Consider the following 121896-nt stretch of genomic DNA (forward strand, 5'->3'; position numbering starts at 1 on the left):
GTTTCTCACACAATTAAATCTGTGCTAATCAGGTGAGCAGAAACTCTACTCTTAAGTATTTGCTCCAGAGCAATGACAATTTCCGTTCATGCAGAAATCTCTCTGTGTGTGAGTTGCTGAAACCAACAACAAGCCAGAAATCCTCCAACAGAGGAACAGATAAACCAACTGTGCAACACCCATTTGATGGAATACTACACAGCAGGAAAAAGGAATGCATTATTGGAGGAGACAGCAACTTGCATGGTCTCAGGGGCATCACGGTGAGTGAAAGAAGCCACACCCACTCCCACAGGTGTGTGTGATTCCAGAGGTGCCGCACCAGGGAAGAGGCGAACTGTGAGGAAGGCAAGCCGACCCGTGGTACAGGCCAGGGGTGGGAGGAACACGTGGCACACAAGGAAGCTTGTGTGGTGACCAAACTGTCCTGGGTTCTCCTTAGGGTAGGGGTTACAGGAATCTATACATGTGTTAAGGGGTCAGCGCTCTGGCCTAGTGGGCTAAGCTGCTGCCTGCAGTGCCGGCATCCCATATGGGTGTTGGTCCTAGTCCTGGCTGCTCCTCTTCCAATCCAGCTCCCAGCTAATGCACCTGGAAAAGCAGCAGAAGATGGCCCAAGTGCTTGGGCCCCTGCACTCACGTGGGAGACCCGGAAGAACCTCCTGGCTCCTGGCTTTGGCCTGGCCCCAGCCCTTGCAGCCATTTGGGGGAATGAACCAGCAGATGGAAGATTCTCTCTCTCTCTCTCTCTCTCTCTTTTTCTCTTTCCTTCTCTCTTTTTCTGTATCTCTGCCTTTCAAATAAATAAGTAAATCTAAAAAGAAAAAATAAAAAGGAGGTGGAAAGAAGTGTGGAACTATCACCACTGTCCTCATCAGAGTCCATCCTGTCCTCCCATGTCTTGCTTGAGGTGGGGCATTGTGGCTCTATTTCCAGTTGTTGGATCTGGGGATTTGACCAGGGAAAGAGGGCTGATGGCACACCCCGTAACCCCTGCCTGCAGTCCCATTCTCCACTCTACCTGGGCTTTGCGAGTCTGGGGTCTTTTTGGTTCAGTCCCCTCAAGAACAAAGTGATGTGCCCGTGCCAATGGCTGCCCGGGATGAGGGAGGAGAGCTGGGAGACAACTGCTCTGTGCCCAGACTTCCGGCCACACCCGATCCCTCCGAGACCCGGGCTTCTCAGGGGTGTTTCAGGACGAACTGGCATGGGCATCCCCTCTGCTGGGACGTGAGGCTGTGGCCTCTGTCAGCATGCTGGCTGCCGGCACAGTGGGAAAGAGACGCATGCCGACGGCCAATCCACCACGCATAAGAGGCTCAGGGCCCGACGTCCATCTCAGTTGCTCTCCCCAAAACCCCTGCAACCCAGCTGCTGCCCTTGCTCCACTGCCCTGCCTTTGCTGGGTCCCCAGGAGCCAGATCCACTGCACGAGGTTTTGGCCTCACACTGCTTGATGTCTTGGAAGCACTTGACCTTGTCACACTTGTTGTCCTTGCGGCTTTCTCCTCTCGCAGCTCTCTGGGGGAAGGCTGTCAGGAGCACCCCCTCCTACCCATGTGTCTTCTCCCTCTCTGGCCTCTGCAGACCTCCAGGTCTCAGCTGCTACTTCTCCTCCTTGGGCTTTCTCGAAGCTGTTGGGATTTCTCAGGCCCTTCCATGCTCGCCCTCTGCACTCCCGAGGGTGTGATCCGTTCCCAGGGTTTGCGTGTTGCTCCAAAGACTGCTCTTTTCCAAATGCCACCCCGTTTTGCTGGCCCCCTGCCTGACTTCCAGCCCCACATTGCCTCCAGCTGTCTCGGGACAGCCCTCCTGGGATGGCCCCCAGGCCACTCGCATCCAGCCTGTGGGAAGCTGGCCTCCGCTCCTCGCTCCTCCCGAACCTGCCTCTCCCCCCTTCACTGCCAGCTCTGGAAAGGTCACCACCATCTGTCTGGCCTCCCGGGAACTTGGAAGTCATCCTGGACTGCCCCATTTCCTCCATTTCCACACCCAATTACCTGCCAGGGCCCGCTGACCTCACCACCTTGATATATCCCTGTGCACCCGCCGCCTCCTCTCCCCCGCAGCTCCCTGCTAAGCTCTGGCTTCAGGCTCCCCCTCCCCCACCTGTCCCATCCTGTCCCCTCCCACCTCAGCAGCTCTCCAAGGACCCTCAGTCCGAGTTGCCCCCAGGGCTGGAGTTGCCGGATTGAGCAAATAAACACACAGGATGTCCAGTTTAATTCGAATTTCAGATAAACAATGAGTACTTTTTTTTTAATCTTCTTTTTTAAGCAAGAATATGTCCCATGCAACACTTGGCATCCTGCCTTGGACTCAGTCCACATCCCCAGCCTTGGTTCAGGCAGGAGGTTTGGGACAGGCTGTGCTGCTTGAAACACCCCCAAATGGGTCACCCGTGACCTCAGCACCGTGGTCTTCCCGCCACCATGAAAGGCCAATCCCTGCCCATCTCGGGTCTCGCCACGCTGGGGCGCCCTCCTCCACGGAGCCTCCCTGCTCCCTCTCCGTGGACGGGCTCCCTTCCCTTCCTTCTTGGGTGCCCTGGGGCCCTGGGGACGCCTCCTTGTCACTCCCCACTGCAGTCGACTGAGTTGCCGGCAGCTCCGTGGCTGTCCCTGGTCACATCTGGACCAGCCTGCAGGGCCCCATCCAGCTGTGTGCTCCCGGGGGCCTTGGCTGAGTCCCAGCTCTGCTGGCCTGGGTCCCAGTCTGAGGCTTCACACCCCCTCCTTGCCTGAGTTCCCACGAAAAGTGGCCTCTACCCCCAGCCCCCTGCATAGGACCAGATTACAAAACGCTGAGACAATGGGGGCTGCGAGCCAAGTTTCCAACAGGCCTGCCACTAAATCACCCCCAGCATCTGTGTGTGCATCTGGGGACAGACGCTGGCAGCCGAGGCCACCAAGAGCGCGCCTGCACCTTGGTGGGGGGTGGAGAGGAGGGAGCTCAGGACTAAATTTAGGCCAGTTGGGTTTGAACACCAGCCTTGCACCTTTCTAGCTGCCTGGAACTGAGCAAATGAGCACCGTCTCCTTCGAGCCTCAGTTTTCTTGTCTGTAAAAGGGGACCATAGTGCTTATCTCACAGGCATGTGGTTGGAGGACAGTGTCTTCCATGGGAGAGGACATAGAATGGCAAACAGGGCGCATTTTTAAAACCTTCGCGTTTTTAAAACCTCATTTGTGCATGCACAGTGCGCCCTCGGCTGGCAGGGGTTAGTTCCAGGACCCCCAGCAGACACCCAACTCCGAGTACTCAAGTCCCTCTGAACAGGAGTAGAGCAGCGCCGTATTTGTGTGGAACCTGTCCCCTCCTGTGTGCTTTCAATCATCTCTAGATTCCTTGTCGATGGAGCAAGGACAAATGTTTTAGATTTATTTCAGTTCCCTGCCTACGTGACCCCAGACCGGGCTCCATGCGGATATCTCTCGGTCATCTTCCTCAGCCAGCTCAACCCCACCCCTGCATTCCTGAGACACCTCCCTGGCTACAGCCTCCAGCCAGCTGGGTTACAACACACCCTGCCTACTGCCTACACACAGCCTGCCCTCAGAAGCCAGCCCAGCTCCACCCCCTGCCTTCGCTGCCTAAAATCTCTATAAGTCTTCAGCCTGCAGGAATGCTGGGCTACCATGTGTCCGTGGCTAGCCACCTCTCCGGATTTATTCCCTAGTTTCTGTCTGAGTTCCTATCCTGTCTTCTCTTTGCCCTGCCCCCGCCCCTTCCTTATACTTGCAATACCCAATGCAGTGTAAATGCTTCCTGAGCAGGTTGTTACACTGTATACCCTGAGAAGAAGGGCAGAGGAGTTTGTGCTTGTTCAGTATATTTTTTATACCCGAATCTCTTTATCCCGAGTATTTTCAATCCACACTTAGCTACAAAACCTATCGATAGGGAAGGGAACTGCACACACTCACACACACGTCCAGTTTCAGCTTCCACAACACGTAAACATCTTACAAGTTATTGCTTCTACCCTCACAGTGAGAAAAAACTGAGCAAACTGAACATCAATGCTTCGTCTTCGATCCTTGGGAGAACTGAAGTCCCAGGACAAACCACCACCCTACACACTGCAGAGAGAGGAGAAGCCACAGCTATGGAGAGCCTCCTGGGGGCAGAAAAGAGGGCGCCCGAGGCATTGTAGGCTGGGGACTCTGTGTGGACCAGGCAGAGTTAGAAACTCCCAGGACCTCCTCTTGGAGACGGGTGGAGCTCACATTTTTGTGGGTTTTATCTCCAAGAACCTACCAAGTTCTCATGGTGATGATCAGAGAAAAACTCCCTCTTGCCTCCCTAGGGGCAGGTGGAAAGCAGCCATTTTGGACTAGACCCAGAGAGTTGCGTCTAACTAAAGCTTGCTCTCCAGGGAGCTACTTAAGTGGAGTCTCATCTGATCTGGGAAAAGGGGGCTCAGGCCACTCGGCCTTCCTCTAGCCTTCCTGTCTTTCAGAAGGGGAGGATGTGGTGAGCGCCTACTGTCACGCAGCTCGACAGTAGCAAGTGTGACATACGACTTGTCAGTCACGGGGAAGAAAGGACACCAGGACACAAGACGGTCTTTCCAAGGAGAGATTTTATTGCTTACACACCAGGGTTTTGTTTTTTTATAATACTACTCATCAGCATGCTCATTGAGGTCAATACACTTATCAGTACCAATACACTTATCAATCTGTACTATTTAATACACTTAATAAACTTAACATCACTACTTAATCATGACTTAACTACTTAGCTACTTAGCTTAACGTAACTACTTAGCTTAACTACTTAGCTTAATCACCTAACTTAACATAATTACTTAACACACTTATCAATATCACTAATATCACTATCAATGATGTCAATAATATCACTATCATAACTTATAGCTAACTTAACACACTTACTGAATCACTTAGCTTAACATAACAACTTATCATCTACTTAACTTACTATAATACTTAACTATCAGAGTAACACTGTTTCCTTAATGACTAGAGGACTCAATATCAATAATACTAGTTGAACTTATTCATTAATCCATAATCACAGTATACAGTGTCAAAGTAATTTTGAGGGCTATCCAATTATAATAGTATATGTACATCAAGGTCTCCAGCATTATTTACAGATACCTTGCATAGGCTCAAAACATAGGGTCAAAGCATAGCTAGATTATATTACACATGACTCACACTATTTGTAAAAGCTGCTTTTTCAAGGCTCGTATCACGGTCATGAAAAAGAGTGTCAGTGTTCAAGATCCACAACTCCGTGTCTCAGCAGAGACGGATCTCGGATCAGTCACTTACAGGCAGGAAGTTGTGGGAAGGCTGTCACTCTGGGCAGTAGGCACAAAGTTCCAATCTATGCTGTTTCCTCCTTGCTTAGAGTTGAATAGTGCAGTCGATACTGTTCCTGCATGAATTTTTGCATGAATTTTTGACGACTCCTTATATACACGAATATCTTTTTCATTTTTTTAAGATTTATTTATTTATTTGAAAGAGTTACAGAGACCGGTGCCGTGGCTCAATAGGCTAATCCTCTGCCTGCGGCGCCAGCACACCAGGTTCTAGTCCCGGTTGGAGCACCGATCCTGTCCCGGTTGCCCCTCTTCTGGCCAGCTCTCTGCTGTGGCCAGGGAGTGCAGTGGAGGATGGCCCAAGTGCTTGGGCCCTGCACCCGCATGGGAGACCAGGAGAAGCACCTGGCTCCTGGCTTCGGATCAGTGCAGTGCGCCGGCCGCAGCGCACCAGCCGCGGCAGCCATTGGAGGGTGAACCAACAGCAAAAGGAAGACCTTTCTCTCTGTCTCTCTCTCTCACTGTCCACTCTGCCTGTGGGGAAAAAAAAAAAAAAAAAAAAAAAAGAGTTACAGAGAAAGAGAGGGAGAGACAAAGAGAGAACAATCTTCCACCTGCTGGTTCACTCCCTCAAATGGCCACAACAGCTGGAGCTGGGCCAGACTGAATCCAGGAGCCAGGGCCTTCTTTCAAGTCTCTCACATGGGTACAGGGGCCTGGGAACTTGAGCCATTTCCCATTGCTTTCCCAGGCACATTAGCAGGGAGCTGGATCAGAGAATTAGCAGTCGGGAATCAAACCGGTGCCCACATGGGATGCTGATGCTGCAGTCAGTGGCTTCACCTGGGACGCCACAGCTCTGGCCCCATGGATTTCCGTTTTTTGCACCAAGATAAATTTCTCTCTCTCTCTATTTATTTATTTGAAAGGCAGAGTTACAGAGAGGCAGAGGCAGAAAGAGATGGGTCTTCCATCCACTGGTTCACTCCCCAAATGGCCACAGTGGCCAGAGCTGGGCCGCTCTGAAGCCAGTAGCCAGGAGCTTCTTCTGAGTCTCCCACATGGGTGCAGGGACCCAAGGACTTGGGCCATCTTCTACCGCTTATTCAGGCCATAACAGAGAGCTGGATCAGAAGTGGAACAGCTGGGACTCGAACTGGCGTCCATATGGGATGCTGGCACTGCAGGTGGCAGATTTTACCTGCTATGCCACAGCAAACTGGCCCAAATTTCTCTTAATTCCACTTTCAATGAGCTTTTTGAAATACCTTTATAGACATTTCTATTCTGCATATTCATTTTAAAATCCACACAAAATAGATCCAAACTATACCTACAATTCTGCATATTGATTTTACTTGCTAGTCATATAAGAGATTTTTCCATATTCCTACATTCAGAATTGTTCATTATTTTTTATTATTCCCTTGCATTCCAGCCTGTGAAAGATGGTAATTTGTTCAATCTGTTGCTTATCTGTGACTATTTTTCTTGTTTCCAGTTTTTCAATGTTGCAAACGACACTGCAAACATTCCTAAACATTTTTTTTTCTCTCTCCCTCTTTTAAAAGATTTAATTGTTTTATTTGAAAGAGTGACAGAGGGGGCAGGAGGAGAGAGGGAGAGAGAGAGATCTTTCATTTGCTGGTTCACTCCCCAAATGCCAGCAACAGTTGGGGCTAGTCCTGGCTGAAGCCAAGAGCCAGGAGCTCCATCCGGGTCTTCCATGTGGGTGGCAGGGGCCCAAGCACTTGTGCCATCGCTTGCTGCATCCCAAGGTGCACGTTAGCAGCGAGCTGGATTGGGAGGGGAGGCAGGGCTCAATGCCAAGTACCCCGATATGGAATGTGGGGGTCCCAGCCTGCAGCTTAACCTGCTGCACCACAACGTCCCCCCCCCCTTACATTTCTCTCTTAAGAAACAAACAAACAAACAAACAAACAAGCAAAGAAACAAAACCAAAAAAAGATCTTTCTTTTTTGAAACATTTTGGCTTGCAGAAAATTCACACGGTCCTCTCTTCCCTCCAGTCTCCTGCCCCCACTGCAGACAGTCCCTGGATGAGCCTTGCTGTATTTCTCTGGCTCCAATGTGTAGACGCACGCATATTCTTACGTCCCTTTGAAAAACACATTTCTCTTGAAAGCATTTTGCAAAAGCTTCTACAAGGCAAACGCCAAGCATGAGATTTCCGGTGTGTGCTGCGTGTGTGTCTTAGATCACACGAATGGCTTCCACGTGGTGGAGCAGGTGCCCTGGGAAACGAATGGATGAATGGATTCCTGGCCTGGGACCACCTCACTGTGGGGCTGGAGGGTAAAGCCGCCGCCCACAGTGCTGGTGTCCCAGATGGGAGCCAGTTCGAGTCCCGGCTCCTCAGCTCCCTGCTTAAGAGCCTGGGAAAGCAGCAGAGGATGGCCCAAGTCCTTGGGTCTTGGCACCCACGTGGGAGACCCAGAATGAGTTCTGAGCACCTGGTTTTAGCCTGGCCCAGCTCCAGCCCTTGTAACTATTTGAGGAGTGAACCAGCAGATAGAAGCGCCCTCTCTCCCTCCCTCCATCCCCTCAACCTTTCTGTAACTCTGCCTTTGGAATAAATAAATAAATAAATCTTAAGGAAAAAGAAAAAAAGGGTCATTATATGCTCAACTCAGACACTATCCCTTGTGGGCAAAACTGCAGAGCACAAATCGGCAACAATGTAACTGAGTTTCCAAATGCTTTCCTCTGTCCTTGGTTGAATCCCTGGGCGCAGGACTTGGGGACAGAGGCGCAGCTGTATTTATTGGGCACTTACCGGGAAGTTTTCTCAACTAATCCTCACAGACACCGCGTGTGGTGGGAGCCTCTGCTATTTGTCTTTTGTGAGGAGGAACCTGAGGTCAGGGAGGGTGGGTAGCTTTCCCAAGGCTGCAGAGTTAATTAAATCACGATGGCAAGATTTGAACTCGGGCTGTCTGACAACAGTGTCCACATGGCTATGTATTTTCCAAAACATTCTCCCTGCCCTGGTGACTCACTCCTGCATTCCTGCTTCTTCCTGAGTTGTTGATCAAATCCCCAGTGCACAGCACGTCCCATGCCTGGTGGATATAAATAGCTCGTCTGTGCTCCCATAAGTCCTAGTCCCTGTCCCCGGGGACTTCTCAGCCCTCGGGTGTACTGTGACCCCCCCCTGCCCCCCAGGACCTGCAGGAGGCAGAGCTGCCTGCGCTTACGTGAGCATGGAACTGTGTTCTCCCAATCTTTGCTAACGCTCCGCGTGTCAGGTTTTGGGGCTTCAACTTCACACATGTTGCCCTTGGGTTTTCGAGACAATGCCATCCAAGAGGGCATTTGGGGGAAATCGTCTTTTCCCAGGAGGCTCGCAGCCTGGCAGCCATCCGCAGGCAGAGAGGGCGACACTAACCAGAGCTCTCCAGGCCCTGGAAGAGCAGCCCAGGGTTCCAGGCTCAGCCCACTGCACAATTGCACTCGCTCCAGCAGCTGCTTCCGCTACTTCCTGATGCCGGTGCTGGCGGCAAGATGGGGCCCCCTCGCGTGTGGGGCGGGAGGGTGGCCTCCCCGCTGTGTCTCCAGTGGCTCCAGGGGCAGGGGCTAAGGATGCTTTCGCTGGTGCCACCGCTAGGAGATGTCAGCGGTAACGCTTTATGAAAAACCAGCAAACGGCCCCAGAGACAGGCCGGCTGCACCCGTGCTGCCCAGGGCTGCCCCCTCGCGCGGCTCCGGGAGGCACCGTTCCCACTGGGGGCCCTGTTCCTGGTGTCTCCTGGAATTGAGCCGTGTGGTGCCCCCCCCCCCCTTCCCCCGCTGCCTTCATCCATGTCCTGAGCCCCACAACGAGGCTTCAGAGTGAAAAAAGAAGGAAAAGGGAAAATCTAGATTCTGGCAATTGTAGCATTTTCCAAAATGTTCTAACAACAGTTGGCGCTGTGGTATAGTAGGCTAAGCCTCCACCTGCCGTACCGGCGTCCCACTGGGCGATGATTAGTGTCCCGGCTGCTGCTTTTCTGCCCCAGCTCCCTGCTAGTGCACCTGGGAAAGCAGTGGAAGACGGCCCAAGTCCTTGGGCCCCTGCACTCATGTGAGACACCCAGAAGAAGCTCCTGGCTCCTGGCTTCAGATCAGCCCATCTCTGGCCATTGTGGCCATTTGGGGAGTGAACCGGCGGATGGAAGACCTCTCTCTGTAACTCTGCCTCTCAAATAAATAAATCTTTTTAAAAAATCTTTTAAAGAGTGCATTAGTTCTTTTTTCATTGCTGTCAGGAAGTAGCATGAGGCTTCCCTACAAAGAAAGGAAGTTAATTTTAGCTCATGGTTCTGCAGTTGCAGGATCTGGGGACCTCGCCTGCTGATGGCCTTCTTGCTGGCAGAGTTCCAAGCAGTGCGGAGGGTCACATGGCAAGAGACAGGGAGCAGGCACGGGCGTGGGCATCTGCTCGGTCTCTCCCCCCCCCCCCTTTTTTTTTTCAAGATTTATTTATTTATTTGAAAGGCACAGTTACAGAGAGGCAAAGGCAGAGAGAGAGAGAGAGAGAGGTCTTCCATCCTCTGGCTCACTCCCCAGATGGCTGCAGCAGCCTGCTGGACTGCGCCAATCTAAAGCCAGGAGCCAGGAGCTTTCTCCAGGTCTCCCACGCAGGTGCAGGGGCCCAAGGACTTGGGCCATCCTCTATTGCTTCCCCAGGCCATAGCAGAGAGCTGGATCAGAAGTGGAGCAACTGGGACTCCAACTGGACACATACGGGATGCCAGCACTGCGGGTGGCAGCCTTACCCACTAAGCCACAGCGCTGGCCCCTCCCCACCCCCCCTTATAAGGCCACCAGTATTCAAACACTGGATGCTACCCTGAGGACTTTAGCTAATCCTAGTCACTTCTGGGGAGGCTCCCTCTCCACATACCTCTACACAGGCCATAGTTTCTCAAACCTGTTTGTTTGTTTTGTTGAAACTACCACTTCAGGAAGCATACTTTGGAAAACTCTGCTGTAAGACAGTGTGCATTCTGAAAGAAATTCACTTTCTCCCAGGACATGTAGAAAAAGCACTATTGCAGGCTAATCCTCCGCCTGCGGCGCCGGCACACCGGGTTCTAGTCCCGGTTGGGGTGCCGGATTCTATCCCGGTTGCCCCTCTTCCAGGCCAGCTCTCTGCTGTGGCCAGGGAAGGCAGTGGAGGATGGCCCAAGTGCTTGGGCCCTGCACCGGCATGGGAGACCAGGAGAAACACCTGGCTCCTGGCTTCGGATCAGCACAATGCCCTGGCTGTAGCGGCCATTGGAGGGTGAACCAACGACAAAGGAAGACCTTTCTCTCTGTCTCTCTCTCTCTCTCACTGTCCACTCTGCCTGTTAAAAAAAAAAAAAAGAAAGAAAGAAAGAAAGAAAAAGAAAAAGAAAAAGCACTATTGCTCTCCAGTCCCTTCCAGCAGGAGTCATTGTCCCCTCACTGAGAATGCTGGGATGGACCCCGCGGGGACAGTCTCTCCAGGGCTCTGGAACCATCAGAGGTATTTGCTGAAATCCCAGGGTGTGCGGCTGCTGAGCTGGGACCCAGTCTACAGCTGAGCTGCCTCAGCTTCTCATTCAGTGCCGGGAATGCTGGGATGGGGCTGCGGTTCCAACCTGAGCATATGTAGCCAATGTAGTCCCTGCTAGTTACAGCCCCTGGGGCCTGAACGCTTCTTGTGGCCCCTGTCCGCAGGCTGGGGAGGCACAGTGGCTGTCTGGAATGCAATTCTCTGCTGGGCCCTCCCTGGCCCACCACCTCCTACCTGGCGTGGGCATGACATAGAAGTGAGTTCTCATTCCGACTCCGCCTTGCTCCCCCAGCTCCGTGAATCTGGGTGGATTATAATGACCCCTTTGGGGCTGACTATGCTCACATCACAAGGAGGTTATAAGGCTTAAACTAGACAAAGGATATAATGAGCTAGCCCAGTGCCAGGCACAGAGCGGATTTTTACAAAGTCTCCTGTGGTCGAACAACTCGCAGCCAGGCCATTTACTGGATGTATGTCCTTGTGCAATGCACTTCTTGACCATGAACTTCAGTTTTTAATCCCTGATGTCAGATTAACCGTGCGTAGTTCAGCAAGCTGTTGGGAAACTGAGCGCCATACTGCACGAACATGCTCCTTGGAAGCCAGGGAGCACCGTGTAGTCATGGTAACCATGGAAACAAGATTGCCCGTTAGATGCAAAGTTGCTGCATCACCCTCCAGGAGCACATCCCAGTTCCCCCAGGAAGTCTGTCTACTTGGCAGCAACTTCCGTGGCTCGACAACCATCCATCTCACGGGTACTCTCAGCTTCCGATTCTATGCCAGGCTGAAACCTGGGGGGAGACCTATCAGGCACTGGGGAGGGGACGAGATTTGACCTTCCTCGAGAACTAACCTGGATGCTGGCAGAAGCCAGCAGACTCCTGGGTCAGAGACAGAGGACTTGGTTACTCACACGCAGTTGAGACACCCGCCTCTGTGCCTTAGTTCCTCTTGCTCCCAAGTCCCACACACATAGGTTTGTCAGATTTAGAAAGCAAAAACACGAGGCGTCCAGTCGAATTTGAATTTCAGATGAACAACTAATAAATGTTTTGGTCCGATGTGAATGTTGCGTGGGATGTACATATACTAAAAAAAATAATTCCTTGTTTATCTAAAATTCAAATGTGTCTTGTATTTTAACGGACAGCTCTGCACAGAGGTGACACAGATCCAGCTGATGACTGCACACACAGTGTGCTGGGCTGCAGGAGACAAACCCTGAGCTTAGAGAACCCAGAGAGCCCGAATCTTTTATCAGAGGCAGTGCTGTGGTTTGAGTGCGTCCCCTCCCTAAAGGTGCTTGTGTTGGAAGTTTGGTGTGGCAGTGTTGAGAGGGGCTGGGACCTAGCAGAAGGTAATTAGGTCACTGGAGGCATTGTCCCTGGAAGGGATTGATGTAGTTCTCAGGGGGCCCTTGTTAGTTCCCACGAAAGTCAGTTGTTATAAGAAGAATAAGCCTGACCCCAGGCTCTTGTGGGATTCCTGTCTCCTTGTGTGATCTCTAGTGCATGCCCCCAGCACTGTGTTTCCGTCCACTACGAGGCTCTAACCAGAGCCCAGCAGAGGCTGGTACCTTGCGGAACCGTGAGCTAGATTGACCTTTCCTTCTACATGACCCAGCCTCTGATGTTTAGCAACAGCCACAGGACACAGACCAGGACAGTCAGTATGGCTGCCCCTCAGTTCACAGAGAGCTGGCTCTCGCTTCCAGACCTCTCTGCTACACAAATGATAACGCAGAACAAAGGGCAGTTAGTGACTCTGCCCTCCAGACTTGGGTGATCGTTGGAGAGTTATCTCCCAACAGCACCCCAGTGCACAGTGTAGGGCAGAGGAGACGGCTATAATTCTGTGCTCTGCGGCTGGTATTCCAAGATAAATGCTTGCCATCGGGCCCGGGGTCCACCCAGGAGCCTCGCCAGCCCCTGCTCCACGTACTAACTGCCTGCTTTGTAGGGAGAGGTATGATAATCCAGATGTAAACCTACCCAAGGTGGGTGTGAGAGAGCATCCCTTCCTGCTCCCATTCAGCCAGCAAATGCCAGTCTGGTGCCTGCCATGGTCCAGGCCCCAGGCTGGGCACCAGAGCTGCAGCAGCAGCGACGACGCACCTGCTCTTGGCCGCGTGGGACTTCCGCTCTGATGGACCCGTGAAGGGGGCTGGGAGAATATTGACAGCTCCTCTTTGGAAAGAGAGGGCTCCCCTGGTGCAGGCCCCGCCCTCAGTTCCCTGCCCCGGAGGCCGCAGCTCCAGCCGCTGGCTGTGGTCGGCCCATTGCTCCCCAGTCTGTCCCACGTGTCACCACTTCCCGGACTTCCCTCCGACTGCAAATGCTGCCTGGCAATGCCTCCCAGCCCTCCTCTTTCCTCCTGCCGAGATCTGGCTTTTCCTTGGAAAATTTCAGCTCCCCCCTCCCGAACCCCTCCCTCCCACCCCCACCCCCAGTCCCTGCCAACAACCTTTCTTCTCTCCGAGTGCTACTTCCTCCCTTTGCATTCCGCTGTGGATTTCAGCCTCCCTTTGAGCACTGGCGACTGCCTGTTTTGGTGGGCAGCCTAGGGAAAAATTCAGAGCCTGGACGCGAGGGTCAGCCCGCCTGGGTACCAGGCTGGGCTCTGCCACTTTAAAGCTGAACCAGCCTGGGAAAAGCTCTCTGCCTCTCTCAACCTCATCTATCAAGTGAGGACTGAATGAGATCATGCTGCTCACTCATAAAGTCATCAGGCAGATATTAGGACACATTCACGTCCTGTGTCTTTTGCTTGCCCACAAGGCCCCTACCTGGCAAATACTAGAATCCCCATTTTATAGATGGGGAAGTTGAGGTCTGGCAAACTTGATTTGCCCAAGCAGTGCTAGTAAATAAAGGAGCTGGGATGCAAACACAGGCTGGCTGATGCCAGAGTCTATTTTTTCCAATGACAACAAATAAACAAAAACAAAAACCTATGGGGGGGCCCATGAGCCGAGGTCACCTCAAATGCAGACTGTGGTTTCTCGGAGTTCAGAGACCATGAACCCAAGAGGTGACGATTTTCTGTTCTAAGTTTCCCTGTGCAGAACTCTGGTTGGCCCCCCTACCGCCTCTGCTGGCTGCTCCCCGCTGCTCCCAGATGGGTCCTCCTCCAGATGAGCAGAACTTGTTGCCCTTGGAAGCTCCAGTTGTCCGCCCCCTCCGCCCTCACATCTACTCTAAGTCAGCCCGGCCTTCGGAGACCCGCCGCAGCTCCCCTCCTTCCACTCCTGCTCCCCCTCCCTCTCGCCAGCCGCTTTGCTCCGGAGCCAGGACACGTGTTTGGGGGCTGAGCCCTGCCACGAGGCCTCCTGCTTGCCTGGGTCTGGTTTTGCTCCGGGCAGCCTGAGATGCTGAGAGCCGAGAGCCGGCAGACCTGGGCGCTTGGCTCAGGTTGCAGGATGTCACCTGCCCAGGCGGCACCACCAGGGAAAAAGGATCCTCTCTTCTTCTAAATTCTAGGAACAAATCTCCCATATACCCCTTCCCCCACTCCGGAAGCAAATCATGTTCCATCATCATTCTTCAAGTTCAATTAAAACCAGCTGTACCAGGAAGTCCTGCCCAGTGCTCTTGGACTGTCAGGGACCCTGGGGCTGCCAGCATCAGGAATGCTGGGGGATTGTGGGCCCCGCTGCTGAGGCTGTGCCACTTGTGGCTACGTGGCGCTGCGTAGGTGACAGTCCCCTGTGTCTAGCCAGCATGGCTGCCAGCATCCTTCCAAGGAGGGGCTTAGCCGGCAGTTTCACCTCCGCCATGCTGAGCTCAGCTCTCTGTGCCCTGCGGCTTGCAGTGTTCACGTGGCCCACGGCCTCGAGGCAGTGGGATGGGGTCAAGTCTTGTGTGCCTCTGGGTGTCCTGTTTCACCACTCAGTCCCCGGTTTCAGGAGCCCCCCTTTTTCTATGAAGGGTACACTCTACCCCTTTCTCTGGGGTGGGGGACATGGGCTTCAGGACTTATCAGGAGGTGGGGAATTTAGAAATACACTAGCTGGGGCCAGCGCTGTGGCGTCCAGTGGTCAAACCACTGCCTGTGTTGCCTGCACCTGCTGTGGGAGCCTGTTCTAGTCCCAGCTGGTCCTGCTGCTTGCTAACACTACTGGGAAAGCAATGGAAGATGATGCAAGTGCCTGGGCCCCTGCTACCCATGTGGGAGACCTGGTTGAAGCTCCTGGCTCCTGGCTTCAGCCTGGCTGTCGTGGCCATCTGGGGAGTGAACCGGTGGATGAAAGAACTCTAACTCTCTGTAACTCTGACTTTCAAATAAATAAATCTTAAAGTAAAATAATAAAATAAAAATAGTTAAATGCAAAGGGCAGGTACACTCTTTTTTGGGTAGGAGCGGGGGTGCCTGTGTCCACTCCTTCCTGAACCAAGTGGTTCCCCCCAGCATGGAGCAGCTCAGCTCAGCTCAGTCCGAGACCTCTTCCCCCAACAGCAAGGCACTCCCCTTCCAATGCATAAATAAAGTTTGAAAAGAACTGCCTGGTGTCCAGGAATCTGGGCTCTGGGTTCAGATAGACTAGAGTTTGAGTCCTGCCTTTGCCCCAGTCAGCTATGTGGCATTGGGCAAATGATTTCTCCTCTGGGAGTCTCGGCTTCTTCAGCTGTAAAATGGGATGAGTTAAGCCACTGCCTGCCACACTGACATTCCATATGGATGCCGGTTGGATTCCCAGCTGCTCCACTTCCGATCCAGCTCCCTGCTGATGTGCCCAGGAGAGTGGTGCAGGTTGGCCCATGTGCTTGGGCCCTTCAACCCTTTGGAGACCCAGAAGAGTCTCCTGGCTCCTGGCTTCAGTCTGTTCCAGCCCCAGCTATGGTGGCCATTTGGGGAGTGAATCAGCGGATGGAAGACTCTCTCTCTCTCTCTCTCTCTCTAATTCTTTTAAATCAAAAAAGTCTTCTTAAAAATTGGGACAATAAAAATGCTTTGCTTCAAAGGGTCAGTGTGATGACTCAGCGGATCAAGAGGGTGTTCGGTCGTGCACACATCCCTCGGTACCTGTTGGTTCCAGGACCCCTGGGGGTTCCAAAACCCATTGGTGTTCAAGACCCTTGTAGAAAATGGCATAGTATTTGCATATAACCCCCACTCATTCTCCCCTACTCTTTCTTTCTTTCTTTCTTTCTTTCTTTCTTTCTTTCTTTCTTTGGCAGTCAGAGTTAGACAGTGAGAGAGAGAGAGAGAGACAGAGAGAAAGGTCTTCCTTCCATTGGTTCACCCCCCAAATGGCCGCTATGGCTGGCACTGTGCCGATCTGAAGCCAGGAGCCAGGTGCTTCCTCCTGGTCTCCCATGCGGGTGCAGGGCCCAAGCACTTGAGCCATCCTCCACTGCCTTCCCGGGCCACAGCAGAGAGCTAGACTGGAAGAGGAACAACCAGGACAGAATCCGGCGCCCCATCCGGGACTAGAACCCAGGGTGCCGGCGCCGCAGGTGGAGGATTAGCCTAGTGAGCCGTGGCGCCGGCCCCTCTCCTATACTTTCAATCATCTTTCAGTAGCATCTAATCCCTGATATGTTGTAAATGCTATGTAAGTAGTTGCTATTCTGTGTTGTTTAGGGAATAATGGCAAGAAAAAGGCCTACGCCTTCAACACACATACAACCAATCTCTGGAAAAATATTTTCAACCAATGATTGGTTGAATCCATGCACAACTCAAAGATCCAGAGGGCTGACTGTACTGACTCTCTGGGGTCTCAGACGACAGAGCCCTGGTGTCACATGGGAGGGTGGCAGAAGGATGTCACAGTCACCTGAAACAGGCTGGGGTCAGGTTATATGGCAGATGGGGGCTGGGCGTCCTGGGGGCGTACAGAGGAGTGATGAAGTCCGCCAGGGATGGCAGGACAGACCTGAGGCCTGAAGGGCCAGAGAGGCAGGGCTTTAATGGCTGGGTAGGAGTTGTGCAGGGGAAGAAAGAGGAAGAATATTCTGGGCAAAGACCAGGTTGGAGAAATGCATGTCTAGTCAAATTTTGTTGAACTGCAACTGAGGTTCCTGGAATTCCCTTTAGCTTAGGGTTGGTCATAAGAGAAGTCTACCAGAGTAGGAAAATAGAAGTGAAAGCCTCCAATCACATTTGTGTTCAGGTCAGCTGAGAAAGCCACAGGCATTGTCACAGAGCTACTGGACCCCTGCTCCGGGGGATGTGGTGACCGGCTCAGTTTCTTTATCTCTTGGGCCAATTTCTTCAACAAATGCATCGGCTTCGACTGCAGGTCAACCCTGATGGTTAACACAGGGAGAGACCAGTGTAGGTTCCAGTTTGTTCCCTGGGTCCCAGCCAGCCCTCACTCTCTCCATTTCCTTCCCCGTTGCCTGCCTTGCTGGCCCCAGACCAAGCACCAGCTGTGGGTGCCATGGCTGTGCACAAACCATGCGGCACCTGTTTCAGCGCCTGTCCCTGCCCTAGGCCAGCTCCCTACAATGCATCTTGGTTATCTGGCACTCCTAATGGTTCTGTTTCTTTGAATGAACCTCGGTGGATGCATGAAGTCCCATATGACTGGGGGCTACAGAATGAGGGGCATGGGGTTCATGGTGTAGGGGGTTAAGCTGCAGGCTACAATGCAGATGGGCCCTGGTTCGAGTCCCAGTTGCCTCACTTCTGCTAATGTGCCTGGGAAAGCCATGGAGGATGGCCTAAGCAGTTGGACCCCTGCCATACATGTGGGAGACCCGGATGGAGTTCCAGGCTCCAAGTTTTGTCCTGGCCCAACCCTGGCTCTTGGGGGGTCATTGGGGGAGTGATATTGCAGATGGAAGATCTCTCTCTCTGTGTAACTCTGACTTTCAAATAAATACATAAATTAAAAAAAGAAGAAGGATGGAGAAGTGGGGCTGGGTCCAGGCCCCAGAAAGTCATGGTGGTCTGGTGAAGGAGCTTACAATTTGTCCTGTGGGAAAGGGGGACTCCGGGAGGTTTGTGAGCAGGGAGCGACATGGTGAGGGCCCGGATGCTCTTTCCTCTAACGTTCCTGATTCCCACAACTGTGGGTTTATTATGGGTGCTGGGTCCTGGGAGAGGAACAGGGAGCATTAGACATGGTTCCTGCCAGCCAGAAGCTCACAGGGAAGCCTGAGCTATGCCTCCTACAGGACAGAACTCCAAGACGGGGGTGGCCATGGCCACAGGGGGAGAGCGGGCAGATGGTGCACTTGCTCAGCCACACGGTGGCTTTCTTCCTTTTTTTTTAATATTTATTTTATTTATTTGAAAGAGTTACAGAGAGAGGTAGAGGCAGAGAGACAGAGGGGCATCTTCCATCTGCTGGTTCACTCCCCAAATGGCCTCAACAGCCAGAGCTGGGCATATCTGAAGCCAGGAGCCAGGAGCTTCTTCCAGGTCTCCCATGCGTGTGCAGGGGCCCAAGGACTTGGGACATCTTTTGCTGCTTTCCCAGGCCATAGCAGAGAGCTGGATTGGAAGAGGAGTAGCTGGGACGTGAACCAGTGCCCATATGGGATGCTGGTGCTGCAGGCCAGGATGTTAACCCACTGTGCCACAGCGCCGGCCCTACGGGGGCTTTCTTAACCATGGTGTCCTGTACTTAGCCTCAGTACCCAGCACCATGCCTCAGTTCTCAGCACTTGCTCCTTGAATCCACTTGAAAACACTGCATCCCCTATAGCAGAAGAGCACAAAAAACCTCTGAGAGGCTTGTACTCAACAGACAGGGGCTTCAAAGCTCACCTTTCCTTGTCTCCATTTACCGAATAGTGGGGAAGGACCCGGTTACCAGCATGAGACAGGAGCTGGGAGACCACTAGCCCTGCGTCCCGGGGCCCCCGGCTGGCCATTGCTGGGATTCACCTACCTCTGTACGTGTGTGTGTGTGTGTGGTTGTGTGACGTGCTTCCCCAGCCCCATGCTGTCTGCACCCAGCGATTTACACGGGGACAGAGGAGCCGCCTGGAAGGAAAGCCACCATCCAGGTTCAGCCACACACAGACAGGGATGGCAGAGTGGGGGTGGAGAGGGGGAGGGGGAAGCTGGCAAGGTACTCAGAGGTTGCTTCCAGAGGGCTAGGGGTCTGGCATGGCGGAGCAGACTGTCTGGGATGGGCGACCCGGGGAACTGGTGGCTGCTACTGGAACCTACCTTTGTCCTGAGGACCCTTGTGGGGACCGCAGGGGGCTGCCACCCTGGACGAATACGTTACAGCCTGAGCTGCCTTGCTGGGGGAACCTCCTCTTGTGTAACCACGTACCAAGTGGTACAGCACCATGTGGTTTGCGAGTGTAGGTGGCAGAGCTAACAGGTGGCCTCTTGGTGGTCGCTGTGGTTTCGATGTGTTACCCTGAAGTGTATGTGTTACAAACTTTAGCACTAAATTCATATGATAGTGCTGTTTGGATTGGATGAGAGAGAGGGGGGCCCCCAGGATGCTGCCAGTGGCTTTGGGAGAAGGGAGCCCCGTGCTGGTGCACCTGCTCCGTCTCACTCAAGTGTGATGCAGTGACACACTGAGGCAGCCCTCATCAGATGCTGAGCAGACACCTGAACTTATTCTTAAACTTATATTCTTGAACTTCCTAACCTCCAGAGCCAGGAGCCAAAGAAATGCCTCTTCTTCATAAACTGCCCGGTCCCAGCTGTTCTATTATAGCATCTTGGACCGTGGTGGAAACCTCGGGAGGGGCAATGGACGGGCGGCCGTGTCAGAGCTGTGTCTCCTGACAGCTACCAGCAATGCTTGTGTCGGTGCCATCACTTTCCATGCCCCGGGGGCCCTGGCCGTGACCTCAGCATGGAGCGGCAGCCAGCCCCGACTCGTGAGCGGCCCAGAGCTGCTGTGTGAGCAGGTCAAAGCTCCCCAACTTGTGGGATTGAGCCCAACTGCTGGCCTGACCGTCCCCAATCCAGTTGCTGAGATCCGGGGTCCTTGGGTGACACCTGTTATCTGAAATCGTGGGAGTCTGGCTGGAAAGTCCGAGTTAAAATGCGTTCAGTTGGTCAAACTCCGAAACAACCAGTCGGTGGCCCGAGTTGGCTGTGCCACCAGCCTGGCTTTGCTTAGAGGTTTCATACCTTTCTTAAAGGGTGGGCAACAGGCATGAATCAGGTTTACACAAGACTGATTTACGGGCGGTTATTGATCACCTTGAAAAGCGAGAACACCTCGCTGAGAATTGACGCGCACCTGGGAACAGCTAACAGACTTGCGCATTGATTAAGGAGCCGCGTTACATTCCCACCCTGTCCCCATGCTGCCTGTGGTCTGTGTGCAGGGCCAGGCCAACAACGGGACCATTAGTCACTCTTGTGACAATGGCTCTAAGACTTAACTCTCTCCTCTTCCTAAGGCATAGTAGATGTTTTCTTGCCCCGGGTGAGGTTCCTTGAAAGGTCCTGACGCACCTGGGAAGCAGCTGGGCCAGCATCCCAGCTGGCTGGAGCCTCTGCAGCCTCCTGCGAGTCCACAAAGCCAAATAAGGATGGAGCTGGTGAGAGGACCGCAATGGAAAGGGAGGGTGGATTGCGGTGGGGCCTCCTGGCTTGAGGCGCAGAGCCTGGGCCCACAGGTCTCCAGCAATCCCACCAATCAGCAGACCAGGAGGCTCAGGCTTTGCGACTCATAAGTGGGGAGGTGGCGGGGCAGGGGGAGCGGGCAGAGGCAGGGGAGAGAAGTCATTCTGGCACGAACACGAATTTCACAGGAAACAAAGGAGGAAGAATATATTCAGAGGCTTCCTAAGAGAGATGTGTCAAGCACGTACTAAGAAAAAAACAACCCAAAGAATACAGCAAAATGCATGTGCCCAGTTCCTGCTACACAAGTGACCGGTGTACAGTAGTGACGACGGAGGAGCCGGCTGAACCTTGGATACAGCGATGGAGTCCTCACCTGCCATGTCCGGGTGCCTGGGTTTGAGAACCGGCACCACTGCTTCTGCCCCAGCTGGCTATGCTGGCTGGCAGCAGCTGATGGCCCAAGTGAGGGCTTGAATCCCTGCCACCCTCCTGGGAGACCTGGACTGAATTCCAGACTCCTGGCTCAGCCCTGGCTGTTTATAGGCATGGGCAGGGGGGAGTGAATCAGCAGACAGAAGATCTTTCTGTCTCTGTCTCTCTGCCTTTCAAATAAAAAGAAGGCAAATGTTGAAAACAAAGAATGCAAGATCTGGAACCAGCCAGGGAGGGTATTGGGAGAAAAGGACCCTGTTTTTAAAACCAATGGAAAATCAAGGACATCAGAAACACAAGTTTAGGTAGTAGTTACAGCTGGAGGAGGCAGGGTGTGGGGGACACACAGGAAGTGCTTTATTTTTAAAATTTAAAGGTTTATTTTATTTATTTGAAAGGCATAGAGATGCAGAGAAAGAGAGAGAGAGGGAGGGAGGGAGGGAGAAGGTGAGGGAGAGAGAGGGAGGGAGAGAAAGAGAGAGAGATCTTCTATCCACTAGTTCACTCCAAATAACCACAATGGCTGGGGCTGGTCCAGGCCAAAGCCAGGAGCTAGGAACTCCATCCGGGTCTCCCATGTAGGTGGCAGGGCCCCAAGAATTCGGGCCATCTTCTGCTGCTTTCCCAGGCACAATAGCAGGGAGCTGGATTGGAAGTGGAGCAGCTGGGACTGGAACATGCACCCCTATGGGATGCCGGCGTCGCAGGTGGCAGCTTACCCGCTGTGCCCAAGCGCAGCCCCCTCCCAGGTGGCTTTGATAGCACTGATCACCTTCTAGGGCACGAGGCAGGTGTGGGTGGGCAGGTGCTTGCTCCACTACACTACAGTCTGACTGCAAGCAGCCGCAATGCATTTCCCTGGGCCTTCCAGGATGGCTGCTGCCAGGGAGCCACGGGCTACCCTCGCCACCACCCCCAGTTCAGCTCCGCCCGGAAGGACTATTTCAAGGACAATGATGACAGATGCCTGGGGTCGGCAGCCTCTCAGATGGTCTGCACCTTCTCCCTGGTCTCCATGCTGCCATGTGGTTCCCTCCTCCTGGGTATGAGCTGGACCTAGTGACCCACACCTAACAAGTAGATAAGGAAAGTGATGGAGGTCTCTTCTGAGACTCAGTTACAAGAGGCCCTCCTCCTCCCCTCCCCCCCTCCCTCCCCTCCCCCTTGCTCAGACAGAGGGAATCTTCCTGCCACCTCGACAGATGCTCCGTGGCAAGGAGCTGAGTGAGGCCTCTGGGAACCAAGTCCCTCATTGCAGTAGCCCCCGAGGAACTGAATCCTGCGGTAACCACGGGCATGGGCTCAGGGACCGATCCTCCCCTGGCAGAGCCTTCAGCCGAGATGGCAGCCCCGCTCCACACCTGCACGCGGCCTCACAAGCAACCCCAAGCCAGAGGCACCCAGCTAAGAGGAGTCTGAATTTTGCACCGCAGAAATGGTGAGATCCTTAACGTTTGTTGTTTGTTACTTAGCAACAACAAATTCTTATTAGGAGGGCTTTGTTGTCCTCCCTAGCCCCTAAGAGTGTTCACACCTTTGCTTGCTGCTCAGCCACGAGTCCCTCTGTGTTCTGGGCTATTCTGGGGCAGGGGCAGAGCCTGTGCATCCCAGGGGGGCTTTTGGGTGTGACTCGGGGCATCCCGTCTGGGTGCAGGGTGACAGCCAGCTGGCGCTGGGCCTGGGCTGGTGCTGATTCTGATGGCCTCTGCAGATTTGCCGTGTGACTCCCCGTGGCCACTGGCCTCCCTCCTGCTCCCTCCCCGGGATGGCGGGATTGCTAGGGGTGCGAGAGCTCTCTAGAGCCTGTTGCTACAAACAGAGAGCAGATGGGTGTCTACAACACTTCCCCAGGAAGGGGCTCCGGTTTTGCTGGTCCCCTGGGCCAGCTGCTTCCAATGTCATCATGGAAATCAAGGGATGTCCAAGAAACCCAGGGAAGCTGCCAAGTCCAGGGGTGGGAGGGAGACCGTCTGTCCCCTCCCCCTTCGGTCTGCTCCTGTGTCCCTCTGAGACCTGCGTCTGCCTCACGTCTCTGCCAGCCGTATCCATGGTGCTGAGAGCAGAGCTGCTCCCGGAGTAGCTGCTCACAGAGACCCCTGGAAAGCAGGAGGGAGGCTACTGGGAGAAAAGGGCCCATGTTTGGAACCAGACCTGGCTTCAAATCCAAGTTGTCCCGTTCTTGGCTGCGAGACACTGGACACATCAATTAATCTCTTTGAGATAGGGTCCTCCTCTTTAAAATGGGGTGAATCCTTTCTGCTTTAGGGCATTGAACTACTTTTATGGGAAACTAGATCCAATGTAAAATCTACCATTTTAACCATCTTTAAGTTTACGATTTAGTGGAATTAAGCATGTTCACACTGCAGTGCAACCATCACCGCCACCCGCTTCTAGAACTTTTGCGTCATCCCAAACCGAAATGCTGCACCTGCTTAACACTGACTTCCACTGCCCCTCCCCCACCCCTCTGGCAGCCACTTAGCCACCTTCTGTCTCTGCAAACCTGCCTGCTATAGGGACTCCTAGAAGTAGCCGCTTGCAAGATCCTGCAAAAGGGCTGGCTTCTTTCACTCAACCGCTTAGGCTGTCTGCAGGAATACTTGAGAATGTGTGTGTACCACGTCCAGGTGGGCCCAGCACGTAGTGGATGCTTAGAGACATCTGCGGATGGGAACCTGGCAGGACAGCCCCATCTGTCTTCCATGTCTCTGTGGCAGCAGGAGGAGGACTGGAAGAGGGAGGCATCCACTTTCCAGGTGGGGGACTCAAGCCCCAGGAAGGGAAGCAGCTGCCCGAGGCACACGGCTGCTCGGCGATAAGGTGGGGACGCCAGATCAGGCCATTCCAGGGCAGGCGGATCGGCCAAGACCAAGCAGGGAGGTCTCGTGTGCGCCACAAGGACTCCGTTGTTCTCAGTCTTGATGGTTTTTGACTCCCAATTTGGTCTTGCGCTTGTGTCTTCCTCTCAAAAACTGGGGTCCTCGTCCCTTCACGACGGCACCCCCAATCCTCAGGGCAACACCAGGATGGAGGCTTCTCAGCACCCTGTAGCAGCAGGCAGTCCAGGGATGCCTGTGGCCTCCAGGGGCCCCCGAACCAGAGGCCTCCATTCCCCTCCATTCCCGACACCTGCCTCCTCCTGGCTGGACAGGCCCGAGTCTGGCTCACCAGGCGAGCCCTGGGCTTCCTGGACCACTGCGCCAGGAATACTGGGGTTCTGCTACGTTAGTTTCCTGTTTCCGCTATAGTCTTCAGACAGTTAGTGGTTTAGAACACACACATTGATGATCCTGCAGTTCTGAGGTCAGAAGGCCTGCGAGGGTCTCATTGGGCTAATGTCAGGGGGTCAGCAGAGCTGAGGTCCCTTTTGGAGGCTCCAGGGGGAATCTGATTCCTTGTTCTCTCCAGCGTCTGCGGGCTGCACACTCCCACTGCTGTGTGGTCTCCTTCCAACTGTAAGGCCAGTGATGACGGCCTGAGTCCCCACGTCACATCATTCCAATCTCTGCTCCCTTCTCAGACTCTGACGCCTCTTTGGCCTTCCTCTTCCACTTTTTAGAAAAAAAAAAAAATATTTTATTTCTTTAAAGCCAGAGTGATGGAAGAGATAAAGAGATCATCCTCTGCTGGTTCACTCCCCAAATGGCCGAGACAGTCAAGGCTCGGGCAAAGCCAGGAGCCAGGAACTCCATCTGGTCTCCCATGGGGGTGGCAGGGGCCCAAGCACTTGGGTCCATCATCTTTTGCTTTCCCAGGTGCATCAGCAGGGGAGCTGTTTGGAAGCGGAACAACCGGGATAAGAACCAGCGCTCCGGTATGGGATGCCACTGTTGCAGGAAGTGGCTTTGCTGGCTACGCCACAACACCAGCCCCCATCTTCCACTTTTAAAGGCTCTTCTTTTGGGCTCACCCAGTGTCTTAGTCTGGTCAGCCTGCTCCATGAAACTCCCATGGAGCGGGTGGCTTATAAATGGTTCTGGATGCCGAAGTCCAACATCACAGTGCCTGCACTGTTGGTTCTGGTGAGGGCCCTCTTCTGGGCTGCAGCCTGCAGATTCTCTGTGTGTGCTCACATGCTGGAAAGGGGGCTGAGCTCTTTGGGGTCCCTTTTGTAAGAGCACCAATCCCATTCGTGAGGGCTCCACCCTTTGTGATCTAATTACTTCCCAGCATCCCCAGCTCCTATTGCTATCACTGGGGCTTATGATGTCATCAGATGAATTTGAGAGGAACACAAAATTCAGCCCATTGCACCCAGAGAATCCAGGAATTTTTAATTTATTTTTTTGAAAGTTTTATTTATTTACTTGAAAGGCAGAGTGACAGAGAGTGAGAGCGAGAGCAAGCAGATCTCCATCTGCAATTTCTTTCCTCAAATGCCTGCAACAGCCATGGCTCAGCTGAGCCAAAGCCAGGGGCTCAGAACTCCATCCGGGTCTCCCACATGGGTGGCAGGGATCCAAGGACTTGAGACATCACCTGCTACCTCCTACGATGTGTATTAGCAGGAGGCTGGATCAGAAGCCCAGCGAGGACTCCAGCCCAAGCGCCCTGCTATGGGATGCGGACCCCCAGGGGGTCCACTCACCTGCCTTTCACTCTCCTGCAGTTGTATTTTTAAGGTCGGCTCATTGGCAAACTTAATTCCATCTACCCCCACGGTCCTCTCCGGCATCTTCTGTGACATATTCCTGAGGTTCTGGGGAGCACAGTGAGCACGTCTTTGGGGAGCCACTCTTTCTCTGACACCCGTTATGATGCAGATTGCCGTGGCCCAGGAGTCTGCATGTTACAGGCTGCTCTGCTGATGTTTAGATTTTTATCAAGTGTGGAAACTGCAAGCTAGGAGTGTGTGTGTGTGTGTGTGTGAAGTGTTGCAAACAGACCTTACAGTCCGCTGTGTTAACAAAGCTTAGGCATCAGCCGAAACCTCCTTGTCCAGCAGATTTGTTTGCAAGGATGCGGAAGGCCAGGGGCCCTGGGCAGGAAGCAGGGCCTGGGGAGGGGGCAGGGCGGGTGGAGCGGAGAGGGCCTTCCCTCTCCCTCAGCCTCAGCAACGGAGTCCTCCTCCTCCTCCCCCCCTGCACTCAGAGAAGCCGGAAACCCCAGAGCAGACCACACCGTGGGTAAATTTAAACCCAGGTCTGCAGGATGTGTGCATGTGCGAAGAGTGTGAGTGGGGCGAGCGCGGCAGTCGGGGTGCCGCGGAGCACAGCCCCAGCCTGTCGCCTCCAGCCCGAGGACGGGACCCCGGGTGTGGACGCAGCCTGTGTGTCTCTGAGACGGCCACATGCCCGCGCTCTGAGTCACCTGGGGTGGCCAGGACAGGATGCAAGGCCTGCTGGAGCTTGCTGAGGGGTCTGGGCGGGACGGGCTGTGTTGTAACCGACGAAAGGAGTCATTCCATGACGGCAAGACCTGGGACATGGGGTTCTGATCTGGAATAAAGGGGCGTGCCCAGCCTGGACCCCTCTCAGGCCTCCACTGCTCGTGGGGTGACGCTAGGGGTAGGCTCCACCCCAGAGTTCTCCTCCTGTCTTCTGAGCCTCTCCCTGCTACATATGTCCTGCTCTTCCTGCCTACCACTGGCCTTTGCAGATGCTGTTCCCTCTTCCTTTAACACTTTTCCCTCACTATTTTCTACTCAGCCTTCAGATTCGAGCTCAGGACAACCTCCCCATCATCCCTCACCAAGTCTAGGTGTCCCTCGAGGCACGCTGTCCCCACTCAACACTGTCACGGTTGCGATTGTGTTTCCATGGTTGCTTGGCTTGCTGTTGGCTCTCTCTCCTGCCAGCGGCGTCCCGAGGTCAGCTCAGCGCCTGGCACACAGTAGCTGCTTCGAGTACCTGCGCTGAGCGAAGGAAAGGAGACAGAATCTGCAGCTTTGGAGGAAGTGAGCTCTCCGTCACTGAGAAGCATTACAATCCCAACTGCAGAAATGACGAGGCCGGCGCCGTGGCTCACTAGGCTAATCCTCCGCCTTGCGGCGCTGTCACACCGGGTTCTAGTCCCGGTTGGGGTGCCGGATTCTATCCCGGTTGCTCCTCTTCCAGGCCAGCTCTCTGCTGTGGCCCGAGAAGGCAGTGGAAGATGGCCCAAGTGCTTGGGCCCTGCACTGGCATGGGAGACCAGGAGAAGCGCCTGGCTCCTGGCTTCGGATCAGTGTGGTGCGCCGGCCGCAGCGGCCATTGGAGGGTGAACCAATGGCAAAAAGGAAGACCTTCCTCTCTGTCTCTCTCTCTCTCTCACTGTCCACTCTGCCTGTTAAAAAATAAATAAATAAGTAAATGACGAAGCGGCCATGGGGTTGATGGCTGGGCTCTTAAATGAAACAGAGCTTGGGAGGGGGCCCCTTGTGGAGGCAACTTATTTGGGGCATGTTCTCCAGACAAGGGGGGAAGGCAAGGGGGGAAGGGGGTGCAGGGTGGCGCCTGGAAAGAAAGCTGAGCGAGGGCACCGTCGTAGTTCATGGAGGTTTAACCTGGCCCCACAGGGAGCTGTAGAGTGTGACTTGCACCATGGAGCTGGTTCCATCTTGAGACAAAAATAGCTAACTTTCTACTGCCCATAGCTGTCAGTTGGCAATGGTTGCTGGGTGCCCTGGGGATGGAAGACACAAAATCACAATCCCCAGACAAACCAACTTGGAGCAGGTGGACTACAAGTCCCTAGAGAAGAGGTGGCTGTGTCGTTAGGAGCCAGTACTTACAGAGGCTGGAGACAGGTGTACCCACCGGGGAGACCTGGGTGGGGTGCTAGCGGCATCTACTACACAAGTCAAAGTCTCCATTCAGGTTTACTGGAATCGGGAGGGGCCACCCTGGACACTGGGAGTCTCATTCATTAGTGCCTTGTCCACAGTCCCACAATCCTGAGGACGGGGCTGGATGAGCCCAGGTTGTCCGCCTCCACGTCCCCAGCCTCGTCCAGTCCTCCTGCAGGTGCGGAAGCTCCCCTGGCTGGGGAAGGGCCCTTGCCTTGCTGCATGGCAGGGGACTTGGGGAGGACAGGGGAAGGGGACACGGTAGGGAGCCAGGGCCACAGTATTTCCTCTGGAACCTCCGCTCAGGGCACGCGGACAAGCTTCCGCTGAACTCCTGCCAACAACACTCATCAGGTTCCCACAAAGGAAGCAGAAATACCAGGGTGGGTGAGAGTGGCAGAGAGGCCAGAGGCCCTTCCAGCCCCCGCCTAGGGAAAGGGGAACTGGCCAGCCATCCGGACCACAGGCACTTCCTGACTCGGGACAAGGGGCAGAAAGCCCATGGCCACCCAGCTCCCTACAGCTGCAGGTGCCCGGGCACACACACTCACAGGCACACACACGCAGGAACAGGCTCACGTGCTGGCCTCGCGCGCCCATTCGCAGGTGCTCACAGACGCCCCCTCTCCCACTCAGCCATGCAGCTGCAATGCCAGCCACAGGCACATCCAGGTGGATACGGGGAAGGCAGATGCAGCCAGCTGGGTGCTGCCTCAAGCCCATGTCCACACCCTTACGCTTCCACTTCGCAGAGCATCTACGGAATGCCAGGCACCGCCTAGGCACGCAGATATGGGGACATGCGGAGACTCATTCAAACATCAGCCGGCAGACACACAGGAAGCCACGAGCAGGCATGCACAAGACCCACAGCCAGCCTGATTTCTCGTTACCCAAGGTGGCAGGGAGACATTTTTTTCTAGAGAGGTCTTGCCTCGGAGGCAACTTCCTGCAACCCTTTTGCACAACCTGGCTCCCTGCCTCTTTTTTTTTTTTTTTTAAATCCTTCCCTTTCTTTCCCTTCCTTTCTCCTGTCTGTCTTCTCTCTCTCTCAGAGGATGACTGACTACAATGTTGTCCCATTTGTAAGATGTTCCATGTGAGAATCTGGCGGGCTTGGGTTCTTTTCTTGCCTTGCATCGCTCCAGAACTTTTTCTTTTTTGAGATCAACCTGACGGCCTTTGAAGACAAAAGTAGGCATTCATGACCTCTTTGGAGCCTAAAGTTTGGAGAACCCGATTGGAAATCCAAGGACAAAAGACGATACCATTCACACTCGGGAAAGGGTCTAACCTCTGGCTATAGAGGATGCTCCTTGCCCCAACTACTGGGCCCCAGTGCCTAACCTTAGAAAGAAAGGGTCAGAGCTGAGGGAAGAGGTAGAGACTTGTTTGAGCAAGGGCTTGACCCAGGTGACTAGCGATCCTCTTCTTGGCATCTTTGTCTACACCAGCCACATCAACAGACAACTTAACAGGGCTGGGTGGTGATGATGGTGATGGTGGTGGTGGAGTTGCTGCTGCTGCTGGTAGTAGTAGCAGTGGTGGTGGTGATGGTGGGGGTGATGATGCTGATAATTGTAGTGATAATGTTAGTGGTGATGGTAGTGGTGGGAGCTATGAAGCTAGCAACACACGTGTAGTGCCTACTCGTGCCAAGCTCTGTCTTAACTCTAATGTTACACTCCTTTTGTCAGTGCAGCGGTAGAGACTGGGAGTGATGACGTCACTCGCTCAGGATCACATAACTGGTGCTAGTCCGATTCACAGATGCCCCACGGGCAGGCTGCCAGAGCAGGACGGGCCTGCAGAGACCCTGCATGTGGGCACAGGGGAAGGAACTTGCTCATGTCCCAGAGCAAGACAATGGTAGAGTGTCTTCCGGGGGGGGGCTAAGACTTGAGCCAGGGGTCCCCAGGGTGGAGGGGAGGTGGCTAAGTCTCCCAGCTGGTTGGAGTCAGAGGAGCGACCCAAATGCTGCTTGTCCAGATTGTAGAAACCAAGCCGAGCACCGGGGAGGGGCTTCGTCAGCGGCAGTGCCGCGCCTGGTCCTGGGCTGAGGTGGGGTGGATGGGCTGCAGAAAGGGGTCTCAATGCTGTCAGCCTGCAGACTGCACAGAGTGCGTGACCCTGTACCTTGGGCACAGAGCAGGTGTTCCACAGGTTCCACAGGTATTTTAAAGGAATTACGCCTACCTCACAGAGGGAGAGAAGTCAGTTACATTGACTGTAGAACAGACAAAGCTGACATCTTCCGCGGTCAAGGCACCAGTTCAGTTTGCTCAGGACCCCACACATGCAGTGTCGTGTGAACACAGCACCCAGATGGAGTCGTGTCCCCACCTTCCTGGGCCAAGAGAGGGAGGGGGCTGGATCTGGGGGTGAGAGAAGTCGGTTGTTGCCTACAGTCATGATGTGAGACGGCGGATCGACTGCTGTATCTTCCCGACCCCCGTTCCCAATCCCGACACTCCATCCCCAATCCCAACACTCCGTCATTGGAGGCTCCTCCCTCAGTGTTCCATCACCATCTTGGTACCAAGTGCCACCCACACCTTGGTACAGCCTGTCCCCTCCACAACTCAGGCCAGAGTTTAGTCTCCACTGGGGGGTACTAAGAAGTTGTTTGAGGCGGGGGGGGGGGGGGTCATCAGGGCGGAGCTCCATGATTGAATGTTCATGGTTACACAGGGACAGAGACAGGCACCCATGTACACTTCCTGGCTCTCGCCATCTGCTGCGGTTTGGTTATTTCTCCCTCTGAACTCATGCAAGAGTTTAGTTCTCTTACGTTAATGGTATGATGAAAGTAGAGGCTTTCTTTTTTTTTTTTTTTTAATCTATTTGAATGTGACAGGGCCTGGCATTGTGACACAATCGGTTAAGCTGCTGCCTGTGGTGCTGGTATCCCATGTGAGCGCTGGTCCCAGTCCCAGCTGCTCCACTTCTGGTCCAGCTCCCTATGAATGCTTCTGGAAAAGCAGGTAAAGGTGGCCCACGTCCTTGGAGGCCCCACCATCTACATGGGAGACCTGAATGGAGTTCTAGGCTCCTGCATTTGGCCTGGCCCAGCCCTGGCCGTCCCCACCATCTGGGGAGTGAACCAGTAGATGGAAGATCTCTTTCTCTGTTTCTCCCCCTCTCACTCTGCCTTTCAAATAGTTACATTAGAAAAAAGAAAAAGAAAGGCAGAGTGACACACACACACACACACAGAGAGAGAGAGAGAGAGAGAGAGAGAGAGAGAATCTCCTCTGGTTCACCGCCCAAAAGCCACAACAGCCAGAGTTAGATCAGACTGAAGCTAGGAACCTGGAACTTCATCCAGGTCTCCTACGGGGGTGGCAGAGAATCAAGCTCTTGTTGGGGCCAGCATTGTGGTGCTTGCGACACCAACATCCTCTAACAGAGTGCTGATTCGAGTCCCGGTGCCCTGCTTCCAATCCAGCTTCATGACTGTGCTCCTGGGGAAGCAGCAGCAGATGGCCCCAGTGCTTCGGCCCCTGCCACCCATGTGGGAGACTGGGAGAAGCTGCTGACCCCTGGCTTCAGCCTGGAGCAGCCGCAGCCATCGTGGCCATCTGGGGAGTGAACCAGCAGGTGGAAAATCTCTCAACCTCTCTCTTTCTCTCAGTCTCTCTATGTCATTCTGCCTTTCAAACAAATAAATAATTTTTTTTAAAAAAAAAAGTGCTGGCACCATCATATTTTGCCTTCCAGGCTCATTAGCACAGAGCTGGATCAGAAGTGGATTAGCAGGGACTAGAACCAGGCGTGCCGATATGGGATGTGGGGGTGTCCAATGCAGCGGCTTAACTTATTGCATCACAATGCCCGCCCCCAAGGCTGGAAACTTTATTCAATTATGATAGAGGTGGCATCTTTGGGAACTTCTTGGTTTGGATGAGGTCCTTAAGGTGGGGCCCCCATGATTGAATCCTGGTGACTTTCAAGGAGAGAGACCGCGCAGACACAGACAGGCGTGCCTGTGCCTGGTCTCTGGTCTTCCTTGTGGTGGTCTGTGCCGTCTCAGGCCTCGTCTGGCAAGACGCTGCCAGATGAGACCCCTAGACCGACCTTGCACCTCTGGACCATGAACCAAAATGCGCCTCTTTTCTTGATAAAGTTAGCTGCCCCAGGTCTTCTGTCACAGCCACAGAAAGTGGACTGACGCACCATGTGATGCCCAGTGCTGATTCGGGACCCTGCTGGATGCAGCCCCTTGGCTGTGGACCAGATCCGTGAACCACAAGGAACCTCTTCTCTTTGTAGTTCATCCAGTCTGCTTTGTGTGTTAAAAGTAACGAATAGCATGCCTCCTCTCACTGTCGCCTGCAAGGGGGGCCCTCATTGGACTGACGGGAGCCCTGAGCTACTGGAAGGGGCAGCATCTTGCCCGAAGACCCCAGCTGGCAGAGGCTGACGCCGGACGGCAGCCGGGTCTTCGTTACTGGGGCTGCCGCTGAGAAGTCTGGGGTCCTCCAGCCCGGGACTCCTGACTCCAGAAATGAGGGGGCCTCCAGGGAGCTGGGGATGTGAGTGAGCTTGGGGCTCAGTGGATGACGGGCAGGGGATGAAGGAGCTAGAAGGGGAAGGGGGACCAGGAGGCTAAGACCAGGGCACAGAGGCTCTGGGCAGGGACCACCTCGCAAGGGGACAAAGCCAGGTTCTCAGCGTACGGCTTCTTGATGACCTGATATGTCAGATGCCAGGCCAGTGGAGAAGGATTTTAACAGACTCTCTCAATCAAAGAAGGTTTTTTGTTTTTTTCAATAAAAAATTTAAGAATTACATGCTTAGAACAAATAGACACATGTGTTAAGTAATTAAAAAAATTCCCACCAGTTCTTTTCTAACCTTTCTGTGGATATTTTTAAAATAGGCCTGTGGCCTCCATCGCACTCTGGATTCTTCCTTTTTTCTTTACTTTGCTTTCTTTTAAATATTTATTTATTTAAAAGGCAGAGTTAAGAGAGGCAGAGAGAGAGAGAGAGAAAGAGAGACAAAGAAAGTCTTCCACCTGCTGGTTCACTCCCCCAAGTGGCCACAGTGGCCAGAGCTGTGCCCATCTGAAGCCAGGAGCCTGGAGGTTCTTCAGGGTCTCCCATGTAGGTGCAGGGGTCCAAGGACTTGGGCCATCCTCTACTGCTTTCCCAGGCCATAGCAGTGGGCTGGATGAGAAGTGGAGCAGCCAGACTCGAACCGACACCCATATGGGATGCCACCACTGCACACAGCGGCTTTACCCAGTACACCACAGTGCCGGCCCCTTCCTTTTTTCACTTAACAGTTTCCACGTCACCCATGTATACATTGGCCCCATTCTTCTTACTGGTTGCATAATATTGTACTGAGTAAAAGTGGTGGCATGCCTTGAACCAGCCGGCTCTTGACAAACATTCGGGCTGGGTCCGGGTATGTCCAGCACTATGGAATGAGCACCTGTGGATGCTCCCTGTGGACGACCTATGGTCGGAATCACAGGCTGGAGCTGAAGACACGGAGGAGCTGGGACAAAGGCTGTAGGCATTCACCATCAGTGTTTCCAGCAGAGCCTGCAAAATTGTCCTGGGAAATCCTGGATCGAGTTAGGGGCCCACGGAGAGCGTGTGGTTACAGAGTCAGAGCCGCCTGGGGCGGCACAGACACAAGGGGCAGAGGGAGCACGGAAAGTGCTTGTAAATGGATATGGGTACCACCTCCTGGGCAGGCCTGGACAGCGGAGCCGCGGGCCCACAAGTGCACCGTCAGGCGGTATTGCACATGCTGCCGCAGGCCAAGATGGTGTAGCCCCTGCACGCCCAGCTGCACACCCTTCACCCCAGAAATGCCGTTTGCAGGGGCTCGGTGGAATTTGGGTGAGATCCCCTGGAGAGGTGCTTGGTGGCTGCCAAAGGTCACTGTTAAGCCACTGGCCCTGGTCCCAGTGGGCGATCTGCCACAGCAGGTTCTCCAACACCTGTCTCTTCCGCCGGCATCACCCCACTTCTGCACGCTGCCACCGCGCCCAGGCTCTCTCTCTCTCCCCAAGCAGCAATGTGCCCCCCACCCCCACCCCAACCAAGGCACATGCACTGATGAAAAATGGCCCCATGGCCCCGGGCACAGCCCTGAGTGGGAGAGGAGGCCCACGGCTGCCCGGGAGCAGAGCAGCTCCCGCAGCCAAGTGGATGGAAGGTCTCCATCAAGACTCTGCTAGAGTGGGTGGGAGTGGGCGTGGAGGGGAGGCGAGCTTGAAGCCTGCGTTGTGCCTTTGGGGGTTCCTTAGACCTGAGCAAAGCCAGCTCGGGGCCTTGGGACTGTGTAAATTTGAGATGTAACTTTTCTTTGGGCTTCTATCTCCTCCTCTGTGAAATAAACACGACACGCACCGCACAGGGTAGGCGCTGAGGACTGCGAGGTCCGGTGCCGGGGAGAAATTTGTTCTCTGGTGCGGTAATCATCAGGACACTCCATGCAAACATGAAGTGCAGCCTGGCCTCTGGCTCGAGGCAGCAGTAGGTATTGAGGGTGACAGGGATGAAGGGGAAGGAAGGTTCCAACGGAGGAAACTCACAGAGCCGTTTGGAATTTCTGGGTTGGGGAGATTTCGATGCAAGTGCCGATTCTGGTGCTGCTGTGTGTGTGAAACTGCTGTGTGTGCAGCAACGCGGCCTTCGAGCTCCAGGCCTGACCTTCGGGAGCGAGGTGACCTTGAACTTCACTTTTCCCCAGCTCAGTGTCTTCACTTAGAAAACAGAAGTGATAAACGATGGGGTCCCTGGGCCTCCTGCTCTAAAGGCTCAGCTATGCCAGGTGCATCACCCTGTATCTCCAAAGGCTGATGGGAAACTCTCAGGTGCTGTTGGGCAGAGTTGGGGTGGTGGCTGCCGAAGCTGAGACCAGGAGTCCTGCCACCCTCCCCACGCCCGCCCCTCTCCTCTGGCAAATCGCCTTTGGCAAAGTCAGGCTTTTACAAGCAAAAGCCAGAGCAGGGCGTGGGAGCTATGGCATTCGAACAACTTCTACCATCACGGTGACCTAAGCCACGCTGAGGGCCTGGCTGATCTCAGAGACAAATCAGCAGGAACCAGCTCCAAGAGAGTCCTCACAGTGGGAATTCCTGTAACTGAGGCAAGAAGAGGCCCCCGCCCAGGGAGCGGGGCCAGGCAACAGCAGCCTGAGACCCACGGCTGCCAGAGAGCCTGCGTGTTCCTGGCCAGAACAAAGTTAGCTTTTAGGAGTATGTTAGCCACAAGGAACCGAAGACCCATGTCAATGTGGCTTAAACCTAGGAGAGTCAGAAGTCAGAGGCGGGTCACCTCCAGGGCTCAATGATGTCATCTAGAACCCAGAGTTTTGTTTCTGGTTGGTTTTTTTTTTTATTTTTTATTTTTGGCTCTGCTCTTGTCACTGGATGGCCACTGGAGCTGCACACCTTGTATCTCCCTTTCCTCTGTGCGTTCCCTCCCTCATTTGTCCATGGATGCATGAAAGCATGGAGTGGGGAGATTTGACCATGTTAGAAAGATGGTTGGGGGCTGGCACTGTGGTGCAGCAGGTTAAAGCCTTGGACTGAAGCGCCGGCATCTCATATGGGCACCAGTTCTAGTCTCGGCTGCTCCTTTTCCAGTCCAGCTCTCTGCTATGACCTGGGAAAGCAGTAGAAGATGGCCCAAGTCCTTGGGCCCCTGCACCCATGTGGGAGACCTGGAAGAAGCTCCTGGCTCCTGGCTTCAGATCAGTTTAGCTCTGGCCATTGCGTCCAACTGGGGGGTGAACCAGCTGATGCAAGACCTCTCTCTCTGTCCCTACCTCTCTTTGTAACTCTGTCTTTCAAATAAATAAAATAAATCTAAGAAAGAAAGAGAGAAGGAAGGAAGGAAGGTAGGAAAGACGGAAGAAAGGAGGGAAGGAAAGCAGGCTAAGGCAGGAAGGGAGAGAGGGGAACGCTGGGGGGCCAGGTTACACTCCCACCAGAGAGAGTTCCGGGGTTCTAGTGCCCAGCACGGGGACTGTAGATAATGAGCACCGACTGTGTGTTTTCACTCCCACAAACTGGAAGGAAGGGTATTGCGGATTTCCACCCAGAGAGGTAATAAGGACTTAAGGAGATGGATCTGCTTTCCCTGATCTGAACGTCACACGATGGATACACAGATGGAAGCAGGTGGCACCTACCCTACAAAGGAGGACAAACTTTAAGTGTCCATTACATCTATTATAGCCCTAGTCCACAAATGTTACAAGTTAAATAAAGACATGCGAGGTTAAAAGGGGGGGGGGGGGGGCACCGAAGGCTGGCCTGCGGAAACTCCTTTACCTTCACAAACTGGTGTTTGTTCGTTTACCTTCACCAAACGGCTGTTGAGTGCCAGGGAGCGGAGGGTGCAAGAGCGAACAACAGGAAGTCCCTCCACCCTGGGGGAGCCGGAGAAGTGACAATAAATCTAGGACAGGATGTTGGTGACCCTAAGTGTGGAGGGGAGAGAATGCAGCAGGGCGGTAAGGGACAAGGGGGGTGGGGGTGGGGGGTGGGGCGGCAGTGCTCCAAGGTGATCTTCGCACAAGCACCTGGATGAGGGAAGAGGACTGTGGCCCCCAGGCAGAGGAACAACAAGTGTGAATGCAAAGACCCCCGGGGCTGGGCTGGGCTGGGCTAGCCTGGGCTTAGCCTGTTAGAGGGAGAATGGTGAGAGTCCGGGAGACAGGGGCCAGAAAACCCTGGTGTGTTTGAGCTGAGATCTGCAGGAGGGGTTAAGTAGGTAAAGAGGGAAGAGTGTGATGATGGGTGGGAACCCCATTCTTGCAGGGTTTTATGCCTGGAGAATTCAAAGATCTTTAGAATTCCTTGGGAAGTATAGATAATGACTCCCATTTTACAGATAAGATAAATGAGGTCAATTTTTTTTTATTAAAGATTTATTTATTTATTTGAAAGAGAGATGGGGAGAGAGAGAGGAGAGAGAGAGTTTCCATCCTCTGCTTCACTTCCCAAGTGGTCACAACAGTAAGGGCTGGGCCAGACCGAAGCCAGGAGCTTGGAATTCCATCTGGGTCTCCCACGTGGATGCAGGGGCCCAGGTACTTGGGCCATCATCTGCTGCTTTCTCAGGTGCATTAGCAGGGAGCTGGATCAGAAGTGGAGCAACCGGCATTCGAACTGGTGCCCGTATCGCATGCTGGCATCATAGACAGCACCATGATGCTACCCTTGGGTGATTTTTGTTTATTCCTCCTAAGATCACACAACTTTTGAAATTCGCAGGATAGAACTTGAATTCAAGTTGTCCCAGCCTTGCTCTACTAGATACAAATTTTATTTTTTATTTCTAGTTTTATTTGTAATGTCTGGAAGATAACATTCAAACTGTTTAGAAGACCTGGGCTCATAAGCTTTTTTTTTTTTTTTTAACTTGTGTCTTAGAATTTTACTTATGTACTGAATTTTTTGAAGATCAGATAAGATATTCTCCCAGAACAATGATCCAAAAATCTAACAGGATTCACAGTGAAAACTTCCTCCACTCCAGAGAATCGCTTCTGTGACCTTTTTTTTTTTTTTAAAGTTGGGAGGAATCCACTTTTAAAACTGATGGAATATAACTTTATGAATTTCGGTTGCGTAGGTAAAATTTTTATTTCAAGTGGTAGAATTCTTTGGCCCTGGAAGAACTGACAGTTTTTGAAAAATGAGCCCAAGAGCATAAAAATCCTTGGCTGTCTCCCTGTTTCTGTCTTTTGAAATGAGATATATGCAAATGCCAGAGGTGGAATTTAATATCATTAGAAAACAAAGGACGTCCAAGTTCATAACTGAGCGAGAAGATAGGCTAGCCCCTCCCCTGGAAAGAATGATCCGGGCAGTGTTTGCAGTAAAGACAGCTGACCAGCTGGTCGGTTCTTCCCCTCTTGTTACCACCACGCCTGCAGGATGCCAGTCCCAGGCCAGAGAGCCTGCTGCTCCCTGCTCCTTCCCTCCTTTCTCTCTTTGCCTCTCTCTCTCCTCCCTCCCTCCCTCCCTATTTCCTTCCTTTCTTCTTCCTCCTCCTCCTCCACCGTCTTCTCTCTCTGCTCTCACTCCTCTCTCTTTTATTCCTCCCCTGGTGATTTCATTTTCCACTGACCACTGTGCTGTCAGGCGTGGGAGAAGCCCCTCCACACGCAGACCCCATCACGTCACCCTCCCTTCCCAGAAGGCTCTGTCCTAAGGGTAAAAGGTTACAGCCTCTCTGCCATCCGCCCTCATCTTGCCTCCTCTGGTCCTGGGCCCCGCTGCTCACCCAGTGCCTCCTGCAGGGACCTTCCTGCTCTTATCTGAGCCAGGGCACGTGGAGTCCTCCCTCCCTGGTACCCTCCCAAGTGCTCGCTGCTCCCCCAAGGCTCTCTCATTCACCTTCTGCTTTTCCCCGGCCCCCCCCCCCCCGGGGAGTTTCCCCCACCTGTCAGGGGCTGAGGAGCCAGCGAGGCTGTGCAGAATGGATCCCAGCTCTGAGAATTCCAGGTCCGGCACCTGGAGCATCTTACTCCCATCTGGATCTCATTTCCTCCTCCGTAAATTCAGGGCTGGGACTGGCCGTCTCCGGAGCTCCAGGGCTGGTGTTTTTCCTGGTTCAGTTAGAGTTTGGCTGTCTCTTCCTCTGACATTTCTATGAGAAGGGTTCATCACACTTGGGGGGCATGGACTCCCTCCCCCCCCCCCCCCCGCCCTGACTATGGATTTATTTCCCCACCAAGGTTGCAAGGAGGCAATTTTCCCTGCCAAGAAGCTTCTGGATGTGTGCCTGCCAAGCCGTGCCTGGCAGTGGCACCTCACCTCAGTGTTGGTGGCATGGAGCAGAGAGGGGAGGACTGGATGCGAGAGGGTGAGGACGGCCTGCAAGGTGTCCCTGGGACATGGAAATGCAAGACAGAGAAAAGCGCTGGCCGTCCAATCCGGACACGACTCTGCCCGCGAGCAGCTGGCTGTCCACGTGAGGCAGGCACATCCAGGGACTTCCAACAGAATCCGAAGGCAGAACCCTTTGCAGCCCCCTCACACGCTCCCCATTCCTCCGCAAGCCCCATCCATCATCCATCGGCTGCCTTGTTTGTTTTGTTCCTCGCACGACGTGCAGGGCACACACTGGGTCCTGGTGGCCGGTGCAGGGCAGCAGGGCAGACGCTGCTATGGCCTGGCAGGATGTGTTGCTGTACACCAAAGCGTGTCCGCCTGGAGGCGGGGACCCTGACCTGGTGGCAGTTTATCCAGGACTACAGGCAGGTGTGGCAGTGCAGGGAGAACACGTTTCTTTCCTTTCTTATTTGCAGGGATCCCGTGTATGGTCTGGAGAGCAACCCTTTCCTTGTTACCTAACATAGTTCGCAAATATTTTCTCTCGCTGTCTGTGGTTGTGTATTAATTTTTGGAGATGTCTTTTAATGTTAATGTCTTTTAATGTTAATACAGTGTTAGTGGATCTATTCTCATTTTATTCTATTGTTTGTATGGATAGCCAACTGTCCAAAAAATGCTTTTTAAAACTGGTGAAATTAATATAACAAAATGCATATTTACAAGATTGAGGTTTTTTTTTTTTAAAAAAGATTTATTTATTTATTTTGAAAGTCAGAGTTACAGAGAGAGAGAGAGAAACAGAGAGATCTTCCATCCACTGGTTCACTCCCCAGATGGCCGCAATGGCTGGAGCTGAGCTGATCCGAAGCCAGGAGCCAGGAGCTTCATCCTTGGCCATTGTCCACTGATTTTCCCAGGCCATTAGCAGGGAGCTGAATTGAAAGTGGAGCAACTGGGACAAGAATGGGCGCCTGTACAGGATGCCTGCATCGGCACTGCAGGAGGCGGCTTTACCCACCATGCCACAGCGCCGGCCCCTGGATTGAGCCTTTTTTAAGGGGCACGATCCAGTGGCATTTAGAACACTCACGATATTGTGTAACCAACACCACTATCTATCCACCCCTCAAAAGTAAGCCTTGTACCCATTGAGGGCAATCCCTCCCTACTCTTCTCTGCCTCCCCCCGGCCCCGCCAAGTCCCTGGCAACCACTTCTCTGCTTTTGGTCTCCATGAATTTGCCTATTTGGGATGTTTTGTAAAAATGGAATAAAGGAAGCTTTTGTGTCTGGCTTCTCTTGTTTAGCACGGTTTCAAGTTTCACCTATGCTGCAGTATGAACTAGTATTTCTTTCCTTTTTTTAAAAAAAGATTCATTTAATTTATTTGAAAGGCAGAGTTAGAGAGGCAGAGGCAGACACACACACACACACACATACACAGAGTCTTCCAATTGCTGGTTCACTCCCCCTGATGGCTGCAATGGCTGGAGCTGGGCCAGGCTGAAGCCAAGAGTGAGGAGCCGGGAGCCAGGAGCTTCTTTCGGGTCTCTCACGTGGGTGCAGGGACCCAAGCACTTGGGCCACTGTTTTCTCAGGCACACTAGCAGGGTGGGAGCTAGATAGGAAGTGGAGCAGCTGGAGCTAGAACCAGCACCCATATGGATGCCGCTATGCCACAGCACCGGCCCGTTTCTTTCCTTTTGATGCTGAGTAAAACTCCGCTGGGCGGACTGAGCGGTCTCAGCTGGCAAACACTTGGGTGGTTTCCATCGTGTGGCTGTCGTGCGCAGTGACACCAGGAACATTCCTGCACAGGTTCCATTGGCACACCTGTTGACATTTCTTCCAGGTCCAGCATGCTTGTTGCGCAGTCCGTTCTTTCCCACGCCGACCTGTGGCCACACCTCTGGCACACAGTGTGCCTGTCTTTCTAGGTTCCCTACTCCGAGCCACTGCTCTAGCGATCCATCGTGGCATCGACACCATACTGTAGCCTCCCCTCACCGGTGGTTTCACTTCCCCAGGTTTCAGTCACCTACGTCAGCCTTAGTCTGAAAACGTTAAAAAGAAAGTTCCAGAATTAAATGGCGTTAAATTTTAGGTAATTTTTCTTCTAACATTGCCATCATGATTCTGTTTAATATTAGTTACTGTTAATCTCTTACTGTGCCTAACTTACTCACTAACCTTTATCATAGGAGAAGCCGTAGTACTATAAACACGCTCCTTGTCTTATGAAGAGAGCGAGTCTCAGTAAACCCATCAGAAGCTGAAAATATTGTAAGTCAAAAATGTGTTTAGTACACCTGTCCTACCACACGCTATAGGTTAGCTTAGTTTACCTTAATTATGCTCAGAACACTTCCATTAGCCAAGGGTTGGGCGGGATCATCAAACACGAAGCTTACTTTATAACAAAGTGCTGACCACCTCGTGCCACAGATGGAATATTCCACTGAGAGCGAAAAGCAGAATGTTTCTCTGGACTTGTCTGTGTCCCACCGTGGCGCTGAAACATCAGGTTTTGAACCATCGTAAGCCAGGGGCCAGCTACGGAGGGTCAGGTGCCTTCCTTGGTGGCCGGCACCTGCTGGGGGTCTGGGTGCATACAAGGAGGGGCTACAGCACTGTTTTCATGTTGCCCCCTCATGGTGGCCTCTCACCCTCTGGCTGAGCCAGTGCCTAACCCTGCCTTCCTCCCTTGTCCAAACTGTTTTGGTTACATTTGGCTCTTTGCTCTTCCAAATATTCATATGGAAGAACTTAGGGGCAGCTCATCAAGTGCCACAAAAACTCCGCGGGGATTTATTTTGGATTTTTAGTCGTTGCCCGGAGGAGAGCTGCCATCTTGGTCGTGTTGCACTTGCCAAGACACTCAAGTCTTTCTCCTCCCACCTCAAGACTTCTGTACGCGGCTCTGCTTGGACCATTCCCCCAGCTCTTCACTTGCTCAGGTGTCACCGCACGCCCTGTGCCCGGGACTTCCCCGAGTGCCCTGGAACAGTGAATCGGGTGGTCCTCGGTGGTCCTTGGTGGTCCCCGGTTTGCCGTCCGTCCGCCTCCCGCCAAGCTGCAAGCTCCTCGCGGACGGTGCCATTGGCTTGTTTGCCTTGGTGTCCTCAGAGGCGGCAGATGCAGGGGCTCAGTGAAAGGTTGAAGAATGCAGGAAGTAGAGAGGCTCTTCTGGCCCCAGGGCACTTGGCCACTCCTAGGGAGTGTGTGCCTGGACTTCCCAGGTGCACGCGGCCATGTTAGCTCCACTCCGCAGGGTGAGCTGAGGGTTGGCCAGTTCAGTCCGTAGGCCCTGTCTGCACGGTGCTGAGCTACCATGGAAGCCTGTCCCTGACTCACCTGCCTCCGAGAGCCTCTCACCTCTGCATCTCTGAGACTCCCAAGGCTTTCCCACCCTTCCCCCACCCTCTTGATTTCACCTTTCCCGTGAACTAGACATCTTCCACACACTTTGCATGTGAGGGAACCAAGGCTCACGGGGGAAGAATGACTCATCTAAGGCCGACTGACCCCGAAACCAAGGTGCAAAATCGTCAAGGTGTTTTCCAGCTCATCTAGCCAGTAAAATTGCAAGTTCCACTTTAAGAACCATATGGCAGGGTCAGCGCTGTGGTGCAATGGGTAAAGCCGGTGCCTGCAGTGCCGGCATCCCATAGGAGCGCTGGCTCCAGTCCCGGCTGCTCCACTTCCGATCCGGCTCTCTGCTATGGCCTGGGAAAGCAGTATAAGATGGCCCAAGTCCTTGAGCCCCTGTACCCGCGTGGGAGACCCAGAAGAAGCTCCTGGCTCCTGGCTTCGGATCAGCATAGTTCCAGCCATTGTAGCCATTTGGGGAGTGAACCGGCAGATGGAAGATATTCTCTCTCTGCTGCCTCTGCATCTCTGTAACTCTGGCTTTCAAATAAATAAATAAATCTTTTTTTTTTTTTTTAATTTTATTTTTTTTTTTTTTTAATTTTATTTTTTTTTTTTTATTTTTTTTTTTTATTTTTTTTTTTTTTTTATTTTTTTTTTTTATTTTTGACAGGCAGAGTGGACAGTGAGAGAGAGACAGAGAGAAAGGTCTTCCTTTTGCCGTTGGTTCACCCTCCAATGGCCGCCGCGGTAGTGCGCTGCGGCCGGCGCACCGCGCTGTTCCGATGGCAGGAGCCAGGTGCTTCTCCTGGTCTCCCATGGGGTGCAGAGCCCAAACACTTGGGCCATCCTCCACTGCACTCCCTGGCCACAGCAGAGAGCTGGCCTGGAAGAGGGGCAACCGGGACAGGATCGGTGCCCCGACCGGGACTAGAACCCGGTGTGCCGGCGCCGCAAGGCGGAGGATTAGCCTGTTGAGCCACGGCGCCGGCCATCAAATAAATAAATAAATCTTAAAAAGAAAAAAAAAAAAAAAAAAGAGAACAATATGGCTCCTTTTACAAAAGTAAAAAAAAAGGCAAAAACAAAAACCCTGAGAGCCACAAGCGGCAACTTAAGTGATTTTTTTAATCTTATTATTAGTTTTTAATTTGGTAGATATTCAGTAGAGGCATCCTTTATGCAATGATCAAGGAAAGGTAACACATCCATCAAACATTATCTCTTTGGGATCAGAACATGGAAAATCTTTTAGTCGTTCTGACAGTCACAGAATGGGGCCGAACCCCTCCTTCTTAATTGTGGCTTTACAAGTCACTAGGCAACATCTCCCCTCCCCAGTCCCACCCCTTCCCACCTCTGGGAATCACCGTTCTACCCTCCGCTTCTGTGAGTTCAACATTCTTAGATTCTACCTAAGTAGCGTCAGGTGGTATTTGTTTCTCTGTGTCCAACTCATCTCACTTAACATAAACGTCTTCTAGCTTCATCCATCCATTTTGCTGCGAGTGACAAAATTTCCTGCTGTTGTTTTGTTGTCCATTAAAGCTGAACAGTATTTGAACAGGTAGCTATCCACTATGGACAATCCGTCTATCCATCTACCTACCTATCTACCGTGTAGATACAGATGTGTGTGTGACTCACACTTAAAATCCATTCACCTGTTGAACGCTTAGGTTGTTTTAACATCTTGGCTCTTACGAGCAATGCTGCAATGAACATGGGACTGTGTACATCACTGATGCGCCCTGATTTCAATTCCTTTGGATATAAACCCAGGAGTGCGATTGGAATGTTGGGTCAGATGGTTAATTCTATCTTAGTTTTTTGAAGAACCTCCATACTGTTTTCTTTTCTTTTCTTTTCTTTTTTGACAGGCAGAGTTAGACAATGAGAGAGACAAAGAGAAAGGTCTTCCTTTTCCATTGGTTCACCCCCCAAATGGCCGCTGCGGCCCGCGCACCACGCTGATCCGAAGGCAGGAGCCAGGTGCTTCTCCTGGTCTCCCATGGGGTGCAGGGCCCAAGAACTTGGGCCATCCTCCATTGCACTCCCGGGCCACAGCAGAGAGCTGGCCTGGAAGAGGGACAACTGGGACAGAATCCGGCGCCCCGACCGGACTAGAATCCGGGGTGCAGGCGTCGCAGGCGGAGGATTAGCCTAGTGAGTCGTGGTGCCGGCCCTCCATACTGTTTTCCAAATTGATTGTGCTAATTTACATTCCCACCAACAGTATGAAGGGTTTTCTTTTCTCCACATCCTCATCAACACTTATCATCATGATCTTCTACACAGGAATCCTAAAGACTCCATGAAAAACCCGTTAGAACTAAGAAACAAATCCACAGTGAAGTTCCAGGTTACAAAATCAGTAGCATTTTTTCCCCATTATTGCTTAGTGGCATTTCTATCTGGCATCCTACACTAACATCAAGCAGTCTGAAAAAGAAACCAAGAAAATAATTCCATTTATAGTAACATCGAAAACAAAATAATTCTGAGCAGTAAATTTAATCAAGGAAGTGAAAAACCTATATACTGAAAGCAATAAAACATTGATGAAGGAAATTGAAGCTGATACAAACACATGGAAAGATAGCCCAATCCCGTGTTTGTAGGTTAGAAGAATTAATATTTTTTTTATTTACTTGAGAGGCATAGTTACAGAGAGAGAGAGAGAGAGAGAGAGGAAGAGAGAGAGAGAGAGAGAGAGAATTCTTCAGTTTGGTGATTTGCTCGCCAAATGCCAGCAATGACAAGGGTTGAACCAAACCTGAAGCTAGGAATCAGAGAGCTGGATCAGAAGTGGAGCAGCTGGGACTTGAACCGGTGTCCATATGGGATGCCAGCACCATAGGTGGATGCTTAACCTACTACACCACAGCACTGGCTCTAATTAATATTTTTAAAATGTCCATACTTCCCCAAGCAATCTACAAACTCATTGCTATCTCCATCAAAATCCATGTCACTCTTCACAGATATAGAAAAAACTCTAAAATTCATTTGGAAGCACAAAAGACCCCCAATAGACAAAGCAATCTTCTTCCAAAAGATCAAAGTTGTAGATATCACATACTGTATCTCAAAATATGTTACAAAGATATAGTAATCAAAACAGCATGGAAGGGGTCCCCATCCAGGCCTAACAGGTTAAGCTCTGCCTGCAATGCCGGCAGGTTTTCTTTTTCTTTTCTTTCTTTCTTTCTTTTTTTTTTAATCTTATTTTGACTGAAACAGATATAAACCTAAAAGTAAGGATGAATTTCTTATGCTCATGGCTCTTCCAACCAACCACAAAACCAAATTAAATCTTTAAGGTAAATTCTAGTACAACAGAAGCAATTAAAAAAAATCTTCGACTTAGCAACATTAAACTTGCTGATTAAACCTGGCATTGTGTTTATGGGAGGTAGAGTGGCGCTTCTGTGTGTTTTATGTTTCCTATGTCACCACCTTTTGGTTTTGACCACGACTGGCCATCAGCTGAGCCACCACCATCTGCACGATCACTATTGTTTTAAAGATTTATGTATTGATTTGGAAGGCAGCACAACAGAGAACGAGAGAGAAGGATGATGAGATCTTCCATCCATCCACCGATTCAGTCTCAAATGACGGCAACAGCCAGAGCGGGGCCAGGCTGAAGCCAGGAGCCAGGAGCTCCATCCAGGTCTCTCGCATGAGTGGCAGGGGCCCAAGCACCTGGGCCATCCTCTGCTGCTTCCCCAGGCGCAGCAGCAGGGAGCTGCATGAGAAGTGGGCACTGTGATATGGGATGCTGGAGAGGCAAGTGGCGGCGTACCTGGCTGGGCCACAATGCCAGCCCCACCAGTCTCTTCTCAAAGCACAGAACACAGAGCTTGATGGGCCGCGCGATTTAAACAATGCCTTCCCCAGTGCAATGACGGAAGTGGGAAATAATGCACTATCACTGCACTCCTTGCCTATTGACTGTGGGGCTCACTGCAAATGACCTATTGCAAGCGTGCTCCCGAAAGGCGATAATGGCACGGTTTATCCTCCAGCAAAGAGCCCATTGTGCTGGCTGCTGTGAGCCCCGCATTCAGAGCTGCTGCGTGGGAGGCTGATTCGGTTCTCCCACCATTTACTCCCAGGGATCCAGTGGGAAATTCCACTCTCCCGGGGGCCCCCATGTCACCTGCCCTGTGTGTAGGCTCTGTGCTTGCTTCAGGTATGAAGTCAGGCCTCGGGGCCCCTCCCGTTAGAGCGACAGTCACAGTGACACGCCATGCCCCGGCTCTGGGACAGCCTCACCATGTCCTTACCCTTCCAGTGTATTCCATTAGTTTATGGAGCTAACGTCTTGCTCTCTGAAAAGGACAGTCAACGGGAAGTATCCTGGCAAGAGCAAGTTTTGAGATTTTTCCTCCCCCGAGTGCGAAGGCTAAAACCATGACCCACCAGCTTGGGACATACTGACCAGGGCAGGCGAGTGCCCACCTGAGCTCCGCGGAAGCGCATCACCGCCGCACGGGGCCCAGAGGCGCCAACTCTGAAATAGAGCGTTGTTTATTTGTTTTTCGTTGTTTCCTTCCAAACAGTTCCAGTAAAGGGCCCGCGGGGGCGTGCGGATTCCGGCTTGAGAAAATTCGGGACTCAGAGCTCAGCGAGTCTCGGAACCCGCCAGGGCGCCAGGGGTCCGAGGACGCCGGCCCCTCACTTCCGGAACTCAGGGCTGGCTGGGCTGAGGCTGCCTCGTGGGGCCCGCCGGCCAGCCGCGGACTTTATCAGCCTTCTTCCTCGTCTGGGAAACAAATGGTAGACCAGCCCTCCCCCAGGCTGCCGCTTCCCCAGGATCTGGCTGCGCGCCAGGGCGCTGGGACCCTCCCTGCAGGAGAGGGAGGCAGACCCCACCCCGCCCTCCGGTGCCCGCAGCACCACCATCGCCACCACGTGCAGGCCCTAGGAGGCAGGGGCCCAGCGATCCTCACCGGGGACTTTTTCTTTTTTTTTGCTGGTTTCAGGCTTTTTTCTGCTTGAGTGAAAATGAAAAAAAACACCCCCCTCCCCACCAGCCAGACACACACAGGCGCTCGCACTCACGCACCCGCGCGCCCGGCCTCCCAGCTGTCCGTGTCCGGGGCGGGGACCGGCTCGCCACCAACAGCCGCGGGCTGGGCAGAGCGGGGAGCGCGCCGCCCGCTGCCCAGTGCTCGCCGGCTCCCTCGCGTCCCTGCCCGCTGCGCGCTGCCGGCGACCCGGGAGGAGACGCCCAGGAGGGAGCGCGGGCGGGCACACCCCGCCCCGGCACGCCCGGCCGGGGCTCGGGAGGAGGCAGCCAGGCGACCGTTCAGGCACCGGAGGGCGCCGCCGGGGCCGGAGCCGAGGCGCGGTCCAGCCCTGAGCGCAGCGCGCCCCGCGCCGGCCCTGGCGCCTGGGTTCTGCGGATCAGGTGGGTCCCGCGGGGCGCCGCCCGAGCCCCTCGAAGCCGCGAGCGGGGCGTGGGCAGGCGGGCCCTTGGGCGGCCGGGCTGGGCGCGTGGGTCAGGGGTGAAGGGGGGAGTGGGGCGAGCCCCACTGCCTGTGGCTCCGGCCCTGCCCTGGCTCTCCGCTCCTCCTGTGCCTGCTTTTGTTCTGGTCGCTTCCCCTGTGTGCAGACCTGACCTGCTCTCTCGGCCCCCAGCCGGTGCCCTTAGCTGCCTCCTGCCCGGGTTTCCAGACTGGGGCGCGCGGGGCCACGGGCCCAGGTCCCCCACGGAGTCCGGGCGGGGAGGAGGGAGTCTCTCCTTGGCTGCGGGGCAGGACAGACGAATGGCTGTTGCCGGGACAAGATAGGATGGGGCTTCCTCCGGGACGAGGGAGCTGGGGGTAGGGGAAGGTGCGGGGCGCGTGAACCAGAGGCGCCCCAGTCGCTCGGGGAGCCGGGAACTGAGCTTCCAGCCGAGCCTGGGGAAAGTTGCAGAGCCGGCGACGGCGACGCCAAGTGTCTCCTGCACTCGCTCGCGCTCTCCAGGCGCTGGCGCCCGCTCCAAAGGGACGCCGCGCGCGCGTTTGAAAATGGCAGGGAAAGAGCAGGATTGCACAGGCGCTGGAAGCGCGTCCGAGGGACGGTGAAGCGGGAGCCGGGTCCCCAACCTTCCCGCTGCGGGAGGAGGGAGGCGCGGAGGGTGGCAGGAATGGGCGACCGCGGCGGCGGCGGCTGTGGTGCCGCCTCCTGGCCCCGGAGCAGGCCGCGCCGCCCCCTTCGTCTACCTGGAATCTCGGGAGGCAGGAGGTGCGGGTGGAGCCCTGGCCTTGCCTCTCTGTGGCTGGGGGAGACGCTCTCCCAGGAGAACCTCTGGTTTCCCGGGAAATGAGCATCCTGCTGGAGACCTCCCTCCCAGGCTCTTAAGGAAAAGCAAGGTGCTTTGGGGTTGGTGAGGGGCCCCCCGGGGGGGGCGAGGAGGCACAGGATGTGGTTATTCTGCTTGGTGCGCCTCTTTGGCTACACACTGAGCATGCGCCACCTCGTTCCGAGTTATTCCTGGGTGTACCTTGCGTCTCCTACCAGATGGGGAGGCAGGATGCGGCTCCAAGTCATCTCTGGTACAAGGAACAGGTGCTCAGTGACTGAATGAGTCAGGCTCAGAGAGTCCCTGGGGGATGATCTGGTCCGGACTGCGGCCTGGGAGCCAGAGGGGGAGGGGAGCCTGGAGGGCCGGTTGCGGCCCCTCCCTCCCGTATTTCCCCCAGAAGCTGTTCAGTTCTGTTTTTATCCCTTAAGAGTACTGGGAGAGCCCAGAGGACGTCTTAGTTATCCCTCTGAGCCGGTCCGATCTGGTCCCTTTCCGTGGAGGAGCTGAGGCCAAGAGGTATGAAAGCGAGTTTGGACAAGGTCCTTCCACTACAGATCACCTGCCCCTCGAACTCCAGGGTCCGGGGGGTGGGGGGAGAGTGGGCGTGGGGAGCCGCCGCGCCTTCTTGCCCTTCTGGGAGAAGCCCATGAGCCTCGTCCTCCGGCGCTTCCAGGCCTCCACACGAGTTAGTTTTGCAGGTTCTCCAGCCCAGCAGAGTGGGCAGGAGTATGGACCCATTTTACAGTTGAGGAAATGAAGGTTCCGAGAAGCGCGGTAACTCGCTCATGGGCCTTAGTAGCACTCAGCTGTTAGCGCAGCTGGGATTTGAATGCAGTTCTGTCTGGCGCTAAGCCCGGTGTTCTTTCCAGGCCTGGCTAGAAAGTGGCTAACGGCAGATGGCATTGAGATGGGGGTAAGGGGAGGGGGGCGGCTGAACAGGAAGAGAGCCGGCATTAGCCCGGTGGCTGAGCCTCCCGACAGTGCGTTCATAGTGCAGTCTTGTGCTTGAAATGAATGTTTTCTGACCCCTGCTTTGAACCGCCCTAGGAGGTTCCCAGTCACCTTTTAGCCAATGGTGGTTTTTATCTCCATTGATTAATTTTGTCTGTTCTTAGACTTCAAATGTGAGCTCTTTCATATTTAGGTTAATTCACTCGCATAATACCTTTGAGAGTGGTTTTCTTGCACGTAGGAGTGATTTGTTATTGCTGAGTTGTATTCCACTGAATGGATATACCACAGTCTGTTTATCTCGTCTCTTGTTGATGAACTTTTGGATTATTTCCGCTTTGGGACTGTTCTGTGAACATTCTTGTCCAAGTCTTTTGTGAACGTTGGCTTTCACCTAGGAGTGAAGTCCTGGGTCATAGAGTGGACCACTGAACCCTCCCACACAATGCATGGGGTTACTACATATCTTTGATGATATTTGGTGTTAGCCATTTTAGTGACTGAGTGGTGATATCTTATTGTGATTTTTGCCTTCTATTTTTTATGATTGAATTTTGGGGCAGACAACATGAATGGGGGGGGGGAGGGAGGAGTGCAGAATATGATTTAAATTGGTGGTATGGGCCATGACTTGGGAAGGAAGGACCTAAATAAATAGTGACTGCAATAGTGACCTGAGGGGTCTCTGGACTCGAGGGTTCCCAGTGTATCACCTGTGATTTAAAGACCTGTTAGTTGGAGTCTCTAAGCTGGGCAAGTTCATGCATGCGCACAGCTTTCAACACTACTAGGAATCACTTCGTCACAGATGTTGGGCTCTCAATCCACCCCTAGGGCATTTTGTCTTGAATGTCGCAAAGGCAGTGCAAACTCAACCAGTCCAAAATTGTCTTGTGATGGCTTTCTGTCGTGCATCGTTGGATGAATGATGGTGCCAGTAGCTGTGGAGATGTGGAAGCGGGAGTGTTTGGGGTGGGGAGAGATGAGGAATTTAGGTCTATGCTGTGGAGGTGGCCCTGGACAATTGGGAGGTAACCGCAATGTACTGAGAGCAGTTTTGGTGGAGTGCAGGACCAGCAAGCAAGATTGCTGATAGGCGAGATGGGAAGACACGTCAACTCGCTAAGAAGTTTACTTGAGGTGGGGAGGGAGACTGAGTATAGTGAGATACAGGGAGACAGGTGAAGGGAGGGGCTTTAGGATGAAAAGCTTAGTGAGGTGTAGGTTCTGGGGGGGGGGGAGGATTCAGTTCAGGAGAGGAAAGCGGTGGTGGGGTGGGACAAGTGGCGAGGAGGAGCGGATGACTGAGAGAGGGTGGGAGCCTCCACCTCGGAGACTGAATGGCAGCATTCTCTTGATCTCCCGTGGCTCACAGCTCTGTGGCATTGCGTGCGGGATTCTCCCCAGCCTGCTCAGCTGGGCTGTGCCTATCAGTTAGCTTCCGCTGCAGCCAAGCTGAAGAACACACAACTCTCATATCGTAGCTTTTGACCCCAAAGTAGCGCGATTTCAGAACTCTCCTTGGATATTGCCCCCACGCTCTGCCGTCTACTTGCGATGCCCTCCCTGCGTTCTCCCCAAATCCACCAACTTTCCCTCCAAAACTCAACTCTAATCATCACCCTCTTTATGCAGCCAGTTCCTGTTCAGCCTGGCCCCTCCCCCAGCGTGCGTTAGGCACTCTCTCCCTGCCCCCGGCCCCCTGGGCATCCTGCGGTCCACTCCCTGGTTATATTTGGCCACATGTCATTATCTGCTCTCAGTGGTGAGCTGCTGGAGCAGGAGTGTGCGCTGTTCACGTGACTGCGCTGTGTGTCACTGGACGCATCGTGGTGGCCGGGTGTGGCCTCTGCAGGCTTAGTGGCCCTCAGTCCCCAGCGGGGCGCCTCGCCTCCCTGCCTGAGCCGGAAGCTGTGTTGATGGCAACTTCTTCTCCACTCCTGAGACAGAGAGGCCAGCTGGACTAGTTTGGGAAGCCAAAGAGTGGCGTGGATTTGGTCCAAGGGCTAAAGGCAGAGGGCTCACCATGTGGTATATTTAGCCCAGCAGGATTTCTAAAAGTCCTTTACGTTCTAAAAAGCGGAAGTGAAAAATATACTATCTCCATCTGCAGCCCAAGAGCGGATCTGCGCTCAGCGTGGAGGCCGCAGACTGCCACGTACAGTCGGAATCCGGCTTCGGCAGGCATCATGCGGATTTTTATTGCCGCACAGACTCTCCCAAAGCAGAGGCAGGCATGGCAGGGGGTGGAGAGCAGTGTCTGGTGCTCACATGGCTTCCTGGGGAAGCCCCATGCGAGCATTTACAGAACCGCGGTGCCGGCCATGTGCCTGCTGTCCTACCTGTCTGAAGCCACGTGTGGCCGGCAGATGTGAATGGCAGGCAGAAGCGTGGAGCTGCTCCTTGGCGGCCAGGGCTGCCCAGAGGCAGAGAGAGTGACCTGAGAGAAGAATCCGGAGCGAGCGGGTGTAGGGAGTGGAAGGACAGAGTTTGGCGGGGGGTGGGGGTGGGGTGCTCAAGAGGGTGGGATGGTGAGAGAGTGGCAGAGGGAAGGAAGAGATCAGCTGACTGCAGGTGGACAGCAAGACCCCAGGGAGAGCAGGAAAGTAATTTCTGGAAGGATCAGAAGTTCTCTGTCCTGGTCAGCATCCCGAGACGTGAGATCGTGCATTCGTCTCATTCAAACCTCCCCGAAACCCCAGGAGGATGGCAGAGTAGGGGTTGTTTCCCCCATCTGGGGGCTTGGCCAAAGCCTCTCAAGAATTAAGTGGCAGAGCAGAGACATGGAAGCCGGGTCCTGACTCTGAGCCCCCGCTGGGCACAGGCGGCTCAGAGGGTGGAGGGGAGGGGGTGCTGGCGGTGGCCTGTTTGGAGGGCAGGAGAGGGCTCCTGTCGGCACTGCTAAGACCAAAATCGGCCAGAGAGTGAAAGGCAGCAGTCGGGAGAGGCTGCAGGAGAGAGAGGCCAGGTCTGGTGTGTTCTTGTCCTCAGAAGGCCTGCTTTAAATGCCCTGGCCGTGTCTCGCCTTAGGGAAGGGGCACTGGAAAGAGCTCTCTGGGCGGAAAGTAGACGGGCACGTCCCACCTGCTGCTGGTGCTGCCAGCTGGGGAAGCTGTCAGAGCCTCTGTTCCCCTGGTACCCAAATGACTCAAGGCATGAGTCTAACAAACTTTTCTCTGCGTAATATCTGCTGTTGGACAAGAAGCAGGGAAAGACGTCCAAACCCACAGGAAATGGATGCTCAACCCAGAAACTCACAAGGGAGAAGCCACTGTTATCCTCGAAAGAATCCCAGATTTTTGGACCCACCGCCAATTTGGGCACCAGGAACTAAGGTTCCAAGAGATGCACCTGTTTGAGACTACTGCTGTCAACCAGGCACTCACTCATCTGATATTCAGTGACCTGCCATAAATCATTTTAATTCAGCCAGGATTTACTGAGCTCAGTGCTGGGCTAGATACATACCTGAGATGCCATGGTAAGTTAGATAAATGCACCCCTTCCTGGGTGGAGGCTGGAATTTATCTCATTCAACAGCTAATTGCACAGTGACAGCCACAAAGGAGAAGTGCAGGGACGTTGCAACAGGGGCCTGATCCTGTCTGGGGAGGTGCCAGGGCAGGCTTCCCTGAGGACATGACCTTGGTCAACGAGAGCCCTGTAAGCGTTCGAGAGCGAAGCGTGTTTCAGGCAGAGGGAGGTGTGATGACAGCCAGCCCGCTTCTGGATTCTGTACCAGAGTCCGGATTGGATTCTAGAATCCAGAAGGCTGTAGTGAGAGGGCACGGAGAAGCGCAGGAGAGGGAGCCAGTCTGGGGCCAGGGGCCGGCCGCCTTCTGCTGCTGTTGAACTGGGCAGTATCTGCACTGAGGAGTAACTGGCCACCTCTCTCTTGCCTCTGGGACACACGGAGGCCTCAAGTCCCCAAGAAGAACTTGCCCCGCATCTGTGGGGAGAGCCAAGACGCTTTCAAAATCCGGAGCAGGTTTTTTTTTTAAGGGGGACCTGGCTCCCCAGGAGCAGGGAGGGTCCGGGTCTGGATTTGTCATACTTGATTACATCTGTGGCTGCCTGTGGATGGCTGTTGTGTGTGGCAAACTGTGTGTTTGTATGATAGCAGCCGAGTGGGGAAGGAATGATATTTCTGTGCAGATCCAGTTGAGTGCTTGGGGAGTCATTTCCTGGCAGTGGGAGGTTCTCAGGAGTGCTTGGGGCTGATCCATGAAGCAGCACCTGGGAAGGTGTGCCGGGCAGAGATGGTGGTGGTTAGCGGCCGAGGGGGACTCGGGCTCATGGAAGCAGAAAGGGCGCGCCTTGGCGGCATCCCCGGAAAAGCTGGAAAAGCTGAGCAGGCCAGAACCGGTAAAGGTGAGGCAATAGGCGCAGTTAGGGACTTGCATAGATGCTAATCCTAGCTCCTGCTGCCGCAGGGGCTGCTGGGAGTAACATTGCACCAGCAGCTCCCTTCATGTTGCTTCCAAGTGGCCACGGCCCAGGTCACTGTCCTGATGGCCAGGGGGAGCGCTTGTCTCATTTTCTCTAGTTCCTGAACCTCAGCATCCACATGTGTAAAGTGGGTTGGCGTGGATTTGAGAGCGTGGTACGTGGTGCTATTAACTGGCAGCGCTGTTGTCTTTAGTAGTACAGCCGTGACTTAACTCAGCTGCTATCCAAACAGCGACATCTTTGAATGAAGGAAGGAAACCCAACATCTGAAAAGCTAGGAGAAAGCAGAAGTGACCATGCACATCCATCCATCCAAAGAGCTGCTTTGCAAGGTTGCTTTAAAATTTTACCTCTGCAGGATACTTAAGATAGGCTTTCATCTACCAAAATAAAGAGATGAATGAGTCATATCTCACAGGCCCCTCAAGAGTCCTGGTAACGAGAGCAATTTTTTTTTTTTTTTTTTGGGCAGGAGTAGACACAGGGACTTAGAAATCCTAAACTTGCTTCTAAAGCCTTAAAAAAGGAAGAGGAAAGTTCACACCCACATGACGGGCATCCCCCCAGCCGCATCCCCAAAGAGGGTTGCGCTTGCTCCACCCCCACCTTCCCCTCCCACCGGAAGAGCACAACCACCCACAGCCAGCAGGTCTGTGGGCAGTGCCGTGCCAGTGTGTGGTGACTAGCTCTTCGAGAAATGACATCCCTGAGTGTGTCGATTCCTATAGCGTAATTATTTCCACCGTGGCCCGTTTCCAGTTAGTTACCGCGTGAGGAGCCGGGAGGGGTGCGGGGTGGCGCACCGGGGTGTCGCACTTTCCGCTCTGCTGGGATACAGTAGGTGTCAGTAACCTCCGGAGCAGAAAAGGCTGCACAGTCGTTAAGAAGCCGTGCGTTCTTTATTATTACCTTTCTTCTTCATATAATTCACTTAATTGTAAGTTTATGTAATTTAATAAAACCTGGCTGTGGTTAGCAAGTGGCCTGCCAGATTCCTGAAATTTTAGCAACGGGATCACACAAGCCAGCATGAAGCAGTCCTGCACACGGCCGGCTCAGGGACCCCAGAGAGACACCAGCACCAAGAGGCCTTCCCTGGGTCTCCGGTCCCCAGTCCCCCCCCCCCCCCCCCTTCTCTCTTTCTCTCTTCCTTCTTACAGATCTGTTTATTTATTTGAAAGGCAGAGTTAGAGAGAAAGGGAGAGACAGAGAGAGAGAGAGGTCTTCCATCCGCTGGTTCACTCTAGATGGCTACAAGGAAGCCTGGAGCTTCATCCAGGCCTCCCATGTGGGTGCAGGGGCTCAAGCACTTGGGCCATCCTCTGCTGTTTTCCCACGTGTCTTCGCAGGGAGCTGGATCGTAAGCGGAGCAGCCAGGACTGGAACTGGTGCCCATATGGGATGCCGGCATCGCAGACAGTGGCTTTTACCAACTGCACCACAACACTGGTCCTACCCCGAGTCACTTCCTAACAGAGCAAACATCTTGTATTTGCCTTGGCAACCTGAAGTGATTTCCGTTATCCATTTGTTTACTCACTGCAACATGAGCTCTCCCTCTCTCTTTAATATTTATTTATTTGAAAGGCAGAGTTAAAGAGAGGCAGGGAGACAGAGAGGTCTTGCATCTGCTACGTGAGCTCTCTGAGAGCTGGGTGTTTGCTTTGTTCACCGCTGGGTCCCCAGTGCTTAGAAGGGCGCAGGCTTGTATACAGTCGATTCTCAGGAAACATGGGGTGGATTGGATGATTGGAGGGAGACCAAGGCGCCTTCGAGGGTTCTCTCCCGGCTTGCTATATAGGGCATCTTCCCTGGAGCCTTTGTGCTGCAGAAGAAAGGGGTTTGGTTTGAGCAGCGATCCCTATGGTTTCCATCAGCCATAGAGCCATCTGATACAGACGTCCGTTCTGCGCAGGACCCTCAGCTGAACGTCTTCAGTGCGGGGGGCCAGGACGTCGGTTCTTAGGATTCTTTTTTTTTTTTTTGACAGGCAGAGTGGATAGTGTGAGAGAGAGAGACAGAGAGAAAGGTCTTCCTTTTTGCCATTGGTTCACCCTCCAATGGCCGCCGCGGCCGGCGCATCACGCCGATCCGAAGCCAGGAGCCAGGCGCTTCTCCTGGTCTCCCATACGGGTGCAGGGCCCAAGGACTTGGGCCATCCTCCACTGCCTTCCCGGGCCATAGCAGAGAGCTGGCCTGGAAGATGGGCAACCGGGATAGAATCCGGCGCCCCAACCAGGACTAGAACCCGGTGTGCCGGCGCCGCAAGGCAGAGGATTAGCCTGTTAAACCATGGCGCCGGCCTGGTTCTTAGGATTCTTGCTTCTCGTCCTTCTCCTCTATGAGCATCTTTTTTTTTAATTTTAATTTTTTTTTTTATTTGAAAGGCAGAGTTACAAAGAGGCAGGGGCAGAGAGAGAGAGAGAGAGAGAGAGAGAGAGAGGTCTTCCATCCGCTGGTTCACTCCCCAGATGGCCGTAATGGCCAGAGCTGCGCCGATCCGAAGCCAGGAGCCAGGAGCTTCTTCCGGGTCTCCCATGCGGGTGCAGGGGCCCAAGCACTTGGGCCATCTTCCGCTGCTTTCCCAGACCATAGCAGAAAGCTGAGTCAGAAACGGAGCAGCTGGGACCAGAACTGGCGCCCATATGGTAGGCCGATGCTGCAGGCGGTGGCTTTACCAGATAAACCTCAGCGCCGACCCTCATGGGCAGCTTTTTTAACGCTGAGTTCAAAATAACTTCCCTTGAGCATTCGTGATGGGCGCCAGCCCCGCCTTCTGGGCTGCATGAAGAAGAACCAGGCCTCTTAAGGCGTCCACAGACCACATTTCTCAGCGGCAGCAGGCGTCTGAGCCCCACGGTTCTTGCTGCTGCTGGGGGAAGGGTTCCACGCTCAGGGAGCAAAGTCGGCCTGGGTGAGTTGTTCACCCGGAGCTCCTGCTGGAGCCGGTTGGGGCCACCCCAGGGGTCAGGACTCGATCCTGCCTGTCTCTGTATCGTGCTTTACCTCGTAGCAGGGTTCTTTCTTTCTCATGGGATGGTGAGGCTGAGCAGGAGCCACGGCCACTGCCGGCATCAAGTGGGGAGCGTTTCACTGCATTGTTGCCAGCGTGGGAAGACATCAAACCCCCAACTGGAAGTACAGCTTCTGGTGAACGCGGATCGCTTTCACATGGTCATCAGCCAGGGACTATAATTGAAGAGATCCCCACCTAGCAGGTGACAACAGGTGTAGGCTCCTCCTCCCTTTGAGGAACCAAGGCAGGCAGCCCCACACAGCCTCCCAGCCTCAGAGGTGAGGGGTGGGCGGCCTGCCAGGCCGATCTCCACTTCTTGTGAGGTCCAGCACAGGGGCAAGAACAGAGAGGAACCCCAGACCAGAATCCTCTGCTGCATCTCGGTGCGTCCTCCGCAGGGCAGGCTGGGACTGAGCCAAGCACTCTCGCTCCACCTCCAAACCATGGCGCACCTGGAGGCTTTCCCTGATGCCGGGCAGCCCAGGGCAGCGACCCACGCGCAAATCCACCTGCTGTGGGGCGCTGTCCCGGGGTTTCCTGCTTTTTCCTCCTACAGTTCCCTTTTCCTGCTTGGTGCAAAGTGGCCTTGGGATTGGCTTTCCCTGGGGGGTGGGGCATGGGCATGACCTGGCAGGGCGGTAAGGCTCTCTGGCCTCCACTCTGCCCTATTACAGATGGGCAACCTTCTTATCAAGTGGAAACCTCCGGTGGTAGAGATCATCAGGGTTCCAATTTTACCAGGAGGGCCAGGAGGGTTAGGGAATTTCCTAAGGCCGCACAGCATGGGAAAGGTTTGAGACTGAGGCGTGGGCAGTGAGATAGGTTTGCCTTATCACAGCACCACGCTGCCTGCAAAAGGAGACCCTCACAGGAGCAGGAGGCTAGCTCAGATCTCACTCAACGGAGGGGGAAACTGAGGGCCAAGGACAGGTGGGGGATTCCCCAAGGTCACACAGGGCCCGGCGGGAGCCCAGGAGTCTGGACCTCCTCACCCCCTACCCCAGTGTCCCCTTCACCCTGCCGTCTATGCTGCAGGACCTCCAGGGAGTAGGCAGGTAGGGGTGGGGTTGGCGGCAGAGGCCCAGGCAGATCGGGAGAGCATTCTGCCTGCACATTGTAGGAGAGAGGCCTCCGGGCCTGGGGGGCTGGCGTGCAGGATGTGCGGATGCTCTTTGTTCGCCTCAGCTGGCCCAGGCTGCAGAGCCCAGCTGCCCGGTCGCCGCTCACGTCATGTTTCCTGTTTGCGCCTGGCCCCGACTGCTGTGTAGGTGAAGAGGAAGGGGGCGGGGCCCTTCCTTGCTGGAATTACAGTTGCTGGAGGTGGACAGAACCAAGAAGGTTGGGCCCACGCTTTTGACTCGTTAATGGGGAAACTGAGGCAGACGGATGTTTTTCTCATTCTTAAAGGGCAGGTGTTCCGTGCAGTGGTTAAGATGCCGCTTAGGGCTCTTGGCCTCTCTTGGCTTCTCTCCTCCTCTCGTTTCTCTTCTCCCTCCTCTCTATCTCTCTCTCTTATAGTCTCCTTCTCTTTTTCCTTCGCCGCCCCTTCACTCCGGTCTGTTGGGTGTTCCGCAATAAACCCTTTCCCTTACTCTGGTGTCCAGTGTGCTTTGCGACGGCTAACATTAAGATATAACATTGGTGCCGTGACTCGGATAGCCTCATATTGGTAATCCAGCATCCTCCGGTGCTCTGGGGTCCTGGATTTTTGCCGGTCGCAAAGCACACCTCCGGAACTCTCCAAGCCACCGAACGCTCTGCCATCTCCATCCACACTTCGGCCTTCCAAATTTTGAGTGTCTAAGTGTTTACAGCAAGTTATAATGGAACAAATGAAGGCCTTCAACAACCAGGCGGTCAACGAAATGATGCTACAGGAACATATTCGGCTCCCCACCCAGGAGACAGCGGCCTGAGACATTGCCCCTTGCCAGCAAAGAGTACCTCGTCACCCCATGTCAGCAGGAAGTAGCTCTAAAGACAGATCATCGTCCCTCTACCCCTCCTGGACTTTTGGGACTAATGTAACCCCATACGAATCCTGCTTTATAAAAAACAAAAGGGGGGAATGTTAGGAAACTGGTGCAGTTTTAGCCAGGTGGCTGCACAGCCCAGCTACCTGAGCCAGGCTCTACCCCCATCCTAATGGGATCCGCTGCTCCTGCTTCCCTGCCCGCCCTCTGGCAAAGTTTTAAAAGGGTCTGTTCCTGAACACGTGCTCTCTTGGCTCTGCTCCCTGCTCTCTTGGCCTCTCTTGGCTTCTCTCCTCCTCTCGTCTCTCTTCTCCCTCCTCTCTGTCTCTCTCTCTTACAGTCTCCTTCTCTTTTTCCTTCGTTGCCCCTTCACTCCAGTCTGTAGGGTGTTCCCCAATAAACCCTTTCCCTTAAAAAAAAAAAAAAAAAAAAAAAGGCCGGCGCCGCGGCTCACTAGGCTAATCCTCCACCTTGCGGCGCCGGCACACCGGATTCTGTCCCGGTTGCCCCTCTTCCAGGCCAGCTCTCTGCTGTGGCCAGGGAGTGCAGTGGAGGATGGCCCAAGTGCTTGGGCCCTGCACCCCATGGGAGACCAGGAGAAGCACCTGGCTCCTGCCATCGGATCAGTGCGGTGCGCCGGCTGCAGCGCGCCTACCGCGGCAGCCATTGGAGGGTGAACCAATGGCAAAAAGGAAGACCTTTCTCTCTGTCTCTCTCTCTGTCCACTCTGCCTGTCAAAAAAAAAAAAAAAAAAAGATGCCGCCTAGGATGTCCATGTCCCATATCAGAGTCCTGGGTTCAAGTTCCAGCCTCGCTCTGGATCCAGCTTCTTGCTAATGTGAACCACCTGCTGAGAGGCACCAGGTGATGGCTCAAGGATTGGATCTCTGTCACCCGCAGGCGAGGCCTAGATTGGGTTCCCAGCTCCTGGATGTGGCCTGGCCCAGCCCTGGCTGTGGAGCGTATTTGTGGGGTAAATCAGCAGATAAGATTCTCTCTCTCTCTCTCTCTCTTTAAGAAAAAAAAATATTTTTTAAAATTTGAATTGAGAGATTTGAACATTTTTTTAAAAAAAGATCTACTGCTGTTGAGGAGCAGTGTTTTTTGTTTGTTTTTGTTGTTTTTTTTCTTCATACTATTTGTTGACCTCTCTACTTAGTGTAGGGTTAATCTTATGAGTATAAAGTTAATTGAAAATAGATCTTGGGGCTGGCGCCATGGCTCACTTGGTTAATCCTCCACCTGCAGCACTGGCATCCCATATGGGCACCGGGTTCTAGTCCTGGTTGCTCCTCTTCCAGTCCAGCGCTGTGCTGTGGCCCGGGAAGGCAGTGGAGGATGGCCCAAGTGCTTGGGCACCTGCACCCATGTGGGCGATCAGGAAGAAGCACCTGGCTCCTGACTATGGATCGGCGCAGTGCTGGCCGTGGCAGCCATTTGGGGAGTGAACCAACAGAAGGAAGACCTTTCCCTCTGTCTCTCTCACTGTCTATAATTCTACCTGTCAAATAGAAAAAAATAGATCTTGAAATAAGATTATTAAAAAATAAGAATTGGGGGCCGGCACTCTGGCATAGCAGATAAAGCTGCTACCTGCAGTGCCGGCATCCCATATGGGCACCAGTTCAAGTCTCGGCTGCTCCACTTCCAATCCAGCTCTCTGCTGTGCCTTGGGAAAGCAGTAGAGGATGGCCCAAGTGCTTGGGCCCCTGCACCCACGTGGGAGACCTGGAAGAACCTTCTGGCTCCTGCCTTCAGATTGGCGCAGCTCCAGCTATTGTGGCCAACTGGGGAGTGAACCAGTGGATAGAAGACCTCTCTCTCTCTCTCCCTGCCTCTCCTTCTCTCTTTGCGTAACTCTGACTTTCAAATAAATAAATAAATTTTTAAAATAAAAATAAGAATGGGAATGGAAGAGGAAGGAGGAAGAAGGGTTGGAATATGGACGGGAGGGAGGTAGCATGGGAAGAATCAGTATATTCCTAAATTTGAATATATGAGATGCGTGACATGATAAAATAAAAATTAAAAAGTCTACTACTTTATTTTTTTTTAAGATTTATTTGTTTACAGACTTACAGAGAGAGACTTACGAGACTTACAGAGAGAGAGGGAAAGAGGAGAGACAGAGATCTTCCATCTGCTGGTTCACTCCCCAAATGGCCACAACATCTGGGGATGGGCCAGGCTGCAGCCAAGAGCCCAGAACTCCATCAGGGTCTCCTGCGTGGGTGGTGGGGAACTTCCACATGGGCGGCAGGGGCCCAAGCACTTGCACCATCTTCTGCTGCCTTCCCAGGCACATTAGCAAGGAGCTAAATTGGAAGTGGAACAGCTAGGATCCAAAACCATGCTTACATGGGATGCCGCTGTCATAGGTGGTGGCTTAACCCACGGGGCCACGGCGCCAGCCCCACGTTTGAGTGTATTTATGGAGTACAGGGTGGTATTGTGATGTGTGTGTATGTGTGTATGGCATTGTGATATGTGTATCCAGTGTATACTGACCAAATGAAGATAATTAGCATTTCCATCTCCTTAAACATTTCTTTGTGTTGGGAACCCTTATGCGCCTCTCCTCGAGTTCTTCACAAAATATGCAGAACCCGACTGCGCTGGGAAGGCTGGAGCAGGCGCCTCCCTCTTGACTGCACTTTGGCCCCTGCGATGTAGCCTCCCCTCCCCCTGCCCCTTCCTCACTTCCGGTGCCACTGTCCTCCCCTCTGCTTCCATGAAATCAAATCCCGTGTTTTTTTTTTTTTTAATTCTGAACTCTGAACTCATAGAATGCTGGCAGAAACCTAAGATGTTCCCAAGCCCACGCACCACGTTCCGTGGGTGGATGGGTGGGAGGTGGGTGGGTGGATGGGGCAGCTTTCCTCCGATCACAGAGCTGACCGCTGGCAGAACCTTGGGGAGAACCCAACACAGACCAAACACCATCAAAGGCCACCTGTGCCAGATGCTGACTAGTGAAGAATTGCGGGTCTAGCCTGGGGATGTGTATCACCCAGTGTATACACAGTGCTCGGGCCCTGTAGGAAGAGCTGCCTGGGAGAATGAGCTGGGGAGGAGCTCACCTGGTGACGTTTAACTAAAACCTCAAGGGTAAGACCGTCAATGGAGGAGAGCGGAGAGAGCAAAGAGCGGACGTTGAAATCTATCATGGAACACGCCTTTGATAGAGAAGAAACCTGAAGCCTGTCCAGTTTACTGCCTCGAAGAATCTTTCTGCTTTTCCCTTTTTGAAAATTTTATTATTATTATTTTTTAAGAAAAGAGGGGCCAGCGTTGTGGCACAGTGGGTTAAACTCGAGCCTACGATACCTGGCATCCCATATGACCACTGGTTAGAGTACCGGCCGCTCCACGTCCAATCCTGCAGTGTGCCTTGGAAAGCAGTGAAAGACGACCCATTCTTCCCAGGTCAGAGACCCAGATGAAGCTCCTGGCTCCTGGCTTCAGCCTGGCCCAGCCCTGGCTGTTGTAGCCATCTGGAGAGTGAACCAGTGGATGGAAGATCTCTCTCTCTCTCTCTCTCTCTCTTTCTCTCTGTCTCCCTCTCCCACTTCCCCTCTCCCAGTAACTCTGCCTTTCAAATAAATAAAATAAATTAAAAAAAAAAAGATAAAGGAAAGAGCCTGGTTAGTAGATGAACTATCTCAACCAAGGAATTAGTATCAGAAGGGAAGTATTGGTAATGGCTTCTCAGGCCAAGGGAGCTTCAGAAAACCGTACAACCGGCCCGTTTCCTGTGACCTTGAATAAGACAGTCAAAGTCTTTGAGCCTTTTGTGTCTCCGCATGTACAACGGAGCACGTGTTCTTTTCCTGCTGATTTCACAGAGATCATTTCCAGAGGTCCTTGTGTACTTGTAATCAGTGCGAGAGCTAGGTGGCATGTGTTGGGGCTGTGTGTACATGCGTGGGGAGGGGGGATGGCCAGGGGGATGCTCGGTCTGTTGAGCCTTGTCTCTACCTGATAGATTTTGCTGTGATCTTGGAATCCACCGCCCAGTGCTAACTACATCCTGGCAACTTTGCTCCTTGCAACTGTCCCCGCCCCCTCCCATGAAGTCGCGTTTCACAGGAATGAATCTGTATCAGTAAGCTTCCAGGACAGCAGTGAGGGAGCTTGGGGGCCCTGGCTAGGCAGCAGACGCTGTGCCGGACACGTCACACGTGTGGCAGTGTACTTACCTCCTCGCCCTGCAGAGTGCCGGCCTTCCTCCTGGCAGGGGAGGGACACTGCACCCTGAAGGTGGGGGCGGGGCACTCCAAGGCTTGTGTCCCTGTCTCTAGGGGACCAGGGCTGCACCGTCGCTGTGTGTTCTCTGCAGATGCAGCCTATGCCACGCGTGGCAGTCTTCCTTTTTATTTTTCTAAAAAAATGTATTTATTTATTTATTATCTGAAAGGCAGAGTTACAGAGAGAGGAGGAGAGACAGCTAGAAAAAGATCTTTCATCCGCTGGTTCACTCCCCAAATGGCTGCGACGGCTGGGGCTGTGCCCTGCTGGAGCCAGGAGTCAGGATCCCCATCCGGGTCTCCCATGTGCGTGCAGGGAACCAAGGAGTTGAGCCATCCTCTGCTTCTTTCCCAGCAGGGAGCTGGATTGGAAGAGGAGCGGCCAGGTCTCTAACTGGCACCCGCATGGGATGCCGGCATCACAAGCAGTGGCTTTACCCGCTACGCCATGACGCCAGCCCTGTGTTAGCTTCTTCAACCCCTCCTGGAGGTTCCATTCGGTTCTGTCTGCCCTTGAGTGTGCCCTAAGCAGAGGGCCCAGGAGCCAGGCACGGTGGATGCGCGTAGCCTGGGACGAAGGACACCTGGCAGGCAGACACGTTGGCTGCCCTTCAAACCAATATTTGTTAAATATTTGTTCAACATGTATCTGGGATGGAGGGGGTTGGAGGAAATGGATTTGCAATGAATACAAAAGGTGACCTCTTTAGGATTCTGAATTTCGTCCTACACCAGAGCGATCTGCAGAAGCCGAGGGGACAGCACTTCCCCGACAAAGTCACTTTCTCAGCGGCGGGGAGTTAGTGTCCTGCCTGTCCCTCCTCGTTCTCCTGCAGCTTCGGGTTGGGGCTGAGCTTTCCCAAGCCAGACAGCTTCAGGGGAAGCTCATTAGCCGATTTATTTTGGTTCCGCTTTTACTTGAAACTTATGTAAATGCCGACGAGAACAGCTAGTCTTAGAAAGATTGGCATCTCTGGGCTTGGTTCCTGTTCTTAATTAAGTCCAGAAAGTATCACTTACATTTACATAAAAGCAGCAGGGCATTTTTGCAGAGTGTCACAGAACTACAAGCTTTGTTTAATTAAATGACTGTTTGGTTGTAAAGGTAATAGATTTCCTATGGTAGAGCATCCGAAAAATTCAGAGAAGGAGGAAGGATACAGCGACCGGGCTCTGCCACAGTCTTGCCACCTGGAGCTGATGCTGGTCCTTGCATTCTGCAATGCCCTTCCTCACCCAAGGGACTCCTCCTGGCCTCCTGGGCAATGCCCTTCCTCACCCAAGGGACTCCTCCTGGCCTCCTGGGCAGCCCCCTGCGCATGTAGCGACTTCCTCTTTGAAGACCCCTTGGACAGCCCCATGCGGGATGGTAACTCTTTCCTCGGCCGCCCCCACATTTCCATCTTGCAATCTGCCTGATGCTTTGGTATTTCCAGACCTAGCTGCCCCAGTAGAGTGTGAACTCCTTAGGCAGGAGATTAGGTGTTTGCATAATCTCTGTAATTCGTGCCCCACCCCCACGACCCATGACCCTCGGCGCCAGGCACACAGTAGGTGCCTATCATTGTCTATTGACTAGAATTGGATCTGTTATCATGCTCATAATTGGAGGATAAGAAAATGAAAACTCAGCTAGGGGCAGCAGCTTTGGGAGGTCTGACAGCCCGCCAGGTGCTGAGCGCCCTGAGGCCGAGCCCTTGGCACTGGCCACTTGGCAAGGTGGGGCAACAAGTGGTGTGGGCAGGGACAGTGTTCCCATGTATGTCACCTGGAGTTCTGCAAGAGCCTGTCCCCAGCCTAGGGGTTTCCTGGAATCCAGGGGGCCTGGCTTGTGGTTCAGGGCGCCTGTTTGGATGCCTGTGACTGACTTTATACAACTTGAGCATGTGTAGCAGGGAATATTGTGTGAGCACTGCTTTGGCTGAGCCAGTGTGCAGATGCTAAGAAAGCAGGTCTTGTGGGGGACGTCACTTCAGGGATGTCTGGGCTGGGGGTGGGGCTCGGCCAGCATTCTCTCCAAAGGTGGCGGCTGCTACAAGCCTTCCTCTTACCCCAGTTTTTGATCGACAACGGATGCTTTTGCAATTAGTGCATCGGATGCTAAAGGTCAGCTTTAATTGGGGGACTCACACCGCTGCAATCACAGTCCTGTGTGTGGATGGAGGAAAGTGGCGCCGAGAACCTTTTCCTGAGCCAGCTGGGAACCCTGGATTCTATGGGACAGGTGGAGGATGAGATCCTGGCAGGGCCTCTGAACCTTTCTCGTGCCTTGGGCCCCATGGGCGTCTGGGAAAGCCTGCGGATCCCTTCTGAGAATGTTTTAAAATGCAAAGTCACAACTAAATAGGATGATAGAGGGAATTAGTCATATTGAACACTCGTGATTAAAGCAGGACTGTTAGGGATCGAATCTCTGCTCAGTCCGCTGAGCTGCAGCCTCGTTTGTAAAACAGGCATGATTCCAGTGCCTACCGTGCAGAGTTCAATGGGAACTGAACGGAATAACAGGTGTAATGGACTTGGCATTTGGCATTTGCGGCTTCTGTGACTATGCTATTGTCATTGTTGTTTTGAATATTATTTCAAGAGGTATAGAGTCCTGTGCTGAAGGGGTTCTGCATCTAGAATGAGGGCTAAGATCTACATCAATGAGAGTAATTAAAGGTAGAAATAAAGGGTGCAGAAGGAAAGCCCAGTAAAGGGCCAAGGGCAGCGCGGAGAGAGTGAGATGGCTGCTGGCTGGAAGAGACCCGTGTCATGGGGAAGCTTTTGTGCCGGTCAGACTTGGAGCGGTTCTGGCCTTCACTCTTGGCTATCTGAGCTGGGGCAAGAGATACTGGCTCATTGAGTCTCAGTTTCCTCTCCGCAAAATGTCAAGCATAGCAGAGCAGAATCTTCGTCACAGGATGTCATGAGCTCTCTCCCCACCCCCACCCCGGCCAGTCTCCTTGATCGCTGTTAGATCTCGTGTCCACCATTGCTCTTCATCAGCTTTGCCTCCATGGCTGTCTGGGTGATCCCCTGACTGCTGATGAACCCGGTGAGTCACAGCTCTGCCATTGTCCCCTGCATTGATGCGTGGGACCACGCGGCTGATTTCAGCTCAGGCTCGGCCCGGGCTGCAGGGCTGCTCGGCTCCTCTGTCCTCATCTCTGGCCAGTGGCCAGTCCCAGCGCTCATGGCTTCTGTTCCTGCTAGGTGACCCTCGAGGTGCCAGCCCACCTGCTGTGCTCCAGGGCACCAGCTTCCTGGCCAAATACGATACTGAGCACATCTTTCTGTGCCTGAGCCAACTTGGCCAGACGTTCCCCCGCCTTTGGCACTTAAGGGGGAGACTGCTGCAAGACACTGGGGGTGCTTTGGCCTCTACTCCCCTTTTCTTAATTCTCACAGGGCCCTTGCCGAATAGGAGGGGAGAGGTTTTCCAGGAAAGCGGGTAGCGTAGTGTCTACACCCCTGCTTTGGGAGGTGGGCAGGGTGTCAGTCACAGACCACCCCAGACCACCAGGGGTTATTTTGTTTTTTAAAGATTTTTTAAAATTTATTTGAGAGTCAGAGTTACAGAGAGACAGAGGGAGAGACATACACAGACAGAGGGAGAGGGAGAGAGAGAGAGAGGTCTTCCATCTACTGGTTCACTCCCCAAATGGCCCCAAAGGCTGGGGCTGGTCCAGGCTGAAGCTAGGAGCCAGGAGCTTCTTCCAGGTCTCCCACATGGGAGCAAGGGCCCAAGCACTTGGGCCATCTTCTTTGCTTTCCCAGGCCATAGCAGAGAGTTGGATTGGAAGTGGAGCAGCCAGGACTCGAACTAGTGCCCATAGGGGATGCTGGCACGGCAGGCAGAGGCTTCACCTACTAAGCCACAGCACTGGCCCCACATGGCACTTCCTAGTCAATTAGGAAATGAAATCCTACCATGAAAGTGAATGGTTGGGGCCGGCACTGGGGCTCACTTGGTTAATCCTCCACCTGCAGCACCAGCATCCCATATGGATGCCGGGTTCTAGTCCTGGTTGCTCCTCTTCCAGTCCAGCTCTCTGCTGTGGCCCAGGAGGGCAGTGGAGGATGGCCCGAGTGCTTTGAGCCCTTGAACCCGCATGGGAGACCAGGAAGAGGCACCTGGCTCCTGGCTTCGGATCGGCGCAGCACTGGCCATAGCGGCCATTTGGGGAGTGAACCAGCGGAAGGAAGACCTTTCTCTCTGTCTCTCTCTCACTGTCTGTAACTCTACCTATCAAAAAAAAAAAAAAAAAAAAGGAAAGAAAGAAAAAGAAATTGAATAGCTGGAAATACCTGGGAGAACATAAGAAAGCATTCTGGGTTGGATGTTTCCTTTAAAAAAAATTATACACACACGCACACACACACATGTACATATATTTGAAAGGCAGAGTGACACAGAGAGATCTTCCATCTACTGGTTCACTCCCCAGATGGCCTCAATGGCCAGAACTAGGCAAAGCCAGGAGCCAGGAACTCCATTTGGTTTCCCTTGTGGGTGGCAGGGGCGTAAGTTCTTGGGCCATCTTCTGCCAGGCACATTCCAGACACATCTGGATTGTAGGCAGAGCAGCCGGACTCAAACCGATCCTCCCATATGGGATGTGGCTTTGCAGGCGGCGACTTAGCTATTTGCCGCAGCGCCGGCCCAGATGTTCAGCTGACATCAGTTCAGCCAGCTGAGGAAGCCAGCCCGGGCCCCACAGACAGAGCGAAGCCTGTGGGCTTTCCATGGTTGTGTGCTGGGAAACCACACCTGAAGGGGAAAACACCCAAAGCCACTTCTCATCACACAGCTACCAGCATATTTGGAAGAACGAAAGACAGACGCTTGGTGAAAAAGGAAGTAACTACGGAGAGGACCAATGACACCTGCTAGGAGCTCTCGGCTCATCAGGAACTAAGCCCACGGGCAAGGTGGAAACAATAAGGTGCAATCGGGTTTCCAAACTGCATTCTGCAGGACAAGCAGAGAGGGAGAGACACAGAGGTCAGTCTTCCATCCACTGGTTCACTCCCCAGATGGCTGCAACAGCCGGGCCAGGCCAAAGCCGGGGATGCAGAACTCCATCCGGGTCTCCCGTGTGGGTGCAGGGGCCCAAGCTCATGGGCCATCAGCTGCTTTCCCCAGGCACATTAGCAGGGAGCTGGATTGGAAGTGGAGCAGCCAGGACTAGAACCGGTGCCCAGGTGGGATGCTGGCATCAAAGGCAGTAGCTTAGCTCACTGTGTCACAGTGCCAGCTCTGGGAGGTTCTTTCTTAACTCCGTGTCTCACTTCCATGTGCATCTGACTGAGGGTGATGTTCACCTTTCCCCAGTGGCTTTTGTGTACCCAACTCAGAAATCCCACCAGTGACATTCCAGAATCATTCAAGAACAGTGGGGGAGGCAACGGACAGGGATGTGTCATCTCCAGCAGAGCTTTCTGGAGTTTTCTCTAGTCCAGAGGCAGCTTTTTTTTTTTTTTTTAAAGATTTATTTACTTATCTGACAGGTAGAGTTACAGTCAGAGAGAGGGAGAGACAGAGAGAGAGGTTCTCCATCCGCTGGTTCACTCCCCACATGGCCGCTACAGCCAGAGCTGAGCCAATCCGGAGCCAGAAGCCAGGAGCTTTTTCCAGGTCTCCCACGTGGGTGCAGGGCCCAAGCATTTGGGGCATCTTTCATTGCTTTTCCCAGGCACATTAGCAGGGAGCTGGATCGGAAGAAGAGCAGCCAGAACATGAACTGGTGCCCCTAAGGGATGCTGGCATTGCAGGCAGTGGCTTTTGCCAACCTGCCACAGCGTCAGCCCTACAGAGGCGGAAATCCATGAAGACAATAGCCCCAGCCTCATCACTTGCCTGTGCTATGGCTAAGAGGCAGCTTGTTTCAGAGAGACACTGGGCCCTGAGTACCAGTCCCAGCACCCTCCTGGCTGAGCGGCTCTGGCTCAGTCCTTGTCCTTCCTCGCTGCTTGTTTGTTCATCTGCGCATTGTGCAGTTCAGGAGGCTGGGGTTGTGTGAGACAGGAGAGTGGCCCAGGCTGGTGCGGTGTCCCTCTAGCTGCCAGCGAGGCAGCAGGTGAGAGGGCCCGCAGAGTCCTGCAGAAGGCTGTGGGGCTCAGGGTGCAGGGAGGACGGAAGGCGGATGGGGTGATGGTGGCGCCGTGTGTCGTCACCGTAGGAGGGCACTAACCTTAGTGGCGTGATGTTTTTGGCAGTGTGGTGGCTCCACTCCCCACTAGTCAGTAAGCTCCAGGAAAGGTCTTATCACTGTAGACCCAGCAGCCTGGCACATGGTAGGTGCTAATACTGGCACTAAGTGCCAATGAATACATGAACAAGGGAACACATTACCTCCTGATGCCCTTAATTTGAATCAGTGGCTTAAAGACTTCTTATGGGACACGAGCGTCTGGAGGTCGGCATTGGCTCCACCTAACCCAGCTTCCTGTCCTAGAGAGTCACCCTGGGCGAGTTACTGAACTCCTTGGTGCTAGGCCCCTCTCTGCAGAGCAGAAAGAACAGCGTGGCCCAGTCTACAGGCTGTGGGGGAGACTCTAGCAGAGGGCGGGATATGAAAATGTTCCGGGAGCTGCCAACCTCGGTGCCAGGAAGGGCTGATAACTTTCAGGACATGGGGACATGGTGAACTCTTTGGGGACACAGGGTAGCTAGTGCCAGAGCCTGTAAGGTGGAGAGATCTGGCATGATCATTATTTGGAACTCAATAACCACCATTTATTGGGTGCTTGCTGCAATCCCAGGCCCCGTGCAAAGCAGTTTGCGTGCACCAAGCTCATTGGTGCTGATCCAGGAGGGAGGCCTTGCTATTCTTGTTTTACAGATGGTAGAAACAAACCATCGTGGCTATGACTTGTTCAAGGTCATGCATTTAGGGAACACCCACTCAGCTGTAGGCTCTAACTCGTTACCTCACGTGGAGGTAGAGACAATGCTTATATCTTGGGCACTGTGAAAATACTTCTGAGTGCCTGCCAGCTACCAGAAACTTTATAGATGTTATGGTTGATCCTTTCAGTGATGCAAAGAGTAAAGCATTATTATTCCCACTTTATAGATGAGAAAATTGAGGCTCCAAGAGGATGAGTGATTTAACTCAGTGACATCACAGAAACTAAGGAGGTTGGGATTTTTTTTTTTTAAGATTTATTTTTTATTTATTTTGAAAGTCAGAGTTATGGGGGGAGAGAGAGAGAGAGAGATTGATCTTCCATCCTTTGGTTCACTTCCCAAATGGCCACAGCGGCTGGGGCTGGGCCAGGCCGAAACTAGGAGCCCAGAGCTTCTTCCAGATGTCCCACCTGGGTGCAGGGGCCCAAGCATTTGGGCCATCTTCTGGTGCTTTCCCAGGCACATTAGCAGGGAGCTGGATCAGAAGTGGAGCAGCCAAGACTCAAACCAGCCCACATAGGCTTAACCTGCTATACTACAATGCCGGCTCCAGGAGCTGGGATTTGAACCCAGAGCTGTCTCATTCGAACAGGTGTAGAAAAGAAACCGTTTCAATATCTCAATGGTGGCCTCAATTAAAAGTTGTGGGTTTGGGGCCGGTGCTGTGGCAAAGTGGGTAAAGCTGCTGCCCATAGTGCCGGCATCCCGTATGGACACTGGTTCGAGACCCGGCTGCTCCACTTCTGATCCAGCTCTCTGCTATGGCCTGGGAAAGCAGTAGAGGATGGCCCAACTCCTTGGGCCCCTGCACCCACGTGGGAGACCCGGAAGAAGCTCCAGACTCCTGGCTTTTGATAAGCACAGCACCATTCTTTGCGGCCATCTGGGGAGTGAACAAGTGGATGGAAGACTCTCTCTGCCTCTGCCTTTCAAATAAATAAACTTGAAAATTAGAGTAACAAGTTGTGGGTTTTTTTTTTTTTCCATACTGCCTAGGGTTCCTGGAACTTCATCAGTAGCGATTAATTCTTGGAAGGCCTTTTATGCTCACATCAATTTCTTACAAAAGACCCAGGAAAATCTGGGGGTGGGCGGGGAACAATCCAAGACAACCTCAGGATTTTCTCCTGGCCATGCAACAACTTCCTTTGAGTTTATCTCCCTGTGTGGGAAACAGGGAACCAATTTAGGGAGGTTGTGATGGAGATAAGCAAGAGAGGGGTAAGGAACTTGCTCAGGGGTGGGTAGCAGAATGGAGCCTGCAGGGCACCCAGGAGGAGCTCAACCCTCCCTCCACCCCTGCTGGCGGCTGGCGGCTGGTGGCTGGCGGCTGGCAGCTGGTGGGGCTTTGAAGAGGACCTCATTGAACTCTGCTTTATTATTATTTTTACATAGGGTCACCCTATCACTTGTTCTCCAACCAGAGTCATTCACCCATGACTGATCCACGACAGCTATAAACCACGGCTGCCCCAGGGGAAGTGGTCCCTAGGAGCCCCTTGATTTTACCGGGGTTTCCGAAGCCTCAGTTTCCTTACAGGGAGAGCGTGGGGGGGGGGGGGGGGAAGAAACAGCCCCAGGAGAGGTGGCTTGTGAAGGGGGAAGGCACAGGAAGCAGAGCAGGAGGGTGGTTAAATGAAGCAAACCCCAGCGCAGGAGACGGGCGCGGGGGCGACAGGTGCAGACACTGCCTCCCGTGGTCAGTGGCGGAGCACACATCTGCAGGGGCAGGCCATGTCTGCGTGCGTGGGTGTTCCTGCCACCAGACTGCATGAAGCAATGCTGGGAGTGGGGCCGTTTCACTTCTGTGCCCGTCCTACTCCCCGGCATGGTCCCAGGTCTTGAGCCACTGCTCTCCCCATGACCACAGATGGAACCAGTAGTGGGGTGGGGGCAGTGAGCCAGGGGGAATGGTGCTTGGCTTGGAGAGGAGACAGCTGAGGGCCCTACTGAGGGAAGGGCAATGCTAACACAGCATGGACAGGCGGAGATCTCTGTAGCGCAGGATCTATGCCATGCCCCGGTCTGCCTGGTACCCCTCCGGTCAGCAGCTACCCTGCCCCGTCTGTGGCTTTTTTCTCTCTTCCAGAGGCCAGTGGGACCTTGGGGTACAGATGAGAGCCCCAAGGTGAGGGCTAGCTGAGATTCCAGCCAGGCCTTCCCGGGCAGCCTCCTGTTCACTCTGCAGCCTCGGCCTCCCGCTCGTGTCTTGGCAGCACCTGGTTTCCTCTCCTGGCCCTCGGGATGCCTTTGTTCCTGGTCCTCCTCCTGCCTCTTTGCAGTGCGCGTCAGGACACCCATTTGCCCTGCGTTCTTCTCTCTGCTCACATGAGACCTGCCTGCTCTTGCCCACCTTGGTTTCCCCTTTGCCTGCATCCTGGCAGCTCCCCAATCAGGCTCCAGCCTGGCTCTGTCTGCAGGTTCTCAGCTGCAACTCTGTTTCTGTCACCTGCCACGCTGTCCACTCACTTGGTTCCTCCAGAAACCGGGGAGGAAGCAGCCCCCAAGCAGAGCTGTGTAAACTTTAGTGGATGACCAGAGCATCTGGAGACCTTGCCCCTGCTCGGATTCCTGAGCCCAGCCCAGACATTCGGGTCAGGGTGCGGGGTGGGGCCTGGCCACATTTCCACCATGCGGATACCGCTGGATGTGCTCGCGGTGCACTGAGTGGCACTGGCCTGGCTCGTTGTGGTCTCTGTTCATCCCATGGTTACCCTCAGCGCTGTTACTATCATAGCTGTGCCTTGCTCCGCAATATGCATGGCTTTTAGCCTACACATGTTGAGGTGAGTACTAGGGGTATAGGCCGGCGCCGTGGCTCAACAGGCTAATCCTCCGCCTTGCGGCGCCGGCACACCGGGTTCTAGTCCAGGTCGGGGCACCGATCCTGTCCCGGTTGCCCCTCTTCCAGGCCAGCTCTCTGCTGTGGCTAGGGAGTGCAGTGGAGGATGGCCCAAGTGCTTGGGCCCTGCACCCCATGGGAGACCAGGATAAGCACCTGGCTCCTGCCATCGGATCAGCGCGGTGCGCCGGCCGCAGCGCGCTACCGCGGCGGCCATTGGAGGGTGAACCAATGGCAAAGGGAAGACCTTTCTCCCTCTCTCTCACTGTCCACTCTGCCTGTCAAAAAAAAAAAAAAAAAAGATAACAGAAGTAGCAGCCCCAAGAGTTGGTATGTGGGAGACGAAGAAAGACACATAAATGATACATTAACTATACAAGATTCGATTTTAAACCTGGGAAGCGCTCACCAAGAAGGCGAGTTTCAAGCAAGGTGGGAAGAGAATTTATTTCATGTAACACAAGATGGTAACACCCCACTTCCTTCATTTCCCTCAAGTTGCTGCTCTCGGATAGTCCGGCTCGTTCCACTGGGTCAGCTCTCTAACTTGGAAACTGGTTGGCAGCCTCCTGCTTGGTTTTGCCGGCTGGAGATATTCCTTTTCACACCCACTCTCCCTCGCAGCCAAGCGATCCTTCTTCTTCTTATTTTTTTTTTTTTTTTAAGATTATTTATTTGAAAGGCAGAGCTACAGAGTTACAGAGAGGCAGAGGCAGAGAGAGAAAGAGAGAGAGAGAGAGAGAGAGAGAAGAGAGAGGTCTTCCATCCACTGGTTCACTCCCCAGATGGCTGCAACAGCCAGAGCTGTGCCAATCCAAAGCCAGGAGCCAGGAGCTGCTTCTGGGTCTCCCACGTGGGTGCAGGGCCCAAGGACTTGGGCCATCTTCCACCAAGCAATCCTTCTCTTAAGATTTATTTATTTATTTGAAAGGCAGAGTTACAGAGAGAGAAGAAGAGAAGAGGAGAGGAGAGGGGAGGGGAGGGGAGGGGAGAGAAGTGGAGAGAAGAGGAGATTTTCCATCCCCTGGGTCACTCCCCAAATAGCCACCAACAGCCAGAGCTGGGCCAGTCTGGGTCTCTCATGAGGGCCATCTTCCACTGCTTTTCTAGGCACATTAGCAGGGAGCCAGATGGGAAGTGGAGCAGCCAGGACTCAAACTGGTGCCCATATGGGATGCCGGCCTCTCAGGCGGTGGCTTTACCCACTATGCCACAGCGCCAGCCCTGAGCATTCCTAATTAAAGGAAATCAGGGAATGCCCTTTGCTTACTGTCATCCAGGGATCCCCCAGGGCCTTCAGGATGAAGCTTGACCCTGCTACTTGTAAATTTTTACTTTTCTTCCTTGTAAAGATTATAAATTGGCTCATTTGGTTTGTTTTCTGAATGGTAGCACAATAAAAATCAGCCCTCAGAAACTAATACAGTATGCAAATAAAAAGACTTTAATGCTGTTATAGCCTTCCCCCAGAAATAATATTGGACTTATTTTAAAGTAAATTTCTCGTATTGCTAGCATAGTTATGAAATATTTCATCTGAAATATTGTTTATGTTGTGGTACACAGCAGGGTAAGCACAGCTTAGGGTGCCTGCATCCCATGTTGGAGTGCCCGGTTCAAGTCATGGCTACTCCATGCTTTGGAGCCAGATCCCTGCCAGTGTGCCGGTGGGGGGAGGCAGCAGATGATGGCCTGAGTAACCCAAGTTACCCATGTGGGAGACCCGGGTGGGGTTCCTGGCTCCTGGCTTCAGTCTGGCATTTGGGCAGTGAAACAGTGGATAGAAAATGACTCTCTGTGTCACTCTGTCTTTCAAATAAAAGGAATACTTTATAAGATTCATGTTAAGATTCTGCATGGTCCTCTGCCTTCCCCTGCCCCCTACCCACTCCGGTGCCCTCACACTTAAGATGCTGTCGGCTAGAACTCAACTTTCTGTTCCCCTCCCTCCTCGTCTCCTGAGTTTACCACCAGCCCACCATCCTTGTCTCCTTCCCTTTTGCATCACCTGACTGTCTCAGGGGTGCCCCTCCCTCTGTGCCAGGAAACCCCCCACCCCTGCAGGGACACCCTCAACAGGTCCTCTCCCTCCTCTGGATCCTCAACCCATTTCTCTCCTGGGTTTCCCACTGTCTGCAGTGTGCTCTGGGGGCATTGCCTTTTCCTCTAGGGCGCCTCTGGGTGACACTCTCCAGACAAGCTTCCTGAAAGAGGTCCTTTCACTTACCTGCACCTGCGGCTCATCCTCTAAATGGCTGCAGCCTATTGTCTGGCTTTGTGTTTCCCTCCACCTCCACCTCCACCTCCTCGAGGCCAGCTGTCTGGGGGCCTGCTTCCCTCCAGGTGATCGCTCCCACTCCCATCTCTGGGATGCGGGGAGGCTAAGGCTCCACAGACCAGCAGTCTCCTTCCTGGCCATGCCACAGGCTCCTGAAACTCAGCAAGCACCCAGCCAGAGCCTGTCCTGGGTGGTGGTGCTCGTTTGCACACGCATGCTCCCCCCTTTTCAGTTCCTCTTTAGAAAATGCCCTGGTCAACCAGAAATGCTCTAAGGATTTCATCCCTTCTCTTTCTTAGGAGCACCCTCCTTCCTCCCCTTGGCATTCAGTTCTCCATTTGTAGCCAGACGTTCAACCCTCATGGGTGCTAGATACTGTTACAGGTGCAAGGGCAGCAAAGAGAGGCAGCCTTGGTTCCTTGTCTCACATGGAAGAAGAATTTCCACGCGGACAAAACGAGATTTATTAAGTCAGAATCTCCTGCGGTAGCAGCCAGGAGCGGGGCTCCAAGGGAGCCAGACCCATGGAACTGTGAGCCGTCCAGTCTTTCAAGCACACATATGGGGGGGAAAAAAGAACCAGAACAGCAGCCATCCATCAGTTAGACAGCTGAGACGAAAAAACACATCAAAAGGCCTGATTTGCCGTCTTGTCTGCCCTGTCTAGCTTGCTCATGATAAGACAGAAAAGCCGTCTGGAGAATGGGATTAGTGACTTTCTGTTTTTACCTTCACTGAAAATTCTGAAGGGTGAAATGGCCACTTCCTTGCTATTCTCATGATAAAACTGGAAACTGGTTTGCACCCTCTTAAAGGGACTCCCCTTTCCTCATTCCAACCAGCTGACTTAATATTATTAACCTGTCAGTCAAAGCAGTGCTAGAAGTTACCGGTTCCCAGCCAGTAGTTATTTGGGTAGCTGTTTCTGGTGGGTAGAATAGTGCCTCCCAAAAAGATAGGTTGAGGTGTTAATGCTTGCGACCTGTGAGTGTGACCTTTTTTGGAAATAGGGCCTCTGTAGATGCCATTGAGTTACGATGAGGTCACTCGGGGATTACAGTGAGCTCCAGCCCAGTGACTAGCCTCCTTAGAAGAAGGGGGACGTTTGGACACAGACACAGAGGAGACACATGGGCAGAACGCCATGTACCATAGAGGGACCTGGAATTGGGCTGCTGTAGGAACGCCAAGGACGGCCAGCAACCGCAGAAGTTAGGAGGGAGGTGTACTGTGGATTCTGCCTCTGAGCTCCCAAGCAGGAACCAACTGTGCTGCCACTCTGGGCTTCTGACCTCCAGAACTGTGAGACGATCAGTATCTGTGTGTGGAGCAACCCAGTTCAGGGTAACTTGTGGTGGCCCTAAGAGACTGGTAATACGCCATCTGTCCATCCACTCATGCACCTGTCCACATATCCACCTGTCCACCTCGGAACTTGCTCTGTATCAGAGCCTCCGTAAGGACCACTGGGGACCTCCAGATAAACCGGACCTCACTGCTGCCCATGAGAGCATCTGTGTGGAGAGATGGAGAGCAAGATGCACACACACATAGCACCAGGAAACAAGTGGCTGCCCAGGGGCTGTGGGAATTCAGGGCAGAATCAGATCTGGCCGAGGTGTGCATCTCTGAGGAGGAGGTGTTTGAGCTTGGAAGCTGCGGGTTCATCAGCCACGTCAGCAGAGCAAGTGAGAACAGGCTCTTTCTAGCCTCCGAGCATGCACGGGTCCCTGCCAAGGCCTTGCCACTCTGCAAAGAGCAAAACAAAGAGGCCCGGAGGCGCGCGGGAATAATCTGTGTCAACTTTGCTGGTGCCCATTTGAGAGCTGGGAGGCTCCGACGGGCAAGAGGACTTGTCTGAGACCACCTGGCCTGTGGGACGGAGCCAGCAGATTTCTTCCTTCCTTCCTTCCTTTTCATTTTATTTAAAAGGCAAAGAGACAAAGACAGAGAGAGGTCTCCCAAATGCCTGCAATAGCACGGAAAAGGCCAGGAGTGAGGGACTCAATCCAGGTGTCCCCAGTGGGTGGCAGGGACCCAGCTGACCCATCACCTGCTGCCTCCTGGCTTGCGCATTTGTAGGAAGCTGGGATGAGGAATGGACATGCCCACGGCACACATACAAAACAGCAGCTGGAACCAAATGCCCACCCCAGTGTCACTGCATTTACTAAGCACCATGTTGCATTTTCTTTCTTTCTTTCTTCTTTCTTTCTTTCTCTCTCTCTCTCTCTCTCTCTCTCTCTCTCTCTCTCTTTCTTTCTTTCTTTCTTTTTTTCTGGTTGCTTCATTAGTATCCACTTAAGCTTATTTTAGTTTTCTTTGCCACCCACCAGCCCTGTTCATAGGCCTTTTGCACGAGGAAGAAATGCTTCCCAGGCTACCTGGGTGGGCGGGGAACCCCTGCCTGTCCTCCTCACCCTGGCCTTCACCGTGACCCAGGGTGCATGGAAAGTTCTCCAGGGGCTTTACTAGACCTTAAGTCCCCGTCTCAGGAAGCTGGGTTTGCCCTCTCTGCTGGGCTGGTTGTCTCTGTCTCCTCTCTCACGGGTGGGCTTGGGGCTTCCCTGGGGAGAGCTCCTTGGGGCTCATGCGTGGGTTGTTCTGTTTGCCTCTGCCTCCCCATAGAAAGCCAGAGCCAAAGCCAATCCTTTCATCAGGGGACCCTGATGGCCCACCTGGGTAGAAAGGGCCTGTGTGTTACCACAGTGAAATACCCGAGGCGCCGACAAGATTGACCGAGCGCACGGAACATCGTGGATGGCTTTCAGTGGGCATGATGGTGGTCTTGAGCATTTCACCTGTTCAGGATGTAGTTCTGCTCGGAGACAGGGGCTGGCCCACGTGGCTCCTCAAGTCTCTTTCACTGCAGGGGAGAGGTGATCCTTTCAGATTGCCATCAGAGCAACCGAGGGCCTCGTTCCTACCTCCATCTGGAGTCATCTGACTGAGGGAGTAGGCGGAGTTCTGAGAACAACAAAGCCAGCTTCTTCCTTATCTGGAAAGAGTCTAACCTACAGCATGAAGAAATCAGGTCGGCCCCAGGGAGGGACTTCCCTGTGCAAGGGAGAGTGGCTGGGGCGCAGGCTGGAAGCTTATGGCTGCAAAGGGGGTTCTTTAGTGGGGCTTTGGTGCAGTCTGTCCTGGAGTTGGCTGCAACAGAGCCAGATCTCCAGATGGTTTGCTGTGTGTTGCTTGGGAAGATTCCTAATGGTTTCATTTTGCTGGCCCAGATGGAGAGTCCTCTCCGGGAAAATAGACTTACAGGTGCAACCTCTTCTGACTGCACTAGTTTATCAGGCCGGCTTGCACAGAGATCCTCTCAGCCGGTACTCTTGAGCCTGAACAACTCTTAGTGTTATGGAGGCATTGTGTAGAGACTTCCCCTTCTCCCTCTGTTCTCCCCTCTTCCAGGGCCAATGTGGTCACAATGTGTACTTGCTACGCATATGCAAAGTCACATGAATGGCAGCATTTGATTAATTGAGCACTAGAAACTAACAGTTGTTGAACACCTTGAGACACTGCTGAATCCTTTTGAGTAAACATCTCCCTTAATTCTCGCAGTAATGAGTAACTTGTGTACAGCACTTACTATGGACCAGCTACCATCCAAGTGCGACTGTTCCCATTTAACAGATGTAGAAGCAGAGGGTCAGAGAAGTTAGCTAAATTGCCTGGGATTGCACAGTGTAAGAGGCAGAGCCAGGAATAACACCCAGACAGCCAGACCCCAGAGTCTTTGCCCTTCAGCACTTTGCCCTCAGCCATCCTGAGAGGCGGGGGCTGTGATTATCCCTGTTACTAAGAGCAAGAAACCGACCAAATTGCTCTATCACTCACAGGCACCAGCAAGTCTTTTGTGACCGCCCTAAACACATCTAGGGTTAAACAGTGAAAACCTGCAAGTGTTCTTTGCCAGGAACACTTAATCCTCACACTTCTACAGAGGGAAGCAGGGTGGGAATCTCCACCATCACGTTTCTCAGCAGGAAGCGATCTGGGCACAGAGCCAGGGCTCCCTGTACCTGGACTGCAGCTGTCCCACTGCAGTGCGAGCCAGGGGGCTCGGGATGTGGGAGGTGCACGAGTGGACTGCTGGCTGCTGGCTGGCAGGTCCATGGCTGCTAGGCTGGATGATGAGAGTCACCATTCCATTCATCATTGCGTGGCCTCTAACAGCTTTGATCAGCAGGGCTCTGTAGCCTGAAGCTCATTTGCTATGGTTCTCTGACCCTCAATTAAGGAATGACCACAAATGCGGGCTCCTTTTGTTTTGAGAGTCTGGCGATGAAAGGAGGAAGACTGGTTGGAATTCTCTAGAAGTGAAATTTGCTGCCTTGCAGACTTGCACGCACTCCAGCCAAGCTGCAGTTAACCAGCCTACAGCCTTATTCTCCTGCTAATACATAGGGGGTGTTGCCTGGAGGGGCCCAGGTGGGAAGAGCAGCCAGCGGCTGCCAGGGAGGCGCCCTACTGGAGACCCTGAGTGAGCCGCAGAGACTCTCCGAGCCTCTCTACGCTGATCTGTGGAGCTGGAGAAGAGCCCTTCCCTGCCACTTCGTGAGTGAGCGTGAAGATCTATCGAGAAGGGAGAGAGGCTGCTTTGCGAAGCAGGAGACGCGTGTGACCCGGGAGCAGGCTGACTCATCAAGAGGACCCATTTAGCTTAGTCTAGCTCTTTAGCTTCTAAACTGTGTTCTTTCCCTTCACCCCTGACCACAGGTCTGGATTCTTGGACTGCTTAGCGCCACAGCTCACCCCCTGAACCCCTCCTCAGGTCCTCCTCGTGCTTGGGATTGGAGAGGAGGACCCAGTAGAAGGAAAAGGCAGGGCCTGGCCACGGTCCTGTGGCCCTGGAGTGAGAGGAGGGTAAGACAGACGCCCGAGGGGATGCAGCTGCAGGCAGGAAGGTTTCTGTTGCTTAAAATACAACCGAAAAAGGCACATGTGTGATGCCGTGTCACAAAGTGGACACACCTGGGGAGCCACTACCCCAGTCACAGAACAAAACATGACCAGGCCCACCAGGAGTCTCGTCCGGGTCCCTTCGCGGTCATGACCACCCCCAAGGAAACCACCAAGCAGACTTCCACAACCACCACAGCTCAGGTTTGCATGTTTTTGGTCTTTAAAGCAAGGGCACCATCTACGAGTACCCTTTTGCACCCAGCAAAACCATGTGTGTGAGATTCGTCCTTGTTGACATGGGTGCCAGTAGCTTGGTCACCCTCCTTGCTGCAGATAGAGTCCTACCGAGGGACCAGCTGACAGCTTACCCACTGGGGGAGTGTCCAGTTGGGGAGTGCTCTGGAATGTTCTACAAGTTTCTTGGGGGATGTATGCACGCTTTCTTTTGGGTGTAGAGCTCGGAGCCGAATGACAACCTCCTAAGGTATGTGTTTGCTCAGACTGAGAGTCCAATAGGAAGAATGAAATCAAGATGTTAGAAGAACTTCCAGATCATGAAGCTCCAACTAGCTCGTGCCCTCAGAGAAGGAAGTTGTGAAACTTCCCTCTGGGGAATAGGAGGAAGAGACTGGATTAGGCATTGCTGAGCGCCCCGCCCCCACTCCCAGCATGGGGCCAGTCCTCAGCTCCTTTCTGTGTGGCTTGGGTCCCCAGTCCTTAGTGGAAGGTTTCTAGACTTTACTCCCTGCACCTGTCCAGCCGCTGGGCAAGGATCAGCTAAGCGGGCTTTTGAGAGTTGCTTTCCTGCTCAGCAAAGCGCCGTGCGTCGTGTTTTACGTGGTGGGGGTTCTGAGAATGACTTCGTGTGCTTTTTGACAAGGTTTGAGCAGTTTTGACACTGTGAACCCACTGCCCTAAGGTCCCTTTCAGCTGGAAGGTGCTATTTTGGTAACAGGAGGTGGGTGTGGGAAATGTTAAGCATTGTTCAGCCTAAGAGCTGGGTTGGACCTCAGCAACCTTTTAAAGTTCTTCCGGGGCGGTTTGCCATATCGGAGACTTAACACCATTTTCTAAAAATGAGGGGTTCAGACATAATAGAAAGGATGTAGAGAAAGGACTTAACTTGGAGGCACATTGAGGTAGAATCGCCACACGCGTTCTGTGATCTGGTAACAGTTCTTGCCCATCCCCCGCCTGGTCCTGGTTTTTGTTGTAGTTGTTGTTGTTTGTTTGTTTGTTTGTTTTTCCCACCTTCTCCCCTGGCCACTCCTCGGAGCAGTCACATGAGGTTGCTGGGGTCCAGAGGAGTCCTCCTTTGGCCCAGGGGTGGTGATGTGGGCAGCTGTGTGGCCCTCTCCTGGTGGCGGCCTTCCCTCCTCCCACATCAGGCCCAGTTTGGACCTGTGGCTTCACTTGGCGAGGGAGGCTGTGCCGTTCAGGGCCTGCAGCTCTGAGTCAACAGGCCTGATAAACAGCCCATTTCCCGGGCCGAGCAAGAAACAAAGCAGAGGGCTCCAACTCCCCCTGCTTCCTGAAACAGCTGTTTGTTCTTTTGAAAGGAGCTGGAATGCTGCACCTTCCCTGCCTCTGAGCCCTGCCTCCTTCTGCGGATCCCACTCAATAGAAACTCGGTTGTTTGGCCTTTTACTCCGGAGGGAAAGAAGCAGACGATGAGGTATGTGAAATATTGAAATGATTTGCCTCTGCCATGTCGGGGTCACTGGGGAAATGGTGAACCTTGTGGATCCGCCCGGGGCAGGATCCCTGCTACCCCCTAAGCTCTTGCTGGTCCCCTGTTTGGAAAGAGGACAAAATCCTTCTTTCCCCCAGCAGTGGATCTGGAAGCGGGAGCTGGTGGGACTCTTGCAGTAAGTTCTGTTTTATTTGGCTCCCCTTGGCAGGACATGCAGGGCTGCAGCAGGTGTGGCTGTGGCCTGGTATTTTCTCTGCAGGATTCATGGGGACAGGGCAGGGGTAGGGTCTTGGGGGACCCTGGAACAGGCATGATGGAGAGATGCGGAACTCTCTTGGGACAGTGCAACAGCTTCCATTTCTCTTCCTTTGGTTCTCTTTGGACAGATCTTTGCACAGTGGTTTCTGGGTTAGGCAGCAAAGACAGCAGGCTGGATCCCAGCCTTTGATTTCCTGACGGGTATTCAAGAAAAGGCACTTCAAGCTGCCCCTCAAAGGACAGGTTGTTCCGTTTGTGATGGCTGGGCTGACAGTTCGCCGTGTATTTAGTCTGAGACCTGTCTGTTGTTTTCCTGTGTCTGAGTTGATGTTGACCCTTATAATGAAGAACATAACTGGGAACAGCCTTCCATGTACTTTCCCGGCCATGAATTGACCCTGTTTCTTCCCCAGGGGAGAACTTCTACACCACCTGCCAATTTAGAGATGTTTTCGGATAACACGGTACCCTCCCTCCTTTCCCTGGCATCATCCTAACACCAGGAACTGGGCCAGGAGGCGCAGAGTCTGCACTTAAGATGCACCACTTCTGGGTGTGTCCAGGGATCTCAGGCGAGCGGCTTCCCTTTGCTGACATTTAGATTCTTCATGACAAAGCCGAGCCAAGGCCACTGCACTGACCCTTGTGAGGAACAAAGGTGATGGAAATGAGGACATCCCACACCAGGCACAGGAGGTGCCTGGAAGCAGCAGAGGCGATGAGCCAGTCAGTGCTCGCTCTGTAGTCCGGGAATAGGTGGCTCCGTGGTGAGTCCCTCTGGCGTTTGGCTGGCTTTGGGTCAGTCCCACGTGGTGATCATGAGAGACAAAACGAAAGGATGTACCAAGGAGATCTGAGTATTCACCTGTGGCCAGGCCTTCCTGTTTAGTACGGCAGCCGAGTGGTGAAAAGACTCCCTGGGTCTGAATCCCGAGCCCTACCACTCTACGCTGTGTGCCATGGGGCAAGTTACTCCACCTCTGGGAGCCCCGCTTTGTTTTCCTATCTGAAAAATGGAAATAATAATAGAGTAACTTCGCAGCCTTATGTGTTATCATCTGAGTGCCTGCTGCTAAAGCGTTTAGCCCAGCGCTGAGCCTGCCTCGGTCTGGGAGGAGCTGGGCCTTGCAGGGCTTGAAGCTGATTCAATTTGGAGGCGTACTTAAAAAAAAAAAAAAAAGATGCAAAGTTGCAAATACAATATTAAGTGGGGAACTAAATGTTTAGAATATGAGACACACGATACCACAACAAATAACAAGAACAAAAACTGACAAATACTCCAGATATGACACAATCCAGAAAACAGCATTCTAGTAAAATGACGGGAAAATAATACAAAGAGATGATGACTATTACTTGGCCGCCTTATGCACCTGTCATGTGTTGGCAGCGTGCTCTTTGCTTGCCTCTAGCTGATAACAATTTTCTAGTCTAATTTTCAGCAGTGACAAGAGAAAGACAAACTAGTGTTGCCTCCAGCGCGGTTAATCAATGGTTGCTTTTTTATTACTGAGAGCTTACGAGAGATTCTTTCCACTCCATAACCTGCTATTGGCAATGCCGCATCTTTAACAGTGCCTTGGTTGGGTGCTGCTAACCAGATCACTGTTTAGATTCAGTCCTCTCGTCCTTGCTGGACCTGGGTCCTGGATAGACCTGGATCATTGTGGCCCCCTGGCAGGACCAGAGCAGTGTACATTCAGGTCCTTCTCCCATCCGAGCTGGAGGGTGCTGGGTGCTCAACAAGATCCTGGGGCAGGTTATCATTGGACCCAGGTGGGTTTAGGGATAGTGAGGTCAGCCTTTCATCTCTACCTGCAGCCTCAGAACAGGTGACAGGGCCACAGAGTGATTCCCACGGGCAAACGCAGCACCCTCTGTCCCTGGGAAGCATGATTGGGGCTCTCCCATTGCACTGCCATCAGATTCAATGTCAGTCTTGCAAGAGAGCTCGTGCCAGTGAGAGGCTCTGAGGGCCAAGCTTCACCATCTCCTGGAAGGCCAGCCTGTGTGCGCAGTGCATGTTGGCTGGCTCATCCACCATTTGATCGACACATCAAGAAATGCACTCAGGTTCCTGCAACAGGATGAGTTCCAAGTGGCTACATGAACCCCCTCTTGAAAAATGAGGTCCCAGGTCAATCAGGAAAGCTTGTTGGGAAAGTTAGGTCAAAAGGACTTAATTCCCCAGACCAAGAGACTGAGGCCAGAGAAATCTGGGGCTCTGGTTACAAGAGCGGGTTCTGTGGCTGTGCTGGGGCTGACTGCAGGTCCGTTCGGAGGATCTTTCCCAAGGGGCAGAGCTGAGTTTCTCGTGCCACGTGGTGGGGGTTGCGGGCTCACCCTGACTGTTCTGTGAGGTGCTGCCATGTATGGATTGCAAGACAGTCATAAACAAGGTCTGCTTTTGTTCTTTCAAGGACCCAGTGAAGGTGTTGGAATTTCTGGGTTGGGTATGTAGAGGCTTGGAGGGTTAAAGGGATTCACCGGAGGTAAACACCTGGGATTTTGTTGACTTGAGTCTTAGCACTAGTGTAAGTTTTACCTGAAATACTGCATCTAAACCCTCTCATTTGTTATCAAGGACATGGAGCACTACAGACTGGAATTTTGCCTAAAGATAATGAACAACTAGTTAATTTCTGCTCCTTCCAAAGGCTCCTACCAGCCCTGTTTTCATTTGCAGCACTTTTGTCACTGCCTGATGTGTTCTATCCTGTTGTGTCTCCCGTTGGATTGGAAGCCCCTTGGAGGTTTTGTTTGCTGAAGTACCTACGGTTCCAAAAACCATCTAGTTGCACGGTAGCCAGGTTCCACGTCTGTTCACAAATTTGTTATACAGCAAGACTGGCACCTTCCTTGTTCATTTGTTCACTCTGCAAAAAAATTCAGCGTGCACCTGCTGAGTGCTGGGGACTGTCCCTGTCTGGACCCATCGCATTCGCTCAAAAGGGAGAAAAGCTCCAGCAGAGCAGAGGCAGTTCTTCTGGGTGGAGGGGCTGGGTTCCTAGGGCAGAATGGAGAACTTATGGACAGAGAGGAGAGCACTTTAACCTGAAAAGATTTGGTTTCCTCTGCCACTACTTCCACCCTGCCTAATTCCTGCTTTCTGAGCTAATGGCTTTTCCAGGGCCTCTGAGTACACAGGGTCACCTTTCCCCTTGATGTGAGATGGAGAAAACAGGGCTCACTGGAATTCCTTTCAGAGAGGAATTCTGTTTAGAAGGAATACCTTGGCTTCGCCCAGTGGGGTGGATCTGGGAGATTTCTCTGAAGATGTTTGTGTGTGTGTGTGTGTTTCTGTGTGTGTTCTGTGCGAGACGGGTTGTGGGTAGGCAAGGCAGAATTCATTTATGGGCCACATGGAAAATTCTTTGTGACTCTCCAGGGAAATAACGGTGGAGAAGGAGGAGGGCGAGGGTTGTGCGAGGGAAGTAGAGAAATGACAGACTTTACAACGTGACCTTTCCTTGTGAAATGCCTCCACATCTGTAACCCAGTCTGCACGCGTTCGGAGGTGTGGGCGGTTTCATTCCCAAACTGGTGCAGGGCCCAGGTTCTGGACAGCTGCGTCCTAGGATTGGCCTGGGAGTAGCTCTTGGAGTCTTAGGATGGATCTGGAGAGAAGTGACTGGAGGGTGAAGTCCCAGGGTCTGAGGGATGACAAGAGAGCTGTGGGGCGGGGGCTGGCTGCCTTCCCCGAGTCTCTGAGGGGTGAGGGCCCCGGGACTGCTGAGGTTCCAGCCTCTGAGGTAGTGTGTTCATATTTAGCAAGTCCTCAGGCTGTCCTCTGATCCTTGAATGAATTTGGAAGCAAACCCACTTTTGTTAGGTAGTGAGTACCCGTCTTTAGAATTAGACAGTTCTGAAAATTCTGAAAGATAAGTAACATACAAGAGAAAGGCTTTCAGACCACAGTGGATGCCAAATGCTCCATTTTTGTCCACACAGAAAAATAAAAATGTTTTAAGAGCCCATTGGCCATGCTGCCAGTCTTCCTGCCCTGGAGACTTGGATTGTAGATTCCAGGGAACAGGGTTATGCCCATGTTGAGTGCTTTCCTAAAGGATGCAGAATTGGCTCATTTGGACAGTTTCCAATTTTAAGTCTCAATCCAGAGTGACGACTGGCCACGGCCAAAGATGAAGCAGGTTCAAGCCATTTATGAAGCCCAGAAAGAAATGAGAGTGCTGCATCCGATGCTGATTTCTGAAGTTAATAATAATAACAACACCTGTGTATTTCCGCAGGGGCTTGAGAGGGGTGTCTGGTTTGGCTTCTCCTGCTGTGTCAGGGGGTTTTATGTTCTTTTGCTCAAGACTCCTCACACTTGTCAGACAGTTTGTGCTTGATCCTGAGCAGGTTGGCGGTGCGGACAGGGGTGGTACAGCTAGGGCCACACAGCCAGCCGTGCACCACAGGCCACTGTAGCCGTGCCTGGGGCTTGATCAGAGAAAATCAAAGTCACATCCCACTTCCAAGGAGCTCTTCAGCACGCTGTGGCACAGAACAGATGGCGAAGCCTGTAGCGTCCCTCATTTGTGCCCATTTGCACTTCATTTTACAACACATTCTTACTCCTAAGCCCCAGATCCTTTCCTTCAAATGCATTTTGAGCACTTGTTAAGTATCAGGCACTGTGCTGATTGGAGCCTCCCAAAAGCTCATTTTACAGACTCCAGTGTTAAGAACTAGCATCTTTTTTAAAGAATTCATGCTATGCCAGGCACAGTACTAAGTAGTTTTGGAACATTACCTGTTGTCATCACCACAATTTTTATTCCTGTTTTAAAGAGGGAAGGAATTGATTGAGTACGATGCAGAAGTTCACAGTCCCTATCTGAAACCCTGGGGCCAGACATGTTGGAATTCAGGATTCGGGGATGTGGATTATCTATTATACATCATGCAGCATCCTCAATGCAGCACTGCATAATAAAGTGAGTCAATATTTATGCAAAGAAGTGTTGAAACAGTCTCACTCGGTAGAATAAAGATTATAAATGGCCTTGATGCCAAATGAATTACAAAAAGGGATTTAGGGTTCGGAGCACCTTGGAGTTGAGGGTGAGGGCCTGGAGAACAGCCAGGGTTCAGGGTTATCCAGTCTTGGATGCCAAAGTCTGGCGTCAAATCCCCACCTTATTCCAAAGCCTGTGTCTGACCACATTCCTCTGGGATATGAAGGCATCAGAACAGAGAGATGGCCACAGCCTCAGAGTGAAATCTGTTCGCTTCCAAACCCAAGACTTTTCTAGCATTCAGTGGCAGTGCTATTGACGCAGATGTCAAGTGGCTCCTCGGAGCCGTCGGCTGAGTTGTGTGCAGCCCCCTGCATTTTTTTCACTTTGTCCTGGGCCCTAGGCTGTATGTGCCAGTTCACATGGTAGTTTGAGAGAAGAAGCCAGAAGCAGAGGCTTACACGTGGCCTGGCAGGCCCATCTGCTCGGGTCTAGAATACCTCCAGTCCTATCAGTAGTTGTATTGAACGCTGGCAGTTGGATTATGACATTGAGTTCAATCTTGACTTCTGCGTTTCCAAAGAGAGCTCACTTTCAAAGTGACAAACAATAGTGTCAGAGATGAAAATCCCGTACTTTGTCTTATTTAACTGGATTTAAAAATAAAGGTGATAGAGCCCCTGAGATCTGAGGCTGGAATCCCCTAGGACCTCGTTTGAAAAAGAATTGGTGATTATGCAATTTTCCCTCTGTGCTCTTCTACTGACTGAATTAGCCTAATTTGCCATGGGAGGCCCATGCAATTTAAGGTAGAACACACTCCTCAGTTCTAGTTAAATATTCATAAATTTGTCCTTTTAGAGAGGATGTGGGTAGAAGCATTTCTTGAAAACCATCTCTTGCTTTGAATTTCATTTATTTCATCTGTTCCCCACCCCCTTCTTTTTTCCCCAGGAGAAAATAATGAATGTCAAAGGAAAAATAATTCTGTCAATGCTGGTTGTCTCGACTGTGATTGTTGTGTTTTGGGAATATATCAACAGGTAATTATGAACCATGATAAAATGATGTTGATGAAGGTATAACCTTGGCTGTGTTTCACTAGTATCAGCCACCTCACCACGTTGTATTGTAGTTAGGATTAACTGAAATCGTAAACAAAGGAGTCTACCCTTCCTGTATTCCTGAGCTCTGTGCTGTATGGAAAATCACCGGATCTCCTGAGTAACTTAAGAAGCCCACATCCCATATTAGAGTACCTGGGTTCAATTCCTGCCTCCCGTTTCCTGCTAATGCAGACCCTGGGAGGCAGTGGTGATGGCTCAAGTATGAGTCTCTGCTGCCCACATGGGAGACCTGGATTTTGTTCTTGGCTCCTGGCTTTTGCCCCTGCCCCAGCCATTGTGGGCATTTGGGGAGTGAGTCGGCAGATAGGATCTCTGAAATAAATAAATAATAACTTCTGGCTTATTAATAGTCTGCCTTCCTGCCATGCTCCTGTTTATCTTGATTTTTTCCCCCTGGTATGCTAGATCCCAAGAGAGTGAAGCCCAAAATGTAATTTTACATAATTTATGTGATCAGATGAGAAAATAACCTTAAGAGATTTCAGACAGGAATTCCTTGAGAAATCCACCCTGAATTTTGCAATCCTAAGATACTTTCAGAGTTTAAAGAGCAACTCAAGGGTTGACTTTTCCTGCAAAAACACACACTTGAGTTGCTGGTGATTCATTTGTGCCTCGTTAAAATTTTTGAGCCTCTCTCTCTCTCTCTCACACACACACACACACACACACTGGAAAGCAAATGAATCGAACATTTCTCTGTTTTCAAATTCATCTGTGGATTCACCTCAAATAGCTAAGCCGCCTCTGTGATTTTTGAGAGAACAATGATTTAGAAATTCCAGCTGAAGGGGCCTCTGGCCAAGGAAGGCTCCAGAGTACCTACAGAAGTGCCGGTGCCTCTGCCTGTGGGTGCACTGGGAAAGCCCAGCCTTCAGGTTCAGAAAGTCCACTGCAGCTCTAGAGAGGACCGAGCTGTCTCAGCACCTGTGGTGTTTTCTTGGTGAAAATGTTTTAGTGGCCCCCAAGTTCCAAAGGTGGCCTGGATTCACATTTGAATATCTTTTTTGAATTCTTAAATTCGAATCTTTGGTGAGCCAGCAGCACCATCTTGGCTGCTGAAGTGAGGAACTGCACCTTCAGGCACATCAGAGCTAGTCCAGGGGGGCTGCGCAGATCTGACTGCTTCTGGACTGTTCTTTCGTTTCATTCGGAAAAACTCATTTTAAGAAAAATTAAAAGCTAGAGTGTGACTAAGTTAAAAGCATTTGGAAACTGGGTCTTTTGAATTGAGGAAACTGAGTGTATTTTGTCCTAAGAAGGGATGAGTCAGAGTTGGGCGTGGGGACCCTGGGGCTCCTTAGGCACTTAGGGATGAGAGTATCCAGGCTGGAATGCAGGGCCAGGAGACCTGCGCCGGTCCTGTGCCACCACTTACCTCCTCTGTGACCTGGGACAACTTACTCAATCACTCTGCTCTTCCATTTCCCAATCTTTAAGCAGGGAGAAAAATCATAATACTTGCTTCTTAGGATTGTTGGGAGGCTGCTCTAGGAACATACCACGCATGGAGTGACTTCACAACTTGTCTTATATAGGCTTACAGGCTGGGGAGGCAAGGTCAAAGTGCCAGCTGCTACCCTGCCCCTGCCCCGGTGAGGGTGCTCTTCCTGCTCCCTATTTCCATACATTACAGAGGAGAAGCAGACTATGGTCTCTTCCTCCTGAGATTTTATTTATTTATTTGAGGGGCAGAGTTACAGACAGAGGGAAGAAGAGACAGAGAGATCTTCCATCTGCCGGTTCACTCCCCAAATGGCCGCAATGGCCAGAACTGGGCCGATCCAAAGCCAGGACAGGAGCTTCTTCCGGACCTCCCACGTGGGTGCAGGGACCCAAGCACTTGAGCCATCTTCTACTGCTTTCCCAGGCCACAGCAGAAAACTGGATCAGAAGTGGAGTAGCCAGGACTCGAACTGACACCTATATGGGATGCTGTTGCTGCAGGCAGATACTTAACCTACTATACCACAGTGCCGCCAGCCCCTGGTCTCTTCCTCTTATAAGGACACCAGTTCCATCATGGTGGTACTGCCCTCATGACCTCATTGAAACCTACTCCCCTCAAAGATCCCATCTCCAACTTCTACCACACTGGGGCTACAGCAGCAGCATATGAATTTTGGAGACAAACATTCATTCCATAAACAGTCATTGTTGTCGTCATCATTATCATCATCTTCTGTTCCAGGGGACAAAACAGACATGGGGACTTGGGCAAAGAGAAGGAAGAGCATTAGCAGTTGCAGTGACCCAATAGAACAAGGAAGCGTCTGTTGGAGCTCTTGCCTGGGGGTTGGAATGTTTATTTGGGTAAACTTTAAGCTCTGATTCTGAAGGCTTGATTGGGTAACCTTGCTGTTTTGGATGGTAGCCAAAGTTGTACTTCCATATTTTAAAATTTTGGTTCACAAAACATGGAAGCCAAAGGCTGAAATGGACACGTGGGCACTGGCCTCTCAGTAATCAGCGTTGTTTTTCAGTGCTGGGTGTGTCCCTCTGCACAGTGGCTGGGGAGCTTCTGGCTGATGCTTTTAAACTGGCATCATCTTGGCCGGCGCCACGGATCACTTGGTTAATCCTCTGCCTGCAATGCTGGCACCCTGGGTTCTACTCCTGGTTGGGGCGCCGGATTCTGTCTCGGTCGCTCCTCTTCCAGTCCAGCTCTCTGCTGTGGCCCAGGAGGGCAGTGGAGGATGGCCCAAGTCCTTGGGCCCTGCACCCGCATGGGAGACCAGGAAGAAGCACCTGGCTCCTGGATTCGGATCAGCGCAGAGCGCCAGCTGCAGCACACCGGCCATAGCGGCCATTTGGGGGGTGAACCAATGGAAAAAGGAAGACCTTTCTCTCTGTCTCTCTCTCTCTCTCTCTCTCTCTCTCTCTCTCTCACTGTCTAACTCTGCCTGTCACCAAAACAAACAAACAAAAAACCAAAAAACTGGCATCATCTAGCCTGGCCACATCATTCTCTGAAGTGTGGGAACCCCTTGAAGCAAACAAGGGGAGCAGATCTTTTGCCACTTTATCAATTGGCCATGTGATGGCTTGAGGTGAGCTGAGAACACTAAGTTTAGACAGGTGGACAGCACCAAGCTAAACACATCGCTCATTAGTAAATAAAACTTGTCAGTAAAGCATCCTCAAAAAATGTTGTCCAGGGCAGCATTGCTTTGAAGCTGGGTTAAAGAACAAAACAAAACAAAATACCAGGGACCAGCATTGTGGCTTAGCTGGTTAAGCTGCCACTGCACTGCCATCCCATGGGAGCAGCTGCTTCAAGACCGAGCTGCTCCACTTTAGATCCATTTCCTTGCTACTGGCCTGGGAAGGCAGTGGAAGATGGCCCAAGTGCACGCGCCCCTGCACTCATGTGGGGGACCTGGAGGAAGCTCCCACCTCCTGGCTTCAGCCTGGCCCAGCCCTGGCCGTTGTAGCCATCTGGGGAGTGAACTGGCAGATGGAAGATCTCTCTGTCTGTTTCTCTGTAACTCTTTCAAATAAATAAATATTTAAAAAATGAAACTTAGAATTTTAGAATTCGAGGAAACCTTAAAAGTTATACAGAATGGTGATGGTGATGGTGATGCCGATAACAGCAGCTACTAGTTATTGAGTGTTTGCATGTGCCAGGAACCATGCTATGCATTGCCTCCAATTTTTACAGTAGCCCTGCAAAGTGGGTCTTGTATTCCAAGTCTCTAGATATGGACATTGAGTCTCAAAAATGCTAAATGTTAATGCTCAAGGTCACATTTTTAGGAAGGTTTAGGTCCTATGTGTCTAATTGCAGCTCATTCTCTTGCCCACTGCACAAACCCTTACTCTAGTCAAGGGTACCCATTTTTTTTTTTTTAAAAGATTTGTTTTATTTACTTGAAAGGCAGAGTTACAGAGAGACAAGAAGAGACAGAGAGAGAAAGAGATCTTCCATCTGTGGGATCACTCGCCAAATGACTGCAACGGCCGGGGTTAGTCCAGGCTGAAACCAGGAGCCAGGAGTTTCTTCCAGGTCTCCTACATGGGTGCAAGGGCCCAGGTGCTTGGGCCATCTTCCACTGCTTTCCCAGGCACATTAGAAGGGAGCTGGATCGGAAGTGAAGCAGCCAGGTCTTGAACTGGTGCCCATATGGGATGCCGGCACTGCAGGCAAAGGTTTAACATGCTATGCCACAATGCCTGTCCCAAGGATCTCCATTTAAAAAATGTATTTATTCACTTAAAAGGTAGGGAGGTGGGAGGGATGGGAAGAGAGAGAGAGAATGAGAATGGGAATATCCATCTTCCATCTGCTGGTTCATTCCCCAAATGTCTGCAACAGCCAGGACCAGGCCAGGCCAAAGCCAGGAGCCCAGAACTCAACCCAGGTCTCGCAGGTGAGTGGCAGGTACTGTTTCCCAGGATGTGCTTTAGCACAAAGCTGGACTGGAAGCAAAGCAGCCAGGACTTAAACCAAGGACTCTGAAATGAGATGTGGGTGTCCCAGAAGCAGTTTAACTGCTGTGCCACAATGACAACCCCAAGGGTTTCCATTTCTTAAGTGACAAGATGGAGGCCAACAGGTGAAATGACTTACTAGTGGGTTTATGTTCATGTTCTAACTAGAACTCAGATCTTCTGATCCATTATCCTGGGCTCTTTCTTGACCTACTTGTCTGTGCTGAATGCTGTGAGGGATATGATGTAGGTCAAGTAAAATTCTTACCCTCAGGCTGGCAATGTGGCATAGTAGGCTAGGCATTCGTGTGCAGCATCCCATGTGGTCACTGGTTCAAGTCCTGGCTGCTCCTTTCCCAATCCAGCTCCTGACTAATGCACCTGGGAAAGCAGTAGAAGATGGTCCAAGTGCTTGGACCCCTGCACCTGTGTGGGAGACCCAGAGGAAACTCCTGGGTCAGGCTCAGCTCTGGCCATTGCAGCCATCTGGGGAGTGAACCAGCAGATGGAAGACCTCTCTCTGTCTATAACTCTGCCTCTCAAGTAAATAAATAAATCTTTTATAAAAAAGGAGGGGGAGATAAGATTTGTGACTGAATAACCAATGATATGAAGTAGATGAAGGATAGTGGGTACAGAAGGGGCCTGGGGAGGTTCAAGGAGTCAGATTCTTTGACTTGGAGGGGAATCCACTTTTTTCAGTTGTTCACAAATATTTATTAAATACCTTCTACATGCCGATGCTGTGCCAGGATACCAATGAAGGCACAGAAAAGGTAGCATTTGAGCTGACATGCCTTAGGGATGAGTATGTTAAAATGCAGTGTGAATATTGCTGTGACCATTGCGATGCTGAAGGATTCTGGGATAGAGTGGGAAGGTGAGAAGGAAAGGTTGCAGAAAAGGTGTGATGTGGGGGCTGACGCTGTGGCATAGTGGGTAAAGCTGCTGCCTGTGGCGCCGGCATCCCATGTGGGCTCCGGTTTCAAGCCTCGGGTACACTACTTCTGATCCAGCTCCCTGCTACTGGCCTAGGAAAAGAAACAGAGGATGACCTAAGTGCTTGGGGCTCTGCACCCATGTGGTAGACCCGGAAGAAGCTCCTGGCTCCTGGCTTTGGGTCTGCGCAGCTCCAGCTATTTCTGCCATTTGGGGAGTGAACCAGAGGATGGAATATTTCTCTGTCTCTCCCCTTCTCTGTAACTCTGCCTTTCAAATATATCAGAGAGAGAGAGAATATGTGACGTGAGCCTGAATCTGCAAATTGCCAGGTGAAATTTGAGCACTGGGTTGTAGCTGATCCTCCTCCTCCTTTTCCTCCTCCTCTTCCTCCTCCTCTCCCTTTCCCCTACAGGACCTGCTGTAAGATTCCCCAGGTCCATATACTACTTCTGTGTCTCACTAGTGGGATCACCTTAGGCCAATCACTTAATGCTGCTTTCCTCAGTCCTCGCACCTGTAGGACTCCATGGAGGTTGTGAGGATTTCAAGAGCTAGCGCAGTGCCCATGTGTCAACGACCATGAATATTATCAGAACTAATAAACAGCTCTGGACACCTGGAATTTCAGAGCTTGGTCCAAGGGTGGGGCTCAAAGAGGAAACCGCATGGTGGAAAAGGATGCGTTTTCTTCCTAGGAGATGTGCAGAAGTCAGGGAGAGGGGCCTTAAGTCAGGGAGAGACTGGAACAATTATTATTATTATTATTATTATTATTATTTTGACAGGCAGAATGGATAGTGAGAGAGAGAGACAGAGAGAAAGGTCTTCCTTTTCGCCGTTGGTTCACCCTCCAATGGCCGCTGCGGCCAGCGCATCGCGCTGATCCAAAGCCAGGAGCCAGGTGCTTCTCCTGGTCTCCCATGCAGGTGCAGGGCCCAAGCACTTGGGCCATCCTCCATTGCCTTCCCGGGCCACAGCAGAGAGCTGGCCTGGAAGAGGGGCAACCGGGATAGAATCCAGCGCCCCAACTGGGACTAGAACCCGGTGTGCCGGTGCCGCAAGGTGGAACAATTATTATTTGTATGTTTTAGAGACGAGGTAGCTGAGGCTGGGCTGGGGCAGGGCTGGGGCAGGTGCTGTAACCCAGGTTCAGAACTCTCAGCCAGGCTGTCTCCCTTTTATTCACAAGGAGGATTAGTCAGCTAAGTGAACCCCAGAACCAGGCACAGCTTCTCTGCACAGATCATGGAGCAATCCAGTATGATGACAAGTCCTGTCACTTTTACCCCCAAAATGTCTCTGAAATCGTTGCACTTCCCGTCATGACCTGTGGCTGCCTGGCTCACTGTCATCACCTCCCAGCTGGTCTCCTCATCTATTTTTACACTTCCTTTATTCTCCAGGGATCTTTTCCAGTTACAAATGAGACCCCGTTTCTCCTTAGCTTAAAACCCCTCAAGGGCAAAATTTCCAGGCAGGTCCCAGCGAGACCTCTGGCTTCTCTCTTATCTCTTTGTAGTTGCCTCCTTCCTTCTTCTTTTTTTTTTTTTTTTTTTTTTTTGACAGGCAGAGTTAGTGAGAGAGAGAGAGACAAAGAGAAAGGTCTTCCTTCCGTTGGTTCACGCCCCAAATGGCCGCCACGGCCGGCGTGGTGCCTCCTCTTGGTCTCCCATACAGGTGCAGGGCCCAAGGACTTGGGCCATCCTCCACCACCTTCCTGGGCCACAGCAGAGAGCTGGACTGGAAGAGGAGCAACTGGGACAGAATCCGGTGCCCCAACTGGGACTAGAACCCGGGGTACTGGCGCCGCGGCTCACTAGGCTAATCCTCTGCCTGCGGCGCCAGCACTCCGGGTTCCTTCCTTCTTATACCAGGGCCCTTGCACATTTTTTGCTCTATGTGGAACACTCTTCCCACTTCCTGTTCCCTCTTCCTCTTCCCCTGGTGACCCCTATGCTTTATGGCATAGCTAAAACATCACCACCTCCTCCTGGAAGCCATCAAGATCTTCCTGTTAAGTATTCATGGTTTCTTGTTTTTTGTTTGTTTTTGTTTTTGTTTTTTTATTTCTTAGAGAGAGAGATCTGTTGATTCACTACCCAAATGCCTACAACAGCCAGGGTGGGTCTAGGCTGAAGCCAAGAGCCTGGAACTCAATCTGGATCTCTCACATGGATGCCAGGGGCCAAGGACTTAAGGACTTGAGAACTATCATGTTCCTCCCAGGATGTGCAGCCAGGACTTGAACCCAGGCACTATGATATGGGATATGGGCATCCCAAATGGTGTCTTAGCCGCTGTACCAAACACCTGTCCCTTCTTGTGCTTTTTCTTTATGGTGCTTTTTGGAATATGAAGGCATGTAGCTGTGTAATTAGCTGAATAGGGTCTGCCTTGCAAAGATGAGGCGCAGACCTGTCTTGGCCAGCACTGTGTCCTCAGCAAGTGTTCACTGGATGACTGACTAGAGGACTCACACAGCTCTGGCCTAGCCTGGGAGGGCTGTAAGACCGTCACCCCACCTTCAGTAACTGAAGAAATTCACTCTAGGTGCAGCTGGTGCTGTGTTCTAGAGGGAGATAAATCCTGGGTGAGAAAGAGCTGGCCATGGCATTTCTACCCTCCAGACCCTCGGGGTAGCTGGCAGGAGAGGACCATCTGTCTCTCAGTGAAATCACTCCTAGACAATGGAGAGCTGTCTTCTGTTAAAAAAAAAAAATCATGATTTGAGATTCTTTAGAGATCCCCTTCCCTGGAGGTCCCGAGGTGACTGTGCCTGGACACTCCCAGTCCCAGTCTCCTGCTGTCACTGGTTATGGCTAAGAGGGAAGGAGAAACCTGGCAGTAGCTAAGACGCAGGCTCTCTGCTCACCTCAGGACTCAGGGAGAATGGTTACAAATTAAGACTTTCACAGCACTAAAAGTAACATGTTTTTATTTCTTCTTTGCTTTTAGCCCAGAAGGCTCTTTCTTGTGGATATATCAGTCAAAGTGAGTAAGCTGAATTCTAGGTATCTATGGGATGCTTCTCACATCTCTTGCACCCACTAAGGTCTGTTCTTTGCATGGCAGCTAGTGACGGCCCTCAAGCCAAAATAGGAGGGTAGCAGGTGGAGCTCCCCGCACATCCTACCTTCTCTTTATAGAACCATGGCTAGTGTTTTGTCCTTGGTTCTCATGAAAGGAATCTTTTTTTTTTTTTTTTTAAAGATTTATCTATTTACTTGAGAGGCATAGTTATAGACAAGAGAGAGGTCTTCAATTCACTGGTTCAGCTGGGAGCTCAGATGACCCAAAGTCAGGAGCCAGGAGCTTCTTCTGGGTCTCCCATGCAGATGCAGGGGCCCAAGCACTTGGGCCATCCTCTACTGATTTCCCAGGCTATCAGCAGGGAGCTGGATTGGAAGTGGAGCAGCTGGGACTCAAACCTGTGCCTATATGGGATGCTGGTGCCACAGATGGATGCTTAGCCCACTATGCCAAAGTGCTGGTCCCATGAAAGGAATCTTTAAGTGGTGTCATTTGAGGCACATCCCCGTCTTGCCAATAAAAAGAAATCTGGAAAGATACTGTCCATTATTCTGCCCACTATATGTTGTCTAAAGACCCATGCAAGAAACTGCTCTGAGAATAAAAGGGAAAGTTTGAGTTGCTTGATGAGCCACTGTGTATCTTTAAAAAAGAATTATCTTTAGGGGCCAGCGCTGTGGCATAATAGGTAAAGCTGCCGCCTGAAGTGCCCGCATCCCATATGGGCACCGGTTTGAGTCCGCCTGCTGCACTTGCGATCCAGTTCTCTGCTGTGGCTGGGAAAGCAGTAGAGGATGACCCAACTTCTTGGGCTCCTGCACCCGTGTGGGAGACCCGGAGGAAGCTCCTGGCTGCTGGTTTTAGATCAGCCCAGCTCCAGCTGTTGCGGCCATTTGGGGAGTGAACCAGCAGATGGAAGACCTGTCTCTCTCTTTGTCTGCCTCTGCCGTTCTGTAATTCTGCTTTTCAAATAAATAAATAAATAAATCTTTAAAAATTATCTTTAAAAAAGCAAATTATTATAGGCTGGCGCTGCGGCTCACTAGGCTAATCCTCCACCTGCAGTGCCAGTACACCGGGTTCCAGTCCTGGTCGGGGCGCCGGATTCTGTCCCGGTTGCTCCTCTTCCTGTCCAGCTCTCTGCTGTGGCCTGGGAGTGCAGTGGAGGATGGCCCAGGTCCTTGGGCTCTACACCCGCATGGGAGACCAGGAGAAGCACCTGGCTCCTACCTTCGGATCAGCGCACTGTGCCGGCCGTGACAGCCATTGGAGGGTAAACCAACGGCAAAGGAAGACCTTTCTCTCTGTCTCTCTCTCTCTCTCACTGTCCACTCTGTCAAAAAACAAAAACAAACAAACAAAAAAAACTAAAAGCAAATTATAGCTATTTAAACTTGTCTTTTCCTTTAACTGGCTTGGTTACTAGGAATCTCAGAGCAAAGTATTGTGCTTGACTGCTTGTGTCTGCCCCAGCCTTAATTCTTGTTATAATTTATACACTGGTATGAAGTCCTGGCTTTTATGCTTGCATGCCATGAGACCTTCTTAGCCAATATCAGCTGTAAAATAAAAACAGAGATACAAGTTTACTTTGGGTTCCAATTTCATGTGAAACACCATCTGGGTGACTAAATCACTGTTTCTCTTTCTGTTCCTCCTTGTGTTTTTTATTCCTGTGCTGTCTCTTGGTTTATGATAACCATACCTCTGTACTGAAAGCCATCTCAAACACTTCCTAAAAGTAGATGGGCTTTGAAACAGTTTTTTCATATTATTACGCTTGTTCATGCATTACCTCACCACCCTATTTGTCCAACTGAATTCAGGGCGTTGCAGCCCCTGGCTCCCCTCCCCGCCCCACAGAAGGCCCCCGGTTGGAAAGACTCTCACAATGAGACAGTGTGCAGGCTTTCTCATGTGGGTGGCTAACGTGGGTTCTACTCTCACTTTCCTGAACTTGTTCAGCAGCCCTCAGATTTTCTGAGGCTGTCACTGCTGACCTTTGGGCAACCTGAATTTTTAATTTTTCAAGCTGACCTTTGTAGCAACTTGAATTCTCCTAGTTTAACAAAGGAGATCATTCTGGGAAATGTGTGATTTTTTTTTTCCCCATTAAGACTGTAACTTGTTACAGTAATTTTCAATTTAGAAAGCCTTTACATGTACACGATTCCATCAGTCTTCAAGACTATCTTCATGGAAGGTTTAGCATTATTGTTATTATTAACTACACTTTTCAGAGGAGAAACTTGAATTCAGAGAGGGAAAATAGCCTATCACAGTGACAGAACTAGTGAGTAGCAGATCCAGCACTCAGGCTGATGTGTAAATGCTGTCCTGTATCCCTGTCTTCTTTCTTTCCTCTCCCTGGATAAGTGCATTGCCGGGGGCGGGGGGGGGGGGGGGAGGAAGGAAGGGGAGACTGAGGGGGCTCAGGGGTGTCCTCCTTCATTCAGCTGGAGTGCTTCATTTTTATTTCATGAACTGGCAGCTTTAATTTTTGTTTTATTTATTATTATTTTTTTTGACTGGCAGAGTGGATAGTGAGAGAGAGAGACCGAGAGAAAGGTCTTCCTTTGCCGTTGGTTCACCCTCCAATGGCCACCGCGGCTGGCGCGCTGCGGCCGACGCACCACGCTGATCCGATGGCAGGAGCCAGGTGCTTCTCCTGGTCTCCCCTGGGGTGCAGGGCCCAAGCACTTGGGCCATCCTCCACTGCACTCCCGGGCCACAGCAGAGAGCTGGCCTGGAAGAGGGGCAACCGGGACAGAATCCGGCGCCCAGACCGGGACTAGAACCTGGTGTGCCGGCACTGCAAGGCGGAGGATTAGCCTAGTGAGCCGCGGCACCGGCCATTTTTTTTTTTTTTTTTTAAAGTGATCTCTGCCATTAAAAATGTTTGGAAATTCCCAGTTTGGGGATTGCCTTATTTTCTAAAAATGTTTGCATTCTTTTTCATTTCTTAGAAACCCAGACGTTGGTGACAGCAGCACTCCAAAGGGCTGGTGGTTCCCGAGCTGGTTTAACAATGGGTAAGGTGGCCGGATGGCAGTCTGTGTGCCCCACCCCGTGCTGGCAGAGTCCAGGTACAGAGGTCCGTGAGCGTCTTGGTCACTCACCTGTCTTGCTTTCTGATATCTAGTTTACGAGTAAGACAAGGTGGTTTTTTTCCCCCAGTTAACTTAGGAGTAACGCTTGGGTTGAAGTTTCGATCACAGGAAAGACAACTATAGACTAAAAATTCTTAGGAAGTCTGTTTTATCAAGATTCCTCCACCCCCTGAAACAATCTGAGGGTTGTCAGGCCATTATTTTGCTAACTAGAAAGGCAGTAAAAAAAAGGTGGGAACTGCACGTTTTCATCAAAGGTATGTCTTCATGAATAAATGTTCAGTGTCATGAGTTTGTTTAGCCAGTTCACTCAGTGCACACTTTGTCTTGGACTGCGTTTTTTTGGGATATTTATCAGCCACCATCCTTGCCTTACCTGACTTGTTTTCCCTTTGTATTTAGGTCCCATAGTTATCAAGAAGAAGAAGAAGACATAGACAAAGAAAAGAGGAGAGAAAAGGGACAACGAAAGGAGGATGATGAAGAAGAGCTTCAGCTCTGGGAATGGTTTAATCCAAAGTAAGACAAGACAGAAATATTGCTATACGAGCAGTAAAGCATAAGTCAGCAGGAGGAGGTGGGAACAGTGTAAGACAGCAGTGCCATTGAGAACATTCTTGGTTTGGAAGAAAGGGTCTTAGCATAGATTAGACCTTAATAATGAGTTTTGTTTGAAAAACCAAGAAACAAAATTTAGATCTAGACATTTTGAACCAAGTGGATGAGGTAACATGGTGGTTCTGACAGCCGTTGGCTAGTGGTAGTAGGTGAAGCACAAATCACAAAATATTGGGATGGGAGAGGTCTTCCAGGCCAGAGTCAGAACAAGAAAATTCTCTAAGTTACTTGTAAAATGGGAATGGTCATTTTAAATAAGTCTCATGGGGCCAGAAATTCACTCGTTAGACAAGAGTACACTAACGTTTATCAAAGCTTACATGCTGGCTGGTGTTTTTCAAACTGCCAGTCATGGCTGTTGATGTGTTCAGGACTAGTTTAATGGCTCCAAACCAACTTAAAATATTAAATGGAATAGAACATCAATAGGCATCACATGAATTAAGGATAATTGTTGTATAGTGAAATTTTTGTTTCTATTTTTGCATCTATTCCAGGGTGAGGGATCTCAGGCTCCAGAAAGACTGAATGTGTCCTGGCAAGTTCTCGTACTGTTCTGGAAAAGGCACAGGGGCCATCTGAATATTTATCACATCATCCACAGGCCATACAGAATGACCGACTTAAAAATTAGCTGGCTATTGATTTATTTAATTTTGAGTCCTGCCTGTGGCTGCCTTGGCAAGGCCAGACCAAATGATTTCCTGGGCCTTATGAGGCCCGCAGGCCAGACATTCCCCACCCCTGTTAGAAGATCCATGCCAGGATTAGCCGGCGCCGCGGCTCACTAGGCTAATCCTCCGCCTTGCGGCGCCGGCACACCGGGTTCTAGTCCCGGTCAGGGCACCGATCCTGTCCCGGTTGCCCCTCTTCCAGGCCAGCTCTCTGCTGTGGCTAGGGAGTGCAGTGGAGGATGGCCCAAGTCCTTGGGTCCTGCACCCCATGGGAGACCAGGAGAAGCACCTGGCTCCTGCCATCGGAACAGCGCGGTGCGCCGGCCGCAGCGCGCTACCGCGGCGGCCATTGGAGGGTGAACCAGCGGCAAAAGGAAGACCTTTCTCTCTGTCTCTCTCTCTCACTGTCCACTCTGCCTGTCAAAAAAAAAAAAAAAAAAGATCCATGCCAGGATGGAAGGATGGAAATTTTGGCCTCCCAAGTGTCATTTGATGAACTAGATAACAGAGTGGCCATCTATGAAATGCTTAGCCATAGCTAGAAATGTAAGGAGATGAAAGTCGTGTTGCTTTGATAAGACCTTTAGGTGGGGGAGTAAGACCCACCCTTGAGGGGCGAGCAGGCTAGACGAGCCAAGAATGTCACCAAGGAGGAGGGTGAGACATCTTACTGTGGCACTCATGCTTTGCTGAATGGGACTTAGGAGGTGGGACTGTGCTGAAGTACGGGGGGTGGGGAGAGGAGATAGACCATGGGCACCAGCTGTCACCCTCTCTCCCATGCATGACTCAGGTTTGCCTCCAAAGGAATAGTGAGCACATACCTAACAATGTTGGTTTGGATGGGCATCCAATTTAAGCCTTTTTAGGGCACCAAAGTCTATTTTTTTGCATAAATGAAGATTGGATGAAAGAATGTTATATAAAGGCATTCTTTTCTGTAAGTCACCTAAGTATACCACAGTGTACATGTTTCAGTGTCCACATATTTCCACATCAAGAGCTTTTAGCTTCCAAGACACCACACCCTTATTTGCCTCCTGCGTCTACATTCTGTCTCCTTGATAGGGGCATCTCCCTCTTCCCGGCCGTCAGGTGTCAGGGTTTCTGGGGGGCTAACCCTGGCAGTTTATTTTCTGTTCTGCCTACACCACTCTCCAGTGTGCTGTCATCCATTGCCATGGCACTAGACACTGTGTGTGAGAGAATGACTCTCACATTCATGTATGGCCCAGACATGTTCTCTGAGCCCTCACTTGTATCTCCCAGCCCTGCCTGTTGTTCCTGCAGGACCTACATGACCCAGATGGATTTCTCAGTTCCATCCCACACGTGTTCTTCTCTTCATTTCTTGCCTTAGCAAATGACTCCATAGTCAAGAGGCCTTTCCTCCGTCCACCCCACAGCTTAACTTATGAACATGCACTGTTAATTCTCCCCCCAGTCTTTCTCACATTAGCCCCCTCTCTCCTCACCACAGCCACCATGCCTGTTCATGTTGCCATAAACTCTTTGTTATAAGCTCTTGCATGTTGTTGCTTTAAAAGTTCAGTCTATAATGAGTTGTGGCACTCCATACTTTTTTTTAAAACCTACCTTGTGATTTATAGAATTTAAACACTTCCTTTATCCAACTCGTGGGTACTGCAATGTATGCATAAATGAATACATGAAATTGAAAGTGCTTTGGTTACAGAGGCCCCTTTACTCCCGGGGGTAGAGGGAAGCTTTTGGCCTGTACTGATGGAACTACACATGCTGTTGTCACACGGTTGGGTGCCCTGTTTGGAAGCAAGGCATTTGAGCAGCTCTTTCCTGGCACTTTTCCCTCCTTTTAGAGCCCTGTGTTTGTGATGTCAGGCATGTCTGGCAGTTGACACTGTCAAAAACTAGCTATTGGGGCTGGCGCTGTGGTGCAGGGGGTTAAAGCCCTGGCCCGAAGTGCTGGCATTCCATATGGGTACCAGTTCAAGTCCTGGCTGCTCTACTTCCGATCCAGCTCTCTGCTATGGCCTGGGAAAGTAGTGGAGGATGGCCTAAGTCCTTGGGCCCCTGCACCCGCATGGGAGACCCAGAGGAAACTCCTAGCTTCGGATAGGCCCAGCTCTGGCTCTTGCGGTCATTGGGGAGTGAAACAGCAGATGGAAGACCTCTCTCTCTCTCTCTCTTTTGAAGGAAGGAAGGAAGGAAGGGAGAGAGGAAAGGAGGGATGGAGGGAGGGAAGGAGGGAAGGAAAAGAAGAAAAGAAAGAGGGATTGCATTAAAAAAAAACCTAGCTATTGTACATGTGTGGGCTGCCTGTGTCTCTTCTGTTTTTTAATCTTTTGGGTATTTTTTTTAAAGATTTATTTATTTATTTGAAAGGCAGAATTACAGAGAGGCAGATTCACTTCCCAACCAGAGAGGCTGGTTCACTTCCCAAATGGCTGCAATGGCTGGAGCTGGGCCGATCCGAAGCCAAGAGCCAGGAGTCAGGAGCTTCTTCCAGGTCTCCCAGGTGGCTGCCTCCCTTCCTCCCCTCTGCCTGCATTCTGGCTGTTTTCAGCTTCTTGCTAAGTTGGAATTTCCAGTAGAATTGAATAATTAACTGTTGAGAAATAGAGCAGTTTAATTTTTACTTAAACATTAATTTTTAATATTGCTGCTTTTTTTTCCTGTTAGAAGGAGTCCTTCCCGTTCAAGAAACCAAACTGGACACTGTTTTTTTTGTTGTTGTTGTTTTTTTTTTTTTTAATTTTTTGACAAGCAGAGTGGACAGTGAGAGAGACAGAGAGAAAGGTCTTCCTTCCGTTGGTTCACCCCCCCAATGGCCGCTGCAGCCGGCGCGCTGCAGCCGGCGCGCTGCAGCCGGCGTACCGCGCTGATCCGAAGCCAGGAGCCAGGTGATTCTCCTGGTCTCCCATGCGGGTGCAGGGCCCAAGCACTTGGGCCATCCTCCACTGCACTCCCGGGCCACAGCAGAGAGGGAAGAGGGGCAACCAGGACAGAATCCGGTGCCCAGACCGGGACTAGAACCTGGGATGCCGGCGCCGCAGGTGGAGGATTAGCCTATTGAGCCGCGGGGCCGGCCTGACACTGTTTTTTATGTAGTCTTTCTAAAAGATATGGACGGAGTGTTCATGCAGTTGAGAAGTATGCAGCAGGCTAAAAACCTGTTGGGACTACAAGACTGTCTGGTCTCAGTGCTAATTTTTCTGATCCCAGGGCTTAGCCTTAGTCTGCTCCTTTGTATAAATTAAATGAGAAAAGACTCAGTTACCTTATCCTTCTTTCCTATCCCCAGTTTCTTTACTACAATGGGGATGATGACAGCATACACCTCATAGGGTACTTGTGAAGATTAAATGTAAGAATCAAGAGGCCAGCATTGTGGCATAGCAGGTTAAGCCACTGCCTGTGACTCCAGAATCCTATATGGGCACCAGTTTGAGTTCCAGCTGCTCTTCTTCCAATCCAGCTCCCTGCTGGTGGCCTGGGAAAGCAGTGGAGGATGGCTCAAGTGCTTGGGCCCCTGCACCCACATGGGAGACCTGGAAGAAGCTCCTGGCTCCTGGTTTCGGTTCAGTACAGCTCCACCTTTGTGGCCATTTGGGGAATGAACCAGTGGATGGAAGATCTCTCTCTCTCTGTCTTTCCTTCTCTCTCTGTAACTCTGCGTTTCCAATAAATAAATAAATCTTAAAAAAATAAATAAATAAAGGCAGAGCTACAGAGAGGAGACAGTGAGAGTGAGAGTGAGAAAGAGAGAGAGAGAGAGAGAGATCCATTTGCTGGTTCACTTCCCAAATGGTCATAATGACCTGGGCATGGCCAAGCTGAAACCAGGAACTAGGAGCTTCATCCAGGTCTCATATGTGGGTGCAGGAGCCCAGGAACTTGGACCATCTTCCACTTCTTTCCCAAGCAAATTAGCAGGGACCTGGATTGGAATTGGAGCAGCCAGGACTGAAACCGGTGCCCACATGGGATGCTGGTACTATAGGCAATGGCTTAACCCCCTGTACTACAGCACTAGCCCCAGTTCTGCCTTTCAAATACATAATTTTTTTAAGAGAGAATCAAAGTACTTAGCCCCTTATGCATAGTAAATATTAAGTAAGTGCCACTCCCTCTTTCCTTTTTCTTTGTAAATAATATTACCTGCTTGCCAAATCTCTAGTGTCCACATAGCCATAAGACCTAGCCAGTGGGCTGGGTTAAGGGTTAAACCAAGATTGCAGTGAATGAGGTAGCAAAAGCATGTGCATTTAGAAACACTGGTTATAGAAGTGTGTGTGTGTTTATGGTTTTTAGGTTTGAGGTCTTGTCATTCAGCAAAGTTGGAGGTACTACAGAACTAACGCCTCACATAAACTTCCAGAAACAACAACAAAGCCCAGCATTTCTGTCTGCACCAAGGAAAACAGTCAAAGCAGCTAAGTGGAGTGAAAACAGTGTTATCTTTATTTCCCGAAAAACCCGGTTTTTAACCTGAGTGTCGTCAGCACAGCCAGTAAATGTCATTTAAGAAACAGTAGAGTGGGGGCTCAGAGCATGGAGTCCATAGTCAGACTATCTGGGTTCAAATCCCAGCTTTCCTGTTTATCAGCTTCATGACCTCAAGGCAAGCTACTTAACTTCTCTGTGCTGTGAATCAAAATAACACCTACTTCAGAAGGGCGGCACAGTGCCTGGTCCCACAACAAGTGCTCATTGTGTCCATCTGCAGTGTGGCCTCGACAAGTTAACCAAGCTTCTCTGAGTCTTGGTTTTCTTACCAGGACACTGGGCGTTTGCAGGCCTACTACAAGACTAAGGGAGAAAGTGTATGCCATGGAGCCTGACAGCTTGGTGCAAGGTCCACAGTAGCTTCTTTAGTGACTAAGGAAACCGAGAGCATCTATGTCCTCCATGCGGCAGGCACACTTGGGGCGCTGAGGGCCAAGTCATAGAATTTGGGACAAGACAGGGTGGGCCAGGAGAGCAACTGGAACAGGGTTCCTTGCTCTATCACCTCTGTCACCCTGGACCAGCCTGGAGGCAATTCTAGCTGTGCCAGAGAACTAGTAACCGGCCAGGAACAGACTGGGGTGGATGGGCAGAGCCAATTCAAGAATTAGAGGCAACTTGGAGGCAGAGGGACAAGGAGGCTCCTCTTCTGCTCTGAGGTGGGAGCTGGGGCAAGGCAGTGGACGACCCAGCCATTCTCATCAGCCTCACCGCGGAAAAAACCAGCGTGGCACAGGAGGTGAGGGCAGTTTTGTGAACAGCCCACCATCAGCGGGTGTAAGGGGCAGGGCAAGTTCTCGGCTCGTTTTGGTAACCTCTCCCTTGGTGACAGACAGCCTCACCATGGCCACATGAACACAGCTGGCAGGGACCAAGACTTTGTCCCAGTCACCTGATACCTTCTCAGGGTTGAGCTGAGATACTCCGGCCAGTGAAGCACAAGCAAATGCCAAGCAGAGTGGGGTTTGAACGTAACTGATCATGTGTCAGTCTCTGTTTCCCAGTGGGGGAAATGCAGCCGTTTCCTGAGCAAGTGGGGGTTGGGGCCGAGTTGCCACCCCCACTCCTGCCTGGAGCTCACCCTCCCATGGGGCCTGCTGCTCTGTCCTTTCTGCTTTTTCCCTGCACAATTTCACGCTTTGTCATTGCTCTTACGTTGCTTCCTGTGTTTGTGTTGGCTTTGCCAAGTCCCTTTCAAGCTTTCTGAATGCAGAAACACACCCTCTTGCCCCTTTGTGTTCATAGTGAAGAGACAACATGATCTAAGGAGAGAGTCTTTGCAGGGCCCTTGTGTGCCAGCCTTGGCTTTGCTGGACCTCTGTCAAGCTCCTTCATTTCTGGGTGCCCCTGGCTCTTTGTCTGTAAAATTAACAGTAATATTAGAATCCCCTTAGTCTGGGGCCCTGTTTGGTCAATAGTCAGGTTCCTATATTTTGGTCAATAGTCAGAAATCCCTTCTGTCAAAAGGAAGATAGAGACACCTTTTTCTGTTTCAGCTGTAATACCATTCTCCCATCCTCCTGTATCAGGCTTAGGGTCTTCTTTAGCAGAGTTGGTACTCACAGAGACAAATTACATGCTTAGGGCTGGGGTGAATGGGAATGGAATAGAAGCAGGAGAACAAAGAAACCAGGAAGAGAAGAAAGGGGTGTGAGGTGTATAGCTAAGGGACCCATAAGGGTCCTAAAGATAGCTCCCAGAGGCCAAAGCTTACAGTCTCCCATCCAAAAGGTGCTGCCCCTAAAAATGTCACATGGGCCAGCCACACACTTGAGTTAAGCCACAGTCAGCGTTCAAGTTCAGGCACCACAGATCACAGTTGACGCATTTTTTCTTAGACAATCTCTGCCCCACCTTACAAAGATGACTTTGTAAAGTCCTGACTTACGGGACTCTATGCTTTTATCACCAGGAAACGTCCAGAGGTTGTGACGGTGACCGGATGGAAGGCGCCAGTTGTGTGGGAAGGCACTTACAACAGAGCCATCCTAGAAAATTATTATTCCAAACAGAAAATCACTGTGGGGTTGACAGTTTTTGCTGTTGGAAGGTAGGTGTTGCTAAAAAAAATTGTCCTTGACTTTTTCTTGTCCCAGGGTCAAAATGTTGTGAGGGGTCCCTGGGACTCATGGAGACTGCTCATGTGTTGTCTGAATGATGGGAGAGGGGCATGCTCAAGTGGAACCATTTCAGTCTCCTATCTGCTGAGGCTCCCAGAGACTGAGAACAAAACAATGCTAGGGAAACCCACCAGTCCCTGCTCTGAGTTGGATCTTGGCAAAACATACCTCAACACTCACTGAACCCAGCATCAACAACATACTTGCCACTCTTCTCTGGCCTCCACGGCTTCCAGTGGGAATTCCAAAAGTGCCAGCTGGTAGATGACTCAAACGTGTATCATTCTTTTCTTTTGTGCTCTCAAGGCCCCAAGCCCAAGGACAGAGGGATTTACAGCAAGTTCTATGTACAGAGTGGCCTAGGCATTGTGGCTTTCCATGTTGGAGCATGACTGACCACTCTTCCATAGGTTCCTCAGGTCACTTCTACCTTATCACATCCAGAGGCCCTGGCCCTGGGGCCATTCAGAACTTCCGCTTACAAAGGCTGGATGTGCTCCGCTTTCAGCTTCCATTTCCTTGTTAGAACATTTGATGCAGAAAAACAGCAATCATTCCTACTTGCAAGTTATAACTGTAATATTAGGTTTTTAAAACAACCCACTTTGGAGCAGATGTTGTGGCGCAGTGAGTTAAGCTGACACTTTCTACGCTGACATCCCAACTGGACTGCCAGTTCAAGTCCCAGCTGCTCCACTTCCTATCCAGTTCACTGCTAATGAGCTTAGGAAAGCAGCAGAAGATGGCTCAAGCACTTGTGGGAGACCCAGATGGAGTTGCTGGCCCCTGGCTTCAGCTTGACCCAAGCTGGCTGTTGTGGTCATTTGGGGAGTGAACTAGCTGAATGGAAGATTCCTCTCTTTCTCTGTCTCTCTCTCTTTCCCTTCCCTGCCTTCTATCCTCTCTCTTTCTCTTCATTCTACCTTTCAAATAAATAAATCTTAAAAAAAAAAAACCTGTTTTGATTTTTTAGAGAATTTTACAATACTCCCTCCCTCCACCCAAGAGTTCAAATCCCTTCCTTCATCCCTTCCTCCCTTCCTTCTTTACCTCTTTCTGGGCCTTTCCATCTACAAGTCTTACGGAAAAGCCACATGGAAAATTGGTTCCCTTGCCTTGTACAATGAGAATTGAAGGCTCAGGTTGATCTGAGCTTGCGCTTTGTGTCAAGGAAGGACCTAGAAGAAAGCTCTGTGGAGATTTGGTAGTTCTTCAAAGATACCTTCCCCACCCCAGAGCCCTGTGGCCATTGCTGTTGCTGTTGTTACAATACTAATCAAATTCTAAAGTCGCTGAATGTGCTGATTTTAGGGACCCGATTGTGTCTGTAATAGGAAAGGGTGACTGTGGAGTTTTGACTTTTTTACTAGAAGAATCTGTACCATTACGGGTCTGGAGCTAATGCTCAGGTCACCTAATCCTTTAGCACAAAAGGGAACAAGCACGCCACACTGCAGATTGATTTGATTCTGGTGTTTCCAAAAAGAGCAGCACATTGCCCACTGCACCACAAAGACTACCAACTGCAACTCTGCAGAACTAGACTCTAAGTCCCGGTGAACATGCTGTGCCCTCAGCGCTGACAAGGGACAGCTGTTTGGAAGCACCAGCAGTAAATCCCACAAAAAGTGGATTTGGACTTTTAGGAGGTGTGATGTTTTGTTTTGTTTTGTTTTCAAATAATAACTATGCATGAAACCAATTGCAGTGCCTTAATCTCTAAATAATATTAAACCTCACAATGACTCTCATCCCCATCCATAACCCACACCAGTATTGTTTCCCAAGCACCAGTAAATTTTTCTAAACATTCCAGAGTACCGAATAATTTCCTGGCCACAGGCCACAGAACCATGTCAAAGTCACTTTTTGTACTGCTCAGATATATTCTCTCCACTTAAAGAATCAATACTATAAACCCTTGGGTCTCCAGATGCCAACATTAAAAACACAATTTATTTTGTTAGCAAAGAAAGGAAATCCAAGCAGTGATAAACAGAAAAAAAAAATGTTAGTCACATTACTCACAGAAGATCACCAGTGGCCGGTCGTGTGCTCAGCAACTTAAATTCAGTCCACATGCAAGTACATGAGGTTTGGGTTTGGATGCGGTGTATTAAGCCATCTGATTTCTTCTTCCTCTTCCCTGCAATCTCCATAGCATGGCTTGACAAGATGAACTGTAGCGTGGGCCTACAAAATATATCAGTGGAATGTTTTTTTGAATGAATAAACAAATAGTTAAAATACCATTGTATAATTATTAAAATTGCCAAAGTCAGAAATACGGACAACACCAAATGCTAGCAAGGATGTGGAGAAACGGGAGCCCTCATTCACTGTTGGGAGCTGCTCTGGAAGACAGCTGGGTATTTATTATAAAACTAAACATCCTGTCACCATGAGACCCAACAGTTGAGCTTCCTGGGATTAATCCAGATGAGTTCAAAACTGCGTCCACACAAGAACCTGAACATAGATTACCACACCAGTTCTATTCATAATTGCCAAAACTGGGAAGCAATCAAGTTGTCCTTCAGTAGATGAATGGAAAAATAAACTGCGATACAGTCAGACCATAAAATACTTCTCAGTGCCAAAAAGAAATAATGAGCTGTCAAGCATGAAAAGACATGAAGGACTCTTAAATGCACATTACTAGCGAAATAAGCCAATCTGAAAAGGCCGTATACTGTATGACTCCATCCATATGACTATGGCAAAGGCAGAACCATGGGGACAGCAAAAAGATTACCCAAGGTTGGGGAAGGGGAGGGAGGAAATGAATAGGCAACTCGCCAAAGCCTATGGAATTTACAACTCCAATGTAAGCTCTCACCCAAAGGTGATAATGACATACCAATGTAGATTCATGTATTGTAATAAACGTACTATTCTGGTGCCTGGATGTTCATAGTGGGGGAGGTTGTGTGGTGTATGGCGGGGTAGGAGATATATGGGAATTCTCATTACTTTCAGATACATTTTGTTGTGAACCTAAAACTGCTTTAAAGAAATAGTCATTTTTTAACAAGAAGAGGGCAGGCATTTGGCATAGCAGTTAAGATACCAGCCAGGACACCCACATCCCATGTCAGTGCCTGGGTTTGAGTGTCAGCTGTGCTCTCAACTCCAGCTCCCTGCTCACGTGCACCCTGGGAGGCAGCAGGTGATGGCTCAAGTACTTGGGTCCCTGCCATCCACATGAGAGATCCAGACTGAATTTTCTACCAGTTGCTAACTAAGACAAAGGAGTAAGTAAGGTTCATGTTAGTAACTTCCTAACAGTTAAAGGTGGTATTTGAGATTGTGCAGCCTCTGGGTCTCCTAAATATTGCACCACAAATTTAGGAAGACTTAGGCACCCAGGCACCCAGAGCATTAGAAACTGCAGGCCTCCAGATGTAGGAACAGAGCCTGCTACTAAACTTACTGCAAGGCAGAGCAGTTGAAAACACATGCTTCTCAGGCTGGACAGCTTCCAAGAGCAAGAGGACAGGGCTGTGCGTGCCCAGTTGCTCTTCCCAAACTGGCAGTCAGCTAAGTCATTCCACCCCAAGGACTGAGTGACTGCATGGTGGAGAGTAGCCAGGAGTGTTACACTAACAGATGTCCCTCCACATGAAAACACACATCTGGGGTGGAAAGAAATTGTGCTCCTAACTGTAAAATGAGACAAGATGATTATAATAGCATGTGGTCTCACATGGAATCCTAAAGCCTTAATTGTTTTGCGTTCTTCTTTGTTTCAGATACATTGAGCATTACTTGGAGGAGTTCATAACATCTGCTAATAGATACTTCATGATTGGCCACAAAGTCATATTTTACATCCTGGTGGATGATGTCTCCAGAATGCCTTTGATAGAGCTGGGTCCTCTACGCTCCTTCAAAGTGTTTGAGATCAAGCCAGAGAAGAGGTGGCAGGACATCAGCATGATGCGCATGAAGACCATTGGGGAGCACATTTCAGCCCATATCCAACATGAGGTTGACTTCCTCTTTTGCATGGATGTGGACCAGGTCTTCCAAGACAACTTTGGGGTGGAGACCCTGGGCCAGTCAGTGGCTCAGCTACAGGCCTGGTGGTACAAAGCAAATCCTGACGAATTTACCTATGAGAGGCGGAAAGAGTCGGCAGCATACATTCCATTTGGACAAGGGGATTTTTATTACCATGCAGCCATTTTTGGAGGAACACCCCTTCAGGTTCTCAACCTCACCCAGGAGTGCTTTAAGGGAATCCTCCAGGACAAGCAAAATGACATAGAAGCTGAGTGGCATGATGAAAGCCACCTGAACAAGTATTTCCTGCTCAACAAACCCACTAAAATCTTATCTCCAGAGTACTGCTGGGATTATCATATAGGCCTACCTTCAGATATTAAAATTGTCAAGATATCTTGGCAGACAAAAGAATATAATTTGGTTAGGAATAATGTCTGACTTTAAATTGTTATCGGCTGATCTCTGAAATTGAGAGAGTAGTGTTCTGGCTACTTCCTCAGAAAAGTAACACTTAATTTAACTTAAAAAAATACTAACAAAACACCAACACAGAAAACACATACTTCTTTCTCCTTGTAACTTTGAGCCTTGTAATATGGTGAAAATGAACCTATGGTAATCAGATGTACATTCCCAGTGATTGCTTATATTTTCTGGGTTTGGGGAAAATACCATCAGCTGAACCAAAAAGAATTTGCTATAGAAACACTCTACATGTGTTGGATAACATACTGGAGAAGAGGGTGCTAAGGGAAGTGTTTGGCAACAAGATATGGCTATGGCAGGGTCGGGGGAGTGTCCCCTTGATTTCAACGTCTTCCTGTTTTGGGGAGTCTGAAGAAACAGAGTTGCTTTGCAGCAGGTGAACTCTCCGTGGTGACACCATTTACCCTGGTCATCCTCAAAAGCTTCAAGCAGATTGCTTCACGCCATTTGCAGTCCCTTTCCTCCTCAGGATGTTTGGCTTCCTTGCAAAAGGCTGGTGGCGATTCCAAGTGGCCATCATGGTCCTTAAGGAATCCATGAGCTGGTAGCTGCACAGTGTGAAGTGAAACAGAGCCTCAACACGAGTCTACCATGAAAGAGCAAAGAGAGTGGAAATGGAGATGGGCTCATTTGTGGGGCAGTGCCATCCTGGATCGGCGCTGACACATATTGCAAATCCAGGCACTGAGTGGGAAGCGTTGTTGGTCATTTCCAGCCTCGTTGACTCCATGACTAACGGAGCAGCAGGCACTTGAATGGAAGCTTCTTGCTTTGCTCAAGCTGCAGTCTGAGACTTGCATCTCTAGATCCTTGGTGAGGCGAAGGAGATGATGTCAGAGAAGGGGAAGACTCAGAGTAGATTGGAGAGGCTTCAAGGAGTTACTATTTCCAGGGCCCGGACGTCCTTAGAGGACAGCCAGTCAGTCCTTAGCTAGTCCTACCACCTGCTTAAACCTCAGGGGCCCTCATAATATCAGCTTGAAAGGCTGATACCAAGGAATGGATAAGAGAAAAAGCCCTCCCATCAACAGACTCAGGTTTTCCCCTGCTCCATCTGCACTGTGGAAGTATAAAGACCAGATATATTTGACAAAAGTGGTTAACTGATTTTATAACAAAAGCATGAGGAGATAACAAGAGTCAGTCATCTGAAGGAACAACTTAACATTCAGTTCCTTTCTCTAAGAGAAGCTGTGAAATCCTACATATTATTTAAAGTCAGTGTAAAGGAAGCTTGGAGGCAACATTTACATATATTTTATTTGTGCTCCAGTTTAAGTCATCCGTCTCCATTTTCAAACAATTTATTTGAAGAGCCATTGAACTGGCTTGACATACAACGCAATAGGCTGCTTTGATAAAAAGGAAGCCTACATTTTCTATTGTTTCATTATGCCTCCTACTCTCAATTCTTGCCGAAGAAAAGTCTCACATCTGACAAAACAAAACAAAAATCCTCATTTAGTGGGCTTTGAAGAAGAAAAAGGCCACCTTACATCACTTAAGAATCTGGTTTCTCTGTTACTCAGATTGTCTTGGGTCTGGTCTATACTAGAGGAGTTCAATGGTTCAAGTCTTGAACCAAAGAATCACCTGTCCCAAAGTCTACAGAAAAGGGCTGATGTTTACTTTGAGAGAATTTCTTGATTTTTTTTTTTTTTTACTCATTTAAATTTATATCCCTAGTGGACAAATTCAGTATCTCATTAATTGATATTCTTAAATGTTTTTTTAAATAAAATTCCTGATTTACAATTGAATAAATTATTTTCTCAGTATAGTCTGGTCTGGTCATGGATTATGCATTTTCTCCCAAAGATGTTCAGAATTGTTAATTATAGAATTTTAGGTTCTTAGACTCAAAAAAACCCCCATGCCCTTCTGAAAGTATTCTTAGTATTACAAAGATAAACAGGCCTGAGATTCATTCTCAAACTTTTATTTGTTTCTTTAAATTTCTATTTTCATTTTGTTTGAAAGTCTAAAAGACAAAGGGGGAGAGGGAGAAAGAGAGAAAGAGTTTCATTCCTTAGTTTATTCCCCAAATGCCTGCCACAGCTGGGGCTGGGCCAGGCCAAAGCCAAGATCTCAGAACTCAGTCTGGGTCTCCCACGTGAGTGTTAGGGATTGAAGTACTTGAGCACATTTGAAGGATGCTGGACTCAGAAGCAGAGTGAGAACTTGAACTTAGGCACTCTGATTTGGGATGCAGGCATCACAAAGTGGTGTTTTAACTTGCTGTGCCAAATGCTTGCTCCCATTCTCAAACTTTGTAATTTTTTTCCCCAAAGAAAAGTTTTATTTAAGGAATACAAACCTCATGCATTTCCTAAGTACAACTTTAGGGATATAGTGATTCTTCCCACTGTACCTGCCCTCCCACCCACTCTCCCACCCCTCCTCCTCCTCCCTCTTCCATTCCCAGTCCCATTCTCCACTAAGATCCATTTTTGATTAACTTTATACACAGAAGACCAACTCTATATTAAGAGTTCAACAATTTGCATGGAAAACAAACAAAAATAAAACAAAAAAAGTGTTCCTCGATAGTCGCCATTCCCAAACTTTTAAAACAACAAATGCTTATAAAGAGCTTTCCAAAGTGATGCACTGAAATAACTGCCAGTGGGAGAAACGTGAGGAAAAGGCTTGGCCCTGAAGCCCAGGGTGGGGCACCAGGCAGAGGAAGAAAACAATGCTATAACTGGATCTGGGAGCTATTTGTCCTGACTTCTGGCCAAGGGGAAAGGCTAGTTTTTCAGCAGGTCTGGGCAGTTGTACTTACAAGGGTACTTCAGAAAGTTAGTGGAAAAAAATGGACTGTAAAAGTTAAGTTTATTTTGTTACAAAAAAGTTCTGAAACCTGTGCATAGTTTTTCCATAATATGCATTTTACATTAACTTTTTGAAGATCCTTTGAACAGTATAAAGAATAAAGACTGATGCAGTGAATTTTGCTGAATATAAAACAGGGCTTGATCCCTCAAAATAGAGAACTCTTCTCATTTTATAAACGAGGAAAGTGAGATTCCGAAAGGGTAAGCTACTCAGCTGGTAAGTGGCTGAGCTGGGGAGCCAACCTCCTCCTTGTGAGATGCTCACAACGACAAATATGACACAAACATATAGGGCCACATTTCTCATCAGGGAAAATGCAACTAGTAAAAGGATCTTACAAAGGGGGATTTTTGCCAGGAATTAGCATTTCAACAACCAGACCGCTTCTAGGCCTGCGCTAGGTGGATAGAAGCACCGTGGGCCTGCACTGGTGGTGCTATGGCAGCCATGATCCGGCAGGGGCATGGACAGAAACAAGTTCCCTACCTACTCCTTCCACTCCACCTAGAGGCTGAGACCTCATGCATCTAGAAGGGCAGAAGTTTGTTCAAGGCCTGAAGGACATCTCTTTATCTTTGGAATGGCATGTCTTGGTCTAAATGTACAGTTTATTTAATGTTCCTTAAGTAAATGAATAACACAGAAACGATAGCATACTCACACGTGTGGAAGGTCATAGAAAAGGTGAATTATAACATACTTCCTACATATGTTAAGGAGAAATAAGAGTGTCAAGTCTGAGATTTGAAAGTGCAGAGCTAGGATTTAAACCCAGGACTGTCTGACTATAAATCCTATGCCCTTTCCATAGTTCTAGACTGCCTCCCTCTCTTACATGTGTGCATGTACACACACACACACACACTTTTTTGAAATTCATCCAACCTCTCAATTTCTTTGTTAGGCACTATAGAAAGAGAATTGGGTAGACTGAAGACTCTTCAAAGGCAGGGTGAGGGCCTAAAGCTGGAGAAGCAGTAACAGGTACAAGGTACAGTAAGTATAAAGGCAACAGGAGTATGGAGGAACGGAAGATGTTGGGAGGCAGAAATAGCCTCACAGGGGCTGGCTTTGACCTGAGCTTTGAAATGGGAAGGCATCACTGCCAAGAGTGGAAGGATTGAGGTTTCGGAGGCAGATGCACAGACGTGAAGATGAAGGGCTGCAATAAGACTGTCACAGAAACCCACGAGAGTGGTGCCGAGGCTTTATTTATTTATTTGCAAGGCAGAGTTAACAGAGACACACTGGGAGAGACACAGAGGACAGAAAGATCTCCCATCCACTGGTTCACTCCCCCAAATGGTCAAGACATCTAGGATTGGGCTGGGCTGAAGCCAGGGGCCAGGAGTTTCTTCTGGGTCTCCCACATGGGTATAGCGGCCCAAGCGCTTGGACCATCCTCCACTGCTTTCCCAGGCACATTAGCAGGGAGCTGGATCAGAAGTGGAGCAGCTGGAACATGAAATGGAGCCCATATGGGATGCCAATTGAGCAGGTGATCTAAACTAGCCCAAACAAAGTGAATTTCAGGTCTTTTACTAGAAAGGAGGAAGCATATCATAGGAGGAGCTGCTAGACAAGGGGGGGGGGGTCAGCTTTAGAGTGAAATTGACAATAGGAAAGGAAGCCCAAGGACACTGAAGGAAATCCAGTCAGTGGTGACAACCCTGAGCCACTGGATCCAGTCTTACCTATGGTCTGTACTGCCTGAGGGGTTTTCAAATGTGTGAGCCAATAATGCCACATTATTGTTAAAGGCAGTTGGAATTGGACTTTTTCTTACTTGTAAAATATCCCCCATTGAACTTCTCTGTCATTAGCTTCTTAAAGGTAGAACTATAATCTGCTTTTGCATCAGCTCAAGCATCTATTAACGTCACCTATCTCAAAGGCACTGCTTAGCAAATGTTTACTAAATGAGTGGATGATGTGTCAACCTTCACTCCCATCATGCTCCTAAGAAACGTTTTTTCTGTAATAACTTAAAATTTTTGGATTGTAGACTATGCCCTATCGAAAAGCAGATGCAGAGGCTGGCACTGTGGTGTAGTGGATTAAAGCCCCAGCTTGCAGTGCCGGCATCCCATGTGGGCGCCAGTTCATATCCTGGCTGCTCCACTTCCAATCCAGCTCTCTGCTATGGCCTGGGAAAGCAGTAGAAGATGGCCCAACTTCTTGGGCCCCTGCACCCACGTGGGCAACCAGGAAGAAGCTCCAGGCTCCTGGCTTCAGATCAGCTTTTGCGGTCATCTGGGGAGTGAACAGCAGAATGGAAGACCTCTCTCTCTCTCTCTCTCTCTCTGGCTCTACCTCTCTCTCTAACTTTTTCAAATAAATAAAATAAATCTTTAAAAAGAAAAAGCAGATGCATTTTTATCAAGCATCTGGAACGTCTTGTCCTGTAGTACACAGTACAGGAACTCAGGAATTTCAGTCTGGGCTTCAGGATTAGACTTCAACGTGGTGCCCAAACCAACTGGGTCCAGTGCTGCTGCAAGGTCAGTGAGGGATACATGGGATAAGTTTGCTTCATCAGCACAGAGCAGTGCTTCTCAGCCTGGGAATACCCTACTCCCACCCCCACCCCCCACCCCCGCCAACCACTGGTACTTTTGGTAATGGCAATGTCTGGAGGCATTTTTGCTTTGTCTGGGAGGGGAGGTGTGCTATCAGCACGGGATTCTGTTACACAACCTATGCACCAGACAAGCCCCCCATAACAAAGAATCATCTGGCTCAAAATGTCATCAGTACCAAGGTTGAGAAACCCTGGTATAACGTTCTCTTGGACTTCATTAAGAAATCAATATTGAGGAGCCAATATGCCCAATTCCCTTCTGTCATGGGAATAGTCCCCTGAGAGGCATCAAGGATCTCTGCCTCACTTCCTAGTTTTCCGTTAACATTGGCCGCTGAGACAGAAGTCATTCCCTATACTGGACACTAGAGGGCAGGAATTTCCAAAGATGTTAACCTATGCTAGTGCAGTGATTAAAACAATTCTTTTCTGGAACCGGTGAAGACTTTGTATATTTGCAAAAATAGATATTAATTTCACATATACATTTAAATGACTATAAATATTTAAAAGATGTGGCTGTGAAAAGCTAGCCAAGTCAGGACACATGTTTAGTGAATTGCTTGTAATTATTTGGAAACAAGAGGAAGTTTGAGTTAAGTGCATTTTTGGTTACAAGTAGCAGAAACATTCATGATCTGTATAAACCTCAAAAAAGAACTTCTTGGGAGGTTACTGGAGAATACCACTGAATACAAGGGAGAGTTTGATAAGCAGGCAGCGGTGTGCTGAAGCTGGCTTGTGAAGGCCAATTATACACAGTGTTTTCCACATCCCTGGTCATGGATGTCATGGTGGTGGCTTGAAATAGGCCCCTGTGCAGTTATTACACCACGGAGAAGTCAGCTAGCACTAGAATCAGGACTTTCCCCCATCCCTTCCCATTCTTTCTCTCTCTTCTCCTCTCTTCTTCTTCATTCTTTCTTTAAAGAGTTATTCTTTAAAAATTCACCAACACATCACAGCAACCAGGCCATGAGTAAGAACCTAGGAAGTTCAGGGCCTCAGTAGCTGAAAATTTGAGTTCTCCCTAGTGGTTCCCCATTAACGTGATCCAGCTCCACACTATCTCCAATCTCAGGAGTTCTTCCTTCAAAACTCTAAGTTCCTAGAAAAGAAAACCCAAATGCACAGCATCCACTCCTGCTCTCAACAGCGGAGGCCCTGGAGCAGGTTTACTGGGGGTGTGGTTACATTGTGGAGCAGTTCTCAGAGAACATGCTGCTGTGATCTAGGTGTCTAGCCTGTAACCTCTTCCCACTTAAGGCTGCCGGCTGTCAATCACTTCTTCCCGCACATCTAAAATACTCCCTCATACTATGACCCAGAAATGCAATGTAATACACTACTCCAGCAGACACCCCCATCTCCTAATAGCAGACTACTGAACCCACAGGTAATATCATAGGGCCAGGCTTCCTAGAGTCTGCTTATCCAGATGATAACCATTTCTTTGTGATCACTTAGTTCATCTGACTGTTCTGCAACCTGTAAAATAAATGGTAAATTTAGCTCACACCCAAACAAATGTCAGTCAATACTGACAGAGACATGGAAGAAAGGGGGGAGGACTCCAGTTTAAAGGAGAAAAGCTGTAGTTACTTGCCCAAGGTTGTGTTATAGTTTGAACATGGTTTGTCCTCAGCAGAACTCATGCTGAGATCTGGTCCCTGATGTAACACTGTTGAGAGGCATGGCATGGGTACCAGGGATTAATGAGTTGTCCTCTCATGGGATTGGATTGGTTACCAGGAAAGTGGGTTGTCATAAAGCAAGTCTGGAACTACCCTTTGTCTTCCTCACACATGTGCTCGTCTGCATGTACAACACTTGCCCTTTCCACTTTTCTGCCTCGAGTTGACTACCGTGAGGCCCTCACCAGAAGCTGAACAGACATGGTACCATGTTCTCAGACCTCACAATTGTGAACAAAATACATCTCTTTTCTTTGTAAAGTGCTCAGATGCCGGTATTTGTTGTAGTGATGAAAAACAGACCAAGACAAAAAGGCATTCTCGGGGCTGGCACTGTGGCATAGCAGGTAAAGCTGCTGCCTGCAGTGCCAGCATCCCACATGGGCACCGGTTCGAGTCCCAGCTGCTCCACTTCCCATCCAGCTCTCTGCTATGGCCTGGGAAAGCAGTAGAAGTGGCCCAAGTGCTTGGGCCACTGTACCCATGTGGGAGACCCAGAAGATGCTCCTGGCTCCTGGCTTCGGATTGGCATAGCTCCGGCCGTTGCGGCCAATTGAGGAGTGAACCAGCGGATGGAAGACTTTCTCTCTCTTTCTCTGCCTCTCCTTCTCTCTCCATCTAACTTTGACTTTCAAATAAATAATTTTTTTTTTAATAAAAAGGCATTCTCTTGCTCAGTGAGTCTCTGCCGCAAGTTTTCTATCAACACTAATCAAAGTCTTCATCCACCGTTCTGGTCCACTTCAGACCTACTGAAGTATGTATAATATGAGGGTCCAATGGCAGGGTAACTTGCAACCTTGGCCAGCTGAACTTTCTCTTGTCAGAGTCTCACTGGATGCTCACTGCTTTTACACTTGCTATCTAAAGGGGATACTGCCTCTCAAATCCAAAGAAACTCATAGGAGTTATGACCCCTTTCTTAGTGGTGGGGAGCATGTGGAGCGTTAACAGTCATGCCTGGGTCTCATCCCAGAGATTCCAATTCAATTAGTACAGGATGGAGCCTGGACATGGGGATTTTTTAAAAGCTTCTCACAAAATTCAAGTATGCAGCAAAGTTTGAATCACTGGCACAAAATACAGTAAGTTGCTTTGTGACTTCCCAGGTGTGGTTTTCTTTTTTCTCTTTATTATTTGGGATTTGCTAAGCTTGTTAGAGCTGTATATTTATAATTTTATTTTAAATAAAATTTGGCAAATTTTTCTATCATCTCTTTTTTTTGGAATCCAATTACACACATATTAGACTGCTTGATATAGTCCCATAGGTCACTGAGATTTTGTTTACCTATTCTATCAATTATTTTCCTCTCTTCACATGGAATGATTAACATTTATTTATTTTTCATTTCATTGAATTTTCATTCTGCAGGGCTCAACCTGTTGGTTTTCCCATCCAGTAACACTTTTATTTCAAATATAATACTTTTTAAAGATCTAGAATGTCCGTTGTTTTCGTAGCTTTTGATTGCTTTGCTGAGAATTCCTATCTGTTCATTCATTTTGACAAAATTTTCTATTAAATCCTTAACCATTTTTCATAATAACTGCTTTGAAGTCCTTGTTTATCACTCCCGGAATCTGAATTTATACTGTTTTCCTGGATGAGGGACAGCATTGACTCAAAGGGACACAAGGAAATTTATTGGTGTCACACAATGTTCTATGTCTTAATTAAGGTGATTGTTAAAACAAACATGTATAACTATAACAAACCCAATGAAATATAAACTTATATAGTTTTTTCATGTAAATTATATCTCAAGTAAAAATTTATTTTTAAAAATCTCTGAAACATAAAAGTAGCTTAAAGGAGTTCTATGTTTAAAAATATGGACAAAATCTGATTCCCTGGTAATGATAAACAGAAGTTACTGCCATGACAATTGTTATGATAACAACTATCTAATGCCTTCATCATCAGAACAGAAACTGATGACATCATAATTCACAGACGACTGAAATAACAAACACACAAACTAAAGAGTACAACAGAACCCATACTGGCTTTCTGATTCATGATTTTTCAAAGGTCTCAAAATGTTCGCTTTGAAAAATGTCCTCTCAAGATTCCCCACATATCTTTTCAAACTACTACACCATAAATGTTAAGATCCACCAGTGAGGAATCCATGAAAATTCCTACAAAGGAAAGGTAAGATATTATCCTTAATTTTAATCAAATTTAGCCATAGCCAGATCCTTTTTTGCACATGGACAGTTTCTTATTGGGTAGATTAAATAACACAAAGAAGTTTCATAATCTTGGTGACTAAAAATCTAAGGTCAACACACAGGTAACCTGAACATTACAGCAGAGCCTCTGAGTCAGTTTTGTATTCAAATACTTTTGAGAAGGAACATATGTTTTATGCTGCTATCAGTCTTACCTTTCTTGGAATGATCAGCTTCATTATATCATGTAATTAAAAATAATTAACAATGTTCTCCCTAGTATACAACCCTTTTGAGGTCAGGTAAGTATTTTCATAAATATCTTCTTTGCTAACACCCTGCCTAGGAAGTCAGGCTTGGAAGTGGCACTTTTACATTTCTTGTACTGTAGAAAGACAAATGAAGGTAATAAGATTGCTGGTGTCAAGGCCAGCAAAGGCAGACTAATGTCTTAAAATCTTCTCAATCTTAGCTCAAATAAAACCAAATGTTTCTACTGTTTCAACTCTATCTTCATATAGACAGACACCCAAGGAGCCGCAGTACCTTAACTGTTAGTCAATGTGTGTAAATCATGGTAAGCAGGCTTTACCACAGCTTACTCTGCATGTACTGTACTTTATTTAATTTCATCTGTTTCTTTTTCCTCCCAGGAAAGAATGAGATCCAAAATAAAACTAATTCTATTATTACTGATTCTATTGTCTCTATGGGCCTTGAATAGGGAGTATTATTTCAGGTAATTATAAAAACTTAACAAATATGTTATTTTGATGTTTGACAAGGATATGGTATATCAAAAAAGTGATGGACTCAACTTCTGAGTAATCAGCATTTAAATACATAAAACCAAATACACTGAAATATATCCAAAGGATATAAAAAAACAGCATAAACTTAGCCGTCAGCTTTAAATCCTTTGTTTCTAATGAAATCAAAGCTAGAAATAATTTTTGTAGCCCATACATATGAGGAGATTGTTAAACTATCAATCTGTGTAGTTTGGCAGTGTAGTGTTAGTAAATGTTACAAAGAAACTGCCATTTTGAAATAG

The 121896-nt window shown here is 50.9% G+C and overlaps 1 protein-coding gene and 1 long non-coding RNA gene across 4 annotated transcripts; one reads left to right on the top strand and one right to left on the bottom strand.

Moving 5' to 3' along the window:
* Positions 1-39141: 39141 nt before the first annotated feature.
* On the bottom strand, positions 39142-46778 carry LOC133771167 (uncharacterized). Its single transcript, XR_009867546.1, has 3 exons — positions 46692-46778; positions 46201-46252; positions 39142-40418 (listed from the first exon to the last, which is right to left on the bottom strand). It is a non-coding gene; the product is annotated as an uncharacterized LOC133771167 (long non-coding RNA).
* Positions 46779-47066: 288 nt separating this feature from the next.
* GGTA1 (glycoprotein alpha-galactosyltransferase 1 (inactive)) lies at positions 47067-113319 on the top strand. Of its 3 annotated transcripts, XM_062207633.1 has the most exons (9): positions 47067-47152; positions 81159-81274; positions 86348-86493; positions 87469-87557; positions 95973-96008; positions 99014-99079; positions 99560-99676; positions 106850-106987; positions 110810-113319. In XM_062207633.1, exons 3-9 carry the CDS (start codon positions 86437-86439, stop codon positions 111501-111503), a joined length of 1197 nt encoding a protein of 398 aa, XP_062063617.1. In that variant the 5' UTR covers positions 47067-47152; positions 81159-81274; positions 86348-86436; the 3' UTR covers positions 111504-113319. The 3 variants fall into 3 exon arrangements, with proteins under 3 accessions (XP_062063617.1, XP_062063618.1, XP_062063619.1); XM_062207634.1 differs by lacking the exon at positions 95973-96008; XM_062207635.1 differs by lacking the exon at positions 86348-86493.
* Positions 113320-121896: the final 8577 nt, after the last annotated feature.

Source organism: Lepus europaeus, chromosome 12 (genome assembly GCF_033115175.1).
Source record: "Lepus europaeus isolate LE1 chromosome 12, mLepTim1.pri, whole genome shotgun sequence".
Taxonomy (NCBI): domain Eukaryota; kingdom Metazoa; phylum Chordata; class Mammalia; order Lagomorpha; family Leporidae; genus Lepus; species Lepus europaeus.

Excerpts from the sequence above, each read along its gene's own strand:
- GGTA1 (XM_062207633.1), top strand. The coding sequence starts at position 86,437 with ATGTGGATTATCTATTATACATCATGCAGCATCCTCAATGCAGCACTG. Across the intron at positions 99,677-106,849 it reads TGGGAATGGTTTAATCCAAA|GAAACGTCCAGAGGTTGTGA; the intron begins GTAAGACAAGAC and ends TTTTATCACCAG. Across the intron at positions 106,988-110,809 it reads ACAGTTTTTGCTGTTGGAAG|ATACATTGAGCATTACTTGG; the intron begins GTAGGTGTTGCT and ends TCTTTGTTTCAG.